Raw genomic sequence first — 138597 nt, forward strand, 5'->3', positions numbered from 1 at the left:
TGGAGATTATTCTTATGCATTATATAGATACCACCTTTTTAGTTTAAAGTGTATTAGGCTAGAGAGAAGTGACTGAAACTGTAGAGCTGTGTTCCAGTAGCCATGTTTCTTGAAGATGATTGTATAATGGGTAGAAGGAAAAAAGAAAAAGCTCTGTATGAGCTATAAATTCCACCTGTTATTACCTCTTCCAGAGTTGGCACCAAAAAAAGAGGCAAACCAAAGAGAATTAGAGTGCTACTTTGAATTAGGTTTTCATTTGTGCAATTACTTATATGCTCTTAAAATTTAAATCAGTCCTAAAAATAAGAGCCTTGTGTAATAAGACTAGCTGTTCTGTAGCCAGGCAGCATTCCCGGTGTCTCTTCCGCACCTTCCTTGCTTCCGGACACTCCGTCCGTCCATCTTAGGTAGTGTCTTCGGGTGTCTCCCACCACCTCCCACCCTCATCCCACTATCACCCATCTCCTCAGGAGGGAAAGCCTTGGGGCAGGGTCTACACTTAGAAGGCTGAAGGCCAGAAAACAGGGCAGAGAGACAGGACAGTGACCTCAGCCACCTCCTAAGGGCTGCAGAGGGAGCCAGCAGGGGTGAGCGGCCCCCTGGAGGGCCAGCAGTGAGGTATGAGCCCCAGGTTACAGGAAAGAAAGGGTTCAGCCACCCCTTGACCTGGGCCTCACAACTCCAGGCCCCATGTGCCCCTGCCCAGGTGTCAGGGGCTGATGCTGTCAACAGGTCACCAAGAAGATAACAGCTGGAGAGCTGGGGGGAAATGCTCAATATAACCCTTTAGCTAGAAAATGCTTATAAGAGTCTTTTGTAGCTGGAAAATGTTTGCTAAAAGCACCTCACTCAAGCAGCTCTGGTTCACCGTCAGCCTAAAAGCCCTTGCCAGCATACCTTGCTGTGACCTAATCTCAAACATTTACTGTGTTTAGTTACATTAACGAGATTTTCCCAGCGTCGCGGCAGAGGTGAGACTGCAGTCTGAAGCAGGATGGGACAAAGCCATAAAACACCATATGGACTAAGCTTTCAGCACCTTCCCTTTTAAACACAAGATCAGCAAAAAAGATAAAATCCGCCAACCAAACAAGAAGAAGCCCATTACTCAGTTTTAATGAACCCTGGGACTTCATTTATTGTCTTTCTTCTGGCCCTTGCCATTCTCTTGTCTGTTTGGGTCATAAAATCCCAAATCGCCTTTCTCACTTCGAACTGGTCTTGGAAAGATTTTTCCTCCAGTTCCTTGACGTCGCGTCTTCATTAGTAAGCTCACCTCACCAAAGCAGAGACCTGTTTCTGAGACGCGGGATCAGGCGGGCCTGAACAGAAGACAGCTTCTTCCGACGGTGCAGAGACTGGAGCTGCAGGCAGAGGACGCCACGACAGACCCTCCCGGCCTGCTGGCTCCTCGAGGGGCGCTCCCTCCGCCGTGCGGCCCCCAGTCCCGAGGCCCTTCACCCTCCGTGACCCTCCCTGGGCCTCTCTGCAGCCTGGGGAGGGGCGAGGGCTCGGGCACAGGAGGCCCGGGTGGCTTAGATGCAGCCCTTGCTGGGAGGTGGGCCGCCGGGGTCGGGCGCAGAGAGCCCACCCGGCCTCCTCGCAACGCCCGGGTGTCCCCAGGGTACCTCTGCCTTCCCGCGGAGAGGCTGAGCCCCAAAGGCCAGCTCCGCCGCGAGACCCAAGCCCACGCAGGGGCACTCTGTCCAAATCCCGGGTGCTGGAGGCGTCGCTCCCCCTTCTCCGGGGTCGAGGGCAAGCGCCCAGGCCGGAGCACACAGCACGGACACCCGGTTCTCCCCGGAGCCACCTCGCCGCCTGGCCGGGAAATTACCGGGAAACGTCTCAACACCGAGCTGACCTGGCCCACGCCACACCAACGAAGCCAGGGGTCTCCAGACGTGGGACTAGGCGTCAGGAGCTGGCACCCCACGGGGGGTTCCAGCACGAAAGCCACGGCTCTTAGGGCTTAGCGTTCGACCCCGAGGGCTGCGTGGCGGGCCCACTCGAGGACCGGGAAAGAGGTGGACTCCCTAGTCCCTCCCCACGATGGGGGAAACCCTCCTCTCCACGGCGCAAGCCGCGGCTCTCTAGCGCCCGTGCGCATTCTCTCTGATTCCTTCCGGCCCTGACCGGAAGTTCCGCCCTCTGGCCCGGAAATCCGGGGGCGTGGCTACAGAGAGTTGTGGAGCGATGGCGGAGGCCGAGACCTGGCCCGAGGTGGAGTTGGCGGAACGCGAGAAGCGGCGGGAGCTGCTGCTGACCGGGCCCAAGCTGGATGAGCGGGTGCGGGCGGCGGGCGGGAGGCTGCCGCCGCGGCTCTTCACCCTTCCGCTCCTGCACTGCCTGGAAGTGAGCGGCTGCGGGAGTCTCCGCGAGCCGGGGCCGGGCCTGGCGCAGGGCCTCCCTCAGCTACACAGCCTGGTGCTCCAGCGCAACGCGCTGGGGCCCAGCCTCAGCCCCGAGCTCGGGCCACTGCCCGCCCTGCGAGTGCTCGACCTGTCAGGCAACGCGCTGGAGGAGCTGCCTCCGGGCCGGGGCCTGGGCCCCGCGGAGCCGCCGGGCCTCCCCCAGCTGCAGAGTCTCAACCTCAGCGGCAACCGGCTGCGCGAGCTGCCCGCTGACCTGGCGTGCTGTGCCCCGCGTCTGCAGACGCTCAACCTCACAGGAAATTGCCTGTACTCCTTCCCCGCTGCGCTTTTCCGCCCCGGGGCGCTGCCCCTCCTCAGCGAACTGGCGGCTGCTGACAACCGCCTCCGAGAGCTCAGCCCCGACATCGTCCACCTGGCCTCGCTCAAGGTCAGTGGGTGCGTCGCGGGCGGGGGCAGCATGGGGGACTTGGAGTAGCCACGGAGAGGGAACTCCCCAAGGTGCTGAGTCCTCCGGCGACGTCCCACGGGGTATTGGGTCTGGCAGAAAGAGCCAGCGGAAGCGTCGTCACCTCCGGAATCTGAGTGTATCCCCTTCACCCCCCAAAGCCCAGGCACACACATACACGCACAAACACCAACATACTCAGGTAGTTCTCTGAACTCCCACATCTCCCATAGTCACAACTGAATTTCAATGCTTGACCCGCTCTTTTGCAATCATTACCATATTTGACTTCTCTCGGGTCAGAAGCAGGTCAAGTGTAGGGACCCTAATTTTTATATGCAGATTTTTGTGAACTTACTGAATCAGCTGCATGTATACAGAATTCCCATAATGCTGCATGATGTGGTTTCACATACACTATTTCTCTTAACCCCAAACAACCTTCTTCTAAGATAGGAGTTGTTATTCCTCTTTTACAGAAAGTAGAAAAGGTTGCTCAAAGGAAACAGCAAATCATTTGTGTTTTCCTCTGAACCATGTTGCCTAGGGAGTGGCTTCCCCTGGCCTCAGTGTAATGCTTGGCCGGGTTTTAATTTGTTGAGTAATGGAAGGGAGGATTGCAGCACTAGGACGTAAATCCAATCTGAAGTCTCCAATCCCTTGTTCTTTCCTCTATATCTTTCCTTATTGTTTCATCCTCTGTAAGATGGTCCTGTACTTTTTCTGTTTTTCATCTTTGAATTTATGCGGACTTTTCCTAACAATGAAATTATATGCAGTTTAACAACTAATCTGTGTAATAGGAATTACTCAAGAAACGGCAACAAAGAGATATGCATCTACATAAAGATGTGTGTGTATATCCCATATATGTATTGGTTATGTAATTAAGAGATGAGTGACTGGGGCCTGGTGACATATCTGCGGCAGAAGCTGTGGGTCACCTTGGGTGTCCCTGGGCTGTGGGCTTCCCTTTAAAGCAAAAACATGACATGTGATGCATGGTACCCTGCTTTCCCACCTGATGGCTTTCTTGGTTTTCCAGGAGGTTGGTGTGCCAGATATGTAGCCTACTATACAGCTTTATGTCATGTAGCTGCACAATCACTTGCATTTCTCTTCATTCTGCTGAGAAATCTACACATAGTCTTATTGGGCTTCCCTTGCGTGTGATGGATTGCTTTTCTCTTGCTGCAGACTCTCTCTTTCTCTTTGACCTCTGACATTCTGATTAGTAAGTGTCTTGGAGTACCTCTATTTGGCTATATTCTCTTTGGGGTACACTGCACTTCTTGGATTTGAAGTCTTTCATAAGAGATGGGAAATTTTCAGTGATAATTTCCTCCGTTAGTTTTCCTCCTCCTTTTCCCTTCTCTTCTTCTGGGACACCCACAACGTGTATATTTGTGCACTTCATATTGTCCTTCAGTTCCCTGAGTCCCTGCTCATATTTCTCCATTCTTTTCCCTATAGTTTCTTTTTCTTGTCAGAGTTCAGATGTTCCGTCCTCCAGTTCACTAATCCTGTCTTCTGCCTCTCAAAATCTAACATTGTAGGTTTCCATTGTTTTTTCATCTCTTCTCCTGTGCCTTTCATTCCCATAAGTTCTGTGATTTGTTTTTTCAGACTTTCGATTTCTTCTTTTTGTTCATTTATTGCCTTCTTTATATCCTTCCTCAATTCACTGATTTGGTTTTTGATGAGGTTTTCCATGTCTGTTAGTATATTCTAAGTTAATTGTTTCAACTCCTGTATCTCATTTGAATTGTTGGTTTGTTCCTTTGACTGGGCCATATTTTCAGATTTCCTAGTGTGATTTGTTATTTTTTGCTGGCGTCTAGACATTTAATTACCTTAATTAGTTTATTCTGGAGATTGCTTTCACTTCTCTTACCTAGGGTTTTCTTGCTGGATGAATTTGTTGTCTATCTGTTCTTTGACATTCAATTCAGCTTTACCTGGACCTCTAGCTTAGGTTTTGTTTAACAGAGGAGAATTTTTCAGTTCTTGTTTTCTTGTTTCTTGCCCTGCCTGTATTGTGCCTTTTTCCCCCCTTAGGAGGGTCTACTTAGGTATTATAGACCCCAGCCAGATTTTCCCAGATGGAACTGGCCTCCTGTCAGAAGTCACCTGCGTCGGTTTTCCTGAGGGTGAGACCCAGCAGGTTGAAAGACTTTCCTGTGAAATCTTTGGACTCTGCTTTTCTTATCCTGCCCTGTGTGTGGCTCTTGTCTGCCTGCAGGTCCCACCAGCGTAAGATGATGTGGTACCTTTAACTTTGGCAGACTCTCCCTGCTGGAGGCGTGGTGGAGACAGAGGAGAGGTTGTAGGCTGGCTTTAATGGCTTCAAATTACCAAGCCCTGGGGTCTGAATTCCTTGAGGGAGGGATTCCACCTGGGTGGGGCTTCACTCCTCCCCTGGGGAAGGCACAGGCTCCAGACAAGCCCTCAGATGGGTTTGTTTCTGCCTATGCCTGGGGCAGTTGCAGCCTGAGGAGCCCTGCCGCTGTATCCAAGGGCTGTCGAGCCTTTGTAGAAACACAGCCACAAAACCTCTGTTGTTTTTTTTTTCTATCAGCCCTGCCCCCTTGGTGCCAGGGCAAAAATCAGCAACCTCCACTTTGACCAGGTTCAGCGGAGCTGGGGGCCTATTTTTAGTAGTCAGAATTTGTGAATTAACTCCACAATTGGCGTTTGGTTGGGCTCAGCCCCTGCTGCTGGTAAAGTCCCTTTCCTTTCCCCTCTGGGAAGCAGCCTGTCAGGGAGGGGTACCAGCCACCGCGGCTTGGGGAACTCACGGTTCTTGGGGGACTTGCAGCCGCTCCAGCTGGTCCAGACTGGGGTACACTGTGTCGGGTCACTGACGTGGCCCCAGGAGCTGTTCTGTACTGTTCCTGGTTATTTAGTAGCTGCTCTGGAGGATAAACTAAATCCCACACCTCGCTAAGCCACCTTCTTGGCAGCAGGCCATGTTCTCTTTCCCCTCTCTTCATTCATAGATGTCTTACCGGTATTCGGATTTTATACTTTTAAAATACCCTGTACTGTTCTCTGTGGTGCCTCCCAACAGTGTAGTAGTCTTACGTCCAGAACTTCTTCGAGTCTAGGAGCATCTCATTCTCCAGACCCTTAGGGAGACAGCAGATCCACTTCCTCCTGCTCCGTCTGCTCATCACTTGTAGGCCCCAGAGCTCTTTCCTCTGAAGAGATCTGTTTCCTGGAGAGATCCTACAAGGCCTTTGGAGAACAGTGCTGGACTTGGATGTCCTTTGGGGGCATTTTCTTAAATCATGAGGAATGTCTATGAGAACCACGAGCAGTGGCATGATGTTAGGTAGGCTGAAGTTTGAGTTACCAGTGCATTCTTTCGTATCCTTCCTGTTGTGGGAAGACAGCTGGTGTAGAAAATAAGAAAACCAGCTCAGAAACAAAGCATGGGTTCAGCCCAGCTGCTAACTGCCTCTGTGCTGTTGGCTCTTTAGGCCTGTGTCTGTGAGGCCGAGCACGCAGGAAGAGGGAGAGCCACAGTGGCCGTGATTTGGGTTACGGCTTCATCAGCACTCCAGAATCTAGTAGCTTCAAACAATAGTTGTTTTATTTGCTAACGATTTTCCATTCTGGTCTGGTTCAACTGGACTGTTCTGCTCTTGCATTGCTCCCTCACGTGGCTTCATTCACCTGCCTGTCGGCACAATCTGGGCTCAACTGGGACCCCTGGGCCTCTCCCTCTCCTTGTAGCTACAGGACCTCAACTCCAGTTGACCTCTCCAGCAGGATAGTCTGTCTCCTTAAGTGGCAGCTCAGAGCTCCTGAAAGCTGGGCCCTGGAACGAGTACCACATTCTACTGGCTAAATAAATAACTCAGTAAAGCCCGTCCAGATTCACAAGGAGGGATGGCCCAGGTGTGCGTTGGCAGGTAGGGTTCTTGAGCAGCCTCTGCTGTTTTGATACCTCTCTTGAAGGCATGGCCTGTACATGAAGGCTCCTGGTGCCAGCACGTGCCCTCCCTTCCCTGGGGGGTACCGCCGGGGCTGTGCTCCAGACCTCCTGCCGTGAAATCCATGGCCCTCCCCTTTTCAGCCCCTTGGTACAAGGCGTGAAGCGCTGGCTGCACCCACTGCTGTCATTAACTTCTTGCTCACTGCCCACTGGCAAGCCAGTCCACACTGACCTGCCTCCAACCCACTCATCCTGGCTCCCTCCTGGCTGGGGGAGAGACAAGAACCTGGGGTCGGGGGTGCTTTTTCCCAAGTATGTGTGTCCTTTCCTGGGGTTCTGTTACCATCAGGCTGGGTGAAGCCAGGATGTGGTGGCACCCTTACATCTCTTCCTGCATTTTCTGGGTCCACCTGGGACTGATGTAGAGGTGGACTGGACAGCATATCAGTTGACTCAGAGACCACCCCATTTGGGATTTGTCCTATTTCCCCCCAAGAATCATGGGCTGTTGTGTTGTCCATCGAGACTCATGGTGTCCCATGGTGACTTTTGGGTGTCAGCACAGCCTGACAGTATAAGAGTCCTCCAGCACGAGCAGTGCCACCCTCCCGGAGCAGGGCTCCCAGGGAAATTAAACTCTGAATGTGAAACTCTTGTCCCATGACAAGGGAAATTGAAGTAAACAAAAATATCCCCAGTTTCCATGTTTTATTCAGTTGCTGCCAGAGGTCATGGGGTCACTTGTGCATGGGTTGAGTCGAGTTTCCTTCAGCAGCAGGCACCTCGGTGTCTTTCCCTAGAACCAAGAAAGAGCTTTGAGCCCCCCAGGTGGATTTCTTCTCAGGTTTCACAAGCACAGCCTCAGGCGTCCCTCCCCAGGGGCATGGCCTTGCCAAGCGATGCTCAGGAGCAGCCCAGTTACAGCCCTATGGTCAGTGTAGACCTTGGCAGAGTGCTGGGTAACCGGCAGAAAGAGAGTAGAGGGCAGAGGCCAGAGTGCAGGGTGACAGCTTCCGGCAACAGCAGCTTACCCAGCCAGTTGTCCAGAGGCTCCCCGTGGCGGGGCAGGGGGCGGGCTCCTGCCCTTTGGGGGCCGGAGCATGTGAGGCACATGCAGCTTCTCCTGCCAGCCCAGGGGCGCAGCACTCTGGTGGCCCTGAGACAACACGTGCACCACAGTCCCTCCCCGCCACTGTTCTTGCCCTATGGGTGAAGCCCATTCCTTCGGGCGCACGCAGTCTTGGTGTAGGGCCAACTTGTTGTGTCACTGGAGCCCTCCACACTCCTAACAAGGACTCCCCGCTACCTCTGGGGCCTGCGTCCCCCATCTGCCACTCTCGTCCCACTCGTGTTTACACGGGGCCCCCCTGCACCACCGGAGCTGCTGTGGTGGCTCATTACTCTGAAATGCCCTTTATCCTGCAACCGTGGCCACTCAGAGAAGACACCCCTCCACCAATCCACTCACACATTTGTCTTTTGTGGAGAATCTCACTGGGTTGCTGGCCTGAAGCTCCTCTCCGGCCCAGAGATGCCCAGTGCCCCTTCTCCCACCCGTACTCCCACGGGATCCTTCCCAAACCCTTGCTGTCTCCCCCACGCCTGCTGCGTCCATGCCTGAGGAACGTGCTTTTCTGCAGAAATGGTCCACCCTGCTGTGTCTTCACAAACGGTGAGATCACCCCTCGTGGAGTTCTTGAGCTTTTTGACCCATACCCCTTTAGGCAGAGAAGACTCCGAAGCTGTGCTGGGTGCAATCACCCCAAAACCACAGGGCTTTGGAAACCAGCTTTTGTTGCTCACCACTGCCAGGGTGGGGGTGGGGGTGGGGGGGCTGACCGTACTGTTCTGGTTGGGGGCAGACCCCCTCCTGCACGTGGGCCGCAGTGGGGGGGTGCTCGGCTGCAGTGGGGGTCACCTAGACTGCAAGTGATTAACAGGTTACAGCAGCCCAGATGCCGGGGTAGGGGAGGAGACCCCAGCCCTGAGGGGAGCTGCTGCTCCAGTTAGGGGGAGGGACTGGCTGCTGGGGCCTTTGGTACCCCCACCCTGTCCATTCCTGCTTTGTGAGTAGAGAAGGCTGGGGTGCCACAAAATAGTAACCGAGATGCTACACTGTATCGGCCACAGCCCCGTCCCACCAGGTGGTGCTGAAAGCAGAGGGCTCAGCATCTGGTGGCTTGCGGCCACTGAGGCCCACCCTGCTGCCTGACTTGCTTCGGGCCCCTGGAAAGTCCTGGCACTCTGCCGCCAGCATTGTATTTTCAGGCTGTCCCATCCACTTTTGGAAACCCTGGCATGTTTCTGAGCTTGGCCCTCTGCCTCCTCTCCTGGAGGGGTCACAGTGTCCTTTCCTCCTGTATTGACCCTTTCTCGACTCCAGTTTTGGAGCCCATTTAGAGAGCTGTCCAGGAACACTCTGCCATCCTCCGAACTGGGCCACCCTCTTCCTCGCACAGGCTTTCTCTCGGCCTCTGGTCAGACCCGGCTGCCTAACCAGAGGCCGCCAGACCTCGTCCTTTGTAACTTCCTTCCCCACTTGGGCTTGAGGAATTCTGTTCAAGTCACCCTAACCCAACCAACCAAAGCAGACGCGCAGTCTTCTGAGCCTCAGGAGCCCTGGTCCTTTCTCTGCATCGCTACATCCTCCATCCCCTCGTGGCTCTGCCTTCAATCTGGCTCTGATTGGGTGCATTTTCAGCCAGGGGCGATTGGGTGCATTTTCTGGCCAGGCAGACCAAGCGTGAGAAGCCCACCTGGGGTGTGCAGTGGCCGCAGCAGCCATGGGATACTGGTCCTGTCGTGTCGTCATCCTCAACTGGATGGGTCCAGTCACCCAGGGGCAGAGCCCTCGCCCTGGTGCTCTGGGGGCTGCCCTCTCCCAGGCTCCAGGGGCTGGTGGTGCAGAGGAGGGCTGGGCTCAGCATCCCCGCCAGTCCTGGAGGGACATGAAAGGGAAGCCCTCTGCTCTTTCGTGCCTAGCACTGCCCAGACCAAGGCCAATGCCTCTGATGGTCCTGGGGGCCTGGATGCCATTAGGGAAGGGGACAAGGGAGCCGCAGCCCCTCCAGGAGGGAAAGGCCTGTGTCCTCTTTACACGGCAGCCACCGAGGGGCAGGCAGGAGGTGCTGACCTCAGTATCCTGAGGTGGACTTTGTCCTTCCACCATCCACAGGGAAGGGCCTGGGCCCACACCTCCCCAACTCCAAGGACAGCATCCTGTGACTAGGTGAGGGGCTGTCTGGAGGTTTGCTTCATTTTAGCCATTGCGGCAGCACAGTTGGTGACGTCCAGTCAGGACCAGTGAGGGCTTTTCCTCAGAGCTATCGTCTACCAGGCTTGGGCGTGTGGGTCCAAGGGTGTCCTGAGCCTCTTGAGACACTGACAGCAGTGACCTCGGACCCTCTTCCTGGGTCCCAGTCCAGGGCTGGGAACCATCACCGTTTATAAAGTCAGCTTGCCGTTTTTCTTCACGTGGGAAATAGGAGATCACCATGCGTTTTATTGCTGGTGACTCTGTTTCAGCATGAAGAAGAGTATGTTATTGCTGTGTTCTCTTTTGGCTTACTTTATTTAAAGAAAATACATAGATATATATATAAGGGTAAGAGATTTGGATTAGAAAGATTGCACACAGATGATCAGTAATTGCTGACCCCGCGCCTTGGGGAAGCTCCTTGGACAGACGATGTCACTGCTGGTGAAGAGGAGGTGAAAGGAGGGGGGTGGAGAGCCCGACGCACTCACACCGTGATAAGGCCACAGGAAAATAAGGTCTTCCACGCTGCAGCTCTCACCGGGCAGTGTGCAGTCTTACACCAACCCTTGAAGTCGGGGATCTGATGTGTCCTCGTTCTGTCTCCCCAGACATTGGACCTGTCCAACAACCAGCTCACTGCCATCCCAGCTGAGCTCGCCGACTGCCCGAAGCTCAAGGAGGTGAACTTCAGAGGGAATCAGCTGAAGGACAAGCGCCTGGAGAAGATGGTCCACGGCTGCCAGACGAAGTCCATCCTGGAGTATCTGCGCGTCGGGGGCCGGGGCTGCAGCAAAGGCAGAGGCAAGGCTACGGGCTCGGAGAAGGAGGAGGGCCGGAGGAAGGACAGGGAGCAGAAGCAGAAAGAAGGCAGCGAGGAGGGAACGGAAGAGACGGAGGCCGCCTGCCGGCTGCTCCTCAGGGTCCTGCAGGCCTCTGAGAGCCCCGCGCCCGTGACAGTCAGCGTGAGCCCCGAAGTCAAGGACGTGCGACCGTACATCGTGGGGGCCGTCGTGAGGGGCATGGACCTGCAGGCCGGAAACGCACTCAGGCGTTTCCTCAGCTCACAGGTTGTCCTGCAGGGCATGCCGCAGCCACAGGCCTGCAGCCAGGGTGGGGGGCGGTGTGGGGGACACGTGGCCTGTTCGGACGTGTCCTCAGGGAGCGCCAGGGCTCTCCTCGCCAAGGATCTCGGGCAGGCTGCTCAGGCATGCCTCAGTTTACCCACCTCTTGAGGTGGATGGGACAAGACCTGGCTGGGGGCTTGTGGAGCTGGGTGTCAAGGACTCCCTGGGGTGGTAGATGCAGAGCTGTGGAACGGGCTGGGCGGCCATGTGCTCCAGGGGTGCTCCTGTCACCAGGCCCCACCCCACAGGGGAGCTGCAGGGGCTGTGAGCGCCTCCAAGGCCACAGCAGCCCCTTGGGCAGGCCCTGCAGGAGAAGCCCCCCCTTTTGTCCTCCACGTGTGCCTTTACAGTGTGTCTGCTCCTGAAGGCAGGCTTACGGACTTTGAAACTCAGTGTGCCTGGAGTTTTCTGATACTGGGAGATTATCTGACTTCTGCAATAAACTGCACGTTCCATTTTATACAGGATAATATTAAAGCTGTCAGCCCTCCGGCCAGCAAGTTCTGACACGTACTGTTGAGGTCCCAGGTTTTGGCTCGACTGACTTCCCATTGCTGGTTTTCTGTGAAGTCTATCCGCGTTTTTGTTTTAAATAAGTCGTCTTTGCACATGGGAAAGCTCCAAGGGAGGCGTTTCATGGCGGCATAGCTTTGAGACGGTTTTGTCTTGTCTTAAGAGCCCTTTCTCCTTTGGTTCTAAGTTGGGTTCTTAGAACCTAAAGATCAGTGTTTTGGAAGGAGAACATGCTGGGATTATTTTCCTTTTAAGTCAGACTTTTATTCATTCGGTCACAAATTTTACTTCAAGATTGGTTCTTTTAAATCTCAAACATTGTGTTCTAGAATTAGCAAAGGAAGGAATTCTGCTGTGAGCAGATGAGATAGCTCTCCTGGCCATGGTCCCACAGTGACTGTTGGGTCAGGAGGCAGAGCAGATTGCCAAAGGAGCAGGGCCATGTGTGAGGTGAGTGGGGGCCAGACGGAGGGCCCCCGCCCGTGCAGGCTGGTGGGTGACCACTCCAGCCCTCGGCCAGCTTCTGGGCTAACGGGAGCCTCTACTCGGTCTTGTGTTGCAGACCCAGCTCCACGAGGACATGTGTGAGAGGAGGACCGCGGCAACAATCGCGACCCACGACCTCAGCGCCGTGAAGGGGCCCCTGCTGTACGAGGCCCGGCACCCCCGGGCCCTTAAGGTGCTGCCCGCCCCTGAGCGGGGGCTCGAGGTCTCCCTTGCTTGGCCCCTCACAGAGATGGGCCTTGCTAGAGATGTCTCCAGATGGCGTTTGAGTCCACAGCATTTTGAAGTATTCCCAGAAAGCACATAAAATACATAAACAGGGCCTGTTTACAGTTGCTTTTGAACTATTTGAGTATTCTTCAAACAAGGGAGTGCTTTGAAACTGGTTTCCTTCTCTTGCTCACTGGCATTTAACCACAAATTTTGGTTGCTTTCCCAACTGCATACTCTCACTTGGGGTTTATTGTGGGGTACACTGCCACTTCAGGCCTGCTCATGCACGGGGTCCCTGGTGAGGAGGTGTCCCAGTACCCGCCAGGCGGCCGTGAGCTGTTCCCCTGGCTGCCTCACCTCTGCTGGTTTTCTCAAGAGCTATAGGCACTCAGTTGTATGTTTGCCAAGTTTAAGGCTCAGCTCAGTTGCTAAACTGTTGAGTTTTGGGGCATTTGTATCTCCAAAAGTGACCACTAGAAGGTGCATTTTTACACCAGGTGCGTGGGGTCCACTTGGTCCCCACGCAGGAGAGTCATCTGCACCTGAGTGCCTCTTGCTGTCCTCGAGATTGATGAAGGCAAGAGTCAAGGGGGTCGCTGGTGTTGGAACCCAGCCTCGACAGGATGAGTGGGCTCTGTGATTGCAGCATGCCTTCCTTGAAGCCAATGCGGAGCTTTTCTGCCCTAGCAGATCATCCCCTTGGGGCGGAGAGAGGCCAGGGCCAAGGACCTGGTGCGGCAGCTGCAGCTGGAGGCCAAGGAGCAAAGGAAGCAGAAGAAGAGACAGAACATCTCGGGCCTGCACAGGTCAGCCTGTGCCCTGTCACCCATGGGGGTCTGGAATGCAGGAGGCCAGGAGTGCAGAGGGCCTGGGGTTCAGGGGTTCGGAGTAGGGGCCACGCTGGCCCTGAGGACCTGACAGCCGTGCTGTAGGAGCAGGAGCAGGAAGCATGTGGGCCAGCAGAGAGGCCGTGCCAGCTTCAGTTTAATTCTGCAACTTGGTAAACGTTTAAAGTTCCCCAAAGTTGGTAACTTCCTATAAGGAAGAACAGCAGCCTAAGCTTCATTCCCTGTCTTGTGAACCGCCTCATCTAGATGGTGCCCTGGGCTCAAAGGCAGGGAACGCGGAGCTTCCTCAGAGAAGCCCAGCAGTGTTGGGAGTGCTGGTTTCATCCTTCTCCCAGGAGAGGGGACACTCAGGGAAGTGTACCGCCAGCACCCGGAGCCGGAAGCAAGTGCCGCCCACTGGCCTCGGCCACGGAGCCTGGCCACAGCATGGCCTCCCGGCCATTTACCAAAATGCAGGGCTGCTGCCTGCTTCCCAGGCTGCGTGTTGGTGGATAGGCTCCACGTAAAGGTCCTCAGACTGGCTTTAATTAAACCAGAGTGTTCATGACACAGCAGAGCATTCCGTTCCCTGAAGCTTCTTAGATGTTTCCCCTTGAGCTTCCTTCCTTTGTCCAAAGCGCTTCTTCACGTGTCCTTTAACCCTTGGTGTTCACTGGGGATGCTGTTCTCTCCACGCAGATACCTTCACTTACTGGATGGGAAGGAAAACTACCCATGTCTGGTGGACGCCGAGGGGGATGTCATCTCCTTCCCGCCCATCACCAACAGTGAGAAGACCAAGGTGCGGGCGGCGGTCGGCGCTGTCCACCAGGCCATGGCCCCGTAGAGCCCGCACAAGGCCTGGCGCCACGTGTGCTTGGTTTTGCACCGACAGTTGGCACATGCACAGGTTCCGGTCCATCCTCAGGGCAGCACAGCCTTGGGCCGCATAAACAGTTTCGTAGGTTCCTCTTCTGATGAGCTGCTGTTGGTGCTGTCCACTTTCAGTAACTTGTGTCTTCTCCCTACCTCATTTTTTTAAGATTAAGAAAACGACTTCGGATTTGTTTTTGGAGGTGACGAGTGACGCCAGTCTGCAGATCTGTAAAGACGTCATGGACGCGCTCATTCTGGTGAGTTAGCCCCCTGCCCGCCCCCGCCCTTAGATGCCCATTTCTGAGCCAGGATGGTGGGTTCTGTGTCTGTCTCCTGCCGGTCTTCACCCAGCTGCCCCCTGCCTCCCGCCTTGGGTCGCCTGGATTCTCCAGGTTAAAAGGATATTTTCTTTTGCAGAGAATGGCAGAAATCAACAAGTATGCTTTAGAAAATAAAGAGGGAGAGCCCGTCTCAGATTCCAGAGCCGACGCGGTCGCTGGGCAGCCTCCAGGCCCCGAGGCTGGTCAGAGCGCCAGGGAGGGCGGGTGCGCTGCGCTGGTGGTGGAGCAGGTCCGGGTCGTGGACCTGGCCGGGGGCCTGAAGGTGCTGTACCCGTCCAGGATGGACCTCAAGGGCGCTGCCGCCCACGTGACCGTGCTCCGCTGACAGCCAGGCCGCAGCACCTGGTGCCAGCAGGCTACCAGGCAGACTTGGACTGTTGCTTTTGCCTACTTAACAGAAGTTTTTATGTGGTGATGCTAAATTATGCATTACTCAATATTTTTTTAAGATACGTGTACTTTGTTCAGTTTTTTTCAGACAATGCTGTTGTAATTAATGCTGTGTGTCGTGTGCCTGAATGGATTTTCTTGTCTTTACAACACCAAACTAATTTTACTAATGTTTTTCGTGAAAGTATTTGAGTATCAGAATTAACTGTTCAAAGCAGTCTGCAGTCATTTAGACACAGGGCAAATAACTCTTACTTAAGGGGAAAAAGATGGCCCTCATTAGTTCAAATGTTCACTTCCAAATTGGGAAGCTTAATCACATGTATTTTATTGAACTGCACAATTATTTTTCTATGATAAAACATCTGGTTAAATCTTTCTGGGCCAGTAAGGCAGCTGAGGAATGTTGAATTACATTGTTTTCCCAACTTGCAGTAAATCATAATCTTTTTACCAAATCATGCTCAAGAAATATGTGACCCTCAAATTGGCCAAATCGTTTTCTGAGTACTGCTGTCCGCGTGCTCTCGAAGGGGGGCCGGGCGCCTCTCTGAGTCAGTGCCCCGGCTCTCCTGTGCAACACCGCAGAATGGGCTGCCTCAAGTAAATTATTTGTAACTGCTCACATTCGCCAGCTGGAATTGACTACCGAAAGCAGAGATTTTGAAGATGAATGTCACTCGGTATTTGAGCCGGGGGAGTGGTGCCCAGCTTCCTGTTCTAGGTATTTCAGTTCTGTCATGGGCCATAGGATGTCTGTCTGCTTGTGCATTGTGGCCAGGCAGGAGCCAGTATGCTTTTGGGTCCTGGGAGGTGGTGGTTACAGGCCACCCCCAATGGCTCGTCAGCTTTTCTTAGTGCTACCGCTTGCTTTCGGTCTGCGGTCTTTGACCTCAGAGATACTCTGTACTCTACAGAAGTGGCAGGCCATCGTTGGGGAGTGTAAGAGCTCCAGACCACATGGGCAGGCCGAGGTCCTGGGCAGGGAGAGGTTAGCGAAGCCAAATGGTTTCTCAGCATTCTGCTCCCTGCTTTGTGAGGCACAACCTGGCTGCCTCAGTGGGGGTCCCGGCCAGATGATGGGGCTGGGGACAGAGGCTTCCCACGGGGCACAGTGAAGCTCACGCTTGTCCTGGTTGCTTGGCTGACCAGTCAGGTGGCAGTTTTCCCTTTGAAGCCTACCTGTCTGCAAAAGTGGGGCACTTTGGCCTGCTGTCACCATTCTCTCAGAACCCTGCAGTGGCCAGAGGCCACTTCCCTGGGCTGCCTATGAGGGGCAGGTTTCCTTTGCACAGCAGCTGTCCAGCACAGGCAGGGTGGGGTGGGGTGGGGCCACCTGCCCGTTTGGCTCCCTGGGACAGAGGGCCCCTTGGCCATGTGTCACTGACCTGCACTCTGCTCTCAGTGGTGAAGACTGGGACTGCCTCTTTTCTGAAGAGCCACCAGCTCTCACCACCTCCCTTCCAATACAGCTTGATCCAGCATAAGATTTGAGGGTGTTTTCAACTAAAAGCGAAAACCATCTCTGACACTGGAGGTTTGCCAATCCAATCGTGAAAGGCCTCTAATAAAAATCATTTCATGGAAGCCACTTCAGCTCCTTGCACAGCACCTCCTTTCCTGCTGCTGTCTCCAGGGGTCGGTGCCAGGAGGGACATGCAAACCCAGTCTTGTCCATCACTAACTTAAACATGGGCTACTGAGGACCGATGCCCCTGCCTTCCCAGCCTGATTCCTGCCAGTGAGGCCGTTACTGTGGACTCCCTGGGTCCTGAAAACTAGCAATGGCTACACCTCCCAGTGGAGACCCGCCTGACCAGGGCTTGTGCTGCCCTGGCTGCATGCTTTACACTTAGGCCCTGCAGCCAGCAGGTCCTTTTTTCCTGAGTCTTCTATGTCCAAGACACCTTGCAGTCTCCCCCAGAAGGCTGGTGTGCATCTGGGCAGCCCTGTCCAGCTCCACTTGAGCCCCCAGGCTTTGCGGACCTGGCCCAGACCTTGGGAGCAAAGTGGTGCTACTCTCCAACAGCCTCTGTCCAGCTCCCCACCTGTGATGGGGCTGGAAGGTACAGCTGGGCTGGGGCCCCAGTCTTGGGTCATAAGTGGAGCGATGTAATGGGGGGTAGGGGAGAAGCAGAGGCCAAGACTTCCAGGGCAGGGGTGGGCAGTGCCCCAGAGACCAGGAGCCTTCCCTGCCTGCTTGGAGGCCCATGTGGTCACTGCATTGGGAGATGGTGAGGTATGCTTGGCAGCCCAGGTGAGCCTGGGAATGCAGGGGCTGTGGCTTTCTGGTGTCCAAACGCTGCCCTCAGGCCTGAGTGAGTGTCACTTCCCTAAGAGGACATTTCTGATAAGGGCCTGCAGAAGGTGAGGGTGGGTGGCCCAAAGGGCATCTGCTGGGGACAGGTGGACAGGGAGGCTGTGGGTGGGGACAGGTAGATGTCATGCAGGGGGCTGTGGGGTCCTGCAGCAGCGGGGATGGCTCCAAAGCAGGGCTGAGGCCGTCTGTGGTCAAGCAGGGGCAAATGCGGCCACGTCCAGATCCCCAGAAGCCCAGCAAGGAGGGGCACCTGCCATGGCATGGAGGCTGGCCTCACCACCGCCCAGGTGGCCTCCAGGGGCCCCATGTCTGTTCAGCCTTGGGGAACAGTAGGAAAAGGCCAATTACCCACATCTCATTCAACAGAGGTTTAATGACCACCGTCAACATGCCAGGCTGTGTCCCCTTCAGGGAGTGGCTAGGGAAGCCGGGCCCTCCTGGGGTTACAATGGGCAATGCCAGCCCCGGGTAGATGGGACCCAGCTCCAGGCCTCCTACTGGGCTCACCCTGACCCTGAGGTGGGCAGCCCAGGATCTACCGGACTACGTTTGCTGCAGAGAGGGCCCTGGGGGGTGGGTCCAGGGCAGGGCCAGGTCCCTGTCCCAGCTCTGTGCGGGGACATGGTGCCCAGGGCCGGTGTCAGTCCCTGGGGAGGGGCAGCAGAGGAGACACAGCTCTTCTCAGAACCATCACCCCACACTGGGAGCCAGAGAGGGTGGGAACCTGCCTAGAGCCATACAGCACAGGCACAGGCCTGGGGAGGGGAGCAGAGGGAAGGCCTTCTCCCAAGAAGGGGCGGGCTCCGGCCGTCTGCAGAAGGCTGCCAGGGTCCTGGGACAGCTGTCCCCACCCCTGCCTGCCTCACCAGAGGGTGGGGCTGGGCCTGGCTAGGGGGACAGACAACAGCTCTGTGTGACTGAGGGCTTGGGTATCCTGTGCTCCTACCTACAGGGGCCTGGCCTTCTGGCCATGTGTGCACCTGGGGACAGCAGTCAGTGCTGCGTGGTCGTGTCTGTCTCAGGACTGCGGTGCCCATATGCATCCCTCTGGGGGCCTCTGCCTCGGTGGGTCTGTGTCCTGTTTGCCAGGGTGCCCTCGGGGAAGGGGGCTGTTATCTGTGCACACCGTGACTGTGTGTGCAGACGTGGCCCCTGGGGACTGCGTGCTGGGGGGTCTGTGTGGGTAGGGCGCTATGCATCCAGGGTCCATGGATGTGGAGCATCTCCCAGGCATGTCCAGGCGTGGGTGCCAGGAACGTTATTTGCACTTGTGCACGTAGTAGCCGGTGAGGTAGCCCAGGACGAAGACGGCCCAGAAGAGGGCCACGCCGCCCACCAGCTTCACCACGAGGCCCGGCCGGCCCGTGCACAGCCACCGCGCAGCCCTAGGAGGAGGCCTGTGAGCACAGGCCGGGGAGCCGAGGCAGGGGCGAGGCCAGGGGCAGAGGGGAGGCCGGGAGGGGAGGCTGGGCTGACTCGGGGGGGGGGGGGGGAGCGGGCCCCAGGGCAGGTGGGCCAGAGGGCGGCAGCCAGTCAGGAGGGGTGAGGAGTCGACCCACACTGCCTGCCCCCCGGAAGGTGCAGCCCAGCACAGAGGGCAGAGGGCCGTGCCCCACTGTGCCTGGAGGCCAGGCCGGGGCAGAGGGGCCTGAGCCCAATGAGGTGGCAATCAGGGTGAGTCCCCACTGCCAGGGCCCAGTAAGGGCTGCCCCAGGGCCTCACCTCTGGCAGCCTGAGGCCTCCCCTGGGCTGGACGCGGCCGCCATGCTGACTTCGTCCTGGTCACCGCCATCCCACCGGCTGTACTGGACCCCACTCTCTGGTTGCTGCATGCTGCAGGGCGACAGGGAGGGGCAGGTGACAGGTGAGGACGTTGCAGGCAGTGAGACCGAGGCAGGGTGGCCTTGTGGGCTCTGCTTCTAGATGGAAAGCAGGGCCATGGTGGCTGCCCCTCACAGCGCAGCCACTGGCCATGGGAGGAGCCAGGGCCTGGACGCACAAGGGCTCCCTTTAAGGTTAGGCTCTTCCAGGGGCAGGCAGGGGCCCCAACTAGCTGACTCCTTCACCCACGTGACCCCACCTGACCCATTTTGTGGGTGACCAGCATGCACAGCAGCTGAGTCACTGGTCCAGGGTCAGAGGCAAAGCTGAATTCCAAGTATGGGGTGGGGGCCGGGGGGGAGGGGGCTGGAAGGCAGCCAAGATCTGGCCTCAGGGACGGAAAGGCTGCAAGTCCACCCAGGCCCTTATCGGGGCAGCGGGAGTCACCCTCAGAGGACAGCCAGGGGCCCTGAGCTGGGACCCCTGATAAGCACCATGTCCTCCCTGTTCCTGCCAGATAAGGCCTATGCCCATCCCTGGGGGCCAGGAGAGGCAGGGCAGTGGCTGGGGCAGCCAACAGGGCCCTGCAAGGCCCTGGGCAGCGGCAGCAGCTGTGTGCCCAGCAAGTGGCCTCATGGCCCCTTCCCTACCTGCCTTTCAGAGGGGCTGGGGCTCAGGGCAGCCACACAGAGATGGGTGGGTGGATGCTTGGAGTGGAGGTGACCCAGCCTTGAGAGTCTGGTGACCCAGCTCTGCAATCCCAACCCTCAGCACAGAGCCTGGCACCCCTAAGCCCTCAGGCAGGAAGCGGGGTAGGGACTGGGCCTGGAATGGGGTATAACAGCTGGGCACGGATTCTCACTGTGACCTCCCAACTGCTCTACCTGACCCACCTTTCCAAAGGGGGACAGAGGCACCAGAGGTGGAGTAGGTGGCCCAAGGCTGGGTCTCAGGTCTGGGGCCCCACGTCTTCCCAGGGTCTCCGATTCAGGCCGGCAGGCGGCCCTCGCACTCTTAGGGTTGAGCCAGGCGGCGGCTCTCCTCCCGATCCTGCACTCCTGGACACAGAGGTGGAGGCACCGGAGGATGCAGAAGCCAACCAAGATGCTCGGGCAACCAGGCCATGCTGAGCCCCCTGTCCCACCCCCCTTCCCTGGGCGGTGGGGAGGAAGGGAGGGAGCCTGTCTCAACAGCTGCAAGCTCCTTGTGGCTAGCAAGCACCACCAAGCGCCGCTGTGGTTCAGGTAGGTGGAGCTACTGCTCAGGCCCAGGGGGAGGCTGAGTGCCTGGTGAAGGGGGCCTGCTCCCCAGGGGCGTGGCCAGGTCTGCAAGCTGCCCCTCCAGTGCCATCCCCCCCTTTCTGTGGGCAGAAACTGGCAGTGCTGTGCCTGCCCCAGGTGACTGCCATGACCTGGTGAATATGCTCCTACTGCCCTGGCCTCTGCTCTGTCACCAGAAGTAAGCAGAGTCTGCTGGGACAGAGCTGCGGATGCGATGATGGGGAAGGCATTTACTCTCATGAAAGAAACAGCAGCCACCTCCACTTTGTCCTGCCTTGTACGTGGATTTGATGGCTGGAGCTGCAGCAGCCAGCTTGCAACCTGGATGTCTGTGCAGTACTAGGGCCCAGTGGACGTGGTGGTGAGAGGAGCATCAACCCCCCTTTGGAGCCCTCTGTGTTCGAGCCCGGGGTAGGAGGGCTCCTGTTACAGCTGAACTCACTCCTGACCAATGCAGACTAAGCGGCTCGTAAGTCACCTGGGTGGGCAAAGCCACTGGCAGCGGGTGAGGCGGTGCTTGGTGCTGGGCTCTGGAGGTTTGGTCCACTCGCTCTCGAGACACATCTGTCCAACACCCAGGAGGCAGCCACCCAGGGTAGCAGAAGCAGCCCGGAGCTGGGCAGCCTGGAGGATCCGTCCAGCTGGGTGGTGGAGACAGGGACACCCCCTCCCCGCCCTGGGAGCCTGCAGTGGGGGAGCGGTGAGAAGGACTCCCTCCAGACGCAGAGTCCTTTCCCCCCATTAGACCCCTTCCCCCCAAGCATCTCCGAGGACCCCCCAACTTACAGAGCCCAGCGCTGGGGTGAGGGCAGAAGCCTCTGGAGCCCAGAAGGTGGTCAGAGCCTGCTCAGTGGACCTCGGCTGCTCCAGGTCACCGATTCCTCGAGGGTTAGAGAGCCGGCGGGGGACAAGAAGAGCGGCCCGGGGACCGGCCCGAGGCGGCTACCGGGCAGCGAGGCCGGACCCAGCGTCTGGAGGCGCCTCCGCGGGTTCGCTCCCGGCGGTTCGACTCTGCAGGGCGGAGGCCGAGAGCAGAGCCGCCTCTGCCCGCGAACTAGCAGACCCGCACGTCTCACCTGACGCCCCTCGGCTCCTGGCACCGCCCAGCGCGGGAAGGGCGGGGCCTCGGCGGCGGGCGGGGCGGGGCTTTGGCGGCGGCGGGGCGAAGCGGAACTGCGGTTGGTCGGCCGCCGGGCTCGTTGGGCGGGGGCGGGGCCTGCGAGGAGGCGGCGCCTCGGGCCCCGGGTCGCGGCGGGTGAGAGGCGGAACCGCCCGACCCTCCCCCGCCCGGAGCCCGTGCTCGAGAGCGGTCTTTGCCCTGCGCAGCCCCCGGCCGTCCGCGTTGAGGGATGCGAAGAGGCTGCGCGTGTGGACGCGACCGTCCGCTCGGTGCAAAGCAGCCTGGGTGAGTCCGATTCTGAGCGGCCCCGCGGGGGGCTTGGCCCAGCTTGGTGCAGCCCTGGAGGCTGCGTCGGCTGGGGGTCTCGGCGGGCACCTGCGGGGCCTGCCCGGTGGTCACACTGGCGAGCAGCTGCTGGAGCTGGCGGAGCGCGCGGCGGGATGGACGCCTAGCTCGCGGCGCGTTGAAGGGCGCGTGCCTCCCCCGCCCCGTGCCAGGCCGACCCGGGAACCCCAGGCGCAGCGTGGGGGCATCCCTCTGGATGCATGCCAACAGGTACCCCACTCCCACCCCATCCTCTTTCCAGAGGATCCCACCGCCAGCCACGCCCCGAGGTCACAGGCACCCCGCTGCAGGCTGCAGTGGGCGCAGGCCAGGAGGGCGGGGCTGTGGACCCTGAGCGGAGTCTGGTGGGTGGGCGCCCAGTGTCAGGCCTCTGCCACCCCAGGAGGGCGCCCTACGCAGTGTGGGGTGCGGGTGCAGGGTGCTGAGCCCGGCGAGTGGGTTCTGGAGTAGCCAGAGGAGGGTGCAGCCTCCAGGTCCCCGAGGCGAGGAGGAGGTGGGGGGCATGGCCACAGGGTTTAATGCTGGGCCAGGGCTGGGAGCGGGGACTGGAGCCGGGCCTGGGGCGGCTTCCGCAGCGGGTCTGGCTGCTGCTGCCGGCTGCCCACGTCCTGGGCCCTGGGGGCGGGGCTGGCCCTACTTGGTGACCGACCTCTTGGTTTTGTTGGGCGATAAGGAGACCTCGGCTTGGTGCAGGGGGGGCACCTTCACGCCCTTCTGCTTCAGCTGGTTGTAGTACTCGGTCCTCTCGGCGATGACCCTCTAGGAGAGGACGCAGCCCCCTGAGCTGGCCGGCCAGGCCCCAGGCGCCCACGGCGACACCATCCGTTCCTCTGCCCGGGAGCCACACGTGCAGGTCCCCAGTTCCAGCCCCTCTCCATGTCCTGCAGTTGCGGTTTCTACAGGTCACTGCCGCCCAGATCGCTGACCCCGGCCCTGACTTCCAGCCGCCAGGGTGGAGCTGCAGGGCCCGGGGGTGGGGGTGGCAGGAGCTCCTGAGCCCGAAATGTCGCGCCCACCCTCTCCCCGCCCTCGCGTCGGGGTCACTGCTGTTTCATGGCAGAGAGGCAAAGACGTGTCCCTTGGTTACTGAGTGTCGGACAATACCAACCTCCCTCAGCTCCTGCCTCCCCAAACCTCGCCCCTAGGTCCCCCTGCTGGGGGTCCCCCTCTCCTCTGAGCAGCACCATTGGCCTTCTCAGGGAGGGCACCCCGAAGTCCAGGGAAACATGGGTGCTGGAAGGTCATGTCACATGCTAGGGTCAAAGGGCAGCGCCGCGGGGGGCGGCTAGGAGCAGCAGCAGAGCACACTGCAGGCGGCACTGGCAGCACTTGTCACCACAGAGGCCGCCAAGGGGCCCTCCTGGCCCAGGGCCTCCCTGCACAGGTGACAATACCAGGGCGAGAAGAGGGTCCCCAAGAATCCGAGCCAGACCTCTCCCCTGGGCTCCCTGCTGCAAGTCGGGGGTGCCGGCCTGCAGACGCGACCCCGGGGCAGGGAGGTCGGCAGGGGGCGGCGGGGCTGGCAGCACCTGCAGACAGTCCAGAATGTCGTTGTCCGAGATCTCTGTGCTCACGGACTTGGCCACTGCGGTGCTGAAGGTGGCCTGGATGATCTTGTTTCTCAGCCTCTCCAGCTGTGGGCACAGGGGAGCGGCCGCTGGCCCTGCTGCCTGGAAGGGCACCCGCCGGCCTGCTCCAGCCGCACCACTGCGCCCCAGACCTTTTGGGGGCCTGAAGGGTAGCTAGCACCCTCACTTTTCATAGCCTAGAAACTGGAAACAGGGTCAGACTTCTTCCTGAGAGCTGGAAGGCGCCGGGCCAAACCAGCCGTGGAGGGCCCCACGCCTGAGGCCCTGCTTTCTAGGGGCAGAATCGTGCCCCCCTCCCCCCACCCCCGACACTAAAGCTGTGTTCAGGCCCAGCCCCCCACCCCGGCTTGTGGACTGGACTCCATTTGTAATGGGACCTCTGAAGCTGGGGGGTTTAGTCAAAGTGTGGACTTATTTGTGAGCAGGTCTCCGAAGATCCTATTTAGGCAAGACCTTTAATTCCAAGAGTGGGGGTCTCAGAATAAAGGAAATTCTGAGACAGGCAGTCAGTAGAAACCAGAAATGGGTAGAAGTCAGAAAAGCCAGGACCGGGGGTTCGTGGGATGGAGAGGGCACGGCTTTGCCAACAGCTGGGTTTGGGATTTCCAACCTTCAGGACCCTGAGACACAGGCTATTTGTTACGTGGCCCTGGCACACGGAGACAATCCTACACCAGCTCTTTTTCTTTTTTAATTGCAAAAGTAAAACCTGGGAGACTTCCGGAGAAGATGGCGGCTTAGTAAGACACGCGGATCTTAGTTTCTTCTCCAGGACAGCTACTAGGGGAGTAGAAACGATACAGAACAGCGCCCAAAGCCACAACAGAGATAAAAAAGACAGCGTACCCCATCCTGGAACAGCTGGCTGGCTGAGAGAAGCCGCTTGGGTGAGATCGCCGAGGCGCGCGGGTGGCGCTCCCTTCCCCCTTCCCGGGCCGGAGTAACTCCCTTCCCCCTTCCCGGGCCGGCTGGGAGAATTGGAGAGGCGGTCCCCTGAAACCGCGGCGGCTGGTGGCCACACCACGCGCGGCCCCCTGGACCAACTGAGAGAATTGGATCGGAAATCCCCAGGCCGCGGAGAACGGTGACGGGCGGGGGAGGCCCCTTCCAAACCCGTGACTCCCCGGGAACGTGCACTCTCCCGGGCGGGCCGCTGCCGCTGTCGCCCTCCCGCCACGCTTGTCGCCCGGGCCGACTAGGAAATTCGGACGGGCGCTTTCCCGGGCTGCGGCGGCCAGCAACCCTCCCTGCGTTCGGTCCCCGGGCCGGCTAGAACTCTTCCAAGCTGCTTCGGCTAGCGAACATCCTGGACAGCGAGAGTTTTCCAAAGTTAAAGGTCCCACAGCACCTTTTACTGGTGGGACCCACAGACAAACATGTGCCACGAGCGCCACCTACTGGGCAGGATAAGAAAAACAGAACCCAGAGATTTCAGAGAAACATCTTCCAAACTTTTGGATCCAATACCCAGGGAAATCTGACTAAATGCCCAGACGCCAGCAGAAGATAACGGATCACGCTCAAATAATTGAAAATATGGCCGAGTCAAAGGAACAAACCAATAGTTCAAATGAGATACAGGAGCTGAGACAACTAATGCTGAATATACGAACAGAAATGGAAAACCTCTTAAAAACGAAATCGATAAATTGAGGGAGGACATGAAGAAGACATGGGCTGAACATAAAGAAGAAATAGAAAAACTGAAAAAACAAATCACAGAACTTATGGAAGTGAAGGACAAAGTAGAAAAGATAGAAAAAACAATGGATACCTACAATGATAGATTCAAAGAGACAGAAGATAGAATTAGTGATTTGGAGGATGGAACATCTGAATTCCAAAAAGAAACAGAAACTATCTGGAAAAGAATGGAAAAATTTGAACAGGGTATCAGGGAACTCAAGGACAATATGAACCGCACAAATATACGTGTTGTGGGTGTCCCAGAAGGAGAAGAGAAGGGAAAAGGAGGAGAAAAACTAATGGAAGAAATTTTCACTGAAAATTTCCCAACTCTTATGAAAGACCTAAAATTACAGATCCAAGAAGTGCAGCGCACCCCAAAGAGATTAGACCCAAATAGGCGTTCTCCAAGACACTTACTAGTTAGAATGTCAGAGGTCAAAGAGAAAGAGAGGATCTTGAAAGCAGCAAGAGAAAAACAATCCATCACATACAAGGGAAACCCAATAAGACTATGTGTAGATTTCTCAGCAGAAACCATGGAGGCTAGAAGACAGTGGGATGATATATTTAAATTACTAAAAGAGAAAAACTGCCAACCAAGACTCCTATATCCAGCAAAATTGTCCTTCAAAAATGAGGGAGAAATTAAAACATTCTCAGACAAAAAGTCACTGAGAGAATTTGTGACCAAGAGACCAGCTCTGCAAGAAATACTAAAGGGAGCACTAGAGTCAGAACCGAAAAGACAGAAGAGAGACGTATGGAGAAGAGTGTAGAAAGAAGGAAAGTCAGATATGATATATATAATACAAAAGGCAAAATGGTAGAGGAAAATATTATCCAAACAATAATAACACTAAATGTTAATGGACTGAATTCCCCAATCAAAAGGCATAGAATGGCAGAATGGATTAAAAAACAGGATCCTTCTATATGCTGTCTACAGGAAACACATCTTAGACCCAAAGATAAACATAGGTTGAAAGTGAAAGGTTGGGAAAAGATATTTCATGCAAATAACAACCAGAAAATAGCAGGAGTGGCTATACTAATATCCAACAAGTTAGACTTCAAATGTAAAACAGTTAAAAGAGACAAAGAAGGACACTATATACTAATAAAAGGAACAATTAAACAAGAAGACATAACAATCATAAATATTTACGCACCGAACCAGAATGCCCCAAAATACGTGAGGAATACACTGCAAACACTGAAAAAGGAAATAGACACAAATACAATAATAGTTGGAGACTTCAATTCCCCACTCTCATCAATGGACAGAACATCTAGACAGAGGATCAATAAAGAAATAGAGAATCTGAATATTACTATAAATGAGCTAGACTTAACAGACATTTATAGGACATTACATCCCACAACAGCAGGATACACCTTTTTCTCAAGTGCTCATGGATCATTCTCAAAGATAGACCATATGCTGGGTCACAAAGCAAGTCTTAACAAATTTAAAAAGATTGAAATCATACACAACACTTTCTCGGATCATAAAGGAATGAAGTTGGAAATCAATAATAGGCGGAATGCCAGAAAATTCACAAATACGTGGAGGCTCAACAACACACTCTTAAACAACAAGTGGGTCAAAGAAGAAATTGCAAGAGAAATTAGTAAATGCCTCAAGGCAAATGAAAATGAAAACACAACATATCAAAACTTATGGGATGCAGCAAAGGCAGTGCTAAGAGGGAAATTTATTGCCCTAAATGCCTATATCAGAAAAGAAGAAAAGGCAAAAATGCAGGAATTAACTGTTCACTTGGAAGAACTGGAGAAAGAACAGCAAACTAATCCCAAAGCAAGCAAAAGGAAAGAAATAACAAAGATCAGAGCAGAAATAAATGAAATTGAAAACATGAAAACAATAGAGAAAATCAATAAGACCAGAAGTTGGTTCTATGAGAAAATCAATAAGATTGATGGGCCCTTATCAAGATTTACAAAAAGAAGAAGAGAGAGGATGCAAATAAATAAGATCAGAAATGGAAGAGGAGACATAACTACTGACCTCACAGAAATAAAGGAGGTAATAACAGGATACTATGAACAACTTTACGCTAATAAATACAACAATTCAGATGAAATGGACGGGTTCCTGGAAAGACATGAACAACCAACTTTGACTCAAGAAGACATAGATGACCTCAACAAACCAATCACAAGTAAAGAAATTGAATTAGTCATTCAAAAGCTTCCTAAAAAGAAAAGTCCAGGACCAGACAGCTTCACATGTGAATTCTATCAAACATTCCAGAAAGAATTAGTACCAACTCTCCTCAAACTCTTCAAAAAAATCGAAGCGGAGGGAAAACTACCTAATTCATTCTATGAAGCCAACATCACCCTCATACCAAAACCAGGCAAAGATATTACAAAAAAAGAAAACTACAGACCAATCTCTCCAATGAATATAGATGCAAAAATCCTCAATAAAATTCTAGCAAATCGTATCCAACAACACATTAAAAGAATTATACATCATGACCAAGTAGGATTCATCCCAGGTATGCAAGGATGGTTCAACATAAGAAAATCAATTAATGTAATACACCATATCAACAAATTAAAGCAGAAAAATCACATGATCATCTCAATTGATGCAGAGAAGGCATTTGACAAGATTCAACATCCTTTCCTGTTGAAAACACTTCAAAAGATAGGAATACAAGGGAACTTCCTTAAAATGATAGAGGGAATATATGAAAAACCCACAGCTAATATCATCCTCAATGGGGGAAAATTGAAAACTTTCCCCCTAAGATCAGGAACAAGACAAGGATGTCCACTATCACCACTATTATTCAACATTGTGTTGGAGGTTCTAGCCAGAGCAATTAGACAAGAAAAAGAAATACAAGGCATCAGAATTGGAAAGGAAGAAGTAAAACTATCACTGTTTGCAGACGATATGATACTATATGTCGAAAACCCGGAAAAATCCACAACGAAACTAAGAGCTAATAAATGAGTACAGCAAAGTAGCAGGTTACAAGATCAACATTCAAAAATCTGTAGCATTTCTATACACTAGTAATGAACAAGCTGAGGGGGAAATCAAGAAACGAATCCCATGTACAATTGCAACTAAAAGAATAAAATACCTAGGAATAAATTTAACTAAAGAGACAAAAAACCTATATAAAGAAAACTACAAAAAACTGCTAAAAGAAATCACAGAAGACCTAAATAGATGGAAGGGCATACCGTGTTCATGGATTGGAAGACTAAATATAGTTAAGATGTCAATCCTACCTAAATTGATTTACAGATTCAATGCAATACCAATCAAAATCCCAACAACTTATTTTTCAGAAATAGAAAAACCAATAAGCAAATTTATCTGGAAGGGCAGGGTGCCCCAAATTGCTAAAAACATCTTGAGGAAAAAAAATGAAGCTGGAGGTCTCGCACTGCCCGACTTTAAGGAATATTATGAAGCCACAGTGGTCAAAACAGCATGGTATTGGCATAAAGATAGATATATCGACCAATGGAATCGAATAGAGTGCTCAGATATAGACCCTCTCATCTATGGACATTTGATCTTTGATAAGGCAGTCAAGCCAACTCACCTGGGACAGAACAGTCTCTTCAATAAATGGTGCCTAGAGAACTGGATATCCATATGCAAAAGAATGAAAGAAGACCCATCTCTCACACCCTATACAAAAGTTAACTCAAAATGGATCAAAGATCTAAACATTAGGTCTAAGACCATAAAACAGTTAGAGGAAAATGTTGGGAGATATCTTATGGATCTTACAACTGGAGGAGGTTTTATGGACCTTAAACCTAAAGCAAGAACACTGAAGAAGGAAATAAATAAATGGGAGCTCCTCAAAATTAAACACTTTTGTGCATCAAAGAACTTCATCAAGAAAGTAGAAAGACAGCCTACACAATGGGAGACAATATTTGGAAATGATATATCAGATAAAGGTCTAGTATCCAGAATTTATAAAGAGATTGTTCATCTCAACAACAAAAAGACAGCCAACCCAATTACAAAATGGGAAAAAGACTTGAACAGACACCTCTCAGAAGAGGAAATACGGATGGCCAAAAGGCACATGAAGAGATGCTCAATGTCCCTGGCCATTAGAGAAATGCAAATCAAAACCACAATGAGATATCATCTCACACCTACCAGAATGGCCATTATCAACAAAACAGAAAATGACAAGTGCTGGAGAGGATGCGGAGAAAGAGGCACACTTATCCACTGTTGGTGGGAATGTCAAAGGGTGCAACCACTGTGGAAGGCAGTTTGGCGGTTCCTCAAAAAGCTGAATATAGAATTGCCATACGACCCAGCAATACCATTGCTGGGAATCTACTCAAAGGACTTAAGGGCAAAGACACAAACGGACATTTGCACACCAATGTTTATAGCAGCGTTATTTACAATTGCAAAGAGATGGAAACAGCCAAAATCTCCATCAACAGAAGAGTGGCTAAACAAACTGTGGTATATACATATGATGGAATATTATGCAGCTTTAAGACAGGATAAACTTATGAAGCATGTAATAATATGGATGGACCTAGAGAACATTATGCTGAGTGAGTCTAGCCAAAAACTAAAGGACAAATACTGTATGGTCCCACTGATGTGAACAGACATTCGAGAATAAATTTGGAATATGTCATTGGTAACAGAGTCCAGCAGGAGGTAGAAACAGGGTAAGATAATGGGCAATTGGAGTTGAAGGGATGCAGACTGTGCAACAGGACTAGATACAAAAACTCAAAAATGGACAGCACAATAATACCTAATTGTAAAGTAATCTTGTTAAAACACTGAATGAAGCTGCATCTGAGCTATTGGTTTTTGTTTTGTTTTGTTTTGTTTTGACTTTACTATTATTACTTTTATTTTTGTCGCTATATTAACATTCTATATCTTTTTCGGTTATGTTGCTAGTTCTTCTAAACCGATGCAAATGTACTAAGAATTGATGATCATGCATCTATGTGATGATGTTAAGAATTACTGATTGCACATGTAGAATGGTATGATTTCTAAATGTTGGGTTAATTTCTTTTTTTCTGTTAATTAAAAAAAAAAAAAGAGAGAGAAGGGGTAATTGGAGCTGAAGGGATACAGACTGTACAACGGGACTGGATATAAAAACTCAGAAATGGACAGCACAATACTACCCAATTGTAATGCAATTATGTTAAAACACTGAATGAAGCTGCATGTGAGGTATAGGGTTTTTTTTTTCTTTCTATTAATGTTTTAATTCTTATTCTGTTGTCTTTTTATTTCTTTTTCTAAATCGATGCAAATGTACTAAGAAATGATGAATATGCAACTATGTGATGTTATTAAGAATTACTGATTGTACGTGTAGAATGGAATGATTTCTAATTGTTTTGTTAATTCTTTTTTTAATTAATAAAACTAGTTGGATCAATTCCTGGACCATGCACACCCCCCCCCAAAAAAAAAAACTAGTTAAGAGGATTAAACAATAACCAAAGAAAAAAAAAAAAAAAAAGTAAAACCTGCACGTGGTTAAATAAACAGACAGAAAACAAAGCCCAGCACCAGCTCCTCGGGACCCCACTTCTCCAAGGGCTGCAGCCCAGCGTTCCAGGGGGTCCTCGGGGGTAGCTAGCAGGGCTCCCTGCCGGCTCTGTCCCCTGCCCTCAGCATTTAATAACCTCCGGGGCAAGTCCTCCTCGCCTCGGGTAAGCAGGACCTTCCTTTTGTCAGTGGCTCAGGCTCACTGTGGTGTGGTAAGGGCACCCTGAGCCAGGCCCTCTAGCCTTTTGCCCCCATGAACATCTGCTCCATGTATACAGCCCCTTCCTGCCTCCCATAACCTCAGAGTCAGCTCCTCCAGTCTGTACCCCGGAAACTCTCAGAACAGAGACCCCTGGCTCCCAAACAGCAACAAGCACCAGTTTTTCAACCTTCCACATCCAGAAGCCCAAATGACATGGAAATTGCCCAGGAGCCAGGCCAATGAGCCTTGACATTTTCCTAAAAGAGTTGCAAGCATGTCCCTTTCACCTCTCAGGCAGGGGTTAAGTGGCAGCAGGAACACAGCGAGCCCCTGGACCTCAAGTGGGAGGGGGATTCCTTTCCTTCATTCCATTATGTGTGGAACACCCACTCTGTGCCAGGTACCATGCAAGGGCTGGAACTACAAAAGGAACAAGAACAACAGTCTCTGTGCTGGAGGTGCCTTCTGCTGGGTCAAGGCGGCAGCCACCTGGGAGGGAGGGCCAGCCACACTCCCCTGCCTAGGCCTGTCTCAGCCTCATTCATGGCACTGTTTCCTGCTGACCTCAAACTGAACCTCAGAAGCTTTCTTAACACAGCATCCCAGGCAATACCAAATCAATGTGGCCCAGCATAAGAAATGAAAGCTGCAAGTTCTGGGATCTCAGGGGGTCACTCATCCCCTGCTGCCTCAGTGTCCCTATCTGTAAAGCAAGGATAAGGAGAGCACCTGCTTGCTCGCTTTACTGAAGGCGTTAAATGGGCATAATATCAGTGACGCACCTGGAACTGTGCCTGGCAGAGTGTAAGTGCTCTAAGGCTATAAATAGGTCAGTGTCATTGGGGTCCTATCCTGCCCACCTCTGTGTCCTCCCTCTCCCAGCCATCGCCCGAATCCTTTCACCCCTTCTCAGCCCTTCCTGAGTCCCACTTGCCCCATAGATGGGGCAGCCTCTGCCCACAAGGTTCTCTCCTGCACCACCACGGCTCCTTCACGCCCTCCCTCCCTCTCCCTCCTCTGCCAGTGCTGTGCCAGGTGCTGGCATACAAAGGGGGAAAAGGCAGAGCCCCTCCCCCTCGGCGTGCCCAGTTCACCCCCATCGGTGATCGGCAAGGCCCCCAAAGCTCTGCGCCACCAACTGCTGGTGAGACCTTCGGAGGCAGGAGCTGAGCCTACCCTGCACTGGGCGCTCTCGAGAGCCACGCGGGCCTGCTGCTCGGCCTGCTGCATCACCTCGTTGGCGCTCCGCAGCTCCTCCTGCGCGTGCTGCTGCCTCTGCAGCTGGCTCCGGGCCACGTCCACCTGCGCCTGAAGCTGGCCCACCTTGCTGTCGTATTCCAGAATGAGCTGGTCCCGCTCCCTCAGCTCGCTCTCCAAGTCCAGTACTCGCTGGGGGCGGGGCCGGGGGGACAGAGAAGTAGGTCCTTCTGGCCCAAACGCACCGCACGAGTTTCCCACCCACAGAGGCAGCTGGCTACCATCAGCATGACTGAGGCAAACCCTGCCCCTGGGATTCCAGGGGAAGGCTCCATGTGGCTTTGGGGTCCTGAGCTCTGCTGCCTAAGATAAGTGGGCGCTGGCTCAGCCGTGAAGGGACTTCCTGGACTGTCTTGCCCATGGCAGTCCCAGGACTTGGAGGGAGGACAGGGCAGGCCGACAGGCCCAGGCAGTCACCTGTCGGAGCAGGAGATTGTCCTTCTCGATGAGCCCCATCATTCCTGCGTGCTTCTTATCCTCTCGGAGGTTGGAGAACTGGGTGGCAGGCAGAGGGAGAGGCTCAGCGACCCCCCAGGGCAAGGCGAGCAATGGAGCACACGCATCTCACTTCCCCCTCCCTGAAGCCCCCCGAGATGGAAGCAGTGGGATTTCTGTTGAGGATGGTGCGGTGGTTTGGAGCTCTGTGCCCCGGGTAAACATGGCCTTAAAGTTAGCCCATTCCTGAGGGCGTGATCCATTGTGAGTGGGACCTTTGGGTGCGGCAACTTCAGCTAAGGTGCGGCCCGCCCCATTCAGGAGGGTCCTCATCCCATACCGAGGACCCCGGGACCAGGGACCCCAGCAGCCGGCCCCGGAAGGCCTGCGTCAGGAAGAAAGCATCACCCTGATGACACCGTGACTCGGACATTCTTTGGCCCTCAAAACTGTGAACTAGTAAATTCACATTGTTGAAACCTACCTATTGCTTGAGCAACCCAGGGAACGAGAAAAGGTGGGGAGAAGAGGAGGGAAAAGAGAACTAAAAAATGTTCTAGACGCTGGAGAACAGATCCAAGAACGCTAAACCCTAAGCTGGACTTAAAGCCAGCCCACACTTGGGGTCCAGGAAAAGCCTCAGAAAGGGGCGGAGCCTGCTGCTTCTGCAGATGCAGACTGCCACGAGGGGTGGGTGGTCTGCGGTTTGAGAGGTGCCGGGAGCCCCAGCCTCGCCCCCACTCCAGATGCCGGGCACCTGCACCCCCACCCCCGCCCCGCAGAGGCCTGGAGGCTGGACGCGGGCAGAGGCTCCTCTGTGGTCCGGGCGATGCCAGGCTCAGCGGAGACTGAGACACTGGACCCCAGGCTGGGCCCGAGTGTGAGGACCCAACTTTCCTCCCCCACCTAGCCCCCAGGACGCCAGCAACTGGGCCTTTTCCTTCCCAGCAAGAAACCCTCTGGTTTCCAGATTTCAGTAGCCTTCCAAGCTGAGAGGCAAGCCCCTGAGGTATCACCAACAGGGTCCCCCAATGAAATGCCCAAGTGTGCCCCGCCGCCACAAAGCACCAGGTGGTCACACGCCCCCACCCCCACGCGTGCTCAGAGCTCCCAGCGGCTCTGATGTGGAGCAAAGTTCTGGCGTGAATGGTAGAGACACAAGACCACCTTAGAAAGAGAGCGCATAGGAAACAGACACGGGCCAAGAAGTTAGAAAACAGCGTCTACAATTACACTGTCATCGACGTAAGAGAGAACCGGGAAACAAAAGTGGGGTACGCTTCAGACACAAAGAGACATTCAGAGAACAAAAGAGACTCCTTGGAAATGTGACATGTTATGACAAAATTAAAACTCAACAGGAGGGCTGTTGACAAAGTTAAGGAAATCTAGAAAGCAGGGCCAAGAGACAAGACGAATAAAAATAGGAGAGAATGGGGGAGGGGATAGGAGTATGGAAGGATCAGGGTTTTCTTTTTTCTTTTTATTTCTTTTCTAGAGTATTGAAAATGTTCTAAATTTTATCATGGGGATGCATGCGCAACTATGTGATAGTACTGTGAGCCAGCGATTGTATACTTCAGATGATTTCTGTGGTGTGTAGGTCCCAATAAAACTGCATTACGCAATTTTTTAAATAATTAAAAAGTAGGATGGAATAGATAGGGAGTCAAAAAGAGGACCAGAGCAGGAGTTCCAATGGCAAAGCACCAGTGTGTCAGAAGGAGATTTCAGAGAAAAGAAAGAGAAGGAAATGCAAAACCTTACAACTCAAGAGAACTGGAAGCACAGGGCATGGATTCTAGGTTAAAAGGGCGGCCAAGTGCCCGACCCAATGGATGAAAATAGACCTTCGATATGGTTCAGAACCCCTGAAACAAAGACAGGATCTTACAACGTTCCAGAGAGAAACGAACCACCCCCAAGCCAGATGCGACGCAGCAGCGAGCGTCAAGATGGATGTGGGACTCCCACCAGCAACCCTGGAAGCTAGAAGACAACGTGACAGTGCCTTTGCACCTGTGAGGAAACTGTCGTCCAGACTGGAATTCTATTTCCAGGCCAGTTTTATGAATGTGGAGAATAAGGGCATTTGCGGACATATGGGGACCCCCAAAATTTACTCCAGTCATCCTTTTCCAGAAAACCACTGAAGGATGTGCTCCACAGAAGCTAAGGGTGTAACTCAAGAAAGAGCAAGGTGGCGGCAGCAGTTTTAAAATTCTGTTTTATCACTCTTAGAACTTTTGTTTCAGTTATGAGTCTGTGCTGGCAACCACTGTCCAAATAATGTAAATTATGACAGAATAGTATTGGGAGCAGGGTGGATGGAAAGAAGTGTCCCTGTGGCAGGGGGATGGGGCGAGCAGGAGAGAAAAGAGAGAAATGCCAGATAATGTGAACCTGAGAAAACTCGAGAAGCGTGCTATTAGCAATATGGAGAAATTCCAGTAGAATCCGCTAAAAGAGTTATCAGTGGCAGCCTTGGGGACAGGGAAAATCAATCAGACTCCCATTCTCAGGACCAGGGACTTGACTCTACGAGCCAGGTGCATGAAGGACTCTGATCGTGATAAGAACTAAGAAAGTCTAAGACAACAGCAAAAGCCCAAAGAGGAGTCAGCTCAGTGGGGCGGCAACCCCTGTAAGCACAGCCCTCGCCCCTGGGACGCAGGGGTCGGGAGATGCTTGGGAAATGGCCAGAAGCCAAGTGGTCCAGAAGCATCCCTGGCTTCCCGCGGACCTGGTGTCCGCACCAGCTCTGCCACCTGGGAGCTGGGGGCTCCTGGCCAGGGACTTCAGCTCCACAGGCTCGGAGGGTGTCGGCAGGACAGGGCGGGCGCTGCCTCCCCAGGGCCCCCCGTGGGGGTCTGTGAGGTGGGGTGCGCCGGTGGGAGCCGACAGTGTCTCCCGGGACACCCCACCTTGTCGGTCATGGCCTGCAGCTGCCGCTTCCGTTCCTGCAGCTCCCTCTGCAGCGTCTCGTTTCCCGTGCTCAGCTTTCTCATCTGAGCCTCCTGGAAATCCACTTGTCTTTTTAAGGACGCGATTGTCCCTGATGGAGCAGAGGGCCAGGTGGGGATGGCAGCGGGGTGGAGGAGCGCAAGAGGAGGGAACGACCGAGGAGGGAGGGGCAGGCGTCACCGGGCGGCTCGGGGGGGGGGGGGGTGACAGCACGCCGCCCCGTGCCCGCTCCCCTGGGGGCCGCACTGGCCGCACCTGGGTGCCGTCGTCCCACCCACCTGTGGCCATGGAGTAGCCGCTCCTGGTAGCTTCCAGCTGGCCCTGGAGCTCCTGGATCACCTGCTCGCACTCCTCCAGCCTGGCCATCAGCTCGTCCTCGAAGGCCTGGTCGATGGAGCTCCGCCTTCTCCAGGCCTCCTCTTCCTCCAGCAGTTCCCGCTCCCCCTCCTCCTCCTCCTTCCCCTCCTCCTCTTCCTCCTCCTCCTCCTCCTCCTCCTCGCCTCCCTCTTCCTCCTCGGACACGTCCTCCTGCAGGGCCCCCTTCTCGCCGGGCCCCTGGCCCCTCTCCGCCTCCTCTCCCTCCAGGCTGCCTCCTGCCCGGGCCCAGCCCTTCGTGCGCATGGCCAGCTCCTCGTGCATCTGGGGGGGGAGGGGAGGGGGGCCAGGGCTGTGGCATCCCCCACCCAGGGGAGGGGGCTTCAGCAGGGGGGCACTTGGGGGAGCTCCGGGGGGAGCACCAGGGCAGACCCACGCCAGACGCCAGGGCTCGCCCTCCCTCCAGGAGAGGCCCCCAAGGCTCTGCACTGCCCAGTCTGGCCCTCCGCCTCACCTGGGGAGGGGCAGCACCCCCACCTCACCATCAAGGACCCCAAGGCCAGTTCCAGGGAGCCGCCCCCTGTCCCCGCGTCGGCTGAGGCTGGGCAGAGAGGAGGCTGGCTGGCTCCCGGGCCGTGGAGGCCCCCGCACACCTGCTTCCAGGGCAGCAGTTCCTGCTCGGCACCCGGCTGCGGCCGAGCCTCAGGGAGCCGCTCCTGTGAGCATCCCGGGGAACCCTGCAGCACTCCAAGCTGCTCCCTCAGCTCCTGTGGGTGACGCACTGTCAGCCAGTCCCCGAGCAGGGGAAGTCTGCCGCCCACCAGCCCAGGGGACGGGAGGCAGGTAGGGGCCTGTGGGCAGCAACGAGGCCTGGGCACAGTGTCCAACACCGCCACCCTGCGTGCCACTGCCTGGGCCCCCTCGCTCCCCTAGAACGGCCTGGGAGGGCCCTGCACTCCCCTGCCTCGTCCGGCTCTCTGCCTGACCTGGGGAGGAGTAGCACCCCCCACCTCAGCGTCAAGGACCCCGAGATCAGTTCAGGCAAGTCCAAGCCTGCAGCGCTAACCAGGACAGCCACCCAGGACCCAGGACGGCCAGGCCAGGACTGCAGAGCCCCCTACAGCGTGGCCGTCTGCCTCCTGCGGCTCAGAGCAGGTGAGCTTAGAGGTGGGCTCAGGGGCTCATTTTGCCGTAAGGAAAGTGAGGCGAGAAGGGAACCCGGCTCGCTCCAGGGAGAAAGCAAGTTGGCGCAGAGGCAGGACCAAGCCTGCCACTGCCAGCGCCCCTGTCTGCACCCTGCGTCCACCTCCATGGAGGCCCAGCCCTGGCGAGCCCCAGAGAACTCTCCTGAGGGCTTGCAGTCTGTGGCAGCCGAGCCTCCAGCTGCCGCTCACCCTCTTGCTGGGGGGGACGGCCGATCCTCTACCCTTGGTTCTGGGGAGGCATCTCAGCTGCTTCTGCAGGGCTTCCCTCTCCTCCTGGAGTGCCGAGATTGCCTCGTCCTTCCTCCGACTCTGCGCCTCCAGCTCCAACAGGCGCTGCACTTCCTTCCCCAGCATGAGCAGGCGGTTGTCCTGGCAGAAAGAGGCGACCCCACGGCCACATGGCCCCGCCTCCCTCCCGTGCCACACTGCCCACCCTCAGGTACTGGCTTCAGGCCCAAGAAGAGCAGAGCCACCATCCCAGGACCCCAGACACGTGCCCCTGGCCCTTTCCTGCAGCCACGCCCCGTGGCTCCAACCATCCTTGGTGGAGGGGACGTGAGAGCAGCCCTCCTTCCCAGGCCTGGTCCTTGTTGGTCTCCTCTACTGTGACTGAAGGATGTCTGTCTGTCTTCCATGTGCCTGCCCTTAACAGCAATACTCTCCGAGGGTCGCAACCTGGGTGTTTGTCAGAGAGCCCGGCCCCCTCTCCCTTCACCCCGGTTCTCAAAAGCTCAATTCCTTCAATGCTTCCAAAATGTAAGCAAGATGAAGATGTTTTGGGATAAACAGGAGCTGACAGAGTGTCACCAGCAGACCTGGACTTCAGTACTGAAGGGAATTCTTCAGCCAGGAGGAAAATGATCCCAGGCAGAATTCTGGAAGGACAGATGTGCCGGTTTGAAAGCGTGATGTACCCTAGAAAAGCCGTGTTTTCATCCTGATGCATTTGTGGAGGCTGCTGTTTCTTTTAATCCTATTCAGCACTGCAGTTTGGAACCTGATTAGATTATCGCCCGGGAAATATGACACTCCCAATAGTGGGTATTAAACTTCAATTAGAGGGAGATGTGACTTCACCCATTCCACGTGGATATTGATCCGTTTACTGGAGTCCTTTAAAAGAGGAAACATTTTGGAAAAAGTTTCAGAGCCACGAGAGCCCATGCAGCCAGAGACCTTTGGAGATGAAGAAGGAATATGCCCCTGGGGGAGCTGCATGAAACGAGAAACCTGGAGGGAAAGCTAACAGAAGTTGCCATGTTCTCCATGTGCTTTTCCAGTTGAGAGAGAAACCCTGAACTTCGTCGGCCTTCTTGAACCAAGGTATCTTTCCCTGGATGCCTTAGATTGGACATTTCTATAGCCTTGCTTTAATTTGGACATTTTCACAACTTTAGAACTGCAAACTTGCAACTTAATAAATTCCCCCTTTTTTTTTTTTTTTTTTTTTTTTTTTTTTTTTTTAAAGGAAAGACAGAGAGAAGGAAGGAAGGATAGAAGGAAGGAAAGGAGGAAGAAAGGGAAACATCTTTTAAACATTTTTCTTGTTTTATTGTATTTTGTTTCTCCGTTTTTGTTACATGGGCTTGGGCCGGGAATCGAACCGAGGTCCTCCGGCATAGCAGGCAAGCACTTTGCCCGCTGAGCCACCGCGGCCCGCCCAAATTCCCCCTTTTTAAAAGCCATTCTGTTTCTGGTATATTGCATTCCAGCAGCTAGTAAAGTAGAACAACAGATAACCAGAAATTCTCCCGAATGTTTGGAAATTAAGCAGTATGCTTCTACATAACCCACGGGTCAAAGAAGAAATCACAGAATAAGTTAGAAAATGTTTTGAACTGAATGAGAATGAACATTTGGACAATTCAAAACCTGTGGGAGGCAGCTAAAGCTGTGAGTAAAGGCACATTTATATTAGCCTTAAGATGCAAATATTAGGGGATAAAGTTGAAAATCAGTTATCTAAGTATTCATCTCAAGAATTCAGACAAAGAACTTCAAATTAAACCTCAAAGAAAGTAAAAGGAGAAAAAGAATAAATCTGTGTGCTATAATTAATGGCATAGGGGAGGGGAAAGGGGAAGGAGGATAGGGAAGGAAGGGGGAATAAGGCAAATGTGGCATCATTGTGACATTTGGGGGATCTGATTGGAGGGTTTGTGGAATTATTTGCACTAGTTTACATCTGAAATTGTTGAGATAAAGTTAAAGGAAAATATAACGTTGTGGCTGATTACATTTAATCCCCTGGCCACCATGACTTTAGAGATGAGCATGCCAGAGTTGCCTGGTGATCACTGAAATAAAGAAGCTTGTTTCTCACTGGGGCTGCCGGGTTTGCATGACACAAGCTTGCTACTGCTGCTGGTTCTCTTGTTACCAAATGAGAGGAGCGTATCTATGACAGAAGCTAGCCAACTCAGGGGAAAGCAGAAATGAGAGAGAGAACCCTGACGATGCTGTTTGAGCTCCTGGAGGCAGCCACTCCTGCAGCCCTTCCCCTGGACAGTTCACGCCCATGAGGTGGTGAATCCCCCACCTGCCATTTGGATTAATACGGCAATGAACCTCCTTTTACACATATACGTATGGGCTCATCTCATTGTATCCTCAGGCTATTTCCCAAAGTGGAGTTGCCTGGTCAAATGTATAGATGTTTTCAAAAGATTGAAATCTGTTATAAAGTATGGAATAAATTAAGGAATAAAAATAAAGTGATGGTTCAGAGACCCCGTTGTCAGCGTCTCAGAAGCCCCCACTGTTCTCCCAACCCAACCACATCCACCTTTGTGCCCCCCAACCAGCTATGCAAACTCTTGTATTACTTGTTTCTATAATTTTCACCAAGGTTCACCAGCTTTAAAAAAAAAAAAGAATTAATATCAAAGATATAGACTAAAAAAAACAAGCAAAAAAAACCCCTGATACTATGAAAAGAATATTAAAATTGATAGACCTAATTTAAAAAGGGGGATGTTAAGGACACCAGAGTTACCCGAAGTAACATTGCTAGATGACCCACGTGTGAATGAATGAGTGGATCCCAACTCAGTATTTCCTTGGAGGGGGAGGGGGCAAAACTTGGCAGGAAACAAAAAAGAAGGAAGGTCCAGGTGACTGATGGTCAGAACGAAAAACAGGCTGTCCCTGCAGAGTGCAAAGCTTTCAGGAGGTGAGGAAGAGAATATTATGCACAGGGTTAGGCTAATACGTTGGAAAGTTCATATGAAATGGACAAATTCCTAGAAAACCACAGCTCACCAAAGCCGAAACCAGAAGAAAAAGGAACGTCTGAGCATCATTCTAGGGAATTGGATTTGTAAGGAGGGAAAAAACCTCCCCTCTAAGGTCAAACTTCTAGGCCAAGACGGCTTCTGCGGTGACATCTCCAGACCTTTACTGCGAAAATAACACCCATCTTCTGAAGATTGGCAGAGAATAGAAAAAGAGGAAATACTGCCTTCTCAATTTTCTAGATGAGGCCAGAATAACTTTGGCATCACAACCGGACAAAGAAGTTACAGCTCAGGTAAATTACAGGTCAATCTTTCTCATAACGTTGATGGAAACAGTAATAATAATGTCAGGACAGATCTGCTTGTGCATGAAGGTTTGCACATAAGGCTGATGTTTTTTCCTCCAAAGTGGAGCTGTGCAAAGTTCCCGGGCGGCGCTGGTGACTCGCACGCCACTCAAGCTGCCTGAGCCTGGACAAGCAGCCAGAACACTGACAAATTGTCCGATTCGGGAACAGAGGGTCTGGAGCTGCCTCGGCCCCACCTGGGGGCCCGCCAGACCGAGCTGACTGAGCACCGGAAGCAGAGGCTTCCGGGGGCTCAGTGTCTCAGGGAGCCCGCGGGGCGGGGGCAGCGTGCCCGGCTGTGTGCCACCTCTGTGCCCGCCGCGCCACCCACCCCGCCGGTACCTTCTCGTGGATGACCGCCATGTACCAGGGCTCCTGCTTTCTCCGTGCGCCCTGGGCCGCAACGGGGCTGCTGGCCGCCGGGCTCGCCGGCTCCGACGTGCTGCGCTTCCGTAAGTTGCTGAACTCGCAGGCGCTTTTGCTCATGGGGAGGAGGCGCCCTGCCAAGAGAGGGGGACAGAGCCGGGTCCCCAGCAAGTTGGAGCCCTCGTGACCCCACTAGCCCTTTTGGGGCTTCCGCAGAGACCCCCCTGCCCTGCAGAGCTCCTGCACAATTCGAGTATCTCATCATGATCGGGATAAAGTTCATCTGTGCACGAGACGCAGGGGCCGGGATTCGTGCCTCGCTGTGCACGGCGAGCAACCGAGCGAACGCCTCGAAGACCTTTCCAATGCTGTGCACGGGGGCAGTCAGAGGAGGGGGCCCCAGACACCTGCCCTTCTCCTTGGGCCGTGGCTTCCCCACACCGGGGTTTGGTCATTACAGATCATCTCCTACTTGGCTGTAGGTTTTGACACTTTAAGGCACAGAAGGCTGCATCTCGGTGGGAATTTCATCTTTGTCTTTAGAAAGTCTTGACCCACTTAGCTCAAGGAGGGCGCGCCACGTGGGCCCTGGGTAAGGGATGGAGAGTCAGGTGGGGACGGACAGGTAGGGGACGAATGGGGAGGGGGGAGGGGAGGTGGGCAGGTGGGAAATAGACAGGTGGAGGACAGATGAGAGGGGGCAGATGGATGGCAGTTGGGGGACGGGTAGATGGGGAGTGGGCGAGTAAGGGACAGTCATGTGGTAGATGGACATGTGGGGGGTGAGATCTGACTACACCTTCACCAAACACAAAGCCCCACGCCCCAGGGAACTCGGTGAGTCCTGGGAAGGAAGTTCCACTGGGCATGATCAGGTACCTCTGAGGAGGGCAGGCTCTCGTGCCCAGGGCCCAGGGTGCAGGTAGTGGGCCCATGGGCTGGACTGAGACCCCACCACACACTCACTCTGGGCTGGACAGGCCCCAGCTCACCGTTCACACTGGTGTCCGAGCCTGGCATGCAGGAGAGGGGGGTCTCCACCATCTTCCAGGTCTCTGCACTCATGCCCACGTCCCTGGAGAGAGCTGCAGCCATGGCCATCCCTGTGCAATGGCAGGTATGCCAACCAGTGACCACTAAAGGTCCCTGCCAAGGGCTGAGGAGCAGCGATGCCTGTCTTTAAACCTCCCATAGGGTTGGAGAAGACCCTTCCTAGTGGATGCATGGGATTAGAAACACTGAATCAGAGCCAAAGGGCTCCATCCCACACCCTCTTCTTTTTTTTTTAATTGATAAAACTTAACATACAAATATCTGAACATTCCATACATTGTGTGTAATCAATGGCTCACAATAGCATCACATAGCTGTGTGTTCATCGCCATGATCATTTTTTTAAATATTTGCATCACTCCAGAAAAATAAGAAAAAAACTCATACATACCATACTCCTTATGCCTCCCTTTCATTGATCACTAATATTTCAATCTACTCAATTTATTTTAATTTGTCCCCCTATTACTTATTTATTTTTTTGCATGGACAGACACTGGGAATTGAACCCAGGTCTCTGGCACGGCAGGTGAGAACTCTGCCTGCTGAGCCACATGGCCTGCCCTACTTATTTATTTTTAATCCATATTTTTTACTCATCTGTTTATACTGTATATAAAAGGAGTATCAGACTCAAGGTTTTCACAATCACATAGTCACACTGCAAAAGCTATAACATTTTACAATCATCTCCAAGAACCATGGCTACTGGAATACAGCTCTACAGTTTCAGACACTTCCCTCCAGCCTCTCTAATATACCTTAAACTAAAAAGGGGATGTCTATATAATGCGTAAGAATAATCTCCAGGATAATCTCTCAACTCTGTTTGGAATCTCTCAGCCACTGACACTTTATTTCGTCTCATTTCTCTCTTCCCTCTTTTTGGTCAAAAAGTTTTTCTCAGTCCCTTGATGCTGAGTCCCAGCTCATTCCAGGATTTCAGTCTCACGTTGCCAGGGAGGTTTACACCCCTGGGACTCACGTCCCACGTGGAGAGGGGGAATGTAGTGAGTTAGCTTTCCGTGTGGGTAGAGAGAGAGGCCACATCTGAGCAACAAAAGAGCTTCCCTGGAGGTGAGTCTTCGGCCTAATTTTAAGTAGGCTTAGCCTATCTTTTGTGGGGATAAGCCTAATATGGACAAACCCCAAGATTGAGGGCTCAGCCTATTGCTTTGGTTGTCCCCACTGCTTGCAAGAATATCAGGGATTGTCCAAATGGGGAAGTTGAATTTTCCCCCTTTCTCGCCATTCCCCCGGGGGACGTTGCAAATACTTCTTTATTCACTGTTCACGTCACTCTGGCATTTATTGGGGCATCACACTGGGCAAACCTATAAAATTTCATACCCTATTCAAAATTCCATGTACATATCTACTACCCACTTCTGGCTGTTTCCACCTGAATGAGACCCTGGAGGAGTTTACTCTTTGCCCTGGAAAAGAAGACCTCACACTCCCTTCTGCAACATCAGCTTCTCTGAAAGTTTCAGTCATCCTTCTCCTCTAGACGAGATCCACCTAGAGGGCAGTCTGTTTCTTCATCACCCAACTGGCTGGCTGAGGTCCATGCCCCGTCTAGTTGCATCACGCACACTAAGCCGCCGTCTCACAGGCCCTAAAGTTATCATGTGTGGGGAGAAGGGCAAGCCCAGGCATGAGCCAAGGTGCCAGGGATGAATCCAGGGCTCTGAAAAACCCACCCTGGGGTGGCCTCTGATTCCTTAGCATCCTTCTTGGATCCTCCTGTCCACATCAGTACAATGAGGGGTACACAAGTTGGTTGCTAAGTCTCCTGATAGATGTAATTACCTATGAGCTATCTTTGGCTCATCCTTACTTTCAGGAAACTTTATCTTTACTGAAGTTTGTAGAACCTCTAACCACCTTCCTTCCCCCCTTGCCAATCTTACTGATTTTTCAATGAGTAGGAAAATAAAGCAGTATGATTGGGGGACAAAGTATAATGTGGAGAAGGAACATGGGGATGATGACGATGGTGATGGTGATGAGAATGATGATGATGGTGGTGGTGATGCTGGTGATGGTGATGATGGTGATGATGGTGGCGGTGATGGTGGTGATGGTGATGGTGATGATGGTGATGATGGTGATGGTGGTGATAGTGGTGATGATGACGGTGGTGATGGTGATGATGATGATGACAGTGGTGATGGTGATGATAGTGGCAGTGATGATGGTGGTGGTAGTGATGGTGGTGATGGTGATGATGATGGTGGCGGTGATGGTGGTGATGGTGATGATGATGATGGTGGTGGTGATGCTGGTGATGGTAATGATGGTGGTGATGGTGATGATGGTGGTAGTGATGCTGGTGATCTTGTGATGAAGGAGATGATGGTGATGGTGGTGACAGTGGGGGTGGTGATTATGGTGATGGGTGGTTGTGATGGTGGTAGTGATGGTGGTGATGATGATGATGGGTGGTTGTGATGGTGGTGGTGATGGTGGTGATGATGATGATGGTGGTGACGGTGATGATGGTGGTGATGATGGTGATGATGGTGGCGGTGATGGTAGTGATGGTGATGGTGATGATGGTGATGGTGGTGATAGTGGTGATGATGACGGTGGTGATGGTGATGATGATGACAGTGGTGATGGTGATGATAGTGGCAGTGATGATGATGGTGGTGGTAGTGATGGTGGTGATGGTGATGATGATGGTGATGATGATGGTGGTGATGGTGGTGATAGTGGTGATGATGACAGTGGTGATGGTGGTGATAGTGGTGATGATGACGGTGGTGATGGTGATGATGATGATGACAGTGGTGATGGTGATGATAGTGGCAGTGATGATGGTGGTGGTAGTGATGGTGGTGATGGTGATGATGATGGTGGCGGTGATGGTGGTGATGGTGATGGTGATGATGATGGTGGTGATGATGATGGTGGTGATGGTGATGATGATGGTGGTGATGATGATGATGGTGGTGATGATGGTGATGATGGTGGTGGTGATGGTGGTGATGGTGATGGTGATGATGGTGATGATGGTGGCGGTGATGGTGGTGATGGTGATGATGGTGATGATGGTGGCGGTGATGGTGGTGATGGTGATGGTGATGATGGTGATGGTGGTGATAGTGGTGATGATGACGGTGGTGATGGTGATGATGATGACAGTGGTGATGGTGATGATAGTGGCAGTGATGATGATGGTGGTGGTAGTGATGGTGGTGATGGTGATGATGATGGTGATGATGATGGTGGCGGTGATAGTGGTGATGGTGATGATGATGGTGAGATAGTGGTAATGATGATGACGGTGGTGATGGTGATGATGGCGGCAGTGATGATGATGGTGGTGGTGATGATGGTGGTGAGATAGTGGTAATGATGATGACGGTGATGATGGTGATGATGGCGGCAGTGATGATGATGGTGGTGGTGATGATGGTGGTGAGATAGTGGTAATGATGATGACGGTGATGATGGTGATGATGGCGGCAGTGATGATGATGGTGGTGGTGATGATGGTGGTGAGATAGTGGTAATGATGATGACGGTGATGATGGTGATGATGGCGGCAGTGATGATGATGGTGGTGGTGATGATGGTGGTGAGATAGTGGTAATGATGATGACGGTGATGATGGTGATGATGGCGGCAGTGATGATGATGGTGGTGGTGATGGTGGTGGTGGTAGTGATGGTGGTGATGGTGATGATGATGGTGAGATAGTGGTAATGATGATGACGGTGATGATGGTGATGATGGCGGCAGTGATGATGATGGTGGTGGTGATGATGGTGGTGGCAGTGATGATGATCATGACAATAATAACAACAAGGAGAAGGCAGTCTTCCTCCATCCCTAGTTCCCACCCCTGCACACCCTTGGCCTCAGTTGCTTCTTCTGGCTCTGACGTCTTGTACACAGAGTGACTCTCCAGGAGAAGCTGTGGCTGCTGCATGTTCCTGGCTCTGGCCACATGCCAGGGGTCCCAGTGGCAGGGAGGTTGCCTGAGCCTGGCAATCAAAGCAACTTCTCTGGTGACTCTTACCGTGGTGGGACATGGACGTGGCCTTGGTGCTGAACTGCGGGCAGCCAGGACGCATGAGAAAGGCCCTTCGCAGTTCCTCTACTTGGGACACAAAGCCACTGCCCCCGGGGCTGGGGGCCTCCTCAGCTTCACTCTGGCAGGGTGGGAAAAGGCAGATAGCTTCTGAGACACACAGCTGGAAAAGCCCTCACGCACCTGGACATTTAAAGGCTCGGCATGACTTCTGACTGCAGGCTGCACTCCCGCCCCGCAAGCTAGAGATGTGTCATCCAGAAAGTGCCTGAGGGGTCTGGGGGTGGCTGTCCTGGGCTCTCAGCACAGGAGCAGGGGACGCCCCTGACCTTTCCAACTGGGCTTTCTCTCCTTTTCAAGACCCCCACCTAGAAAGTCTCAGGGCAAAACAGGACATCTTGAATCCCCAGCCTAGGAAGGAGCCCCTCACTGTGGAAACGAGGCCGGGGTCTGCAAGTGGGAAAGTCGACCCAAAGCAGCTGATTCTCCAGCAGAGCCCGGAGGCCGTGGGAATCAGGCACAGGGGCCCTTCTGGGGGCAGGGCTGGTGGGGTGGGTCGGGAAACGGCAGCTGCCTGGGGACCCGCAGGCAGGCCCTGCTCTAATTCACACTGCTCAGAGCTTTGAACTGCCTCTGGAGCCCATTGCTAAAATTCAGTGGGCGCCGGATTATTGGGGCAGGCTGGTGGTGCCCGAGGGCGCTGGGCCGGGCTCAGTGGCCCCTCCTTGGGACCCCTACCCTGTGCCTGTAGTAGCGGCGGATGGCCTGCGCCGCCTTGCTGAGGGTGCGCTGACCGGGGCGCAGTTTCCACTCGGGGGCCCGGGCGTCCCAGCCGGCCCTGGTCCGGAGAATGGCTAGGCCCTTGGCTATGGAGCCAGGCACCACATCGCACTCCTTGGGCCCCTCGGCTTCCTCTCTGGGGGGCAGAAGGTCCAGGCTGCCCATTTGGACGGAGCCCCTGGGCCTGGCACAGCAGCAGCTTCCAGAGCTCGCCCGGCCCAGCCCTGTGGGATCTTGGGAGCACAGTGTGGTATCACAGTTGTCTCCATAGAAACCGGGCATGTCATACACCTCAATTTTCTGCAATTAGGAAGAGGAGCTGGGAAGGGGACCCAGAAGCTGCTCCCATCAAATCTTAGCTCATTGCAAGTCTCAGAGAAGTGGCGGGAGACATGACAGTCCAGCACCCTTTCTTCTTTTTCCATCGTCAGTATTTCCTTGTTTGAAATCTGATACTGGGGCATGACTTTGTTATGAAAATTTAATTATCCTTGGTTAAATTCGATCATTTCGAGGCATTTCTTAACACGTGAAAAGGTAATGATTTCTTAAAAATGGACTTGGGGTGGAGGCCTCTTCCAGAGAAAAGCTTTAGTGTTATCTTCAAAACTTCAGTGTCCTCCTGAGTCATTATATTGGTAATTCTGTTGGTTTCCAGTGTCTTGGAGCAGCTAGAAGAAAAACTGAAACATCATCGATCTGTAACCCATACAAACTTTAAAATCTGTTCTGTAACTACTTGTTAAAATGTGCTTGGAAATTTATTGCTCTTTTGGAACAGCTTCTTTATGTCCACAGAACGTTTCCCAGATGCAAGTTTGACCTTGAAAGGGGCCAGACACAGAGGCCACGTGGTGTCCGATCCCGCGGCCGTGAATCCCCCGATGGGCAAATCCGCAGGGCGGGGAGTGGACGCGTGCTGCCAGGGCTGCGGAGGAGGGGGTCGGAGCGTCTGTGTTTGCAGGGTCTGATGGAACAAAGCCTCGGGGGTGCAGGTGGGGGTGGGGGTGGGGCTGTAGGAATCAATTTTCCAACAGTTTTGGAGGCCGGGCATCCAACATCAGGGTGCAGCCGGATCCCCCCTTCTCTGATGGCGGCGGCGTTCTGGGGGAGCGTCTGTCCTGGGCCTCCGTCACAGGCCGTCCGTCTCCTCTGTCTCCCTCTGTGTCCAAAATTCTTGTGCTGAAAAGGCTCCGGCCACACTGGACTCAGGTCTTCCCTGGTTCATTTGGCCTCAGCTTAACTGGGATCCTCAAAGATCCTGTGTACAGATGGATTCACATCCGCGGGGCCAGGGGATGGGGTTGAACAGGGCTTTGGGGAACATACAGGAGGGAGTGACTTTTATGAGTAGGGGGTTTCCTTTGGGGTGTGAAAATGTTCTGGAGCTAGAAAGAGGTGATAGGGGCCTGACCTGGTGAATGTAATAACACCACCGAGTTGTACACTTGAAAGTGCTTAAAATAGTAAATGCCATGTTATGTATTTATTACCATAATAAAAATTTAAAAAGAAATGACAGAAGGTTCCATGCTGGTGTGAAACTCTTCTGTAGCCCAGAAAAGACCATGCTGTTTTAATCCAATCCTGTGGGTGCTGACCTGCTGTGGTGGGGCCTTTCGATTAGGTTGTTTCCACGTAGCTGTGACCCAGCCATTCAAGGGGGGTCTTAACTCTCTTGCTGGAGTCATCTCCATTTTGGTATTAAGCTCATCTAGTGGTTCTTTTAAATTTCAAATATTGCATTACTCAGTTCTAAACTTTCCATTGGGCCATTTTTAAATATTTTCTATTTATCAGCTGCAATGTCCTGTCTTTTCCTTTATTGAGAGAGTATGCTTCCTTACCTAACCAAGCATCGTTGTCTGATAATTCCAGTATCGGGGTCATCTTGGGTTTGGCCTCTGGATTGTCCTTTCCCTTCTACAGCTGTGGCTACTTTAAGAGAAAACTAGCAAAAATGGGGAACTCGCCCCTTGCCAGTGACCCACTTCAAGTTTTAGTCCTTTCCAAAATTGTCCTGTTTTTATTCACTCTTGAGTGCTCTCGCGTAGTTTTCTGTTTTGTTTTTGCATTCTGTCCTGAATTTATCGTAGTTTTCTGTGGGAGGTGTGTCTTTTAGGGGCTCATCCCTCCACTCTAGAGTAGAACCCCTTAACTCCATTCGGGAGCTCGCTCCAGGGCTGGCTCGGAGGCACGTTTCAGGCGAACCCACTGAAGACTGGGCAGTGGCTCTGGGCAGCAGGAGGGGCTAATTGCACCCCCCTCGCCTAGGTACCTCCCCGGGGGCCAGCACAGGCCTCCAGAGGGAGGAACCCCGGAGCGTGGGAAAAGTCCTCGGAGTTGGGGAGCTTTGAGAGGAGCAAAACCAGCCCTGCCACCTGGAGAAACTCTGGCTGCGAGAGCAGTCAGTGCTATTTGAACCAATCAAAATAAGTAAGAATAGAAAGCACAACCCAAAATGGTGACAGAGACTCGGGTTTGAAGGAAAGATTTTTTGTTGTTCATTCATTCAAGACTTATGGCCTAGGTAATGGGGACCGGGCAAGCACTGTGCTAAACCCTAAATAAGACCCAAGCTCTCACTCCTCATCTTTCTGAGGTCACAGTGCTGGAAGGAGTTGGAGAGAAATGGCTGATGGGAGCACAGTTTGGTAAGAAGTAATGGGACTTCATCTGAATGCTTCTTTTCTGGATCCTGAAGGAGCGCTGCCCAAGAAAATGAGCTGCATCAAAGCACCTTTTTCTTTTCCACTCTTTTTTCTCTTTGGACTGGATAAGGGATAAGTGACATTTATGACCACTTCCGAATGGAGACAGAATTTTAGTGTAATGTCTGAAGAATAGAGCATCTTGCCTTCATAGATGTGGAGATATCAAATCACTTATAATCTATTTCTTTTTCTTGGGGAGAAAATCTAAGGGAAATTTTTTTTTTTTTTGGAAAGCTAAAGGATGCTTTGCTATGCAACCCTGAGATATCAAAATGTATGGGGGTGGGCGGGCCGCGGTGGCTCAGCGGGCAAAGTGCTTGCCTGCTATGCCGGAGGACCTCGGTTCGATTCCCGGCCCCAGCCCATGTAACAAAAACGGAGAAACAGAATACAATAAAACAAGAAAATGTTTAAAAATGTTTCCCTTTCTTCCTTCCTTCCTTCCTTCTATCCTTCCTTCCTTCTCTCTGTCTTTCCTTTAAAAAAAAAAAAAAAAAAAAAAATGTATGGGGAGTGTGCTGGTATGAAATGATACAGGTTCCCTAGAAAAACCATGTTTTAATCCTAATCCCATTATGTAAAGGCAGCCGTTTCTTCTAATCCGTATTCAGTATTGTATATTTGAAACTGTAATCAGATCATCTCCCTGGAGATCTGATTTAATCAAGAGTGGTTGTTAAGATGGATTAGGTGGAGGTGTGTCTCCGCCCATTTGGGTGGGTCTTGATTAGTTTACTGGAATCCTATAGAAGAGGAAACATTTTGAAGAAAGAGAGATTCAAAGAAAGCAGAGCAGAACGACATAGCCACAAGAAGCTGAGTCCACTAGCCAGCGACCTTTGGAGATGAAGAAGGAAAATGTCTCCCGGGGAGCTTCATGAAACAGGAAGCCAGGAGAAGAAGCTAGGAGATGACGCCGTGTTTGCCATGTGCCCTTCCAGATGAGAGAGGAACCCTGAACTTCATTGGCCTTCTTGAACTAAGGTATCTCTCCCTGGATGCCTTTGATAGGACATTTTTATAGATTTGTTTTAATTGGGATGTTTTCTGGACTTAGAACTGTAAACTAGCAACCTATTAAATTCTCCTTTTAAAAAGCCATTGTGTTCCTGGTATATTGCATTCCGGCAGCTAGCAAACTAGAACAGACAGCCATGGAGGCCCATGTGCAGACTTATAGGCAGATGTTTGTCAGGCTTAAACGGTGCAGTGACAGAGAGCCGGGGCTCCCTCCATCATCGTAACCATTAGCAAACACATCAAGGAACCCTAGTACTTCCGTTTACTGTAAGGCCATTTGGAATGGCCTTGTAAATGTGTCTGATTCCCTAGATAAGAATCCCTGATGCTGCCCTGGTATCCCAGGTCTGTGGTAACAAACTACCTCCCAGTTTAAGCCTCCAAACTGGGAGGCTGAAAACCAGAGACATTCACTGACTCACAATTCCAGAGGCCGGAGATCCATGTCAGGGGGTAAGAGGGCCAGGCCCCCTCTGAACCTGTCCAGGAGAAACTTCCTTGACGCTTCGTTGCTTTTGGCATTTGCCGGCTGTCCTTGGAGCACCTTGGTTTGCAGCTGCTGCACTGAGCCTCTGCCTCTGTCATCAGAGGCTCTCCTGTCCATCTGTCTGTCTCCTCTCTCTTAGAAGGACAAAAGCTATATAGGATTAGAGGATCTCCCACTCAGTATGGCCTCATTGTTCCAAACTCTATCTGCCAAAACGCTGTTTCCAAATAAGGTCACATCCTGAGGCTGCAGGGGTTAGGACTTCACCATACCTTTTTGAAGAACGTGATTCGACCCATGACATGTGGCTGTTGGTGACTCAAGAAGGCTTCTGTTATTAAAGCTGCTATGAAGAAACCTTGTCGTTCTTTCATAAGTGGGATTCCTCAGGTAATTTTTAATCATGCTTTACTTTATTTACTTATTTATTTCTCAGCATTGCCCTGTGAGGTGGGTTCTATCATCACCCTACTTTAGAGATGAAGATGCTGAAGTAGAGAAAAGTTTTGTAACTTGCCAAGATAACAGAGCTAGTAGGTTTTAGAGCTGGGATTCAGTCCAGTGTCCATGTTTTCGCTGTCCCTGTCCCTTTGCCTTTTATGGGCTTGGCTGGCTTGCAGAAAGTGTGTCCAATAGTTATGAGTGTGATGCTCCATGCTTTACTACAATGGTGCCCAGTGCGGCATGGCATGGAGGTTGGAATGCAGCACTGGGGCCAGGCTGCTGGAGTTCAGTCCCAGCTTCAACATACTAGCAGCTGAGGCAAGTTACTCTACCTGACTGTGGTTTTGCTCATCTCAGAAACGGAGATAAAATTAGCACCTACCTCTTAAGGTCATTTGTGAGGATTTAATGAGGAACTTTAGGTGGAGAGCTTAGAATAGTACCTGGCATAGAGGTGGTCAGTGAAGATGGGCCATTGGCACCTATCTTCATCATCACCATCACCACCATCCTCATTACCACCACCATCATCATCATCATCATTAGCGTTGCCATAGACATCATCATCATCATCATCATCATCACAACCATCATCATTGTTGGTATCATCACCACCGTCATTATTGCCACCATCTTCATCTTAGTTTCAACAGAAGCATACTGTGCTATAATTCTGGAGACCGAAGTCCAGAACCAGGGATCTTCTTCTCGTGTCTGTTCCTGCCTCTCTCCCGGCCTCTGGCCGAGGCTTCCTGAGAGCCTGGCATTTACTGCCTCCATTGCAGGTGACACTTTCCGCTCATCCATCTGTCCGTTTCCTAGTCACCTCTCCTTATAAGGACACCTGTCCTTTTGGAGTGAGGGCCTAGAACACTCCAGCATAATCTCATCTTCACGTGTCTTATTCCATCTGTAATGACCCTACTTTCAAAAAAGTTCACATTCTGAAGCTCCAGGGAACAAGACTTCAACACGTCTTTCAGGGAGACACGAATCAATCCACAGAAATCATGGTATCTTCATCATCATCATCTTTTTGTCCATCCTAGAGGACTTGTAGCGCCTGGTGATAAAGAACGTGAGCTCAGGGATGAATGAGGAAGACTAATCAAGTTGGGGGGAGTCCGGGCAGCCTTGGTAAGAGGGACCCGGCAGGGGCAGATGTGGAGGGTCAGCAACTTCAGCCTGCAGGACCAGATGGGGCCCACACAACCTCTGCCCGGCCAGGATACAAGATGACCAGTAAAGAACCTGTTTCCAAAAAAGGTTCATCTGAGGGAAACAAACTTCAAAACGTGAGATGAGTCCATTCTATGAGGGAAAGAGCACGAAGTAATTGGGAAAGCTTTGGAGGGCGGGTACACAGATCTTCACTCTAACGATGTGACTGGCTTAGAGGAATTCGAAGAAAAGTTAAAGCAACCTCAACAAGAGTCTGCAGGCAGGGAAAACATCCTTGTAATGAGACCAGCAACCAGGGAGCAGGAGATGTGAGAGCTCACTGCTCAACCCAGTCCCAGCGGGAATGACAATGGAAGACCCAGAGACCAACTTGTTTTTCCTAAAAATGAAAGGGGGTCTGGAACAGGCTAAAGTCAAATGGGAACAGGCCCCAAATGAAATGAGAGCCTGGAAGACCATGCCTAAGAGTAACAAATCTTACCCCCCAGTCAAGACCACCCTGGCAGTCTCACTATGAGAAAGCTGTGAGGATAGCCAAGTGCTCATTTCCACATCAAGACTCAAACTTTTCGAGCCAAAAGAGCAAAGAGCCACATTTTTATACGGTCTGGCTTGTCATGGATTAGGTAAAACTTAATATATGAACCTTGTGTTTCAGCTTTTCTGTCTTCTCCTCCCCCTTACTTTAGAGTCCTGATGGCACCGGACTATTTCTAAGAAGTGATCACCTTCAGAAGTTCACCTTCTGAAACATGCAGACACTTGAGAATGTTTCTGTTTGAAGCAATAGAAGGAGAAACAGAACTCTTAAGTCAGTGGCACACTGTTTCTTCAGATGCGCTGGAGGGATGAAAGCCTAGAAGTTTTAAATCATGAATTGAACACGTAAATTTTAGCAAAATGGAAAAATGGACCTTGCATTGCCCCACCCTTGAGTAGAGCTACCTGGAGATATGTGTATCCAATAAGTCCTGTGGACTTCACTCTTGTCTGAACTTCTGGGTCAAAACTTAAATCAGGTGAATTTTGCCTTTAGAGAGTTTATTTCCTAAGAACCAACATTTCCAAAAAATTTATTTATTAATTAAAAAAATTTAACAAGCCAAATAAAACATTAACATATATAATCAGTAATTCACAATATCATCACTTAGTTGCATATTCATCACTTCTTAGAACATTTGCATCAATTCAGAAAAAGAAATAAAAAGACAATAGAAAAAGAAATAAAATGAAAACAGAAAAGAAAAAAAAGATTACACCTATCATACCCATTACCCCTCGCTTTCATTGATCACCAGCATTTCAAACTAAATTTATTTTAGCATTTGTTCCCCCTATTATTTATTTCCATTCCATATGTTGTACTCGTTTGTTGATGAGGTAGATAAAAGGAGCATCAGACACAGGTTTTCACAATCACACAGTCACATTGTGATAGCTATATCATTATTAAATCATCCTCAAGAAACAGAGCTACTGGAACACGGCTCTACATTTTCAGGCAGTTCCCTCCAGCCTCTGCATTACATCTTGAATAACAAGGTGATATCTACTTAATGCATAAGAATAACCTCTAGGATAACCTCTCGACTCTTTTTGGAATCTCTCAGCCATTGACACTTAGTCTCATTTCACTCTTCCCCCTTTTGTGTTGCTTCCTGTTGAAACAGAGCTCGAAGGATATTAAGGAATGATGAGAAAGAAAGAAAGGAAGAAAAGAAAGACAGACACAGATGGGTTCAGGGGGTCTGAAGCTTAATTTTACATCAGACATCAGACAACTTTATTCTTAACCAGATCCTGGTTATATACCACAGGATGACAATAGGCATGCATGCATTTCCTGAGGGAACAAATTTCTTATCTTTCAGTGTTCTTCCTTCATACTTAACATAACCATTTGGGGTAAATATTCTCTTCCTCCCAGACTGCTCTACATAACAATCTCCACAGTTTACTGCCTCCATCCTGAGACCAGCTGCTCCCAACAAAACCTGCAGGTCTTGTTTTAACCCTTGGCTCCTACACTTTTGGTTGAGAAGGTTTTCTCAATCCCTTGATGCTGAGTCTCAGCTCATTCTAGGGTTTTTCTCAATCCCTTGATGCTGAGTCTCAGCTCATTCTAGGATGTCTGTCCCACGTTGCCAGGAAGGTCCACACCCCTGGAAGCCATGTCCCACGTAGACAGGGGGAGGGTGGTGAGATTGCTTGTTGTGTTGGCTGGAGAGAGAGGCCACATCTGAGCAACAAAAGAGGCTCTCTTGGGGGTGACTCTTTGGCCTAAATTTTAAGTAGACTTGACCTATCCTTTGTGGAGTTAAGTTTCATATGAACAAACCCCAAGACTGGGGGCTCAGCCTATAGCTTTGGTTGTCCACACTGCTTGTGAGAATATCAAGAATTCAACTTGGGGAAGGTAAATTTCTCCCTGTTCTCACCATTCCCCGAGGGGGCTTTGCAAATACTTTTCCACTCACTGATCGAGTCACTCTGGGATCCATCAGGGCATCACTCTGGACAAACCAACAAAATCTCATGTCCTCCCTAAGGTTCCATGTACTTATGTTGTTCAACCAGCTATCTACATAAGTTATATGAGGAGATGCACTTGTCAAAATATAAATTTTGTAACAAATAAACATTTTTTGCTTTAGTCTCACACATAAGGTGACATTTTAAGATATTAATTACCATCTATTTTCATCATCCTGCAATAATGACATTCCTTTGTTCTTCCTCATGCAAAAACATTTTTAAAATTTGTACATTTAGTCACTATTATTATACACTCTAGGCTTTCCTAGATTATACCATCTCAATCTTTAACATCTATCTTTCTTTCTGATTTCATTTATGTCCCCAGCTCTCCTCCCTCTATCATTCTCACATGCAGCTTCATTCAGTGTTTTAACATAATTATATTACAGTTAGGTAGTGTTGTGCTGTCCATTTCTGAGTTTTTGTATTCAGTCCTGTTGCACAATCTGTATCCCTTCAGCTCCAGTTACCCAATATCTTACCCTATTTCTATCTCCTGATAGTCTCTGTTACCAATGAAATATTCCAAGTTTATTCACTTATGTCAAGTTCATATCAGTGAGACCATACAGTATTTATCCTTTTGTTTTAGGTTAGTCTCAGCATAATGTTCTCTAGGTCCATCCATGTCGTTACATACTTCATAATTTTATTCTGTCTTAAAGCTGCATAATATTCCATCATATGTATATACCAGAGTTTGTTTAGCCACTCATCTGTTGATGGACATTTCGGCTGTTTCCAACTCTTTGCAATTGTAAATAATGCTGCTATAAACATTGGTGTGCAAATGTCCATTTGTGTCTTTGCCCTTATGTCCTTTGAGTAGATACCTAGCAATGGTATTGCTGGGTCATATGGCAATTCTATATTCAGCTTTTTGAGGAACCGCCAAACTGCCTTCCACAGTGGTTGCACCATTTGACATTCCCACCAACAGTGAGTAAGTGTGCTTCTTTCTCCATATCCTCTCCAGCACTTGTCATTTTCTGTTTTGTTGATATCTCATTGTGGTTTTGATTTGCATTTCTCTAATGGCCAGGGACATGGAGCATCTCTTCATGTGCCTTTTGGCCATTTGTATTTCCTCTTCTGAGAAGTGTCTGTTCAAGTCTTTTTCCCATTTTGTAATTGGATTGGCTGTCTTTTTGTTGTTGAGTTGAACAATCTTTTTATAAATTCTGGATACTAGACCTTTATCTGATATGTCATTTCCAAATATTGTCTCCCATTGTGTAGGCTGTCTTTTTACTTTCTTGATGAAGTTCTTTGATGCGCAAAAGTGTTTAGTTTTGAGAAGTTCCCATTTATTTATTTATTTCTTCAGTGCTCTTACTTTGGGTGTAAGGTCTATAAAACCACCTCCAGTTATAAGATTTATAAGATATGTCCCTACATTTTCCTCTAACTGTTTTATGGTCTTAGACCTGATGTTTAAATCTTTGATTCATTTTGAGTTAACTTTTGTATAGGGTGTGAGATATGGGTCCTCTTTCATTCTTTTGCATATGGATATCCAGTTCTCTAGGCACCATTTATTGATGAGACTGTTCTGTCCCAGGTGAGTTGGCTTGACTGCCTTATCAAAGATCAAATGTCCATAGATGAGAGGGTCTATATCTGAACACTCTATCAATTCCATTGGTCAATATATCTATCTTTATGCCAGTACCATGCTGTTTTGGCCACTGTGGCTTCATAATATACCTTAAAGTCAGGCAGCGCGAGACCTCCAGCTTCGTTTTTTTTCCTCAAGATACTTTTAGCAATTCGGGGCACTCTGCCCTTCCAGATAAATTTGCTTATTGGTTTTTCTATTTCTGAAAAGTAAGTTGTTGGGATTTTGACTGGTATTGCATTGAATCTGTAAATCAATTTAGGTAGAATTGACATCTTAACTATATTTAGTCTTCCAGTCCATGAACACGGTATGCCCTTTCATCTATTTAGGTCTTCTGTGATTTCTTTTAACAATTTCTTGTAGCTTTCTTTGTGTAGGTCTTTTGTCTCTTTAGTTAAATTTATTCCTAAATATTTTATTCTTTTAGTTGCAATTGGAATTGGAATTGTAAATGTTGATCTTGTAACCTGCCACTTTGCTGTACTCATTTATTAGCTCTAGTAGTTTTGTTGTGGATTTTTCCGGGATTTCGATGTATATTATCATATCGTCTGCAAACAGTGATAGTTTTACTTCTTCCTTTCCAATTTTGATGCCTTGTATTTCTTTTTCTTGTCTAATTGCTCTCGCTAGAACTTCCAACACAATGTTGAATAATAGTGGTGATAATGGACATCCTTGTCTTGTTCCTGATCTTAGGGGGAAAGTTTTCAGTTTTTCCCCATTGAGGATGATATTAGCTGTGGGTTTTTCATATATTCCCTTTATCATTTTAAGGAAGTTCCCTTGTATTCCTATCCTTTGAAGTGTTTTCAACAGGAAAGGATGTTGAATTTTGTCAAATGCCTTTTCTGCATCAATCAAGATGATCATGTGATTTTTCTGCTTTGATTTGTTGGTATGATGTATTACATTAATTGATTTTCTTATGTTGAACCATCCTTGCATACCTGGGATGAATCCTACTTGGTCATGATGTATAATTCTTTTAATGTGTTGCTGGATTTGATTTGCTAGAATTTTGTTGAGAATTTTTGCATCTATATTCATTGGAGAGATTGGTCTGTAGTTTTCTTTTTTTGTAATATCTTTGCCTGGTTTTGGTATGAGGGTGATGTTGACTTCATAGAATGAATTAGGTAGCTTTCCCTCCTCTTCAATTTTTTTGAAGTGTTTGAGCAAGGATTGATACTAATTCTTTCTGGAATGTTTGGTAGAATTCACATGTGAAGTCGTCTGGTCTTGGACTTTTCTTTTTGGGGAGCTTTTTAATGACTGATTTGATTTCTTTAATTGTGATTGCTTTGTTGAGGTCGTCTATTTCTTCTCAAGTCAAAGTTGGTTGTTCATGCCTTTCTAGGAAGTTGTCCATTTCATCTACATTGTTGTATTTATTAGCATAAAATTGTTCATAGTATCCTGTTATTACCTCCTTTATTTCTGTGGGGTCAGTGGTTATGCCTCCTCTTCCATTTCTGATCTTATTCATTTGCATCCTCACTCTTTTTCTTTTTGTCAATCTTGCTAAGGGCCCATCAATCTTACTGATTTTCTCATAGAGCCAGCTCCTGGTTTTATTGATTTTCTTGTTTTCATGTTCTCAATTTCATTTATTTCTGCTCTAATCTTTGTTATTTCTTTTCTTTTGCTTGCTTTCAAGTTAGTTTGCTGTTCTTCTCCAGTTCTTCCAAGTGGACAGTTAATTCCTGAATTTTTGCCCTTTCTTCTTTTTTGATATAGGCATTTAGGGCAATAAATTTCCCTCTTAGCACACCTTTGCTGTGTCCCATAAGTTTTGATATGTTGTGTTTTCATTTTCATTTGCCTTGAGATACTTACTGATTTCTCTTGCAATTTCTTCCTTGACCCACTGGTTGTTTAAGAGTGTGTTGTTGAGCCTCCACATGTTTGTGAATTTTCTGGTGCTCTGCCTATTATTGATTTCCAACTTTATTCCTTTATGATCTGAGAAAATGTTTTGTATGATTTCAATCTTTTTAAATTTATTGAGACTTGCTTTGTGACCCAGTATATGGTCTATCTTTGAGAATGATCCATGAGCACTTGAGAAAAAGGTGTATCCTGCTGTTGTGGGGTGTAATGTCCTATAAATGTCTGTTAAGTCTAGCTCATTTATTGTAATCAAGTTCTCTATTTATTTATTGATCCTCTGTCTAGATGTTCTGTCCATTGATGAGAGTGGGGAATTGAAATCTCCAACTACTATGGTAGATGTGTCTATTTCTCTTTTCAGTGTTTGCAGTTTGCCTCATGTATTTTGGAGCATTTTGGTTTGGTGCATAAATATTTGTGATTGTTATGTCTTCATGCTGAATTGTTGCTTTTATTAGTACATAATATCCTTCTTTGTCTCTTTTAACTGTTTTACATTTGAAGTCTAATTTTTTGGATATTAGTATTGCTACTCCTGCTCTTTTCTGGTTGTTATTTGCATGAAATATCTTTTCCCAACCTTTCACTTTCAACCTATGTTTATTTTGGGTCTAAGATGTGTTTCCTATAAACAGCATATAGAAGGATCCTGGTTTTTTAATCCATTCTACCAGTCTATGTCTTTTGATTGGGGAGTTCAATCCATTAACATTTAGTGTTATTACTCTATGGATAGTACTTTCTTCTACCATTTTGCCTTTTGGATTTTATATGTCATATCTAATTTTCCTTCTTTCTACACTCTTCTCCACACCTCTTTCTTTTGTGTTTTCATATCTGTCTCTAATGCTCCCTTTAGTAGTTCTTGCAGAGCTGGTCTCTTGGTCACAAATTCTCTCAGTGATTTTTTGTCTGAGAATGTTTTAATTTCTCCCTCATTTTTGAAGGACAGTTTTGCTGGGTATAGAATTCTTGGTTGGCAGTTTTTCTCTTTTAGTAATTTAAATAAATCATCCCACTGTCTTCTCCCCTCCATGGTTTCTGTTGAGAAATCTACACATAGTCTTATTGGATTTCCCTTGTATGTGATGGATTGCTTTTCTCTTGCTGCTTTCAAGATTCTCTCTTTCTCTTTGACCTCTGACATTCTGATTAGTAAATGTCTTGGAGTATGTCTATTTGGATCTATTCTCTTTGGGGTGTGCTGCACTTCTTGGATCTGTAATTTTAGGTCTTTCGTAAGAGTTGGGAAATTTTCGGTGATAATTTCCTCCATTAGTTTTTCTCCTCCTTTTCCCTTCTCTGTTCCTTCTGGGACACCCACAACACGTATATTTGTGCGCTTCATATTATCATTCAATTTCCTGAGTCTCTGTTCATATTTTTCCATTTTTTTCCCTATAGTTTCTGTTTCTTGTCGGATTTCAGATGTTCTGTCCTCCAGTTCAGAAATCCTATGTTCTGTCTCTCGAAATCTACCATTGTAGGTTTCCATTGTTTTTTTCATCTCTTCTACTGTGCCTTTCATTCCCATAAGTTTTGTGGTTTGTTTTTTCAGAATTTCCATTTCTTCTTTTTGTTTGTTCCTTGCCTTCTTCATAACCTCCCTCAATTCATTGATTTGGTTTTTGATGAGGTTTTCCATGTCTCGTATATTCTGAATTAATTGTTTCAGCTCTTGTATCTCTTTTGAACTGCTGGTTTGTTCCTTTGACTGGGCCATATCTTCAGTTTTCCTGGTGTGATTTGTTATTTTTTGCTGGCATCTAGATATTTATTTACCTTAATTAGTTTATTCTGGAAATTGCTTTCACTTCTCTTACCTAGGGTTTTCTTGCTGGATGAATTTATTGTCTATCTGTTCTTTGAAATTCCTAAGAACCAACTTTTAATTATTATGAGAGAATCAAATAATAGGTGTCAGTACCCATAGTTCATACATTTAACCATTTGATTTAGGGGCCTATATTACTTTATTGTGTCTTACACTGATGTGGTTTAACCAATGGTTTGTTCTTTGAATGGTTATTAAGACTGTAGACAATTGTGCTGGTTTGAAATGATGTATGTACCCTAGAAAAGCTATGTTTCAATCCTAATCCCATTTTGTAAAGAATTTCTTCTATTCCCATTTTGTAAAGACAGCTGTTTCTTCTAATCCCTATTCAGTATGGTATGTTTGAAACTGTAATCAGATCATCTCCCTGGAGCTGTGATTTTCATCAAGAGTGGTTGTTAAGATCGATTAGGTGGAGGTGTGTCTCCACCCATTTGGGTGGGTCTTGATTAGTTACTGGAATCCTATAGAAGAGGAAACGTTTTGAAGAAAGAGAGATTCAAAGAAAGCAGAGCAGAATGACATAGCCACAAGAAGCTGAGTCCACCAGCCAGCGACCTTTGGAGATGAAGAAGGAAAATGCCTCCCAGGGAGCTTCATGAAACAGGAAGCCAGGGGAAGAAGCTAGCAGATGATGCCGTGTTCACCATGTGCCTTTCCAGATGAGAGAGAAACCCTGAACTTCATTGGCCTTCTTGAACCAAGGTGTCTTTCCCTGGATGCCTTAGATTGGACATTTCTATAGACTTGCTTTAATTGGGACATTTTCTTGGTCTTAGAACTGTAAACTAACAACTTATTAAATTCCCCTTTTTAAAAGCCAGTGTGTTCCTGGTATATTGCATCCCAGCAGCTAGCAAACTAGAACAATAATCTTGTTGAAAATTGTATAGATATGAAGATGCAGTATCACACTGAAGGCTTTAACTGCCTGAAGCCTTATAAACATTCATTTCATAACTAGATTATTTAAGAGTGTTGGCTGCGATGGAACTCACTGTTACTTTTTCAGTAGAAACAAGAGATACCTGTTGAAAGTGAGCTGTGATTGAACGTGTTCCTCCATTGCATTTGGGCCTTTTGAATGGCACTCCTGATATTTAACGTATGTTGAAATAATTGTCTTTAAGAATCTAAAAATAAAATCATGCTGATATATGTCCTGGTAGTAATTCATACGACTTTCATCAGTGTTCTTTGTTAGTACTTTGGATCCCAAGGAGGCCATGAAGCAAATCAGTTCTCCCCTGGCTGCTCTTTGCATCTTCGGCACCATTTGGTTTTTGGCTTGTTTCTACTTATTGAACATCTGCCAGGAGTTGGCACCTTCCTAGTCCCAAGGCTTGGTGGCACGAGCCGTGTAGTCTGGGCCACGTCCTGATGGCCACCACCTCCATGTCAGTGGCTGGACACAACCGACGATTTTGGTTTTGTTTTGGTTTTACTGTGATAGTATTGATAACGTAAGACGTCCCCTTTTAACCATGTTCAGGTGTACAGTTCAGTGGCATTAATTGCATCCACAATGTTGTGCCATCATCACCACCACTCGAGGCCAAAACTTTTCCATCGGAACAAACAGAAACTTTGTTCCCATTAAGCAGTAATTCTCGGTGCCAGCTTGAAACTGTTGTATACCCCAGAAAAGCCATGTTTTTTAGTCCTCATTCCATATTGCTGTGTGGGATCTTTTTGATTGTTGCCATGGAGATGTGTCTCCACCCATTCAAGGTGGGGTGGCTTCCTGGAGCCCTTTAAGAGGGAACCATTCTGGAAAAAGCTTTAGAGCCAAGAAAGCCCACACAGCCAGAGACCTCTGGAGATGCAGAAGGAAGACGCCCCTGGGGAATCCTTGTGAAATGAGAAGTTGAGAGAGAAGGGTAGCAGATGTCACCATATGCCTTCCCAGCTGAACAGAGGTGTTCCAGATGGCATCAACCTTTCTTGAGTGAAGGTAACCTCTTATTGGTGCCTTAATTTGGACATTTCCAAGGCCTTAGAACTGTAAACTTGCAACTTGATAAATTCCCTTTTTAAAAGCTGCTCCATTTCTGGTACATCGCATTCCGCCAGCTTTAGAAAGGCAAAGTATCCCCTGCTCCACTTCCCCTCTCCTGCCTCCTGGTAACGTCTAATCTTCCTGCCTCTGTGAATTTGATGATTCTGGATATTTCATGTAAGTGAAATACAGCATTTGTTCTTTTGTGCCTGGCATCTTTCACTCAGCATAATATTGTCAAGGTTTACCCATGTCACAGCAATTTCAGAACATCGTTCTTATTATTTTTTTAAATCTTTATTGTGGTAACAAATACGCAACATGACACATTTCCTGTTTTAACCACTTTCAAGTATACAATTTGGCAGGCTGCATTCCTTTTCATGGCTGAATACTATTCCACGGGGCGGATGGGCCGTTTCGTTTATCCATTCATCTGTTGAGGGACACTTGGCGGCTTCAATCTCGGAATTGTGGGTAACGCCGCCATGCAGATTGGTGGACAAGTGTCTGCTCGAGCCCCTGCTTCCAATCTTTAGGACCTAGTAATGGGATTGCGGGGTCATATGGTAATTACTGCTTGAGGAACCCACCAGCGTTTTCTTGCTCATGCCGCATGTCCAGTTTAGGGGCTCACAGGGGCCCGTCCACCAGGGGCCTTGGTGGGGGCTCTGTCGACATGCCTGTGATCACGGAGTCAGGGAAAAGGAGCTCTGGTGGTGTGTGTGTGTGTGTGTGTGTGTGTGTGTGTGTGTGTGCGCATGTGTGTGTGTGTGTGCATGCACGTGTGTGAGCATGTGTATGTGCTCTTCCGTGAGAGATGCCTGGCCCAGGAGGACGCCCTGCCCATTAGGAGGGAAAAGCAGGTGGGTGCTTCTACACTCTCCCGTGCAGGCGAGTTGCCTGGGGTGCTTGTTAAAATGCCCTTCGCAGGGCACTCAGGTGGGATGGAAGGGAAGCCTTGGGACATTCAGAGCCCAAGACTCCTGTGACGCCGGGGGCTCAGGTTCTCAGAGGACATGCCTATCTCTTGCCTCCGGGGAGCGCTGCAAGGCCTCTCCTTCCCGGCACCCAGGCCTCTCCCTGGAGGGGCAGCGAGGGCTGCCCACCCGCAGCCGGGCCCCCTCTTCCCAGCCTGAAGGACTGCCTCTCCTCTGAGCTGCCCTGCGGTGGCCCCGCATGTCCGTCGTCCACTTCAGTGGCCCAGGTTTTAAGTCACTTTATCCTAGAGGATGGATGACCTTGAAGAGTGGAGGCAGTTTCCCATAATACAGTAATACACAACTTCATTTTTACGGATTTAAAGCAAAAATGCAACAATAAAATACGCAAAAGCAGTGACATGCTCCACAGACTGCATTTCTCCGGCCCCACGTGAGCCTCAGAAAGTTTACTTTCGTTCTTCTCCTGCTTGACAAATCCCCGCCAGCCCCCAGCAGGCTCAGCCCACCCACTGCGTGCCGAGGGGCCAACGGTCTCCAGTGCAGCCCCCCACCCCGGTCTGGACATGCGGGGCCACTGGCCTTGGGCCCCCAGGAGGCTGTCTGGCCCTCCGAAGAGAGGACGTCCTCTCAGTCCCCCCAGGAGGGCCCATACGCTGTGAAGTCTCAACAGGTGGCTCCACCTTGCAAGCTGGCCCCACGGCCTCAGCCCCGCGGGAACGTCGACTGCCCTTCTGGGAGAACTGCCCAGCTCCCAGGATCCCCCAAGCACACAGGGTGCGCCCTTTCCCTCGCCCAGCACCTCACTATGACCCCTCCCCAGCCCGAGTGGACACCGGGCTGTCCACCCTCCTACATCCTGCCCCCTGCGGGTGGAGAGCAGCGCCTCTGCCCCCGGGCTGGTGGGAGCAGCCCTCAGGGGTCTCCTGGGGGGAGTGCGGCACCTCCGATTTCCTCTGGGGGCCTTGGTGACCCCCACAATGGGCTGCAAAAAGACTTTGCATGACTGCGCAGCTGAGGTCACACAGACCTGGTGATAAAACGGCATCTGATTGCACCCAGTGAGTCAGGGACACTTCTGGGTCTCTTGTCCTGCAGAGTATGTGATGGGTGCCAGGCTGATTTAGCATGCTCTGCTTGTGGCTTATTAACTTGGGATTAAGTTCTGTGAAGTCCTTGGACTCATGAACCATGTCTCTACTCGCTGTTTGTTACATTGCAGCTGGACATCTGAACGCTCCCTTATCTTGTGCCAGAGACATGCCAAAGGGAGGAGTCCACTGCTGCATGATGTTTTGTCTTGCAACATCGATTAAAATTGAATTGTCTCCTCTTGTCCACGGTGGGCCTCCCCGCACCGTGCAGCTGTCCATCCGTCCTTCCTCAGCCTCCGTCTGTCCTCTCAGGCGACCCCGGCATCTCCAGCTCCAGCCCGGTGCCCTCCGCCTGCTCCGGCCACACATCTCTTGTCCCCGCCTTTTCCAGCACCACTGGCTCCTCACCCCATGACATGCTGGTCTGAGACGACCAGGCACCATCCGCCTCGCTGGCCCCTGTCCGCGCTTCCTGCTCTGTGCATGGGAAGGCCGCCCGAGCACTGACAAGGGGCCTCCATTTGTGGGGACTGGAGGTAGCCCGACGTGGCTAAATGATCGCAGAGCTGGGACGTCTGGCTGCCTTGGCCTGGCCGTCTTTGGGGTAGCCTATGGCAGCATGGCGCTGTTTCAGAGCTCGAGGGAAGAGGGCAGCAGTTGCCTCCTTACGTCACGGGAGGTCAACTCCCTGACGTGGAGCCCTCAAGGCTGATGGCCCACACTGGGTGGTCAGAGAACGGGTGAAGGCGGGGTCCGCCACGACCAGCAGTACTGGTCGTCCACTCAGCCCCATGGCCCCCTACAGATGCTCATTCAATACCTGCCCAGGGCTGGCACCATTCTGGGGGCTTGGGGGCACGGCTCTGACCCAGCCACGACCCCTCCTTGTACTGCTGAATGTGATGGACAGACAGACAATCCGCAAACCAGTAGATCCCGAAATAGCATCACGAGCAACAAGAGCCATGGAGAGATGCAAAGCAGGGTGGGGACTGGGAGGGCGGCAGGGGTTGCTGGCGGTGGGAAGAGCCTCTGAGGAGGGGCGCGTGAGCAGAGCTAGTGAGCTGGCCATGCAGATAACTGGGCTCTGCCGTCAGAGGTGCTTGGTGTGTCCAGGGCATGGTGACCTGACCGCGCGACCAGGAGTGTAGTGACCTGGGCCGAGCTGTAGACAGTGAGGTCAGAGCAGGGCTGGGGTCGTTGGAAGGGCCCCTGGCTGGGCTCAAGCATAAGCGTGACCAGTCTGCCTTGAGTTCTGGAAGCGTTACTCTGGCAGAACCTGTCACTGTGGTGGGGAGATCAGGCCAAGGGGAGCCATGGAGGGAAGCAGGGAGAGCAGCGAGGAGGCCTCGGGAGAAGTTTGCAAGAAAGGACAGGCAATGGGTGGGTGTGTCGGTGTTGGAGATGGCGTAGCTGCCTGGATTTGGGGCATTCTGGGATGTAGAGCCTTTGAGACCTGAGTCGGAGGCACGCATCTTTCCTTAGCTGCTACATCCCACTCCAGGTTGGGTAGCAGCATTTTCAGAGGCTGATGTAACCCTGGAGGCCGGGTGCTGCCCTTGCAGCCTACACTTCCATTTGCCATGATCGTCGCAGGGGACCACCTTGCGGGTGAAGCTGTTGTGTAGGAACAGCCAGGCACGTCCAGATTTTGCAGTCACGGAGCTGCCCAGTGCAGCCAGAGGAGCAGGCCTGGCTGGCTTTGGGGCTGCCCGGTTTGGCTATAGCGTTTCATGCTCCCACCCAGCCCTGACTTTCTCTTCCCCAAATTTTCAATTACTCTTAATGTGTTGAGAAAAAAGTTGCATCTCAACTTTTCATTCACGCACACACAGTGTCCTGACAACAGGCGACCACCTGGGCTCCAGGGAGTATTCAAGTCCTGTCATCACGTACGTATATTCATGAAAGTTTGAAAGATGTATGTTTTTTTGAGAACTGGCAAAATGTAGTTTTCAATTATATAGAGATAATCTTCCTTTTGCCTCCGCTCATGCACATGTTTTCATACTTTCTGTTGAACGTTTTGGCACTTTTTATTGAAGTGGCATGCACAGAATCTAGTATAACACACCCACAGAGAAGTGCGTGAGTGCAGAGGGTTTTGCAATCTGAGCAAGTCTGTGCAGCAGGCAAGTCCCCAGATCATTATTTGCCACCCTGAAGCCCCTTGGACTCCCTCCAGCCCACCCGCCCCACCTGAGCACAATGACCACGGGCTGAGGAACAAGTTCTGGTGCTCGTAGACTCTCAGTGGTCCTTGATTCCCGGGATCTGTAATACTCTCTACTTTCCACCGGGTCTGAGTGTCTCTTGTCTCCTCAAAGTTCCTAAGCAAAAGTTATGTCAGAAACCAGTCATGCTCGTGGCAGTGCTTTTGCAGCAGTCTTGTCAAGTCCCCTTTTCCCTCTTTCAGTTATTTTCACATGTCTGAGATGCTGTGAGGGTGGCAATTAGCGGGATGGGGTCTGGCACTTTCTAGCCTTAATTGAAGCCCCCTCCTGACATTTCGTTTAATTCCCACAGCATCTCTGGAGTGATTGTCTGTCCCATACCAGTGGCAGCTTCTGACACTGTAGTTGAGGGTCCCTGGGCAGGTGAGGGTCAGGGGCCGGCTCTGTCCAGCGTGCTCATGTGTGGTCGGGTGGTTTCCAGAGAGGCAGCCTCAGGTTCGGTTCACCCACAGTTCTAGTTTGCTGCTGCTGGAATGCAACATACCAGAAACAGAATGGCTTTTAAAAAGGGGAATTTAATGAGTTGCTAGTTTACAGTTCTAAGGCCGAGAAAATGTCCCAGTTAAAACAAGTCTATAGAAACATCCAATCTAAGGCTTTCAGGGAAAGATACCTTGGTTCAAGAAGGCCAGTAAAGGGCAGGCCACGGTGGCTCAGGAGGTAAGAGTGCATGCCTGCCATGCCTGAGGACCCAGGTTCGATTCCCGGTCCCTGCCCATGTGAAAAAAAAAAAAAAAGAAGAAGGCCAGTAAAGTTCAGGGTTTCTCTCTCAAGTGAGAAGGCACATGGCAAACACAGTTAAGGTTTCTCTCTCTCTGGAACGGCACATGGTGAACACAGCATCATCTGCTAGCTTCCTTTCCTGGTTTCCAGTTTCATGAAGCTCCCTGGGAGGCATTTTCCTTTTTCATCTCCAAAGGTCACTCGCTGGTGGACTCTGCTTTGTGGTGCTGCAGCATTCTCTGCTCCCTCCAAATCTCTTATTCTCCAAAATATTTCCTCTTTTGTAGGGCTTCAGTAAACTAATCAAGACCCACCCAAATGGGTGGAGACACATTTCCCCCAATCCAGCGTAACAACCACTCTTGATTGGGTTACATCTCCAGGGAGATGATCTAATTACATACAGTATTGATTAGGGGTTATTCTGCCTTTACGAAATGGGATTTTGATTAAAACACAGGTTTTCAAGGGTACACACATCCTTTCAAACCAGCACACCTGGATTGGTGGATCTTCCATTACTGGAAAATCTGAAAGGTCCCCATATCTGGATGAGCCTTTCCCAGAGTGTTTTCTTTAAGACGCAAGTGCTTTGGAGTGTCAACTGCTATGGTGGGAGGTGGAGGCCACAGTTCAGAGCATGTGGGAGAACCAAGAAAATTCAGTGAACATGAGGATCACCACATGGCCTCTCCAACTTTAGGATGTTGGCGCATATTTAGATCCTTTGCCTTGCTTTATAAATTTTAAAATCAGCTTGTCCATTTCTACCACGGAAATCCTGTTAGGGTTTTGATCGGAATGGCGCTGAATCACTAGGTCCATTTGGGGAGAGCTGACACTGTTGAACGCTCCTGTCCCTGCACACGGCACATCTCTCCATTGGTTTACGTCTCCGACTTCATCATCAGGGTCTCTAGTTTTCGGTGTACAGATCTTGTATGTGTTTTGGTAATTTTTGGTGCCATTTTAAATGGTACTTTATTTTATATTTCCCGCCTGTGCTGGTTTCAATTTGTAAACCCCAGAACCGCCATAATCCTCATTGCTGGGTGGAAGTTTTTTGATTACCCCTGGAGGTATGACCCATCCAGCGGTGGTGGTAACTTTTGATTAGATAGTTTCCATGGAGCTGCATCTCCACCTGTTCATGGTGGGGTTGCTTATTGGAGTCCTTTGAGAGAGGCCAACTGGAAAGAGCCACAGAGCCTGCACAGCCAGAGACATTTGGAGTTGAAGAAGGAAAGCACCCCCGGAGTAGCTTCATGAAACAAGAAGCCAGGAGAGAAAGCTAGCAGATACTGCCATGTTCGCCGTGTGCTTGTCCAGTTGAGAGAGAAACTCTGAACTTCATCAGCCTTCTTGAACCAAGCTATCTTTCCCTGGATGCTTTAGGTTGGACCTTTCTTTAACCTTTCTTTCATTGGGACATTTTCACAGCCTTAGAACTATGGGCTTGCAACTAAATAAATTCCCCCTTTTAAAAGCCATTCTGTTTCTGATAGATTGCATTCTGGCAGCTAGCAAACTAGAACAGCACCATTCATTGCCAGTATATGGAAGTACAGTGGATGTTTGTTTTCTGACCTTGTATTCTGCAACCTGGCTTAACTCACGTGTTGGTTCTGGTCGCGGTGTTGCAGTCTTGGGTTTTCCATGCTGGCAGCCCTGTCGTCTGTGAGCGCAGATTTTGCGCTCGCCTCGTGCACTGTGGGACCCTTAGCTGACGCGCAGTGGGAGCGTGAGGCGGGCGTGATGCTCGCAGCCGTGGGATGTGGTGGCCTGGCCTCCAGTGCTGAGCACAAGGCCATCTGCGGCTCTCCTGGGCCGGCAGGTTGCTTCTTCTTCCTACGTCGCTCAGAGTTTTGGTCATGAATGGAGGTTGAAGCCTGCCACATCCATTTTCTGCACCTCTTGGGGTGTTTGTGTCGCTTGTACCGGGACATACCCCCTGATCACCATGCGTTGTCCCGTTCGTGAGTCAGTAGACTCAATCTGCAGGAAGATTGCGAGGTGGCCAGTCCCTACAGCTGGGGGTGGGAAACCGGCGTCTCCAGGTGGACCCGGGATTACCACCGGCAGGAGCGGCAGGGGGGGCTCGCTTCTCATGCCTCATGTCTGTCTGCGTGTGGTCGGTTTTGTGGTTTTGTATTTAACTTATAAATTAGTTTTGATTTAATAGAAGCATAAGAGGAATTAACACCCGGTTTTACATTTGTACGTAGTTGACTAACATTATGATCAAATTAATGTAAGTCAAAATAGGGGGGCTGAGAATTTTTTTTTTCTTTTAAAGTCGTCTATTCTTCAAGTTTGAAAAATGGTGGTAGAAGTCCCATCTGCCTTTGTGAGCTTTGAGATGGACATGTCTTTCCCTGGCCCCCATGGGGAGGGCTTGAGCTGGCCCTGCAGTGGACTAGTGCTGCCCCATAAAGCCTTTGCCCGACTCCTTTTGTCATTAGGAATGAAGCTGTGGGAGCCAGTGACAGGGGAGGGCTGTCCACAGGCTTGGGAGGGCAGCGTTGTGACCCTCTGTCTGTGACGGTCTCGCCTCTGTGCTGTGATCCACACCCCTTGCTGTGACACTGCGACCTTCTGATCTTTTTCTGCTGACTTTCAGGGAAGGGGGTGCTCTCTGTGAGAGACCCCCCCATTCTGAACAGGCAGACGGCCGAGTCTTGCTTCAATGGAGCCGATGGATGTGGAATGCCACAAGTCTGTGGATTTTACTAGTGAGTGCAGGTCTCCTGGGGATTCTTTTCAAGTTTTATTAGACAAGAGTGTGAAAAATACTCCAGGTACCTTTTTAAAGCTGGTCTGACCATCTCTGATTGTGGTTCTTATTTTTGTTTAAGGATAAGCCCCAGGAACAGGGAGGTGTGAAGTGGGAAGAGTGCAGATTCCACGCAAGCCCACGTGCTCTGTGACACTGTGCGCTTTGGTCCCTGATGGTGAAGTGGCACAAGGCTGCAGCACGTCGATTCTTACCGGTGTGCTGGTTTGGAGTTGCTCTGTCCCCCAGAAAAGCCTTGCTTTCTTTCTTAATCCAGTCTTGTGGGGGCAGACCTATTGTTTAGGGTGGAAATTTTGATTCGATTGTTTCCATGGAGACGCAACACACCCGGTTGTGGGTGTGGCCTTTTATTAGAGATGTGAGTCCAGCTGTTCAGGGCGGGTCCTGATGCGTTTACTGAGTCCTTTAAAAGGGGAAACATTCCGGAGAAACTACCAGTGCAGATGCAGACAGAGACGTTTGGAAATGCAGAGGACCCAGGAGATGCCGGGGGCCAAGACGGCCGGCAGAGGCTGGACAGGGGTCGGTGTCTCCGGCCATTGGAGAGGCAGAGAGGAAATGTCCCCCAGGAAGCTGGCTGAAACCAGAAGCAAAGGACCAGCAGATACGAGCCCCGTGCCTCCCCAGATCAGCTTTTCTTGAGACAAGGTATCTTTTTCTGGATACCTTAGTTTGGACATTTTTATGGCCTTAGAGTTGTAAACTTGTAACTTAATAAATTCCCTTTTTAAAAGCTGTTTCAATTCTGGTATTGCATTCTGGCAGCATTACAAACCCAAACACCAGCTATCGGACAGAGTTCATGGAGCCATCAATTGCTGTGCACGGATTGGACATTTGGCTGCTGGCAAATAAAGTAGAAAGAGCTTTGCCTCGGGCAGTTTACAGTTTAGAGAGAAACAGACTATGAAAAATGAATAGGCAAGTATTTGATTACAAAAATTGCAAATTGTTTGGAGTGGTAAGACAACAAACATGGGTAGAATTGAGCTTGAGGTAAAGCACTCCGTGTGGTGCCTAAGGAAGCAGCCTCACGTCTGAGGGCACGAGGCTGGACAAGGGTCTAGAGGGACGAGGCTCAGAAGGAATGCGCTGGCGTCGGGTTCGGCATCAGGGTCTCAGCTGGCCAAGCTGGCGCTTGGTTCTGGGCATGGGCTCCTGGACAGCATAACCTCCCTTTTTTACGCCCTGTCTTCTTTTCGAGGTGCTTTGGTCCAGCTTTGTGATCGCTGCATCCTGGGGAGGAGCCACCGGACTGCCACTGAGAGCCATCTCTACCCAGCAGGGTCTCTCGGCTTCCTGAAGGACTCAGGTGGACCTTGCTCATTCGATGGTGTGGGTGCCCTGGGCAGCCCGAGGACGCTGCAGCGGCTCCCACGCAGCGCTGACCTCCCACCAGATGGCCGAGCTCATCCTCTCCCTGTGTCAGGTGAGATTTCCTGTGAGGCCACCGTGGGTGCTGCCAGCAGCTGTGGCAGAGTGGGTTCCGGAGAGGCATGCCGTCTCCTCGGGGAGGAGGGTCGGTGCTCTCTCTAAAGTCTGTCCCACTGCCCAGCAGCCTGTTTGAAGCATAGCTCAGCCTGCTAGCCCTGCTCAGCCCTTTCCCCCGCCGCCTGATTTAGAGAGAAACAGACCTGGGAAGGACATAACACAGCGAGCTATGAATGGTCATACCCAAGGCCAGTGACGTCACTGAGTACCTCGGAGGCTGCCCGGAGGGCTTAGTGAACCAGGAGACTCGTTACCTGGGTGGGGCTCTGTCGCCTGCCATGTGAGGAGGACACAGCCCCGTCCGGGAGACAGGTCCGGTTGGGGAGCTGCCCACGGTAGGCGATGAGTTGTGTGTGCCTGGTGAAGGGGAGAGGGGACTGACCACTCTCCAGGCTCCGGCTGGGCTGGGCAGGAAAGGCTGACCCGCGGGGAGGGTATCCATTGTTGGACCACGAGCTCCTCCCCCACCGCGGCCTGGGACAGCAGCCACCTACTGTTTCAGGACTGCAGTGCGGCCAGGCCTGGCCGGGCGCCCCGTCCCTCCGCAGCTGCCACTCAGGGGACGGTGTCCAGCTAGCAGGGGTCCCAGGGCCTGGTTTTCAGCTTGGTTGATTCCGTGGTTACCGCCCAGGACCCAGGGATGCTGTGTTGTCGCCTGACATGCAACCCTCCCGGAGCCGGCCCGCCTCGCCTGCCCCGGCCCACCCGTTGTCCTTGCTCCTGCCACTCTGTCCCCCACCATCCCTCCAGGACGCGACACCCCCGCCTCGGGGCCTTGGCAGTGCTGTGCCCTTTGCTTGATGCCTTTGGGTTCTGCTCGGAAATGTGCTTCCAGCGGCTCCTCCCCTGGGCCCGACACCCCGTCCCCTCGGCTCTCACTCTCGTCCCGTGTCACCAGCGTGTCCTTGTCCACTGCCCCCTCGCAGGTGGCTGGCGGCTCTGGCTTCGAGTCAGGCCTGGGTGCTGCCCGAGGTGCCGCCCTCCTGGGGGGCGCCTGGCCTGTCACCTGTGGCAGCAGCACCACTGGGCGTTGTCCTTCGGAGCCCGGGTGGGGGGTGAGGCCTTCGCCCCGGTGTCCAGGGCTCCTGATGGCGCGGGAGACACGGGCAGTCAGGGGCTGGGGCTGGGGGTGCAAGCACAAAACCCCAGCCCAGACGAGAAGAGGGAGGGGCCGCTCCTGGAGGGGGGCGCCCTGTCTGGGCTGGGGGCTTCCCCTCCCCCTGTCCGCACATTTAAATCTTCCTGCCTGGAAGGACAGTTAGCACCCCAGGTCACCTGAGCCCTCTGGATCTTTAGAAAAGGAGGTTTAAATTTATGTTGGAAAGCACTTAAGTAAACCAGGTAGCGAGAAGAGTCTATCTGCTTTTCTCCTTTTTATTTTCCCCAAAGAAGATGGCCCAGTGCTGAGCCTGGGGGTTTTCAGACCGCACCCTGCCCCCCCCCCCCCGCAGCAGCAGGAGAGAGGTCAGCATAGGACAGGCCCCCCACCTCCGGCACCCCCTGTCCTCTGCCTGTAGGCCCTGGGCTTCACCTTCGGCTGCTTCAGGAGGGAATAGAAGGTCACTTCTCCAGTGAACTGAGCATTTCTCCTTAAAGCCGCTTGTCCCAGAGCTGTTTATTCCCAGGGGCGTTGCAAGGCCTGAGTGTCCCAGTGCCCCGGCCGCTTCAGCTCCCCTCGGGTCTGCAAACTCGCCTCTCACGTCAGCCCTTAGGTGAGTTTTAACTCCCTTCGGAGCCCACGTTTAGGAGGCGATGTCGTCTTCACGGTCTTCACGCTCCTCGGTGCCCCGCGTCAGGTGGTGGCGGCCTCGGGGACGGTCCGCTCCTCGGTCCGGGGCCGGGCTTGGCTCTTAGGCAGCCCGACGTGTGGCCGCAGCTCAAGAAACACTTTCTGATCGACTCATTCGCCAGCCACAGTTCCTCGTCCTCCCATTTTGCGCTGGATTGTGCGCCACGGTTTCATGAGCGTTTACAGGCTTTTCTCCGGTCTCAGTTTACGGTTTGTCTAAGCTGACGGATGCCGCAGCTGAAGCTTCTCCCTGCCTAGACGTGGCCTCCCCGAGGGACCAGATGCCGTGCGGTCGGCCTGAAGTTCCCCAGCGAGGTGGCTGTCAGCCTGGGGGGTCCGCCCCACTGCGCAGAGAGCTGTGAGCAGAGGCTGGCGGGAGACCCCAGCCCCCACCCCCCCTCCCCTGCCCGCCCTTATCAGTGTGGGGAAAACATTGCTGAACTCCCCGGGGTTAGGGAGCAGTTCCTCCCCCACTGGCCACTCTGTCTGCAGTAGGAGCTTTTCAAGAACTGTCCTGCACACCGCAGGCCCTGGCAAATAGTAGCTCTCCTCTCTTAAAAATAATCCTAAACTTTTCTGGCAAGAGCCACGTTTTCCGTGTTTTGATGGTTACAATTTGTTCTCTGGTCTGAAAGCTTTAAGCTGTTTTCCTGGAGGTGATTTTCCTCTACATTTATTGTTTATTGTTTTTTGTTATACTGCAGCTCTCGGGCCGTTGCGTGTGAAGCCTGTACTTGTCGCCTTGTGCCCTGTTGGAGGACTGAAACAGACCTACGGGTCGTGTCCTCCCACTGCCCCGTGCCAAGAAATGATCTCTGATGGCAGCTGTCACCACTTTCATTAAGATGGACTACTTACCCGTTTCTGATCATTTGCACTTTTAATTCTTGATTTAAAACTACGGTCCCCAGGTCCATGGTTTCAGGAGCCCCTGCGCTCACAGACTCAGCTGAGCCCTTCCGGGGAGTTCCCACGGGCTCTTCAGATGCGTTCTCAGGACGCTCGGCAGCTAGTGAGAGTCTCTGCAGTTCTGTGAGGCAAGAACTTCAGACACGCTGACTTCAGCGAACACCTCCAGTTCCCTTTCAGTGTGTGCTCAGGGCCGCGGGCGAGCTGCGGGCGAGCCGAAGGCTGCGTCCAGAGACCCCCAGGGTCGCAGGCACGTCCAGGCGGGGTGGGGAGATGGTGGAGTCGCCTGTGCACGGGGAAGGAACCTCCTGTTGTCACCAGGGACCAGGTCCTCTGGGCCGCCAGGTGGGCACCAAGGAGCAGCGCGAGCGGAGCAGGTCGGTCACAGACCGGCAGGGAGCGGTGGTCCCGGAGTCTGTGATCAGGATGGACAGACGCGCTGTGAGCTGCCCTGTGGCCGGCTTAGACACACAGCCTCACCCTGTCCTTCCTACAGCACGGCAGGGAGACCAGGACCTTCGGGTGGCACTGTCTTCACGGGAAAGGAAGGACTGTAGGCACTTAAAGGGGTACCAGGACTCAGGAGGGTGTTGTGAAGACCCCAGGAGGCGAGGTTGGGGTGGGGCTGGCTTTTGTGCTTTGCTGAGTGGGGGGGGGGGGGGGGCACGGCCCGGGAAAGGTCTTCCGAGTTCTGCTGGCCGGGCCCCTCGGGGAGGCTGCGGGTCAGGCATGCCGTGGTGTGAGTGGCCGGGAAGCTGCTGTGATGTCTGCAAGCCCATTCCTAAGAAATAGGGTGAAATGGCCAATATGTGGTAAAAAAAAAAAAAAAAAGAAAGAAACACTTTGTTACTCTTGCCTGAATGTAGACTTTATCTTTTGATGCCGGTGGAGGGAAAACTGGCATGCTTTCCCCCTGAGTTGGGGGCAGCGAGAGCAGGGCTTGCCTTTTGTTTTTCACAGGAAAGTAGCAGGGGTAACTTGGGAATGTTCTGGAAAGATAGTGCCTTGCAAAGTGACAGATCGGCATTGAATCACGTATCTTTTCAAACTTGTGTATTAAATCTATTGGAGATGTTTTTATATATTTGAAAGTAGCTGCCTGTATTTCTGCTTTTTCCAAAAAAGTAAGTTTTTTTAACAAAGCTATTAAAAGGCACCCTTGTGTTGAGAGCACCGGTGTTACTGCATTTAGTCCTCAGGGACTTTGTAAGGCCCCTGCTCCTCACTGCAGCAGCGTCCTTCACAATGGGACCCACCTCAAGCAGCGAGGCCGTGGGCGGGAATGGGCACCTCACCCTTCCACGCCAACCCCGGGAGGGCGACGGCGCTGGGGAGAGGCAGGGGGCTCGCCACAGGACCACTCAGAAGGACGCAGCAGGACCGTGCCCGTGGCCTGGGGCCTTCCCTGCGCCCCTTGGTGGCTGGGCGTCACACCTTCACCCTGGCGGCCCCTACCCTGTTGGCGGCCAGGCAGTGCATGTCAGCCCTGGCAGCACCCCCCCCCCCAGCCCTGACATGCATCAGCCCTAGAAGCCCCCCAGCCCTGGCATGCATCAGCCCTGGCAGCACCCCCAGCCCTGGCATGCATCAGCCCTAGAAGCTCCCCCAACCCTGACAGGCATCAGCCCTAAAAGCCCCCCAGCCCTGGCATGCATCAGCCCTGGCAGCACCCCCCCAGCCCTGGCATGCATCAGCCCTAGAAGCTCCCCCAGCCCTGGCATGCAGCAGCCCTAGAAACTCCCCCAGCCCTGGCATGCAGCAGCCCTAGAAGCTCCCCCAGCCCTGGCATGCATCAGCCCTAGAAACTCCCCCAGCCCTGGCATGCAGCAGCCCTAGAAGCCCCCCAACCCTGGCATGTATCAGCCCTAGAAGCTCCCCCAGGCCTGGCATGCAGCAGCCCTAGAAGCCCCCCAGCCCTGCCATGCGTCAGCCCTGGCACCCCCCACCCTTGGTGAGCACCAGGCCTGAGCAGAATCTCACACGTGTCTGCAGCACCACCTTTCACCTCAGTCCTTTTCGTTTGGTTAGTTTTGCTCCAGCCCAGTTTCTGAAGGGACTCAGGCCTCGAGGCCGACCAGACTTCCCCAGCCTTGTTTTGGCCGTGATGGGTTTACGGTCCTTACTCACAGTCTGAAAATCCAGACATCGTGGAAGTGAAAGGGGTTTTGAAGCCCCTTTGACAGCAGGGCCTGACTCCTACCGACCTGAGGCTCTGTCGTCTTTTATTTTCTCAAGTTTGCGGAGACGTGAGAGCGCTTGGTTCCAGAGCTGGGAGGTGTTTGCACAGCCACGCACACCTGCGGGAGCTTTCTGAGGCCCGTGGCGCCCTGGGCCCTGCGGTGTGGACAGGGGCTAGTGGGCCTGCACGGTGGACGCTCAGCCGGCGAGGCCGGGACTTGGGGTTAGGGTGCAGGCAGCTTTGCACGGAGCATGGCGTGTATACCTGGAGGTGGCTCCGCGATCCGGCAGGCGGCGAGCCCAGAGCGGGGTGCAGGGAGAAGAACAGCCCCGGGAAACGCCAACGTGCCCCAGAGGGCAGCCGCGCTGCCTCCTCAGCAAGGAGCCCCCCTTTGTGTGGTTTTTGTGGCACTTGAATCTGAGTACCTGGAGGACGTGCTTTATTCCCTCCAAGCCTGGGGGACAGTGCTCATAAGAGTCAGCTGTTGGAGCAAGTGTTTCACCATGTAACAAAAGCAAAAGCCCTAAGAAAAAGCCAAAAAATACCCCACATTTTCCCACAATTATGCTACCTGGAAGCCCTTAGCGTCCATTGATGCTGCTGAAAGAAGCATTCATGTATCACATGAAAAGGCGCTTGGCGCTTTGTGCCCTTGAACACGGAAGTGACAGCGAAGCAGATGTTGGTGCATCTGAAACCCCGAAGTGTCCTGATTCAAGTCATGGTGGGTGCCAAGTCCCTGCACGCCAGGCCACTGGGCGCCGGGTGCCCGCCGGAGCAGAATGGCCCTTTCCCAGCAGGCTGGGCCTGGTGACCGTCCGGGCGCAGCCGAGGCCCGTTGGGAAATGGCGTGTGGGAGCTGGGGACGCGGGAGCCGGGGACACGGGAGCCGGGGACGTGGGAGCCGGGGACGTGGGAGCTGGGGACGTGGGAGCCGGGCACGCGGGAGCCGGGGACGTGGGAGCCGGGCACGCGGGAGCCGGAGACGTGGGAGCCGGGGACGCGGGAGCCGGAGACGTGGGAGCCGGGGACGCGGGAGCTGGGGACGCGGGAGCTGGGGACGCGGGAGCCGGGGACGTGGGAGCCGGGGACGTGGGAGCTGGGGACGTGGGAGCTGAGGACGTGGGAGCTGAGGACGCTGTCCCCTCTGGCCGAAGCGTCACAGGCCTGGGTGGAGCTGGGAGCAGGCCAGGTTCCTGTCGCCATCTCCTCGTCCCTCCCCCGGCCGACCCAGCAGGCATCCTAAAGCCCCACGACGGGGCCTGAGGTGCGAGGCGTGCTCGCGTTCCCTTGACCATGTTTGGAAGGACGAGGCTCTGGCCTCTGGACCGCTGCTTCTTCCCGTGTCCTCGGGTGGACGCCGCTGTCCCCTGCCCCCCCAGCAGGGTGCGCGCAGGCCGAAGCCCAGGCCAGCTCATCAGTGCACACGGGGCTGGGCCTCCCAGGACGGGGCCAGACCTTCTCTGGACGTCCTTGCTCAGGTGTCTGGCCAGGACCACCCTCAGGCGCCTCTCCCTCTCTGGGTCAGTGGTGCTGCCGTTCTGGGAGCACGGGCCCTTGGGAGAGGCCCCACCAGCCGCTGGAGCCACTGAGGAAGAAAGTGTGTCTGGGGACACAGGCGGGAGACCTTGGCAACAGACACACCTCAGCCTGGCTTCGTGGAACCCAGGAGCCTGTGGGGGGGCTTCATGGAACCCGGGGGCTTGTGTGGGGGGTTTTGTTAGCCGCAGGAGCCCACGGGTGGGCTTCGTGGGAACCCATGGGTGGGCTCTGCGTGGCAGAGGAGGCAGCCCCCTAGGGCTTCTGTGCGTGGCTGTACAGCAGGCGCCCCAATCCCATCCAGCCCTGCCACTGCTGGTGTGATGCCCCGGAGGCGGTGCAGTCTCTCTGAACCTCAGTCTCCTCATCTACGAAGCAGCAAGAACAATGGTGCCCACCGCCCAGGCCCTTGTGAGTGTGCAGTGGGTGAGTGTGAGTGTGCAGTGGGAGACACGCGGCAGCTGAGCCTGACCCGGGTGAGCCCCAGGGTCACGTGGCCGCCCGTGACTGAAGATCTCTGCGTCTGGGAGCGCAGATTCCCCCGGGGACCTGCGGCCCCCTGGAAGCTGAGTCCTCTGGGCCTATGAAAGTGTATCCCACGGGTGGATCCCCTGTCAGACCAGCCAGAGGTGGTCCCCCTGCCAAAGACACCCCCAGCCATCGCCAGGGGGAGTGTACAGGGGAGGCTCAGGAAGACACAGGTGTCCTGTCTGTATAGGTGGCTGCTTTGAATGGGCAGAGGGCGATTTCTTCACTTGTGACCTTCTGGGAGGAAACGGCCTGGTCTTGAGCCTGACCTGGGACAGGGGTTAGGGGAGGGGGCCAGGGACTCTGTCACTCCTTGGGACAGGTGGCTGAGCACCTGTGGGCTCTGTCTTGCCATTTGTTTTAATAAAATTATTGCACACACACCCCCAGTCCCGATGTTAGCTTCCTGAAGACCCCGGCAGCTAACCGATGGCTGTAGCAGCTCGCTAGCACCTCACTGTGTCACGCAGGACGGAGCCTGACTTCTGAATCAATTTTGCTTTGTAGCCAAATACAATATCCCTGAGAGAGCCCTTCTCAGCTCCCGAGAGAAAGGCTGCCAGCAGCCGGGGTTATTTCTCTGTCCCTGGAGGTGCGGGGCTGCTGGGAGAAGGTGCCACCCACTGCCCTCCCCCAGGGAAGAGCCTCAACTCCAACCAAACGCAGTCCTTCCTTCCATCACCTTCTCTCTGCTCCCTCCCCACCCAGCCAGCGGGGAGCAAGGGACCCCAGCCTCCCCTGGTTGACAGATATGTGGGAGCCACCAGAATGAGCTCTACGAGAAGGTCAAGGATGAAAGGTTTAAAAAGAAAAGCAAGCTGAAGCACTGTATAGAAAAGAGCTCCATTTTATCAAACAGGACGGTTCCCAGGCATGGAAGGGATGCACTGTGGGCCTGGGTGCCGAGGGGCTTCCCGTGGGGGTTGCCAGCCCAGAGCCCCCAGAGCCCAGCTGTCCTCATGGCCCAGCAGGGCGTCCGCAGTGGCTTCTCCCTCTTCTCCCAGTGAAACGTGCATGTCCACTCAGCAGGAAGTGTCCGTGGGCAGTGGAGGGGGCCTGGGGCTGGCGGTGGCTGAGCCGGGGCGGCCGCGCTCCTCAGGTCCAGCAGAGGGAGGGTTGGCTCCAGCCTGGGGCTGGCGGTGGCTGAGACGGACTCAGGCGGTGACCTGCCCGTGCAGGCTTGGCCTGTCCACACCGCGCCGGGCGCGTGCAGCCGTGTCCACACCCGCTGCCTTCGGGGCTGCCCACAGGCTCGCCAGCTCCTCTGACCCGGTGCGGGGAGCCCCTTTGGGCAGTCCATCGGCAAGGTAGGCCCTTTTGACCCCAGGACATCCCCCGGGAGATGGCCGCGTCCCTGAAGGTGCTGGTGTGTGCGGCGGGGCAAGACCCTTTGCCCGGGGGCTCCTGCCCTGGACCCGGCCTGGAGGTCCTGCCTCCCCAGCGGGCCTGGGTCCCCAGGGGAGACCCTCAGTTGACCTCGCCCTCCGCCAGCTCCTCTTTGATGGGTGCCCGGCGGGACTTGCAGTCCGGGAGGTCAAAGCCGAAGTCGGCCCAGTCGTCGGGCGGGGGCTGGCCAGTGGCAGCACGGTTGGGGAAGGTGATGGTGTGGCGCACGCGGAAGTGCACGGCCTCCATGACACGCTGCCGCTGCAGCTCGCCAGAGCTGCCGATGGAGATGGTGGCCGCGTTGCTGCTGGAGCGGACCAGCTGCTGCGCCCCACAGTCGCCGCCCTGCCTGAGGTCCTGCAGGCCCCTCCAGATGGCCGAGCGGTACTGATCCGGGATCTTCAGGGCACCCAGGTCCTGCGAGGGCGAGGGCCACCCTGTCAGGGGCCGGTGGGCCGGACGCAGGGCTGGGCACCTGCCCGGCTCCTTCCAGAGACCCGGGGACGTCAGCCCCAAGGGCCGGCCCTGCTCAGGCACAGCCAGCTGGGAGCCCAGCACCGGCCGAGGCCCCGCAGCGGGAGGGTGTGGGGACCCGACTCGAGGGCAGCAGGACACAGAGCCTCTGGAAGGGCCTAGGAGGAGGCCGCGCCCCTGACCCGCCCTGTCTGAGGTGGTTTTTCCACCCCATGTTGCCGGGGCGCCGGCCAGGGAGGGCAGGATTGCTGTGAAGTGCCGCAGGGTCCGCGGGATGGCCCGGGGTGTTGGGATGGCCCGGGGTGTTGGGATGGCCCGAGGTGTTGGGGTGGGAGCCGGGGCTCCATGGCCAGGCCCCAGAGGCCAGGCCATGCTGTGGGGCAGCCATGGACCCCACTCTTCATGGCCCATCCCGCAGACGTGCCGAGTCCACGCACCCCACGGGGCGTGTCGCCCCCGGGGGGCTGTGGGGGCGTGCGGACAGAGGTCACCCACCCAGTGAGCAGCCCTCCTAGGGTAGAGGCAGACCAAGACCCTGGGCCCAGCTCCTGCAAAAACTTCAGTGGCCGTGGCCCTGGACTGGGTGGGGCTGGGAGGGGGACTGCCATGGCCCCCCAGGACCTGATCCGGAACCCACAGGCCTCTGGGCTGACGCTGACCTCTGGGGGTACACACGGCCTGCCCTTCTGTGGCTGGTGGAGGGTGACGGCCCAAGGCAAATCCAGCCACAGGCAGGTCACGGCCACACCCCCACCCTGGGGGCCAACAGGCCAGGGGTCCCACTCAGCCCCAGGCACGCCTGGCCTGTTTGATCCGGTCACGGTGGCTGTCGTCTTCCAGCTCTCACCCTGAGTCCAGCCACTTCCAGTGGCCTTAAGTGGAGGACAAGGTCCCTGGCTTTTGGCCCAGCCACTTGCCTTCTCTGAGCCTCAGTTTACCCCCCGTGTCAAATGGTTCTGAGGAAGAGCCCTGGGGCTCTTACGTTCTACGGCTCTTTGTGCCACAAAGCAGCCAGCCCCGTAAAGTCACAGGCAGCCTGGGTGCTGGGGGCTCATTCCCGGGCCCACCTCCCGGGGGTTCAAAGGTGCCCCCCACCCCTGCCCACGCTGCTGGTCAGCAGAACCTGCCTAAAACTGGTGGGAATTGGGGGTCGACTTCAGAACCGAAGTCTGCCGGAGGACAGAGTCAGAATGCCTGTGGGAGAGCTTCTAGGCCCCCAGCGTTCACCTGGGGAGAACAGGAGCGCCGGGCTTGGCCGGAAGGAAGAGGGAGCTCCCCGCACAGGCTCCAGGCACTGCCTTGGCCGGTCGGGGCTCGGGACCCGCCTGCCCGGGGAGGGCACTAACCTCTATCGTCAGGTTCTGCAGGTGGTAGATGTTCTGGAGCCCTTGCGAGGTGAAATACTCGATGCAGTTGGGACACCCCAGTCCTGTTAAAAAACTGCAGAGAGGACCTGGCAAATAAAGCTGTCTCTGCTTCCTGGGGCCTGCGCTGCCAAGGGGTCCTGACGGAGCTGTGGCTCCCTCGGGGACCACGCCCTGCTGGCCATGTCTTCCTCCTTCCTGAGGGGCCCTTTTCCCCCAAAGCATCTGCCGACAAGCCCCATCACAGCCGGCCTGCCCCCGAGCAGCCGAGTGCCTCCGTGCAGGAGGGTGGGCCCAGTGGATGGATGGCGGGCGGGAGCCAGGTGACCAGGAGCCCCAAACCTACCAAGTTTAGCGGACAGGGAGGGACACGTGCAGCCCACGTACCTGACGAGGCTGGGGTCGGCGTAGTAGGGGGGTGGTGGGGTGCAGTGGGACCCAGAGACCAGGGGTTGGGCACCCTGGGCGCCGTTCATCTCGCTGTTGGCTGGCAGCGGGTGGCCGTGGCTGTTGAGCATGCTGGGGCCTGGCCGGAGGGCAGGTGGACATGAACGCGACCCTGGTGCCTGATGCAGGCTCCGCCCCCCACCCGCATGCCCCAGGAGCCCCGGGCAGCCACTGGGACTGTGACTGAAGTCTGGGCTGCCCAGCGCTGGATCCCCCTCAACTCGCGGGGGAAGGAGGGCAGTTGTGCCCGGGGAAGTTCCTGGCGACAGTGCCTGTGGCCTGAGCGCCCCCACGGTGACCTCTGCGGCAGGGCACTGACTTCCAGTAATTCCGGGGCCTCAGGTTGCACTGAGGGAAAGGCTGCTTGGGGCACTCAGGGCGGGAGCCTTGTCGGGGACCCACCGCCACGCGCCAGAGGCTTTGCACCCCTTATTTCACCTTCACAACGAAGGGGGTTGGAACTTGGGTCACTATTTGGCTGTTGGGGAAACTGAGGCTCTATGAGGATAAGACATGACCCCAAGGTGCCTGGGCTGTTGGGTGGGGTGTCAGGGCGAGATGTATGGCTTCCTGAACACGCTCCCTGTCCCTCCTCCTCCCGCAGGGCCACGCGACCCCTGCAGCTGGAGGACGACCAGGCCCGGCCTCCGTCAGGGACTCACCCACGGGCCCCAGGCTGGGCCCGGCTGCTGGGCCATGCGGGGGTGGCTGCCCCACCAGCTGGTTGACTGAGGGCAGCTTGTTGGCACCACCGTGGACCTTGCTCATGGGCGAGAGGACGGGACCATAGGACGGGGGCTGCAGCTGGCTCCTGCCGGGGGGCGTCCACTCGCGTTGGGAAAGGGCCGACGCAGCCTCTCCTCCCTTCCCTCCCCACCGCTGTCCCCTGTCAGGCCCCATGTGGACTGAGGTCCTGACCCACGTCAGCCAGCCCCTTTGCCCTCCCCACCCACCCTCCCTGCCCAGGCATGGCTGGACCCTCCCCTCTGCTCTCAGCAGGCACCCCGAGGTGGGGCAGGGGGTGCCCGGTGCCACTGAAAGGGCCCTGGGCTTTGGGTCAGTGGTCGGTGTTGCTCCGTCCACTCAGCAGACACTCGGGGCCCCTCGGGGTGCCAGCCCAGAGGCAAGCGAGAACAAGGTTCTTAGGAGGCCGCATGCCAGGAGGGCTTCCTGGAGGGGGCGCCATGCAGAAACCCCTGAGCTCCCCAGCCCTCGTGGACCTGCCAGGCTCCTGAGACTTTCTGGGCGCTCTCAGCATTTTCCCCACCGGCCCTGAACCTGCTACCCCTTGGCTTCGGCGGCGTGGGGCTGGGGGTGCTGGCGTGGGGGTCCCAGCCACGGGGGCTGCACTCACGGCCGCGGCAGGAGCTGCTGTTGCTGCTGCCGGTAGGAGTCGACCAGCTGCTGCGGCACCAGCTCCATCAGCTCCAGGCCTTCCTTGATCTTCATGAGCACCTCGAAGTTCTCCCGGCCCCGCACCTGTGCCAACATGCCGGCTTCGCCCAGGGCCGTGCCCAAGACCCGCAGCGGGAGCCTCAGGCAGACCTGGGCCTGCAGCCCTTGGGGATCCCCGCACCCTGCACCCCATGAGCAAGTCTGAACAGAGACCGCATCCCGGGGCGTGTACCCCTGCCCCTGAGCCCTTGCTCCTGGACACCCCTCCCTGGCACAGAGCACAGTTGGGAGGGAGTCGCTCTATAAACTCAGGGGTCTCTTTCTTGAAGAACTCAGGACCCTGGATGCACCCATAGCCGTAGATGGACCTGTGGAAGCCCACGGGGGCCACAGCAGGAGACTTAGTACTTGGCGTCTGGCCTAAACCTCTCTGCAGTCGGGGCCACCCGCTGCTTTGCCGTTGGCTCCTCGGCCTCGGGACCTTGCACCCCTCACCCCTGAGCGTGGGCTCTTCCGGCTCCGGATGAGCCGACCCTTCCTTCTCCCTGCAGGGCTTGGGTCCCTGCTCTCGGCCAAGGGTCCCCTGCACCGCCAGTGCCTCCCCCACTCACGGGCATGTAGTACATGTCCTCGTCCCCAGGCCGCCGCCTCTTCACGTTGGAGCCCAGCGCGGGGATGGCCGGGGGGCTTTGCTTGAAGGCTGGGGGAGGGGCAGGGCGCTGGTGAGCGGCCGGGTGGGAGGCGCGGGGCACGCGTAAACAGAGGGGGCCAAGTCCGTGCGCTGGGCAGGCCGGGCCGAGGCAGCACCTGCTCAGCGGGCGTGGGGACAGGCCAGACCACCCTCTGAGCGCGTGGTGGGGCTGCCAGCCTCGGAGCTGCCCATGTCCGGCCGTGTCTCAGGCCCCCGGAGCCTGTCTTATGGAATGGAATAATCAGGTCCGGGGCTCCCACCCGCGGCCCACCGCGCCCCGGCTCACCGCGCTTGCTGGCCGCCCCGCTCTTGGCGGCGCTGTCACTCAGGGCCTGCTGCTCACGGAAGTGGTCCTCGTCGGCCTTGCGGTCGCGGCCAGGGCAGGCGCAGATGCGGCCCTCGAAGGACCGGCGCCCCAGCACCTGCCCGCTGGGGGTGGGCATGGCCTGAGCCGTGAGCTTCCACCCCACCCCGGCCCCCATGGCAGGTCCTACAGGGCAGGCTGCACGGGCGAGGGGTCATGGGCTGCTCCCGGGGAGGGCCAGCGGGGCCCTCGGGCCAGAGGAGCTGCAGCTTTGAGATGCCCGTGGGGAGCTCCAGGCCCCCGCCTCCCTCCCCAGGCCCAACTCCTGCCCAAGCAGCCCCGCAGGCTGGGGGAGGCCCCTCCCAGCAGCGTGGTCGGCTGATGATCCCAGCCGCGTGGTGCTGACCGGGCCTGTTCCCCCTCGCCTGCCCCATCCCCACACCGAGCCCCCCCGCCCCTGACTCACTCTCGGGTCTCCAGGGTGATGATGAGGAGGATGGGCCGCCTGTTCATGCCCCCCACGCAGCTGCTGTTGCACATGAAGTTATACAGGATGGTGGTGAATTCAGTCCCCACCTGCACATGGGGAGGTGGAGAGACTGTGGTGTCAGCACACAGGCCCCAACCCATAGGAGCGGTGCTGCCCTGGCCCCCACATTTGCTCCTCGTTTGGTGGAAGGAATGGGGAAAGGGTGGGGCTGAGGCTGCCTGCCATCCAGCCATCCAGCTACTCACCCATCCATTTGCCCATCCACCCCCCCACCCATCCAGCTACCCATCCATCCATCCATCCATCCATCCATCCATTCATTCATCCACCCCCCCACCCAACCATCCAGCTACTTTTCCATCCATCCATCCATCCATCCATCCATCCATCCATCCATCTACCCATCCATCCATCCATCCATCCATCCACCCATCCATTCATCTACCCATCCATCCATCCATCCATCCATCCATCCATCCATTCATCCACCCCCCCCACCCAACCATCCAGCTACTTTTCCATCCATCCATCCACCCATCCATCCATCCATCCATCCATCCATCCATCCATCCATCCATCCACCCATCTACCCATCCATCCATCCATCCATCCATCCATCTACCCATCCATCCATCCATCCACCCCCTACCCAACCATTCAGCTACCCATCCATCCATCCATTTATCCATCCATCTGTACACCCAACCAACCACTTAGCTACCCATCCATCTACCCATTCATCCATCCATCCATCTATCCATCCATCTACCCATCCATCCATCCATCCATCCATTCATCCACCCCCCCACCCAACCATCCAGCTACCTATCCATCCATCCATCCATCCATCCATCCATCCATCTACCCATTCATCCATCCATCCATCCATCCATCCATCCATCCATCCATCCACCCATCTACCCATCCATCCATCCACCCATCCATCCATCCATCTACCCATTCATCCATCCATCCATCCATCCATCCACCCATCTACCCATCCATCCATCCATCCATCCATCTACCCATCCATCCATCCATCCATCCACCCATCCATCCATCCATCCATCCATCCACCCACCCATCCACCCATCCACCCATCCATCCATCCATCTACCCATTCATCCATCCATCCATCCATCCATCCACCCACCCATCCACCCATCCATCCATCCATCTATCCATCCATTCATCCACCCCCACCCAACCATCCAGCTACCCATCCATCCATCCATCCATCCATCCATCCATCCATCCATCCATCATCCACCCACCCACAAATCCATCCACCCGTGTATCCATCCATCTGTCCATCCATCTATTCAATCCCCCAGCACACACTCCCATTTCCAGGAGGAAGTGAGGCTGAGAGATGGTGAGGGATGTAGCCGAGACATGAACTAAGGACTCTTGACTGAGCTCACCCTGCCACCAGGGTCCAGAAATGACAGCCAGACTTGGTTGGGAAAATCTTGGTTTTTTGGGAAAATGCTGCATGTGGCAGCCACTAGGGGGCAAGAGACCCCTGCCTTCCAAGGCAGGTGAGGCAGGTGAGGCAGGTGAGGGAGAAGCCGTGGGGAGGGAGGGACGCAGGTGGTGCTCACCACTCCTGGGATCTGGTGCTATTGAAAGGGCTGCTTGAGGACCTCTGGGAGGGGAACCAGGAGGCCCAGGTACAGGGAAGGTGGGGGCTGGCCGTCACTCTTCCTCCCTGGGAAGCTGGCATGCCTGTCCCATCCCTCTTTCAAACCTTCTCTCTATCCCCAGCCCTTCACCTACCTGGGCCCCTACTCCCAACCCCCTCAGGTCAGAGAACCGTGGCTGTCTCCTCCTCCCTGGCTCCTCCCACTTGTCTGGCCAACTCCAGGCCACCTCCCTGGGGTCCCCCAGGAAGACTCCCCATCCCTCTAGCATGAGCCCACAGCCTCTCTCCACGTGTGGGTGCTGGTCTGGAGGCTCAGAACGTCCCCACTCCTCCTTGCTTCCCGGGAGCCCACAAGGGCAGGGGAGGGGAGGCTCATGCACCAGCTGAAGGCTTGGAGGTGGCAGCCTCCACACAGAGAGGGGACCTGGATGTTCCGAGAGGCCCCTGACGCTGAGGGCAGCACAGGAAAGCGGTGGCGCCAATGACAGGTGCTGCAGGGGCGAGCGCCAGGTGGCCAAGGGGCAGGAAGGGACTGTGTCCAGGGCGTGGGGCTGAGCAGGGACCCTGGAGGGACGGAGACGGCCAACTTGGAGCCAGGGCAATGCCGGCTCTGCCCTGGACATCTGCGCGCTGCCTGGGGGTCCCACCTGGGGGGGTTCGTAGGGCACCATGACGCTCTGCCTGCCGGTGACGGGGTCGTCCACGTACTGGGCCAGGTTGTTGCCCTCCACGCGGATGAGGTGGCTGGCGGGGGCTGACTGTCCTGTGGAGAGTGCGCCACGTCTGAGAGGGGTCGGGGCCGCCCAGCAGCCGCTGAGCCCTGCTGCAAACACCCCCGCCGCCGCTGGCCAGAGCTGCTCACCTTCGTTGAAGTCCCTGCCGAGCTCGTGGTTGGGGCAGCGCTTGACGACCTCGGTCACGTGCTCCGCCTTCTTGTAGACAGGCATGGCCCGGACGGCGGTGCCCGGGGGCGGGGGGGCGGCCACCTTGACCTGGATGGGGCACGTCTTGGCGATCTGGCAGTAGAGCTTCTTCAGCAGCGGGGAGTACTGCAGGGGGGGGGCAGGGTAGCGGGGGTCCAGCTCTGCAGCCTGGCCCAGTGTCCCCCGCCCAGGAACACCCCTCCCGAAGCCCCCTGCCTCCCACATGGTGCTGGCTTTTAGTGTGTGGCTGGGAGGCCCCCTTCAAGAAGCATCCACTGAGACGATGACCCCTGAGCCTCTCCTGCCCGCCGAATCCCTCCAGATTCCACCCCTTCTGAGCAACCACGGCACATCTCCACGGCCTCTTCTGGGCACCAGCTGCCAGTTCAGGCCCAGTGATAGCAGGGCTCCAAGTGCCCGCTGCAGCCAGGCCGGATGTTTTATAACCGCACGTCACCCATTGGAGAGGAAGTGCCATTGGCCCCATTTTATGGATGAGGAGAGTGAAGGCCAGAAAAATAGGAGGTGCTAGATAGTGGGGGCCTGGGGTGGGGTGCTGGGATAGGATGCTGGGAGGGGGCTGGTCTGTGGTTCTGGGAGCCAAGTGCTGAGTGCTAGATGGGTCTGGATGCTGGGTGCTAGGTGATGGGAGGGGGCTGGTTTGTGGTTCTGGGAGCCAAGTGCTGAGTGCTAGTTGGGCCTGGGTGCTGGGTGCTGGAAGGGGTCTGCTGTTGGTTCTGGGAACCAAGTGCTGAGTGCTAGATGGGTCTGGGTGCTGGGTGCTGGGTGCTAGGTGATGGGAGGGGGCTGGTTTGTGGTTCTGGGAGGCAAGTGCTGAGTTCTAGATGGGTCTGGGTGCTGGGTGCTGGGAGGGGTCTGCTGTTGGTTCTGGGAACCAAGTGCTGAGTGCTAGATGGGTCTGGGTGCTAGGTGCTGGGTGCTAGGTGATGGGAGGCGGCTGGTTTGTGGTTCTGGGAGCCAAGTGCTGAGTGCTAGATGGCTTCTGGGAGTCAGGTCCATCTGAGTCAAGGCCGGGCTTTCCCCACCCCCAGGGCCGTGGGGTGAAGGGCTGCGAGCAGCATTGGGTCTCAGTTTTAGAGAGTCCAGGGACAGCTTTCCTGGCATTTGCTCCGTGGAAACGTGTATGGCTGGGTGAGTTCCCCCAGGCACTGAGCTTTGTTCGCCAGCCCCCTGGAACAGTGTGAGGCCTCAAGGGAAGGGCAACTCTCCGAGGTGGCACTGGCACACCTGCCCCTGTGGCCCTGCTCAGAGGACTCCCCTTGCTGACCAGAGCCAGAGCCGCAGCCTGAGCCTCTGGCCCGTGGGCTTCCTGGAGGCACCTGGGGGCTGGGTCCGGGCCACCGTGGGGAGTCCTGACCATGCAGCCCCCGACCCCCCACCCAGGCCTGCCCTCAGACTCCCAGCAGACACCTCTGGGCAGCCAGTAGGGACCTGCAGAGCTGGGATCAGCAGGGTTTGAGGACCAAGGCTGGTTCCCACGCATTCCGAGAGGGACCCCAACAAGACCCCCACAGGGTGTCCCCTCATTTCCAAACTGACCGACCCCCAGTGACTGGGTGAGGACTCATCTGGGGCTCCTCACCTCCTTCTCCCAGGGACAGTGGGGAAGGGTCCCCACGCTGGTGAGGGGGTGGCCCGTGTTCCCCCCGAGATATACCCTCCACGGCAGAGGGGAGACTGAGGCTGGAGACGGAGGGCTGCCTGCTGCAGAGGCTGGGAAGGAGGTCTGGGCCACCGCCTACAGCCTTCCCTTGGCAAGATGGGGGGCCCTGCCTCCTCTCCACCCGCCGATGAAGGACCCCCCCGCCACAGTGCTGTGCTGGCGGCTCCCCACCCCTGGGCCTGGCAGGGGCCACGTGTGTCCTAGGCAGGTCCAAGCTTACGGCAGGTAGGTGAGAAGGGGGCCCAGGAGGGAGCAGCAGGGGACTGGGGCCAGCCCTGGGCAATGTAAAGGGCCACTCCTTGCCTGGGACCTGGGCGGGGTTGGCGGGAGCTGGAGGGTCTGTGCCACTCCCCTCCAGTGGCGACCTCAAGTCCCCTGGCCCGAACCCCGCCCCCAGCCAAAGGCCCCTGAGCCCAGGGCAGCCTCACCCCAGGCCTATGCTCCCCACCTCAGGCCAGTGCCATGGTGGGAGTGTGTCCTGCTTGAAGGATGCAGGAAAGAGCATGCAGCTGGGTGGGGCTGTGGGGCTGGATGGAGGGGCAGCCCCCACCCAGCCTCCTAGCTGTGCACACCAGGGCCCTGCGGTGGGTCAGTCCTGCTGCCTGGAGGGGAGGGAAGGTTGAGGAGGACTCCGCTGCTGTGCTCCCCACCCCCACGGAGAACCTGGGAGACTTGGCTGGGGAAGGGGCTCCTTGCCCCTCCTCTGAGTGGACCGTGCCTGGACCTTGTTTGGTTTCCTGGACTGGAGACCCTGCCCCCAGGCGGCACGTAGGAGGAAGCTACCAGGTGGGCTCGGCAGTGCCAGCCCCCACCCTGGGCCAGCACCTGAGCAGGAGAGAGGGACACAGGCCAGGCAGATGGAGAAGGTGACCAGGCTTCCCTGAGGCTCCGGGGCAGGTGGATGGGGAGCATTTATGGAGTGCTTCCTGTGTGCAGGGCACATGCTACCCAGGAATTCAACCTGCAGCCAATGGAGGTGTGCAGCCGGCACACAGTAAATGCACATTGACTCTCTACTCCCTATGGCCTGTCCAGGGCAGCAGCCACCCAGCCCAGAGCAAACACTAGGTACCAACTTGGTGCACAGGCTTCATAGCACCCACAGGTGAGGTCTAAGGACAGGTCCCTGACTCTAGGCAGGTAACCCCACCCAAGGGGCAATCCAGGGGGCAGCAAGGAGACGCAGAGAGCTCAGGCAGAGAGTGGTACTAGGGCCTCGGCACCACTCGGGACAGAAGGCCAAGCAAGGACCCGTAGCCATCGGTCATTTATTGGGCACCTGCTGTTTGCAGGCCCTGGACTAGGCTCACCTAGGTTGTGCTCCACCAGGCACAGGATGGCCACTGCCACTGGGCACCCACCAAGGGCTACAGAGCCCCTTGGGCACCCACCGAGGCCAAGGAGCCACCAGGCACCCACTGAAAGCGGGAAGCCCAGTGCCTGGAAGCCCCTGGCATGTGCTGGCTGGACGCAGCGACACGTGACTATTCTCGTGGTCTCGTTGTCATTGCTGGGTGAGTTGGTAACGGGTCCCTGTGAGCCAGTGCAACTGTCTAAAGGAGGCGGGATGGGCCCCTGGGTGCCGCAGACCCTCTCGGGGTTCCCTACCCCAGGTCCTTCCATCCACTGCTCTAGTGTCCCCCCAACCCCGGCAAGCCACGGGCTTCCTCTAGGTCAGTGGAGGCCAGAGCCAGGAGTGACGGGGCCTGTGCTGCCTTCCTGACGTCCACCAGGGAGGCAGAGGGGAGGGCCCTGCGCCCAACTGCCTTGTTCCTGCTCCGATGGAGTGGAGTTCCCCGCCCTGCTGGCCCCCTCGGCGCCCGAGAACCTCGTGTCTACTGCGGAGCTGCTCCTGCCCACCTCCTCCTCCTCTGCACCCATTGCACAGATGGGCAGACCGACCACATGCCCTGACTCCCTGCAACACAGCGCCCGCACCCTCCTCCCGCCAGGGCCCACCAGGGTCCAGTGGAGTGGCGTTCCAGGGCCGGGTGCAGCATGCAAACACAGACCTTGTGGCCCCGGATGGGCGGGGGAGAACCCCACGGATCCACGAACAAGTAGTGGAGCGCCCCGCTCGGCAGCGTCCTGGGTAGGGGTGGGGGGACGCGCCCTCAGCACCTCCCGCCCAGGAAGAGCCCCCCCCACAACCTGGCACGGTCCTGCAGCAGCCGGGGGAGCTGTCCCTGGTGCTGGTGGGCGGGGCGGGCTGGTGGGCGGGCTCGTGGCCCCTGAGCAGGGCAGGAGGGCCTCCCCGAGGGCCTGGGGCGCCCCCTCCCCTGGCACCACTGCAGGCCACGCGGGCACGGCCTGGGCAGCTGGGCCTTCTCCCCACAGGGTGTCCCGGCCCAGTGCTGCCGGACTTGGCAGCCATGCGGCCTGCAGGGCACAGCAGCCCCCACCCCAGCCAGGGCTCGACTCATCTGTGGCCCAAGTGGGGCAGCCGGGTTGACCTGGGAGCATGGGGCAGTGATGCTGGCGGCTGCTGGGCTGCGGGGTTGGGGACAGCTTGGGAGGCCCCGGCCCGGCTGGTCAAATGGGGGAGGACTATCCAAGGGGCTCTTCCCAGGAAGCTGACCTCAGCCCACAGGGGCCTGAACCCCCCACCCCAGCACTGCCCTCTGCCCTCAGAGCTTCTGGACCCCGGGCCCCCTGGCCTCTGGGTTTGGCTAAGACCAGGGGTGGGAGGCCCCCAGGTCCACTGTCCCTTCTACAGAAAAGGTCCTGTGGAGACGCTTCCCCTCTCCCTCCCGTCCTCCCTCCTGTTCCCTCCTTCCCTAGAACCGCTAGATGGATGTGTTTCAACAGATTCCGAGCTGATAAAATCTTATTTATCTTCGGCTGTTGACACGAGCCGTCTGGACTTGTCTGCTCCAGGAAGTGTGTATTTCTCCTACCGACAGGAAATGATTTGCCCGAACGGCGCTGGGTGCCCATCCCTCCCCATCCCCCACCGGGCTCCCCGGGACCCCTCCCCCACCCCACCCCCCCCAGGCCGAGGGGCCCGGCCGGGAGGGTGGGCGGGGGCTGGTAATTTCCTCGCGCGCGCGGCAGCTGGGTGCTCTGGCAGGCAGGCCTGGGCTGGAGGATAGTGGGGAGGTGATAATAACTTGTCTGTCATTTTCCCGGGACGTGTCGCATCTTGCAAACCGCAAATACCGTTAACCAGCTTAGGTGAATCTGTTACGACAGATTCTGGAAGACGTGGCCTGCAGTGGGGACTTTTAGTTTTTAAATGATTTTTCTCATAGCCTGTTTTTAGCCATCTTCTGCATGTGAGTGTGTTTAAAGGTGCGGTTCTCTCCTGCCTCGGGCTGCAGACCGCTTCGAGGACTCCCCACCCCACCCGAGACCACAAACCCCGGCACGGAAGGCAGGGGTTCACAGCCTGGGCCCCTGAAGGGCACACAGGGGGCCCAGGATGAGGCCCTGTTTCCAACGCCCTTTGAGCTCCTCCCTCTCTCCCCCGAGGTGAGGAGGGGACTGCCCCATGGGCCAGCCACAGGACGCGGTTCCAGCCCACACTGGGGTCCCTTTCCCGCCACACACGCCTGTGACTTGTCCAGCACAGCTGTGGGGCACAGGGTGGACTCCAACTGATGCCTGGGGAGCCTGGTCCCCACTCCAGGGGAGCCATCAGCTGTGGGGCAGTGGGGAGCTGAGGGTGAGGGGCACCTCTTCCAGAGCAGCCTGGCGTCCGGCTGGAGCTCACACGGACAAAAGGCAGGAGGGGCCAGGAGCTCCACCCTCAGTGTCCACCTCTCCAGCAGGGCCAGCCACAAACTTGGTCGCGGCCTCTGCCGGCTGGGGGCGGCAGCCCAGAACGAGCTACCCTGGGCTGGCCTCTCCCCAGGCTTCATGGAGTGAGGCTCGGGATGGGACCCAGAGGGCAGCCCATGGGCACCAGGCCACGGGAAGCCGCCGGACACAGGGGACTGGCCGCCAGCCTGGCCCGGCTCACTGCAGAGAGGTGGCCCCGGGCCCCTGTCCCCAGCCTGATTCATGGCTGCCACCAGAAGCCAGTGTCAACGGCGACCTGCTGAGCCAGCCTGGCCTTGTCGCCAGCTGGGGCAGGTCCTTGGGGTACAAAGCTGGCCGGGTGTGGGCAGGGCTCAGGGAGGTCGGCTCCGTCCTCTAGCAGCTGCTGGGAAGGACGTCAGGGGTCAGGGGTGTGGCAGGAGGGGAGGCCGGGCCCCTGGCCTTGCTCAGGTGGTTCTGCTGGGCTACCTCTACCTGTGTCCTGTACCCCAGACCAGCAGGTAAATTCAGGGCCACACCTGATGGCACGCTGTAGGAAGAGACCCACGAGCTCCGTCCCTTCTCGCCAAATAAGCTGTGTTCCAGGCCAGAAGGGGAGGAGTGTCCATGGCTCTACATGGCAGGAGTACTGGCCAGCCAGGGACACGCTGGTGGTGGTCAGCTGTCAGCTTTTCAGGAAATAGTTGGCAGGAATCTACATTTTCAAAGAACTCTGGAAATAGTAAAATGCCTGGGGCTAGGGAGGTTTGATGTCTAAATACTGATCCAGCCCTTGGGGAGTGCCGGCCGGCCCCACAGCCCTGGCCTGACCTTCCCAGCACTGCTGGAGGGGGCTGTACAGCCCCATCTTCCCTGTGCCCCGACACAGGAGGACCACACAACCCGGATCTGAGTCTCAGGGAACCTCAAAGAAGCCTCAAGCGTTGTTCACTTTTTAAAAGGGAACTTTCTGCCCTAAAATGAGCCACACTCCCCTCCCCGCCCAGCCTCTGTGGCCCCATCCTAAACCCCGTGCTTGGAAACCCAGCCTCGACCTGCGCCCTGCCCTCCGCTTGCGCTGCCCACTGTGAAACGGGGACAGCCTTCCGGCTCTGACACCCTGGAATTCTCTGCCCCGCTGCCCTTCCTGAGACCCCTGGGACAAACGAATGAATGCCTGGACGTGCTGAAGAGGCTTCTCCACCCACAGGCAGGAGTCTGGGCAGCAGATCCCGAGTGGGTGTCCCATGACTAAAGGGCCAGTGGAGTTCTGGGGCTGGGACTCTGGGGTCACTGGGGGACCCATCAGCCTCGAGCTGGTGTCTACGTTTGGGGTGCTGTTCACTGGGAATGAGACCCTGGACATGACCGCAGGGTCGTCCACACTACAGCCATGAAGGGTCAGCTGCCAGGCTCGCTGCCAGGCCCTGCCGCCCACCAGCGGTGACCCTGAGCAGGTGGAGCCTGCCTCTCGGAGTCCCGGTTCCCTCCATGACATGGGAGACTGCACCTACTCTGTCCTGGGGGGCCCTGGGCTCCGCAGTCTTGGCTGTCTGTATCCTAAGACGGGCAAACCGGTCCTAGGAAATAGACACTTCTTTTCGGAATATAAATAGGGCCATGTCCCTCCCCAGCCCCCAGCCCACAGGGTGGAATCCTGCCTCCCAGGGGATTCTCTCTCATGTCCCCTGAAAGGCACTGATGGCAGAGGGCGGGGGTCCCAGGGTCATCTCCCTCAGGGCCACCCCCAGGCCGGAGAGAATCCATCCCGCTACTGGCGCGCGGGCCCATCAGTGCCCACACCGGAGCCATGGCCCAGGGACTCAGGCCAGGGCCCCCACAGTGCCCCCAAGGTCAGTCCACGGCCCCAGGCCAAGCCCTCCCCTGGGCCTCTCATGGAGGCTGCTCGGGAGGATGCTGAGTGACAGGTGACCGGCTGGGGGGCCCTGGGCCCTGGGCCCCACCTGGGCCAGCCCGCAGGAAGCCCCATCCCCTCCCCGGACCTCCTGGACCACGGAGCTCGCACAATCCCAGTAATTGCTGCAATTTCTCCTTAAGTGTTCTTGTTTCCCCTTAATAATCCATGTTTTATCTTCACAATAAACAGCGTCAGAACTCTTCCCTCAACTTTAAATGCGTATAATTGCTTTTGGTGCCAGCAAAAGGTATTAATTCCACTTATGCATTCCATAAACTTTCAGGATAACGCAATTGATACCACAATCGTGTTGGGACAGCTCCACTATTATTCTCGTGCTTGCAAACCTCTGAGGGGCTGGAAAGTTCTCTCTGGAGTCCATTGGCATCGACTCAGCCTTGTTCTCCCCAAGAACCCCTCCTGGAGACTTTATGTGTCCCTGTGCTCCAACACACCCCGTGCAGGCTGTTCTCTCCCAGGGACACACACACACGTGCGCACCCATTCAGCACAGTTGGAGGTCATCAGGGGGCTGCGTGCAGGCTGCCTGCCTGTCTGTGGGGTCCCCGGGTGTCAGCCGTGCCATCTGCACCAACCTACTCCCTTGTCCCCAGCTACCTTGGTGGGCAGCTGGAGTGTCACTCAGCCTGCTCCAAGGTACCTGCAGATGCCAGCCTGGGCCATGGCTTCCAGCCAACTAAAGCCTCTCGCCTGACCTCAGAGCCACTTCCCCAGACCTTTAGAAAGCCAAGGCATCCCCCATTCCCAGGAGAGGCCACCCTGGGGCAGGGAGGGGCTGAGCTCCTCTGTGGCCAAGGCAGGGGAGCCGTTGGCTGGACCCTTGCCAGGACCCATGCCCACATAAGTTGGGGACCCCTGCTGGGCTCACCCACAGGCCCTGGGGCCTACCTCATCCTTGACCCAGCTCTGTCTGTCCATCCACTGGGCATCAGGGGCCCCATGGGCATCATGCCCTCACTTACAGCTCTGAGCTTTCACGTGGTCTGTCTCCCCCAAGTCCCCAGTGCCCTGAAATGGGGCCAGCCTTGGCCAGCACAACTGATGTCACTGCTGGGCCCATCTCCAGGCTCCAGGTTCGGGCTAGGAAGCAGGGGAGTCGTCAGCTCATCCATCGCTCTACAGGCGAGGCAGGGGCACCGGCCCAGCCCCAGGAGGATTCAGGACGCAGACCCCAGTGGGCAGCTTGGAGCCAGCCCATCCTGCTCTGCAGCATCTGCACCTGCCAACCCCCAGCTCCTCCAGCCCTGGGCGCTTGGTCAGTCTCTCGGCTGAGCAAAAGTCCCTCTTCTGGCTACTGTCACCCATGTGCCAGCTCCTCCTTGACCTTCTGTAGGAGGATCTGTCGGAACCCTGGGCAGCGACTAGGGGGGCCTGTATGTGCACAGTGTGTGTGCATAGTGTGTGTGTGTGTGCACATGTGCATGCAGGTGTGTGGACACGTGTGCACATGTGTGCATACATATGCACCTGCATCTGTCAGTGTGCATGTGTGTGTAGGCATTTTGCATGTGTGCACCTGTGCATTTCTGTGTATGTGCATGCATGTGTGCACATGTGTGTGGGCATGTGCACACATCTGTGTGAAGGTATGCATGTGTGTGTTTGTGTGCAGGCATGTGGGTTTGTGTGTGTATGTGTGTGCGCACATGTGCGTGCATGTGTGTGCAGGTACGCATGCATACATGCATCTGTGCATGCTTGTGCATGCAGGTGTGTACATGTGTGCCTGTGTATGCACGTGCCTGCACACCTCTGTGTGTGTGGGTGTGTGGGCACATGTTTGTGTGTATGCATGGACACAGCTCATGCCCATGAGCTGGACCCGGGGTCCCAAGGAGCACAGGCGTGAGCTCCCAGGTCCGAGGGAAGCTGGTTGGGGCAGACGGACCACTGAGGTGGGGGAGGCCGCAGGGAGCTGAGCCAGGCAGAGGCCAACGACCCCATTAACAGCTGCAACACGCGGGGGTCAGTGAGGGGTTTTTCTTGAAAGGAAGCCTACCAAAAGCAGCAGTCAATTTGGAAGTGTGCTTGAGAAAAATGTGAATTATCCATCAGTTACCAGCCGGCTGGCGTGGCGGGGGCCGAGGGCAGCGAGTCCAGGCAGCGCCGCGCAGTCAGACCCGCGAGAGCTGCGGGCCGCGGGCAGCCCCTCCTGCCCCACGAGGGAGCTGGGCCAGGAAAGGAGCTTGGCGGGGGTCCGCTCCCAGACAGCCAAGGTGCCAAAAATCTCATTATCAATGTTTGTCCCACCTCTACCCCCTGCTTGGCTAAAGGCGGGGAGGGGGCGGGGGGGTACAGGCTCAGGCAACCATGCCTCCTCCCCGCTTGGCCCCGCAGGCGCACGGGTACAGGTAGGGAGGTGGCATCTGATGCTTGGGCATCGGGTGTGGGGCTGAGCCAGAGCTGCTAGGCGCAGATGAACCTTCCCTGAACTGCGTGGTTGGTGGGCAGGCTCAGCCCTGGGCAACCACCCCACGGCCACCGGGGGCCAGGGTACCCGTGGCCAGCCCCCAGGGCCCTCCACCCTGCTGCCCCCACCCCTGGACAGAGAGGTGGCAGAGGTGAGCAGCCAGCATGGGGTAGGGGCGGCAGCCCCAACCCTCCCCAAGAAGTAGCTAGGACCACCACTGCAGAGCCCCCCAGACACTGCAGAGACCTCAGCAACCCAGGGCCCCTGGGGAGGAGGGGTCTCAGAAGCCCACCAACTCCAATTGGGTCAGGTCTCCAGACACCATCAGGCAGCTCAGGGCCCAAGGGCAGATGCCATATCAGGGCAGGGGACCCCCACCTTGGAGGGGACACCTCAGGGACAAGACGGAAAATGGAAGGGAGAAGTCGTGTCCACCCTCAGGATGACCTGCACCCTTGGGGCTTCCCGGCTGAGTCTGACCCCTGCCAGGACAGTGGCTGTGAGATACCCTGGGGCCAGGTTCCCCCCGCACCCCCAGTAATAATCATAAAGGCGCCGAGGAGACAGCGTCTGGCTCTGAGCCTTGCACATTTGCAAACAATTTACAAGTCAGGATCACGAGGCCCAGTGGTATGGGGTCGAGCATGGACTTTTCCTGGTGCCCTCTGCCCACTGCATGCCACTCCTGTTGCCCCACTGCCCTGGAGCCCGGGCTCAGCCTGAACCCCTCAAGTGCCACCTAAGCCAGAAATGGGGGTGGGGATGGGGGCCACAGACCCGTGTACCTGACGCTCTACACCCGTGTACCACCCCCAGCCTCCAGTCCCCACCCCCCTGACTGGAGCGGGGGACAAGGGCAGCTCCAGCCAGCTGGGGCTGGGGACCAAGGGACTGGTTCTCAAGCGACAGAGACACAGGGGTCACCTGCCCAGTGTGCACCCCCTGCGCCTGCCTCCATCTGTTGCCACAGACTCACTGTCCCAGGTCCCATTTTGAGGGATGCTGGGGGTGGGGTTTGAGCTCTTAGCTGGACGGGGAAGTCCTGCCGAGATGGGGAGCCTCGTGGGGGCTGCACCACAGCCTGGTGGGCTGGACCTGCAGGCGTCAGGGAAGGAGGCCCAGGGGTCCATGGGGCCACCTGTCCTGCCAGCTTCCCTGCAAGCCCTACCCTCGAGGGCAGGTGTCTGGGTGTGCCTGCAGCCCCCACCCCATCCGGCGGGACTGGAAGCCCCTTCCTCTCCCGGCAGCAGGTGGGGAAGCAGCTACCTGCACTCCCCCCGCCCCGCCCTCGCCTGGGAGATGGGAATTAGGATGGACTCCTGTGGGTTAAACTCTGCTTTAAAGTGCTAACGCATACTTCAGGCGCTCAGCCGCGCGGGACCTGTGCACGTGGATGTCACAGTGACGCCGGGCTCCACTGCAGCCCTGGAGCCAGTGTCCCCTGCACAAAGCAGAGCCCCCCACCCAGACAGTGCACAGGGGGATGTGGGGAGTGGGCTCGCAGAGGGGCAGCTCCCCTCTTCCTCGGCCCGGAGACCCCTCTGGCGAAGCTGCGTCCACCCTTGCTCCGAGCAGCGTGCGGGAGGCTGGCCAGCTCCAGCCCCGCATCCCTCCAGGGCTGGACACGCTCCGGGCGCCCGGCCCCCCTCCCTGGCCTTGGGCCTGGCGCCCCGGCTCCTCCCAGCCACACCCACGCTCCGTCCGGGTGGTGGGCGCCACTCACCGTCCAGGTGGCGGACTTGGCCGTGCTCGACTGCTGGAAGGTGACCTCGAAGTGGTGGGGGCCGGGGTAGTCGGTGTTGGATGGGATGACGGGTGCCGGCGACATGGTGTCGAAGGTGGAGCTGGGCTGGGCGTACGGCGAGTGGGTGGGCACGCTGGCGCCGTGCTCCGGGGTGTAGGGGCTGGCCGAGGCCGCGCTGCCGCTCATTTGCTCCATGGTGCTGCTGAGCAGATTGAACTGGGGCTGGCACGGGGCGTGGAGGAGGGACGGGAGGAGGGACGGGGAGAGACACACAGTCAGGCTGGAGAGCGGGCCGGCGGCCGTCCCGTCCGGGAGGTGTCCTGTTACAGGAGCCTTAAAGGGCCAGTCGTCCCAGGGAGCGCCTCGGGGGGGCTCCCCACCCCCACCCCCACCCGGCAGGCCACTACTTGTGCCGGAGAAGCTGACATAGTCACCTTGCCTCCCTCCCCGTCAGCCCCCCAGGTGCCGGGGCTCCCGGAGATCCACCGCGCCGCTGCCGGGGTGGAAGTGCGGCTTTGCACCCAGGGAGGGGGGTTTCAGGTGGGGGCAAGACCCCCAGCCCCGGGCCTCCCCTGTGGGCTCCCCCTGCCTGGACCTCCTCGCTGTCCACGCCCCGTTACTGCCCACGGGTCCCCAGGAGCTGGGGTCCTGGGGGTCGGGCAGGGACCCCCGGGGGCCTGCATGTCAGGGGCTGATCTGATCTTCCTGCCAGTGCCCAGATGCCGAAGAGTGACTTCCGAGGGGCTCCTGTACTTGCGGTGGGCCAGCCTGCCTGGTTCAGGGTCTGCAGGAGCCCCTAGGCAGGGACCCCACAGCCCTGTTCCCCATTGGCAATGGCCTCCCTCCTTTGACCCCTCCAGACCCTCCCCAGGGCCACCCACGGAGCAACTGCTCCGAAGGCGCAGCCACGCTGTGTGGGGACGTCCTCTGGACCATCCCCTGTGGGACCCTGGGGTCGGGGTCCTGGGGCCCCAGGGTGGGCCAGCGCCCCCACGACCCTAATAGGCTTAGTCTAGGGAAAGGGTCCCAGCTGGGGCCTAGAACCCCCTGGGGATCCCACCTGGGGGGTCGGCCAGGAGGACCTTTCTTCCAGTTCTGGAGGCTTCAAGGGGGAGACAGCTTTCGTGGGGTTTGAGGGTGAAAAAAAACAGCAGTTTTCAGACATTGTCTCTGATTGCAAACACTAAAGTGGCTCCTGCTCTGTGCCAGGGACTGCCAGGTTGAACGTGGGCAGGCTCATCCAATCCTCCCCACAGCCCTGGGGAGGGTGCCCCATGACCCCCTTCGGACAGATGGGGGAAACCGAGGCACATCCCAGGTGAGCAGCTGGCTCAGGAGCCCAGGTGGTCTGGCTCCCCCTGCACCCACCCCTCCCGGCAGACGACATAGTCCAGCTGTGAGGGGCGCAATGAGCCCAAGGACCCCAGGGCTGGAGGTGGGGGGGACACCCAGCAAGGCAGGCAGAGCCCCTGCGCCCTACACCCCCTCCGCAGACAGCCCACAGAACCCTGCCCGCACCCCAGCCCACGTCCTCCAAACTGAGAAGCCAAGAAAGCACACTCCTGCCTCTCCCGGCCATGCCCCAGGGGCCTCCAGGGGGCCGGGTTGGATGGTGGGGCCAGGCCAGCCCCTTCTCTGCATCTCGGTCAAATGAGGGGCTGGCCTGAAGAACCTAAGTCCCTTCCAGCTCGGCCAGTCTGTGCACAGCCAGTGACCCGTCGCTTTGGCCTGTGACTAGAGCCCACAGAGGCCCAGGCCCTCTGGCCCCTGGAGGTCCAGCCGTCCAGGACCACGGTCAGTGCGCATCCAAAGGGAAAAGCGTCAGCAAGAGAGTGGAGAAGGAAAGGCCTCTCTTGAAGGTGGCTGCACATGAAGGAACCGAGTGCAGGAGGGGGCCGAGGGAGCCAGGGAAGCAGGGGTGGCCTCTGCATGCCCAGGAGGCTGGGCAGGCCACTCTCTGTAGGTACTCCAGCTCCCGGGGGCGGCCACCTGAGGCGAGGCTCACAGGACCCCAAAAACCCAGCCCTGGTCAAGCTGCTGTCAGGTGGACCTGAGCCAGTTGGCAATAATTTCCATGCCTCCGTCTCTTCCGGTAGCTTCTCTGTGTGGACTTTCCAGCCACAGCCTGCCATAAACCGAGGGACCCAGCCACCCCTGGGCCCGGGAGCCTCTTCCCGCAGACCCTGTCCACCTCCCCGGCCCCACAAAGGCCCCTTCCCCTTATCCTCCCACCCCCCGCCCCCGGTCTACTCACGACCCACACAGCCCTCCTAACTAGCTGAGGACGTACCCCTCTCCCCCCAAATAAATTAGCGAGCACCTAGAGGCTACCTGTGTGCACGAGTCTGAACGAAAGCTGCCTGTCTGCACATGTCGAAGTCGCCCACATGTGCCCCAGACGAGTTACCTGTGAGGCAGATCACTGAGCCCCCCGCCCCCCCCCCCTTAGCTCGCACAATTGCTCTAACGATCTAACACTCTCCTGGCTCTGGGCTGCAGAAGGGGCAGCCACATGCCTGCGTGGGGTCTGCAGGGGCCTTCATCCATTGGCCAGGACTCTCAGACCTCTGCACCCCGGAGGGCAGGGCGCAGCCCCGAGAGGCCTTGGAGCTGGCCTGGTGGCCCTGACTGGCTCCTCGGGTAGAAGCTTCTTGCTCACCTGGGTTGGGGTTCACCAGCACCTCTTATGCGGTGCTGACGAGGACTAAAGAGGGTAACACAGCAAGTACCCCAGCCCCAGTCAACCAGAGTCCTTTCTCAGCCTCCAAGTTCTCCAACCTCCTCCTCTGACCCCACCCCTGTCCGGGCCCTTCCCTGTGCCTGGAGGGCTTCACCGGGCCTCCTCGGGTCTCAGCCCGAATGTCACCACAGCAGAGGGCGGCCAGGGACACCCTGGCTGGAGCCACACCCCTGCCCCAACCCCAGCCCGGTTCTAGTGTCTCAAGTTTGTTTCCTCGGGTTTTTCTGTTTCTCTGCACTAGGCGGTGAGCCCTGCAAGGACAGGCACCGAGCTATGGGTCACTGACACATCCCACATGTGGACCTGGCTGCTCAGCCACCGCTGGCCACAGGCCCTCCTGAGCTCTCAAAGGGGCCGGTTGAAATCTCAATGTGCAGTGAGTGTGAGACGCACCCTAGACTCTGTGGACTAAGTATGAAAGAAGAATGTGAATATCTCACTAATAGTTTTCATAATAATGACATTGAAATGATCATAGTTGGGGATAAACAAAATAAAATATTAAATGAATTTCTTTTAAGCTTTTTTAATGTGACTATAGGAAAATGTCATGCGGCTCTTTAAGACCTTTAACTTAATGTCATGCAGGAAAATTATACATGCGGCTCTTTCTATCCCACCTGCTGATTCTGGACTAGACCTTAACTGATGTCTGCTGGCCAAGGAGGGAGTTGCAGCTATTATTATCGTTAACACCTGAGCTGGGGGCAACACATGCTGCCCATTACAGTGCACTCACTCAAGAGGTTTGCTGAATGAATGAACTGGATGGAAGGATGATGGGTGATGGATGGAGAGACGATGGATGGATGGTCAGATGGGTAGATGTGTGGATGGTGAAGGGTGGAGGGATGGGTGATGGATAGAAATATGGGTGGATGGAAGGAAAGGTAGATGGATATTGGGAAGATGATGATGGATGGATGGATGATGAAGGGTAGATGGACGGATGATTGATGATTGAAGGATGATGGATGGATGGATGATGAAGGGTAGATGGATAGATGATTGATGATTGAAGGATGATGGATGGATGGATGAAGGGTAGATGGATGAAGAGTGGACAGATGAAGAGTGGAGGGATTGGTGATGGATAGAAATATGGGTGGATGGATGGATGGAAGGAGACGTAGATGGATAATGGAAAGATGATGGATAGATGGATGGATGGACGGATGATGAAGGGTGGATGGATGAAGGGTAGATGGATGGATGATTGATGATTGAAGGATGATGGATGGATGGATGAAGGGTAGATGGATGGATGATTGATGATTGAAGAATGATGGATGGATGAAGGGTAGATGAATGAATAGTGGATGGATGAAGGGTAGATGGATGGATGATTGATGATTGAAGGAGACGATGGATGGATGATGAAGAGGATGTAATGGGAAAACAAGGTTGGATGCTCTGGGAATGAGGGCTGGACATGATCCCCACGAAGCTGAGAACCTGTCTCTGTCATAACCAAGGACCAGATGCACCAGACAAGTGGGTCCTAGGGAGGTCAAGACCCCGTAGAGTCTTGAAGTTCTCATCTCATTTTCTGATGCCCCTGGCCTTTTCTGCTCTGTGGCCAGTTAGGGTCCTGGGCTGGGCCCCCTCCTAGCTTCCAACACGCACCCTGAGCAAACCCAGCCCCAGGAGGCCGGTGCAGCAAGCCCTGTCCAGCCATTTGGCCCTTCGATCCATCCCTCAGAAGCCCGGCCAGCAGGGAGACAGCCCATGCCGCTCTCGTTTAGAAGCACCAGGATGCAGACCCATGACACTGTTTTTCATATTTTAACTTGTCCACATTCTTTAATGACCTGAGGCGAGTGCCAAGGAATTAGTCACTGAACCCAAAGCAGAAGGGCAGATAGGATCTCTGCACCAAGCAGCAACAAAGCCAGAGGGAACCCGGGCGGCTTCTCGCAGGCTGCCCCGTGCGCGGGAGTTTTAATGAGCTGGAAAGAGACGTCTGCTTTGCACCCAGCAAACTCGAAACCCATGGCCCCTTTGGCCTCATCCACTTGTGGGCGAAGAGGGGCAAGCAGACCCTAGGAGGGGCTGCCCCGAGGGAGTTTCGGGGCTCCATATCCCCTGCCCCAGCCTACCAGGAAGGTCGAGGTCAATGACATTGGGTGGCCATGCCTCGTGGGACCCCCAGCCTGGCGTCCAGGAGCGGCGGCTTGAGCTGGACGGGCCTGTCCTCGTGCAGGTGTTCGCATCCTGCTGGCCCGCTTTCCCTGGGACGCTCCTCACCCACCTCCATCTCAGATACGGAGGTCATCATGCGCCCAGGAGCATGGGCAGGTACTTTCCCCCACATTTGCTTCTGCTGCTGCAGCAGCTCTGAGTGCAACCGGGGACCCACTGATTAGAAAGCGGGGGCACCTCCAGCGGCGCAGCTTCCCGCTCAGCCACCCCAGCAGGCCCTCAAACACCGTTTCCCCTCCGGGTTAGGGGGCTCTTCTCCCTGAGCCAACGTTGCTGTCCACTGGCCCCAGTCCCTGTTTGGGGAGTTTCACTGGGGCCTGAGCTCCCTCAGGCCAAGCTGCCATGGCCAGGGAGAGGCCTGGGTTCATGCAGAGGCCAGCCTGGCAGTGGCGGCCCAAAATAGGCCACATGGAAGCACTGAGGGTCTGCCAGAACCTGAGAGCTCCTGAGAACCAGGGCGAGAGCCCCTTGGCAGCAGGGAGGACCTGGGGGAAAAGAGGGCTTTTTGGTTTGTTTTGCTTTCATTAAGAACTCCAAGATAGTGGGCTAATTGGGACACGCCTGGCCCAGGGCGCCCGCGTGTGTCTACATGTGCGTGCAGGGCGCCAGGGCCCCACCCAAGGAAGGCTGCGGGTGGGCGGGGCCGGGCAGCCAGCGGGGGGCTACCTCCAGGGCCAATGCCTCGTGGGTGTGTGGAGGGGGGCAGAAGCTCAGGGAGGCAGCCAGGGCTGGGGGAGCGCGTGTCCCTCCTGGGACATGGGGTCCTACGAGAGGGGACCAAAGAGAGACGGACGACCCTCAGAGCCCCCACCCCCACTTCTCCTGGACGGGGCAGCCCCAAGGAGCGGCCCCCCGTGCCCCCACATCCGCATCTCTGTGCTCTGCCAATACGAATCCCCAGTGGGGTCAGGCCTGCTCCAGGGCCGCACGTCTGGGGAAGGACCTGCAGGGGGACGCCTGGAAGCAGGAAGGGCAGGTCAAGCCTGGCCTCTGAGGTCTGGCCCCTGAGGTGGGATCCCAGGTGGCCTGGTCTGCCTGGGGTGCCTCCACCTATGACCTGCTCGGCTCCAGGTGAGGGCAGCCTAAAGCTGGTGTCCTTCAGACTCCGGGGCCGTGGAGAGCGCCAGCAGTGGTTAAGGCTGGGGGCGGCCACTCAGAAGGGGACACGGCAGCACCCCAGGGCCAGTTCCTGGTGGGAGGAGGTGGAGGAGAGGGCGACAAGGCCCAAGAAACCCCTTGGGCCAGTCAGAGCCGCCCCGGCCATGGGAACGTGCTGGAGCCCAGCAAGCAGCCCAGTGTGAGAGGGAAGTGGACCCTAGAGGGCTGGGGCGGGAGGTCCGAGTAAGGGTCCTGCCTCTAAGATGCAGTCACAGAGAGGCCCTCAGAAGACGACTGGGCAACCCCGAGCCCCTGCCCGGCGCTCGGCCCCAGGGTCCTGGGCAGGCCTCCAGCTGGGCACAGCCAGGTGTGGACACAGAGCTCAGGCGTGACCAGCCCAGGGACAGGCAGGCAGCCCAGGGACAGGGGCCCCTCCTGCACCCGCCGGGCCACAGCCAGGCCGGAGTGGATGCTCTCGGGTGTCTAGGCGAGCCCACCCTCCCTCAGCCCCTCCAGGAGGGACTGCAGGGGAGTCGCCGACCATACCAATGCCAGCCACAGGTGCCACGCGCTGGCATGTCCCAGAGGCCCGACCGGAGCTGTGCAGGTGGCGTGGGGACGCCTTACCCACACCAGGACGCTGAGCCCCAGAGGGCCCCAGAGACACCCCAGGTCTCCCAGCCGACAAGTTGCCAAGCAAGGGCCAGACTCAGCTATTCTGACTCTAGCCTTGCCCTTGGCCCTGAGAAAGGAGAAAGGGGCAGGGGGGGAGGGCATGCGGCAGTCACCAGCTGGGACCGTCCACACACGGGCTGCAGGACCCACGCCGGTACAGGGCAGTGGGCTTTGGCCTCAGCCTGCGGTCACCCCATCACCCCATCACCCTGTCATCCCACACCCTGTCATTCTGTCACCCCATCACCCTGCACCCCATCACCCCGTCACCCCATCACCCCGTCACCCCACCACCCCGTCACCCCATTACCCTGCACCCCATCACCCCATCACCCCACCATCCCATCACCCCATCACCCTGTCACCCCATTCTCCTCTCACCCCATCACCCTGTCACCCCATCACCCCACCACCCCGTCACCCCATCACCCCATCACCCTGTCATCCCACACCCCATCACCCCACACCCTGTCATTCTGTCACCCCATCACCCTGCACCCCATCACCCCGTCACCCCATCACCCCGTCACCCCACCACCCCGTCACCCCATTACCCTGCACCCCATCACCCCATCACCCCACCATCCCATCACCCCATCACCCTGTCACCCCATTCTCCTCTCACCCCATCACCCCGTCATTCTGTCACCTCATCACCCCGCACCCCATAACCCCATCACCCCACCACCCCATCACCCCATCACCCTGTCACCCCATTCTCCTCTCACCCCATCACCCCGTCACCCCATCACCCCATCACCCCACCACCCCGTCACCCCATCACCCTGTCATCCCACACCCCATCACCCCACACCCTGTCATTCTGTCACCCCATCACCCTGCACCCCATCACCCCGTCACCCCACCACCCCGTCACCCCACCACCCCGTCACCCCATTACCCTGCACCCCATCACCCCGTCACCCCACCACCCCGTCACCCCGCCACCCCATCACCCTGTCACCCCATTCTCCTCTCACCCCATCACCCCGTCATTCTGTCACCTCATCACCCCGCACCCCATCACCCCGTCACCCCACCACCCCGTCACCCCATCACCCTGCCACCCTATCACCCTGTCACCCCATTCTCCTCTCACCCCATCACCCCGCCACCCCATCACCCTTTCACCCCATTCTCCTATCACCCTAGCACCCCGTCACCCCATCACCTGTCACCTTATCACCCTGTCACCCCATCACCCTGTCACCTGTCACCCCGTCACCCAGTTACCCTGTCACCCCACAACCCCACCACCCCATCACTTCATCACCCCATCATTCCACCACCTTGTCACTCCATCACCCTGTCACCCTGTCACTCCATCACCCCACAGGCTGCCCAGGGCTCGGGCAAGGGTGAGGACACTGCAGCAAGGGCCAAAGGGGCTGTCCCGGGTGGTGTGGGTACCTGCTCTGTCCCACCCACCCCGGCTACACCCACCACCTCCCCAGTTCGGGGTCCCGGATGGGAACTGGGTGTTTAGCATCCCACACTGGGCCTCGGGTCGCACACCCGATCCCCTGCCTTGTCCCCGGAGCATCGTCCCCATGCCCATGGCTGGCCATGCAAGGCGGAGCCCCATCCTGCAGGTACGTGTCCCGGCTCCCCACCAGGCCATGGCATCCCTTCCAGGAGGGCAGCCGAGGGACCCGCCTGTCCTGAGGGTGGAGGGAAGGTGGGGACAGCCTGGCTCGACCCCACCCTGCAGCCCCCGCCCCACTGGCTGACCCCCCAGCACATCCCAGGTGTCCTTGGTCAGTCAAGGCGGGCAGCGGTGGCTGGGATGCAGGTCCGCCAAAGGGAGACAGGAGGTGGTGGTCTGGGGCTACCCATCTGGGACAGGGGGCTCTCCTGGCACCCACTGTCCCGTGTGGCACCCTCAGAGCCAGGCCCTTCTGCACGGCCAAGTTCTAGTGGGCACCGCCTCCCAGACCCGTCCTGAGGGGGGAGAGGGGCAGGGGCTGGCCCCAGGTCCCGTCCTGCTTTCCAATGTGCAGAGGGGCCATGCCAGCCAGCGCGCCTGCTGGGGTGCTCGGGGGGGCTGAAGAGGGCCTGGAAAGGGGTCACTCCTGGCTTTCCATCTGGAGGAGGGACCTCATCCAGGGACTGCCCGGAGCCCTGCCCCCAGGAGCGAAGCTGGCTCGGCGCCCCCTGCTTGTCCTCACAGACCCTCCAGGTGGGCAGTCCCACCCCACAGGTGAGGAAACGGGAGCAGAGAGGAGATGCGGACGCAGGGCAGCCCCCTTCCCGCGCTCAGAACAGGTGTCAGGCCCGGGGGGGTCGGGTGGCCCAGCTGCTCTTCCAGTGGCCGCGGCATCAGCCCCTCAGGTCGGGGACTGAGCCCTGTGTCCCCCACACCTGGCATGCAGGAGCTTTTGGTTGTCACACAGTCTGCACACGCCCTCCACGGCCACTCTGTGGGGTCAGGGGCAGGTCCGGCCCAGGAGCCCTTGAAGAACTCCCCAAGGAAACACCCACAATTGCACTGGCCATTGTCCCTGTCACCAGAGCCCCAGGCCAGGCAGCATCTGGGGCTATGCCACTGCTGGCGGACACTGTGGGGGGGCCCCCGCTCGCGCCCCTGCCCCCACCGCTCCCTGGGACCACCACCTCCAGCAACCAGCAAGCGGCTTGGGGACTGGGCACAGCTGCCGGCCTGCCCTGGCCCTCCACACCGAGCGCGCTCTTGTCAGAGGCTGGGTTTTGCACATGCAGAATTTGCAAATCATCTCAAATGATTTTGGAAACAGATGGAAATGAATTGCTTTTAAACTCTGGGTCGGGGTTCCCTCGTCCTCCGCCCCCTCACTTCCCAGCATCCAGGACCCCCTGCACGGACGCTGGGACCCTGCGACAGGCCGACAAAAGCAACAGATGGGTACACAGCAATGCTGTCGTGTGGCAAAGCGGATCCTGTGGTGCCACCCGCGTGCTGTCCGAAACGAAACTTCCTCCCAGTGAAAAAAGCAGGGAAACTGCCAGCAGAGCACCTCTGTCATGGCTCAGAGCCCTGGTGTCGGCTTCGACCCATCCCAGGAGGGGAGCGGCGTGGAGAGAGGAGCCTCCGGCCTCATCCCTGCACCAGGGGCAGCCGGGAAACACTGGGCACACACCAACTCGGGCAGCGCCCCTCTGTCCCCGGCTCGCAGGACACCGAGACCCCGAGATGCAAAAGATGGGATTCGGGCCCCTCTAGCTTGGTGAGCGCAGCCGCAAAGGGCTGTCTCCCTGCCGCTTCGCACCCTCCTCTCAGGAGGAATCCTAGAATCCCAGCTGCCGAGGGAGGAGACACGCAGCCCGAGGGCCAGGAGAGGGAAACCGCCCCACGGGCACCGGCTCTGCCTGCGAGCCTCTGAGCCCTGAGGCCGGAGCTCTCTTCTCAGCAATGCCCGATGCACCCCACGCTGGCTGCATCCGGCCCTCAGAACTTACTCGTGGATGCGCCTCCAGCCGCTGTGTGCGTGGGCACGCGTCCCTGAGGGCGCTCATGCGCCGGGTGGAAATGGCTGTGAGCTGAAATCAGCTTCCATCCTGCAGTCCTTTTCAGAGCCTTGAGGAAAGCTGGGCATGAGGTGGGTCCCCAAAGAGGAGAGGGGTACAGCGTGCTCCCCACGCCCACTGACTGCGAGCCCCTTCCTGGGCCGCTCCTGGAGCTGCGCCATGCTCACAACCACCTCCGGGCAGGCGGGGGACGGGGCGGCACAGACGGGTTCCAGCCTGGCCCGCGGCACGGCTGGTCCTGCCTCAGGGAATGGGGGCCCTGCTGGTGCCGGGGTGTCCACCCCTGGCCGCAAGAAAGCCTGGGTCTGTGTCCCACAGACTCAGAGCATCCAAGACCGCCAAGTGCCCTGAAGGGACACGGCCACCGTGGGGCAAGCACGCTCCTGAGGCCTTCGGGGAAAACGAAGAAGTCCGAACGCTGCTCTGCAAATCCCCCGTGACGCGTGTGCCAGGGCCCCAAGTCGGAGACTCACGTTGCCCCCTCCCCAGGCCTCCCTTCCTCTCCCTCCTCCCCTTCATCCATCTTCTGACCCCCCTTCCCCTTTCCATCCTTGCTGAGCCGGCACCCTGCTCGCAGCACGCCGTGTGGGTGGGGGAGCTGCCCCCCACCTGGGGCCTCCACACGCCTCCAGGACACCCATCTCCTGGCGCATTCCCCGTCCCCTGACCTGCAGACCCAGGCCCGGCTCACGCGGAGGCCAGCTGCCTGCCCCTCCCCTCCTCACTCCCCGTGACACATGGTGCCTGAGCCCTGTGCAGGGTCTGCCCTCCCCGCCCCTCGGCTGGCCCCTCCCGGCCAGGGCGCTGGGAGATGAGGCCAAAGCACAGAGCCGTCCTCTCGCCAGCTGCAGCGGCCATCCTGAAGTGATGGAGACCGTGGGCCGCCTCCATCCAGGCCCAGGAGGTCGAGCTCAGCTCTCCCCGCCTGGCTGCCGTTCCCTTCCCTGGGGATTTCAAGCTTAACAGCGTCTCCCCGACAGAAGCAGGGTGTGGGTCGGGATGGGACCCTCGGTGGAAGAGCACCCACCCTGCTGGGCTCTCTGCCTGGATGCCCCACCCCCAGACGATCCCTGGGCTCTCTCCCCTCCCCCGCCACAAGCCCCCAGCGCCCCCGCCCTGCTCCGCTTTTCCTCCCTGTTAGGGGCCGGGGTCTGCATAGTGATCTTGGTTTTTCCTAGTTTTTTACATCTCCCGCCCTAGACTCGGGGTCTGAAAGGCAGGCAGGCATGCGTCTGTGCCCCCCACCCTGTGGGGCATGGAGCCAGCACCCAGCAACAATTCATAGGATGCAGGCGTGATGAGGACCTGGGTCCGAGCTCAGGGTGGGGGCTGCCTGGAGCATCCTGAGGGGGCCCCTGGCCTCTGGCTCTCCACTCTGGGCAGGGCACCTGGGGCTCGCTCAGCTGCATCCTCAGCCTCTTGGGGAGAGCGCGTCAGAGTCCTCGTGCCCCCCGCAAAGGCTAAGGCCAGACATGAAAAATAAAAATGCTTCATGCTCCCTCATCTCTCCAAGGCATGTCTGAACTTGGGGTTCCAACCTCACCCCAGGTGAGTGACTGACATGCTGTCTGGCTTAGGTTTGGAGATAACCCATCCCACTCAGAGTGAGACCTCCGTCCCGCTGGTATTTCCCACAGTATCTCCCAGAGTCTGTGATTAAACGGATGGAAACGCTAACAAGATTCAACTTGTGCTTGGGGAAAAGGCTCCCTCTCCTCCTGCAAATATGCACACAACACCCTCTCCTTTCACCCCAGGCTGAGTCAAGGCCTTGCCCAATCTCACCGGGGCCGAGTGGAACTTTCCACACCTCACGCCGGGAAAACATGCCCGAGAAGCCCCCTCGGCCGCCAAGACATGTGTCTGCAGGGCCTCTTGGCCCGGGGCAGCCAGCTTCTCTGGTGGCAGACAGCTCGCTGCTGAGGACTGGAGCAGGCAGGGGCGGGCACGTGGGCACACAGCCTGTATCCAAGAGCATCCACACAGAGTCCCGGGGGCTCCCCGTCAAGCCCATGGAGAGGCGGACAGCTCTGGACATGCAGATTTCATTTAGCTACCTGAAGAACAACGCTAGGAGCTTGAAACAAAACCGGGGAACCCTGGGGCTGGTGGTGGGGAGAAAGCATGGCTCCTGGGGCTCGGGAGTGATGGTCCTCCTTCTGTGAGCACCACCAGCTGTCCAACCTTACAGCTCACACGCACTCACGTACACTCTCCATTCACCAGCCACCCATTCATCTACCCATCCGTCACTATCTATTCATCCACTAATCCATTCATCCATCCACTCACCTATCACTCATCTACACGTCCATCTACCCATCTGTCCATCCACTATCCATCTATTCATCCATTCATTCATCTCTCATCCATCTGTCCATCCATCCATCTATCCACTACCCACCCGTCCACCAATCCGTTAATCCATCTATTCACCATCTGTCTATCCATCCATCCACCCGTCCATTAATCTGTCAACCATCCCCATCCACCTACCCACCCACCCATCCATTCACCCACCCACTATTCCATCCCTTAGTCCATTCACTATCCACATTCATTCACCCATAATCTATTTATCATCTATCTATCCACTAATCCATCCATCCATCATCCATCTGTCCATCCGTCTGTCGATCCACCAAGCATTTGTTTACCCATCTATTCATCTCTACATCCATCCACATCCATCAGTCTGTCAACCACTCATCAATCCATCCACACATCCATCCACCCACACATTCATCTACCATTCACCCAACCATCCATCTAACATGTGTCCATCATCCATCCATCCATCCACACATCCACCCACCATCTATCCAATCATTACTCCATCCATCCATCTGTCCATCCACCCATTCATTCATCTGTGCATCCATACAGCCACCATCTATCCAGTAATCCATTCATCCATCCACATCTATCAGTCTGTCCATCACCCATCCATCCATTACCATCATTCATGTGTCCTTCATTCAACCCATCCATCTACTAATCATCCATCTATCCACCTATCCATTCACCATCCATTTGTTCACTTGTCATCCATCTACATGTCCATCCATGATCCATCCAGTCATTCACCCATCATCCACCATCCATCCATCCACCCACTCATCCATTCACCCACCCATCCATCCATCCTTCCATTCACTAATCCGTTCATCCATCTGTCCATCCAGCTACCCATCTGTCCAACATCTATCTATCCAGTCATCCATCTATCTATCTGTCCATCTACCACCCATCTAACTGTCCATCCATCTATCTGTCCATGTCTGTCCATTGATTTGTCCATTGTGCAGATGCTAACCAAGACCCCTTGCATCAGACACTGCACTGGGTGCTGAGTTCTCTGAGGGGACCAGTCAGTAGGGTCACTGCCTTCTGGAATGCACAGTCATTGGGAAGGCAGAGGATAAGAACACAAAAGAGAATCTGTCCTCAAACAAGTGCAATGAAGGCCACAAAGAGGTGACATGGGGATTCACGGGTGTGGTCCTTTTCATAACCCTCTGTGAGGAGGTGACAGTTGAGCCAAGACCCCAAGATCAATGAAAAGGCTGCTCATGACACAGTAGGGGAGAGCCATCCAGACAGAAGGAATAGTGAGGGCAACAGCCCAGGGAGTTAGAGAAACAACTCTGAGTTTATTCAACAAATCCTTCAGCCATTGACTGGCTCACCCCCTCCTGGGTTTGGCAGGTTCTGGAGTCAGACAGGCAATGCCAGCTCCTCAGGACCTGGACCAGCTTCCTCCAACATGCATTTCGCGAGCTCTGGTGAGCGGCACCTTTCAGGACAGGGAGACAACAGCAAGTTGCAGAACCCAGGCCCCGCCCTGGGGATCCCAGATTTGAGCATGAGGGCACCACAGTAGGGTTGAAGTGAGGCTGAAGGGGAAAGTGTGGGGCGAGGGGCTGGGAAGTGGGGCGCTGTCTAGACAAGCAGGGTCCAGTAAGGGATCGAGTCCTGCAGGAATTGAGTGGCCCAGCCAGGCAGGTGCTGGGCGGGTTTGGGGTGTGGTTGCAGGTGAGGGACCAGCAGTGCAAGGAGGACTAGGGGCAGAGCTGGGAATTGGGGGCTGGCGCCCGAATTGGGGGCAGTTGGAGAGATGGCAGGAGACACAATCTGAGCGAGCAACCCCCTCCAGCCTTGACTCCGAGTGGGCAGGAAACTAATAGGCAAGGGAGGTTTTGAGCAGAAGGGACAGAGGTACCTGTGGTGAAGGGACACTCTGGCTTCTGAGCTGGGGACAGGTGGCAGCAGCCAAGGCAGGGCTGAGACGAGGGCAAGAGGTGCGGGTACGACGTGTTGGGACTCTGGGGGTGTTGGGGGTCCTGCTGGCAGCGCTCCTAATAAATAGGATTCAGGGTGTTGCAGGAAAGAGGTGTCCAGGACAGCTCTGGGGTTCAGAACCAAGCAAACAGAAGGCTGGTTTTCCACCAGCTGAGATGACTCATCACCCCTGGGAAGGCCCGTGTGGGGCTGATCGGTTTACAATCCTGGTGGGCACGCAGATGCGGAGGCCCAGGAGGTGGCTGCAGTCCAGGGTTGGAGAAGTTGGGGGGAAGCCCAAGGAACTAGGGTGGGCGTGCCCGGCACGATGAGCCCTGGGGGAGTGGGGGTGACAGGGGGTCTCCTTCTCCCCAAACACCCCCCTCGCATCTGCCGTGCTGAGCAGCTGCTCAGTTCCGCAGAGCCTGATGCTGAGAAGGCAGCAGAGAGGCACGAGGCTGCCGGTCCCCACCGCGTCCTGCTCCCCTTGGCCTGCTCTGGCCGGGTTCTGTCCTGTCCCTATGGCCCTCACTGCCACCCCCTCGCATCCCGCCCTTGGACAGTGTCCTCCAGGCGGCTGCCCCTCCCCCATCTCCCACTCCCGGCCTCTGGGGCTCCAGCTCAGCCTCCTTTTCCTGCTCTGCCAGCCTCGAGGGTGGGGTCTCGGGGCTCAGCTCCCCGTCAGGCTGATCTTCTCACCCCCCAGTGCCCATCCAGCCCTGCCCATCGCCCCCTGCTCCTGCCCACTGGGGCCTGCCCTGAGCTTTCATGCGGCTTCCCCCCCAGCACCACCTGCTCTCCTGGCCTGAGCCCCTGCAGGCTTTCTTCCTTCCCAAAAAGGCAGAACCCCCATCTGAGATGCTCATGACGGACCCGGACCCGGGAGGTTTCCCTCCAGCTCTGCCCTTCCCGGAACCTGACGGTCACCTTCAGATCTGCTACCTGGCCCAGCCTCTTCCCTGCCTCCACCGCGACGGCTCCAGACCTGCTCCCACCACCTGACCCGGCCCCTCCCTTGGCTCTCAGCCCCCCTGCTGCCCCAGACGGAGTCACCGCACCCTGTGGCCGGCAGGAGCTTTCTGGGGTGCAGGCTTTGTCCCCTCTCTGGAACCCCTCTGCGGCATCCTGCTGACACAGGACCAACCTCACACCAGGAAGGTCCCGGGAGGGCCCACACAAGCAGGGTGCCCTCCCCCAACGCCCCCGCCCTCCTGGAACCCCCCACCCTGCTCTCTGTAACACTCCCTCCTCCAACCCCCACCCCCACTGTCTGTAACACCCGCCTCCCCCTGTGCCTCGAATGCGCCACCTCGGCCTCCACCAGGGCTGCACAATTGGTTCCAGCCCCCAGCACACCCTCTGAGTACATCCGAGGGAAACAGGTGCTGGAGCGAGAAGCCAAGCAGGGGTGACAAGGGGCCTGGAAATGGGCAACAGCTGAGCGTACCGCCACCCCAGGAGGGGGGACATCCAAGGCCAGAGACTGGGGGTGCCCAGGGGAAGCTGGGGTAGTGTGGGACATCGGAAGGCACTACAGCCACAGAGAGAGGAGGGTGGACTGTCCAAGCTTCTCCTGCCCCCTCCTGTCTTCCCACCAGGCAGACCCGCTGGAAGCCAATGACTCGGAACTCAGGCCGGAGCTGGCAGGGCCACACCCCAAATGCCGAAAAAGAAAGAGAGGGGAGGGCTGAGGGCCAGCTGCCAATGACCAGACCTGCCCTTACCGGGGCTGTGCCCCTCCCGAATGCTCTGCCCCCCTCCCCCCTCCCACGCCTCCTGCCGTTTGGTCTCGGGTGGGAATTCAACCCTCTAAAGCCGCACGTCACGCTACCCCATTCCTCTGTCATCTCAGATGACCCTGCTCATTGCGTTTGTTCAATTACTGTCATTCACCCTCTGCCTGGACCCAGTGCTCCTGGCTTGGGAGTTGGGGGTCACTGACCCCTGGTACCCCTGAGGCCCAGTAGTCACACTCAGGCCTGTCCTGCTACAGCACTCCCCAGCACGGGATGTGTCCCCCCTTTCCCCTCCCGTCCAGCCCATCAGCAAACCCTGTCAGCTCTGACTTCACCCCGTATCCAGAGGACACTTCTCTCACCCCTGCCCCCACTGGCCTGGCTGTCCTGGGCACCTGCATCACCCTCCCCAGTCATCCTGAGCCCCCTGGGCACCTGCATCCCCCCTGGGCCGTCCCGAGCATCCCGTGCCTCACCCCTTGTGCCACAGCCAGAGGCCCAGCTGGAGGCCACGTCAGGTCACGCCGGCACTCCCTGTACCCAAACTCAGCAGGTGCCCAGCGAATGTTTCCCGCGTTGCCACCCGGGCCTTCCCTCCGGGTAAGCTTTAGGAGGAAGGAGGCTCTGCCCAGCCCCGGCGCGTTCTCACAGTCTTCCCGGAGGTGCCCTCCCACCCTGCGCCTCGGCTCAGAGAGAATACCCTGCGGATAACGGGCCTTTACGGATGCCCGCCTTGGCCAGGCCCTGTTCCCAGGTGAGTGCCCATACTGGACGGACCTTGGGGGATGAGACAGGACAGGCCCCCCGGACCCAGTACAAGAGATCAACGCTGTAGCTGGGACAGAGCTGAGACCCCCCCCCACCCCTGGAGAAAGATGCAGAAAGAGGTGGTGGGCTCAGCAGCCTTGCGTTCAGAAGCTATGAAAGCAGGGACCTGGGGGAGGCTGGCCAGGGTCCCTGGGCACCCAGCTGAAAGGTGAACCCCGAGTCTGGGAGGCAGTGAGGTTTCCGGCCCAGAAAAGCCAGAGAATCTGGGTATCAGGGGCCACGTCCAGCTCTGTGTGGGGTCAGGGGGGTTGTGCTGCCTCCAGGGCTCCCTCAGTTGCACAGTGGGCAGGGGCCACCCCTGCTGGGACAGGTCCCCCTCGGTCCGGCACTGATGGACCCTGGAGGAGGGGGCTGCAGGCCCATGCATGTGCTGACCTGGCCAAAGCCCCTGCAAGGCTGCCCATCCCACACTGGAAGGGGAGGACGAGGCATAGAAGGGCACACCTGAGATCGCAGGTGGGAGGGAAACATCTCACCCCTGGGGCAGCCATGCCCACCTCAGCCTGAGACTCGCCCGGCAGCTCTAAGGAGGGCTCCTGGTGTGCGGCGTTAGGGTCAGCCTAAACTGTGGTCCGGGTAAGGAAACCGAGGCTCGGGAAGGCAAGTCCCTCCCGAAGACACAGCAGAGGCTAACCCAGCACCCGGGAGCACGGCTGCCCGCACCCCACCTCCCACCTGCCTTGGCCAATGCACAGGGGGCTCAATTGCCGCCGGGGGGGGCGCCGACGAAGGAACGACTGATAGCAAATGAACCAGGTAACCTCGGCTCACGCGGAGAGCTGAGCCACGCAGGCTTGGCGTCACGGCCCCTGGCCCCTGTCCTCGCTGGAAGGGGCTCCTGCCTGGGGAAGCCTCACCCGGCCCTCCGCCAGCCGAGCCCACCCCGGGTGCCTGACACCTGCCGAGCTGGTGCAATGGGAAGCACCGTCCCAGGTCCCGCCGCCCCGCAGCTTCTCCGCTGCCGGGCAGGGATGCCAGTCCAGGGCCGGGGGGCTTCCGGCTCTGGACCCAGCCCAGGAGGCAGCCTCTGCCCACGGCACGCACGCTGTTGCGCCGCAGTCTGGGGTGGGGTGCAGGTCACAGGGTGCTGGATAGCAGGGTCGGGGGGTGGAAGAGCGAATGAGAGGGCGACAGGAGGGAGGGATGGGAGCCAGGAGGCCCCTTCTCTCTAAGATGGCAGTTCCCCCTGCGGGCCATACCCTTTCCCAGGGCAGGTCGCCGAGGGGGGCAGAGACCACAGCACTCCACAACTGAGGGTCCGGGTGCAGAGCCAGGGCCCAGGAAGGCCATGCAGACGGTCCCCTGGGCAGGCAGTGTAGACGGGTCACCCACTCCCCTTCACAGCCTCAGGCCACACACACACACACACACACACTGCTGCTGCTCTTGCCTGGGGAAAACACCCACACATACGAACACATGCACACCTGCCAATGCACATGCACACCCCCATACCCCACAATACAGACACACCCACTCACATGCATCCACAGCACATGCACATCTGCACACATGCACCCACATACCCACAATACACACGTGCACACCCACACACACCCACACACACATGCACACCCATATGTACCCATCATACAGATGCACAACCCACAACACACATGCACACCCACAATACAGTCACACCCACACCCACAATACATGCACACCTACACATGTGCACACATACCCACACTCCCACAATACACACATGCACACCCACACACATCCACAACACGCACATGCACACCCACACGTATCCATACACATGCACACCCACACATACCCACAATACAGACACACACACCCACAACACACACACACATGAACACAAAACACACAAACCTACACATGTGCACACACCCACATACACCCACAATATACACGTGCACACCCACACAAATCCACAACACACATCCACACACCTACACACACCCACAATACACATGCAGTCACCTAAAATACACACGTACACGTCTGTCCCAACACACATACATATCCACAGACCCACACACATCCACAACACATACCCACACCCATAACACAAACACATGCACTCATACACACAACACAAATGCACATCCTCACAAACCCACAATCACCTACACATACATGCAACCACACACCCATATCACAATCACTCAAACACACTTACGCACACACACCCATACCAACCGAACCCCACACACGTGCACACTCATCCACACTCATATAAACACACCGCACACACAAACACACACATCTCTCCTGCATACACACACACCCTAACCAAACGACCAAGAGTCTCCCGGTCCCCCAGATTTTTGCAGGTCCTGCTGGCAGCTCCTTTCCTTGGGCAATAGGGCTTGGGGACAGCCTGGACTCGACCCCACCATCCAGCCTGCCCCTCTGCCCACTTGCCGGGCCTCCAGCATGACCCCGGCACCAGCTGTGTGGCTTCTCCATGAAGTGACAGCAAGGGGCAGCAACCCAAGCCCACAACATGCTGGGTTAGCAGCTACCTCCCCAGATCCCGGGGACCCAGCATGCTGGGAAATGAGCTCAGGTCTCGGGGGTCAGGTCACAGCGTGACGCCCATGCTGCAGTCTCCTCTCTGTCCCTCCGCCAGCCCCTTGTCTCCCCCTCAAGGTCCGGCTCGCTGCACAGCCTTCGCCTGGGCTCAGACACCCCCGCCCCGAGCTTGAGCCCGCGGGCAGATAAGCACCTCCTGCCTGCTGTCAAATGAGCAATCCCAGGGAGAAGGGCAGCGACAGCGCCACAGCTGCGCCCTGGGAGCGGCGTCGGCCTCCAGGGTGCCCCAGGCTCCCGGCAGCAGGGCAGGGAGGGCAGCTAGAGGATGCCGAGGTAGCGACACAGCCACCAGCTGGAAGCCTGAAGACCCCAAGCCACCCCTCATCAGACACCCCCACCCAGCTTTCTTGGGGAGGTGGTCCTCACCCAGCCAGTGAGCACTGGTCTTCAGAGCTTCCTGCCCCAGGCCACTCAACTGGTCACCCTGGAGGGGACATCCCCGCAAGGCCCCCCGCCGAGACCACTGGGAAGATCAGAGGGAGGCGGGGTCCCCGAAACCACCTACCGGGGTGAAGTGCTGCATGGGGTCGCTGACGTACAGCATGTTAGGCGCGCGGGGGTCCGGGCACGCTGGGGGGCTGGCGCGCCGCGGGCAGAGGCATGGGGCTGGGTGGCCACGGAGGGAGGGGGCCCTGGCGCAGTGGTCCCAGCGGGAGCGGCTCAGTGCCTAGGGAGGCAGGGGCCAGGGAGGCTCTGGGACACGCCGGGCGTCTGCGGGCATTTTTGCTTCTCCCACCTCCCCGAGTTCTGTCAACTCGCTGCATCTAACAACAAAACCCACGGCCCACCCCTTCACTCCTCATGACTATTCGTCAAAGCCCAGGGCAGGCCTCGGCTTGCCCAATGAGATGGGGACAGCACCAAGGAGCCGGCGGGGGAGGGGCGGGGCGCCGCTGCGTCCTTCACCCCCACCCCAGCTCCCTCTTGGGAAGCCACCAGGTAAAGCTTTGGGGGCTCTGGGGCCTCATCTCCGCTTGCAGCCTCCACCCCCTGCACACGAGGGGTCCCCTGTGGCCCTTGGGACCCGGGGAGGCAAGGCTGGGCCACCCCAAAGGGCAGGGCACCTGCCGCCGGCTTCAGTAACCCCTGGCAACCCAGGTGCACGGGGCATCCCTGATATGCAGGAAAATTGGGGGACCCCCAGTGCCCAGGGCGACCACCCCAAAGGGCCCACGGCAGTCTGCGGGGGGCCTGGGGACAGGAACGAGCCGTGGGGCGTGGTCCATCCCCCATCAGCTCCAGGCAGTTGGTGGAATCTGCAGACCCAGAGTCTACCCGCTGCCCCTGCCGAACCACTGGAAGCCTAGAGGGCCGAGGACCCTGACATGCGTCCTGGGCCCCCTGAGGACCCTGACACGCGTCCTGGGCCCCCCTGCTGTGGCTGTGAACGGTCAGGAGCACCCTTCTCTGGGGCCCCTCACTCCCAGCTCCCTGTTAACCATCCCTGCAGTGGGACCCCCTTGGCATAAGGGGCCTAAGCCCCCTGGACCCCGGGAGCAGGCAGGGCCTGGCAACAGCAAATATGGCGCATGGAGCAGGCTGGGGTTCTCAGAGCACAGCCCTCCGCCCCCAAAAGCAGCATCAACAACTGAGGGGTGCTGAAAGATCATGCAGAGACCCCGCTTCTTGCCGAATCCCCCAAACCCCCCTCCATCTCCCCGAGCGCAGGGGCAGCCGGGGAGCCCTCAGAGGTCTTGCCCACCCCTCGGCTCTTGGGGTCAAGGAGGAAGGAACAGGCCCAGGCAGGGACGTGGCCCCAGGGCTGCTCCCCAAAGGGCTGGAGCTGAAGACCCCGCACGGGGCCCACAGGGCGCAGGGACACAGGTCCTCTAAGCTTGGCCCCTCCATCCTAGAACCTCATGATCCCACGTGGCTGACAGCGCTCAGCATGAAAATGGAGAAAAGCGGAGGCAACTTTTCAAGGACTGGTCAGAAAGGGGGCTTCGGGGAAACACCTGGGGGAAGTCTGGGGCGGTGCTGTGGTTGGAGGGCCTGGTGGGTGGCAGCCCAGTCCCCACCCCACCCTGGATGGGGGGAGCTTCTGCTTTCCAAGGGTGGGGACCCCCAGAGGTGGGGAGGAGGGGCTGGGTGGGCATACCTCACCAGGTAGGAGAAGAGAGGGGAGCTCTGGGTTCGAAACCCTACCCCACCCCCAGAGGTGGGTGGTACTGGGCAAACCCCCCGAGCTCCCTGAGAGCAGACCCTCACCCGTCTAAGGCCAGAGAGCCAGAAGCCACTTACGCTCTCAGCATAGGGTCACGCCGGGGAATGGGTTGTTTTCTTAATCATGTCGGGTTTGTAAATAACCAAAAGGTGGGGTGGGGGGAGCTGGGGGGACAAAAGGGATGAAGAATTTGATGTGGTGAGAGACTCCAGGCAAGGGCACGAGGGAAATGCTGAGGATGGAGGGGGCTGGATTCTAGGGTGGCCTGAGACCACCCCCGGGTGCCCTGCAGAGGACCCCCCATGAAATGCAGGTGGGACGGTGAACGTGATGGGTGGGTTTCTAATGGGTGGGCTTCAACACCATCAGGTGGGCCACACCTAATCAGGTGAGCCCTTAAAAGGACGGGGAGAGATTTGACATGGGCGACACACCCCAGCGGGGGCAGGCATTTACGGTGCCGTGGGTGGCCTCTAGGGGCTGAGGACAGTGGCCCAGGCCGCCAGCCAGCAAGAGAGTGGGGCCCAGTCCCACAGCTGCAAGAAATTGACCCTGCAACAGCCAGAGCACAGAGGAGGACCCCAAGCTCAGGTAGGGCAGCCCCACCTGACACCAACTGCAGCCTGCGAGACCCCGCACAGGGGGCCAGGTGAGGACACTCCGGACGCCTGACCACGGAACCTGGGAGGGAATAAATGGGTGTCGTTCTGAGCTGCTAAGTTCCTGGTCATTTGTTATACAGCACGGCTGACTAATACACCAGGGGGGCGAGGCCTCGGTGGCTCTGGAGTCGGGCAAGGACTTCAGGCAGGGGGTGGTCCAGGCTTCACTGTGGCCTCAGGATCTGAGAAGGCTGAGGAGCGGCCTGGCCCCCTCTGTGCTCCTGATCTCAGGCCTGCAGGGCCCAAGGCTGGGCCAAGGGGAGCTGGCCCCACAGTGTGCCTCAGACAGGAGGCTGCCGGGCAGGGGCAGGGGCAGATCGGAAAGGCCCCTCCGTCCCCCTGGCGGAAGGGTGGGAGGCAGAGGAGCCAAGCACCCACCCCACCCCTCTGGGAAGAGTTTGGGCTCCAGACCTGAGAACCAGCAATGCCCACATTGGGGACCTGCAACGACTGCGCCCCACACTTCCAGCTCACAGACACAGGCAGGAGGCCCAGCGTCTGTCCCCAAGCAGCACTGACTTCCTGGCAGTTTGGAGGACAGGGGCAGGGGGCTGGGAGCTTCTGTCCCCCGGACGGCTCTGCTCGGTTCAGCTGCATCCTCGAGGTGGGCGACGTGCCGGCAAGAGCAGGGAGGTACCACTTCCAGGGCAGCTGGGTGCCAGCACAGTGCCATGCTCAGCACATGCCGTCCGACAGCTCCGATGGCCAGTGGCCTTGTCCCACCTCGTGGGGGAGGCCGCAGGGGCCCAGTGCTGGTGGTGGGTGGGCTGTGGGGTGGCGGAGCTGGCCTGCGGTGAGCTGGGCGCCTCCCTCTTCCCGGGCTGGCCCCGCCCCTCCCGGTGCTGAGACCCTCCTGGGAAGGGAGGCGGCTTCCTCCCCTCTCTCCATGCCCCAGCCCTTGTCGGGGCTGGATGAGCTGCCAGGCTGTTCTAGACGATTCCAACTCCCGCAGGTGTGCAGACGCCCTGGCACCCATGCCCTCCCTGCTCCTGGGATTGGGGAGAAACGCCCCCTCCCCAAAGCCGGGAGGCACGCCTGGGTGGCCTCAGGGCTCTCACCTCTCTCCACAGCCCTGTGCCCGCGGGTTCAGCCTCCTGTGGGCACCGGGGAGAGTGGGTGCGCCCCCGGGACGGGATCAGCTGCGCCTCCTGTCCCCATCAGCGGCAGTCCCGCCCTCCCCTCCCCCCACCACGGCCCACCTGCCCGCAGCAGCTGGCGTGGCGCTCCGGCGGGAGCGGAGGCGGGAAGGGCTGGCGGGGCTCTGGACACAGCGTCCCCCGCCCCTTTCTGTGCAGGTCAGAGCCCAAAGGGACACAAGGGGCTCTCGGCAGCAGACACCGAGGAGAGGGAGGGGCAGCAGGAGCGGGCACGCGGCCCCCTGCCCCCAGCCCTGCCCCACAGCCTGTTGGTGCGCCACTGGCGCTTGCTGGGGGCGTGGCTGGTCTTGTAGTGCCCTGCCCCCCCCGAGAGTGGGGTGGGGAGAGGGCCTGGGGAGACCCACCCTGCTGGCCTCTGGAGCCCCCACGAGCTCCCCGTCCTGGTCCCCCGCCCATCGGCCCTGGAGGTCAGGGGTTGGGTCACTCTTGGGCATGGCCTGTGGGTTTTTGGTCTCTGTCGACCAAGCCCCACTTCCGGATCCTGAAGGAGACCAGGTCTCAGCGACCTCTTCCCTGGAGAGAAAGGGTGCTGGGCTTGGGGGAACCCCCAGGGACCTGGACTGCCCCCTCCCCTGCCAATGCAGTGCCGAGGGCGAGGCACTCCCCACGCAGGGCCCCAGGTGGGAGGGGTGACATGGGCCCTGGCACTGGGGCTGGGGCAGGGGGGCTGTCCCGGGATCCTCCTGGCTCCCTGCGGTGGGTGGGTTGGGCACAGCGGTCCCGGACATGGGCCTGCCCTTGCCCTCACATCCAGCACTTGCCCCACATGCCCTTCACCAGGCTATGCCTCTGGGCTCCAGCCCTCATGTGGGGACATTCTTGGGTCTACACTGCACAGACCACTTCCCTGGCCGCTCGCCCAGCCAGCAAGGGCCGAGGGGCATTGGGCCTGTGTCATCTGGCCTCTGAGCCCCCTCGCCCAAGGGGCCTGCCCAGGTGGGCTGCACCCCTGCAGGGCCAGGGTGGCAGGTGGGGGTCCCAGGCCCTCCCCACTGGGCTGGGTGGCGGGCGCCCTGCACCCCGCACGCTGCACTCGGGCCCCACTTGGCCTGGACACCCTAACTTTGCAGTGAGACGCAGGGACGAGGGAACTCAGCCAGGGCGAATGTGAAGGAATCTGCCCACGTTGCCAGTGCCCACCGCAGACGGAGGGTGGGGGGAGACGCAAGCCCCACCTAAGCCCCACTTCCTTCCTGGAGAAATGGGGGCATGCCCCCACCCGGGCTGGGCTGGAGAGGGGGAGGGGCCGGATGACCGTCAGCACGGACAGCAGAGCAGGCTGGGGCTGCTGCCTCAGAGGATGGAGTCTGGGAGGGGGCAGGTGGGTGGGTGTGTCTGGCAAGCCCAGGGGCACAGGTGTCCCTTGTCTGCCTTGATGCAGAGCTGAGGGGTCCCTGAGTACACGACATGGCCAGGCCACCAGCCCGAGGTGGGGCTAGGTCTGGGTCACAACCCCAAGGTGAATACAGTCCCCATTATGTTCAAATGGGCGGAGATTAGCCGATGGGATGGACATTTAGCCGGCAACCCAGGGGCATCCAGCATGCATGGCCAGCTACCCCCACAGCACTGAGCTTCCAGATGCCCCGGGGCCCTGCATGCTCTCTGCCAGCCAGTTCAGTTTAGCCAGTGCTCACTGGATGTGCCCACCATTTATACCCCCAGATTCCTCCAGCCCCTCCAGCAGCACTTTTTCCACCACTACCCTCGCAGCTCCAGTGCCCATCTAGTACCCCCCCAGCTCCCTCTAGTCCCCTCCAGCCCCCAGAGGTTCAGAGACAGACAGGCCTCAGCAGGTATGGAAAAAGCATCAGGCTCTGCAGCAAGAGTACCCCCAGGCCCTCAGACCACTCTGACCTGCTGTGTCTTTGTCACAGGTTGGCAGTGGTCACACCCCACTGCCTGGGCCACTATGAGGAGCCGGGTGGGCTCTGCCCAGCTCTCAGCTCAGTGCCCAGCCTTTGGATGAGCTCGCGGCTCTTACAACAGATCCTGGGCCCAGGATTGGGGCCAGGTCCATAGTGGGTGGCCCTGTTCTCCTCCCCGGGGTCCCTAGGGTGGGGCCCCTGCCAACAGGATGGTCCTCCCTGCAGGTATGGCTCAGACATGCAGGTACCCTGCTGGTAGGGGTGGGTGAGGGGGCACATCCCACCCCCCAGGGAACCTGAACTGCCCTCTCCCTTCCCCAGTCAAGGACACCCCTCCTGACACGGGGTCTGTGTGGCCTCACGGGTGGGGAGACAGCTTCCGGAACTTGGGAGACAGACAGACATCCCACAGATCTGCACTCAGAGGTCAGGGCCCTCCCTGCCCCGGAGCAGCCGCTGGTGGAAGAGGGAGCATCTAGGAAGGGAGTGAATGACTGGCCCCGGCCTGGGACGGGAAAGCTCTGGAAGTACAGGCCCACTCTGGCTGGCCCTCCCCCAGCCTGTGCCTTGGCCCCCTCGCCTGTAAAACGGGGAACAAGTGCTGAGTGCAGAGAGCTATTTCCACTGCCTGCGTCCAGAGCCGTGGAGGAGCCCGTGGGCGCGGGGAGCCCCCGGGCTGGGTCCGAGGAAACACGTCCCCCAGACCCAGCAAAGGGGTCCTGAGACCCAGCAAAGGGGTCCTGAGGCCCATGAGGCCCCTTCTACTCCCACACGGCATAGCGGAAACCCTGCCCCAGCCCACCACCATGCAGAGATAGAGCAGGGGACACAGGGCCCCCCACTTCACCCCCTCCCACCCCACACTATTCCCCAGATGCTCTCCTGAATGCCTTGGATGGGAGTGTGGGGGCGAGTGAGGACCTCCAAGCTCTGAAACGGGGCTTCTCAGGAGGGGTCTCAGGGTGGCAGGCAGGGGCAGGGCCACCGTGCCCTCCTGGGCCTCTGAGGTCCCCACAGTCCCCCTCTTGCCCCAGATGCTCCAGGCACGGTGAGGCCAGCACAGCTGACCGGGGGGTGTGGGTCCCAGCAGAGTTGGGGGTGCTGGGAGGGACTGCAGCCTCCATGGCCAGCCCCTCCTTTCCCGAGATGCCTCTGTTCAGCTTGGGGTTTGTTTTTCCTCCTGCGCATCGCAAAAGCCCCTGGACAAGACTCACCCAGCGGACACTGGGCCCTTGGCAACAAGCCTCGCTGGCAGAATCGGGCAACCCAGAGGTCGGGTGGGGGCTGTGGCAGGGCCCACCAGGGACTGGGCCAAACCAGGGACAGAGGGCCTGCCTGGACCGCCCCAGGCCAGTAGACTGCCATATGCCATCCCACCTCCGGGCACGGCCAGGGCCTGGATGGCCAGAGGGGGGCAGAGCCAGGCCGCCCAAAAAGCCAAGACACTACAGAGCCGGCTCCTTCCAGCAGAGGCAGGGGGGAGCTGCCTGTCCCCTGCCAGTCCCCCTTGCTCTGGAACCAGCTTCTCAAGCTTCCTTCGGGGCCTCTCTCCCTGTGAGAGGAGAGCCAGGTCCACTCCTTTCTACCCTGTCCCTCCTCCAGGGGGTGGGGACCATGTGGTCCTGGCCATGGAGGTACAGAGATGGACACCTGACCACGTGCAGACCAGTGAGCAGCAGGCCTGCTGGACCACGGGCAAGACAGCTCTCTCCTCATGGATGGGGTGGGGGGATGCCGGCGGAGCCTGGTGCCCTCCAAAATGAGGGGAGGGGCTGCTCAGGAAGAAAGCCACCCCAGGAGATAGCAGGGCCAGGACTGGAGAGGCAGCTGTCTGAGCACCTGCATCCAGCCATGCCTGAAGCCCTCGACCCCTAGATCCAGCCATGCCTGGAGCCCCTCATACAGTTGATAGACAGCTGGATCCAGCCATGCCTGAAGCCCTCGACCCCTAGATCCAGCCATGCCTGGAGCCCCTCATACAGTTGATAGACAGCTGGATCCAGCCATGCCTGAAGCCCTTCCTACACCAGGATCCAGCCATGCCTGAAGCACTTCCCACACCAGGATCCAGCCATGCCTGGAGCCCCTCATACAGTTGATAGACAGCTGGATCCAGCCATGCTGAAGCCTATCTTAAACCTGGGTCCAGCCATACCTGAAGCCCCCTACCCTGCATGTACAGTTACATGAGCCAATACATTTCCTACTTTGCAACGTGCAAAGTCCTGACTAACTCACCAGGGCAACTGTACACCAGAGCCCATTTCCCACTCTGCGCGGCTCCCCAGGTCCCGTGCAGGGGCCTGCCCCACTCACCATGACGGGTGTGGCCATGCCCTGCAGGTGGAAGGCATCCATGCTGGCCGCTGCGCTGCCCACCACCTCATTATTCCCCCGGCTTGACTGCGGCAGGTCAAAGTAGGTGCTGTCTGGCTCCCTGGGCCAGGAAGAAGAGGGGAGCCGTCAGCCACAGACTGGGTGTCACCCCAAGACCTCCCAGGCCCTCGGCTCCTTCCAGGGCCCGTGTCTGCCCCCAAGGAGTCCTTTGGTCTTTCGCCCTCTCTGCCTGTCCCTGCCTACTCTTAGCTCCCAGCTCCTGCCCCCTTGCCACCCCCTCCCCTGCCTGCCTCTCCAGGCTGGTACCCCTGGACCTCTTCTGCACACCCTGGGGAGGTGGCCAAAGGGAAGAGCTTGGCTTCTGGATCCCATGTCCCCGGGAGAAGGCAGCAGCCCCACTGCCCACCTCTTACCCAGCATGGTGACGGGGGTCGAGGCTAGCCCAGGGTCCAGCCTGAGTCTGCCCCTCCTGCTCTGGCCTGGTCAGAGGAAGTACTCACAGGGAGCTCCACAGGTGCTCAAACGTGGCTCCGTCATCAGCGGAGGTGGGCTGGGACATCTTCCCCCACGCCACGGCCCCCCAAGGGTGGTCACTCTGCGGGGGAAGAGAGAACACATGCCCAGAGGGCCTGTGAGCGCCTGGATAGGACGGCTCCATCCTCCAATCTCCTCTTCCTCGCCGGGGCGGGGCTGGGGGAGTAGAGGGCAGTCCTGAGTTCAGACCTGCACTGGGCTGCCCCTGGGCAGGGCAGGGCCTCTGGGGGTGCACCTGTGAAATGGGGGGGAGCACAGTCTACAGCTTCACAGTGAATGCCCTGAGGACATGGGCCGGACCTCACAGGAGCTGTGATGTCTCCACATTTGGCCCTGGGGGAACCAAGTCTGGTTTGGGGGACTCCCCGAGTACCAGGGGGCCTGTGCACAGCTCTAACGCTGGGCAACCCCCTTTGGGGAAAGGTAAGTGTAGGGGACGCCCCATGAGCTGGGAGCCAAGCAGTGTGAGGGGTGAGGGGGTGACTTCAGATGCCGTCCCCTGAGCTAGAGGGCTTCCTCTGAGCCATGAAAACGAAAGCTGAGGCCGACCAGGCACAGTTCAGAAACCGTTTGGTAAAGGGAGCACGGGGCGGAACCCCCCTCAAAGGGGAGGTCCCTGGGATGGCAGGGGGCCCCATACCCTGGCACCCTGTCCCCTGGCCTTGCACCCCACCATAGGGTCTGCTGACAGCTCCACCTGGCAGCACGAGGGGGAGGAGGAGGTGGCAGCCAGCTGGGAACCACTGTGGTGCCGTGCCCTGCAGTGTGTCGGGGGTCCCAAGCCCACCTGCCTGACTACCAGCCACACACACACACACACACACACACACACACACACAGAGAGAGACACACACACACAGAGACACACACACACACACACACACAGAGAGACACACACACAGACACACACACAGACACACACACACACACACACAGAGACACACACACACAGACACACACACACAGACACACACATAGACACACACACACACACACAGGTGGCTTCTCCCCTGAGCCGGCCTCCTGGGCCCTTGGTGAGGGGCGTGATATCCACGTGTCCCCTCCTGGCAGTGCCCAAGCGGGCAGGCCTGGACCTGCCCGCAGCCAGCGGGGGTAGAGGGCACAGCAGCACTCTGTGGCCTTTGTCTGTCCCTGGCGAGCGGGCAGGTGCTGCTGGAGGCGCTGCAGCACGCTCCCAGGGCCGCCACGTGCCAGGCCACTGGCCACCCCTGGCAGGCGGTCAGGCCACTGCAGGGCCTCAGGGCTAAGGCATGTCCAGCCAGCGAGAGCAGCGGAGAGCATGCACCACAGCTGATGCCCCTGCAGGCTCCGAGTGGCAGTACCTGTCTTCATTCTAGCTACTTTCCCTGAGGCTGAGGCTCAGAGAGGCTGAGTGACTTGCCTAAGGTCACACAGCAGAGGTGCAGGAAGGATGCAGCAGGTCCTTCTTCCAGTTGGGAAGGAACTTTCCAGTCTCTTAGTCCCTACCTGTTCCCCCTGCTCTTGCTAAACTGTCCACCTGTCCTAACAAGTATGGACCAGCAATGCCTCCCACAGCCCCTAGGTCCAGCAGCCTTCCCTCCTGCCTACAGAGCTGACCCATGCCTCGCAGGGCGGCCCATGTCAGGGTGCGGAGCTCGCTGCCCTGATTTAGAATGGGATGAACCTCCTAGGAGAGAGCCCTGCAAGGGGCCCAGGGCACAGGCCCCCCAAGCTGAGGCTGACAGCTGGGCACCGGGGAGGGTAGAAGCCCACCTCCACCCTTCTCACGGTTCTTTCCTTTTGGGTACATGGCAGTTAGCCAGGGAGGCTTCTTGGTGCAGGCAGGGTGCACGGCCGGGGGCAAGGTCATCCCAGGCAGGGTGTGTGGAGAGACCCTGAAGGGGGCCAGGGGACCAGGGAGGGCCCGTGTACTCAGGTCTGGGAAGACAAGCCCAGGAAGCTTCTGCCACTGAGACCAATGGGTCCCACCCCCTTCATGTTGCCAACAGCCATCCAGAGACCAGAGACGGAAAATGACATGAGAACCTAAAGTCACCCAGCAAATGGGACAGCTCCCATCCTCCCCATGATCTGCGCAGGGTCCCCACCTGGGGGAAATGAGTTAGGGTGGGAAGCCCCCCAGCAGCTAAGGCACCCAAGGGGCTCCTCCCCCGCCTCCCGCAATCCTGTCCCTGAATTCTGGAACAGCCTGAGATGCAACACCCCTGGATGGGGGTGGGGTCTGGCAGCTGACTCTGGGGGAGCCCAACATGCCCCTCACTCTTCCACGCTTCCCAAGTCCAGCTTTACTCCAAGCTCGCTGGACTCTGCACCGACCTAGGCTGCTCCCAGGATAAGGAGGGTGTCCGGCCCTCCAGGAAAGCAAGAGGGGGCAGCAGGGGTGCAGCCCACCCTGTGAACCCTCATAGCCAGGACGGGGTCTCAGAGCATGCAAAACAAGGGGTCAGGGGTCCCTGGGGGCTCAGTGGCGGGGAGGGGGTCACCCAACTCCAAGGGTTACAGCAGGTCGTTGCACTCCACATATCCTGCCGCTTCTGCCCCAAATATACCCCCAACCCAGGCCCCTCCCACTGCCCATCTGAGCTACCTGCACCTCGGCCCTGGGCCAGGCTGTCCCACACCCCTGCCATCCACCCGACGATGGCACCTCCTTGTCGGAGTCCCGTTGCCTGTTGCACGTAGGATGATCTCAAACTCCTCACTGTCTCCTGCAAGGCCTTGGGCCAGGTGCCACCGGCTCCCCCAGCCCCTGTCCTCTGCACTCAGCACCCTCAGCTTGGGACACCGCCCTTTGCCATGTCCCCATGGGCCCGTTCTCAGCGTTTTCGCTGACAACTGAGTTGCTCTAGAAAGAAAATGGCACTTGATGGCGCGGTGAGTGAAGCCTGCACAGCCCGTTCATGGTGGGGTGGGGACCCCAGGCCCAGCGAATCCCAAACCCCTCCCGGGGAGCAGGTCGGGGTCCCTGAGCCCCAGCCCAGCTTTCTCACGCACCCCCAGCACAGAGCTGGTTCTGGGTGCTTCCGTCTTGAGGCGCCGGGTGTACTGCGCGGTGTTGACCACTGGTCCTGAGCCCGCCCGCAGCGCCGCCCCCCGTGCCGGGTGAAGTGTCCCTGACACCCGCGTTTCCTCCACAGGCACGGCACAGCCTCTGCGCTCAGCACCCAACATCCCCGCGGTGCCGCGCGGGGGGCCACCCCAAACCTCGCAGTCACCTGCAAGACACACCAAAGTGCGAGAAGCGCAGCACCTGCTGTGCAGCAGAAAGGAGGGAGGCACAGCGCGGTCTTGCTCAAGCTCAGACGGCAGCACACGCGTCCACGAGTGACCGCGAAAGGCCCACGCAGATTGATTCTGGGTTGCAAATAAATTTCAGCCAACAGGTGAATGGGCACCTATGGGATCCATGAATAAGATCGGCTGAGCAGGGCAGGTTCTGCAGTGGGCACAAGAACTAGGCAGCTGCGTGCCGAGGCTGGACGGGGCGGCCAACTCACAGGCCAACCCTCTGTGGGCCGTCCCCTCAGCAGCACAAGGACCTGTCCTCGCGTGGCTGGGCCAAGTGCTTCAGACCCCCCAACCCTCACCTGCCCCAGCTCTACCTCAGCGTCCTGTGAGAACTCAGATGAGCCCCCTGCCCCCTTGGATGGACAGATGACCAGCGTCGAAGGCCTGGGGCTGCTGAACCGGACAAAGCCAAACCCCTGAAGTACCCCCCAAACCCAGCTCACACCTCAGCCCGCCCAGGCCCCTGACCCCAGAGCTGTGGTGCCCGCCTCACCCCATGGGAATGCCCAGCAAGCATCTGGGACTCGGGACAGTCAGAGGCCTCGTCCCGGGACAGCTCTGGCTGCGAGCTCTCCTCCAAGTCACCGCCTCACTCCGTTCTCCTTGCCTGCACTGCCCCCGCCCCCCCCGTCTCTGTGGCCCGACATCCATGCACCAGGCCCAGCTCCAGCCCCAGAAAATAAACCCAAGCCTTGAAAAAATTATATAGAGAAAGCCCAGGGGCCCTCAGAGCCCAGGAAACCCAGGCCTCTGAAGTTTCCTCTCTAGCTGCTGAAATTTCAACCCCCACTGGGCAGCTACCCAAGCAAGCCCTGGGCTCATTACCTTCGACCCAATAGAAAGTACAGTCCACCTGCTCGCAAGCCGCCCCACAGGACGGGCAAACGTTGGGGCCTTCGGTAGGAGTCGGGCTAACTTCCTTTCTATGTCTAGAAAACTCCTTTGCCGTCCCTAGAACCCCAAAGCGACTTCCATTTTGGCTTCTTCCGCGGCAGCAGATCTTTGGCTATGAACAAGGTGGCCTCCAACGTGTCCTGGCACCGTGGGGGCTGAGAACCGTGCTCCACCGCCTTCTGCCTGGCACTCACTGCTGTCTCTCACGCCCCAGCCCAGGGGTTTCCAGCGGGCGACCCTCTCCCCAGGGGACACTGGCACTTGTGGCTGGGCTGGCACCCCGGGGGGAGGGCGATGGCGCCTCGTTGGCGGAGGCCAGTGGTGCTGCTGAAGGTCCAGCCATGCCAGGGACAGCCCCCCTCGGGGCGCCCCGACCCCACGCCTGCCGCGGTGGACATGTAGGGCACCAGCCCCTGCTCTGTGCACTCATCCTGTCCAGGAGGGGACCCGCCTTCCTGGGGTGGCCGCGCCGAGGCCCAGAGGCTCTGGACTGGCCCAAGGAGCCCAAAGGAGCTGCACCCTGAAGGCCACCAGGTGGGGGCAGTGGGAGGCAGAGCCCGGGGCCTCACCTGTCCAGCCCTGCCCCATGCCCCTCTGGGCTCATTTCCCACAACTTCCCGAGGCCAAGCCATGGCCTCGGCTGGACCTTCCCTGCCCCCACGGTCCCTCACTGCCCCCACCACCCCACCCCATGCGCTTTCACCAGATTCCCTGCCCTGCAATCGCCCCCACCCCCACTGCTGCCCTGTGCCCTTCTCCCCTCCTCCCCCCAGCCTGTCTCCCCTTTCCTCCAGGAAGCTCCTCCCTGACCCCAAATCGCAGGGACACCCAGGTCCTGCCCGGCTCTTGCGTTCAGCCCGAGGGGCTCTGCCCGTGACATGCCGGCGCAGGCCCCTCCCAGGCCGATGGCGGTGCCCCCCATCCTGGCACCCCGACCCCAGGTCCTGACCCCTGCCAGGCCAGCTCTGGGATGAGGAATTCCCTCCCTCCCCCTGCTCCCGTGAGCTGCAGACCCTTCCTTGGGAGACACCCAGCGAGCCCCCCTGCCCCCCAGGCGCCTCTCCCTTCCGCTATGTGCTCGGCTTTTTATTTCCGCCAACGTGGACCTCCAGCTGTGACCAGGCTGCCCTGGGCCCCGTCGGTCACCCCGTGGCCTTTCATCCACGCGTGGGCAGAAAGCCCCCTGAAGCGCCCCTGGCCTGGGAAGAGGGGTCGGGCGGCCCTCAGAGGGGTGAGGCCGGGTGCCAGGCCCACCTTCCACAGGACGCTCCCGACCCCTGGGGGCGCATGCCCTCCTCCCTCCCGCCCAGCCTCCCTGGAAGGGGCCTGCGTCCGCCTAGCAGGGCGGGGCCCACGCCAGGGTCACCCCGGCATCCTCAGAGAGCACAGGGCAGCGCCATCTTTACCCCCCACTCCCGCCTACGCCAGCGCCCAGGGCCACCCCCGGCCCGGCATGCAGAGGGGTGAGGGCGGGGGTCGGTGAGAGGACGGACTCCTGCCCAGGCTGGGGCTGGCCAGAACCGCACCCCTGGCCAGGTCAGGATGGAGCCAAGAGGGCACTGCGCCTCGACTTCCGCTGCTGCCCTGAAATGCCCTCCCTGTCCCCCGCCGTCCCTGGCCATCGGGGAAACCAGGGGTCAGCAACGACAGACAGATTTAGCCTCCCCACCCTCGGGCGGGTGGCTGTGGGAGCTGCAGAAACAGCTGGGGCGCCCGATTCAGCTGCCCTCTCTCCTGCGCCAAGGCCCACCCGTGGGGCGGGGGCGGCAGGCTCCCGGGACAGCCCAGGAAGTCCCCCCAGCCTGCATGGCACTCACCCTGGCCTCCGGCCTGCGCCACGACGAGCGGCTTCCCACAGCCGGGCCGGGTCCCCGCTGAGGCCGCTCGGCAGTTTCTGTTTGAATCAAGGGCCGGCTTAGCACCCACGTGAGGCGGGCGATGGGTGGCAGTCAGTGACCACGTGGCCAGCTTCACTTCCGGAAGGAGAGAGTGACTGACCGCACATCCCCGTGGCGGGTTCCGGGCCCAGGCCGGCCTGTGCCGGAGAGGCCACCCCACCCAGCGCCGGCCGAGCAGGGCCGGGGGGGGCTGCAGAGCTGCCAGGCGCCCACAGCCATGCCACGGGACCCCTCCAGGACGGCCCCGCCAAGGTGTCCTGCCCACACGGTGCCTCCTGCTCGGGGAAGCCCCTGGCCCATACCTCTTTTCCTCCCTTCCTCCCTCCCCCCTTTCCTTTTTTATGGTGACAGATATGCAACAAAACGTTTCCCATTTTAATCACTACAGTTCGGTGGCCTTAATTACGTCCACTGCTGTGCCACCATCACCACATCCATGACCAAAACTTTCCCATCAGCTCAAACAGAAACCCTGTCCCCCTTACACATGAGCTCCCCACCCCCGGTGCCCTGGACCCCGCTTTCCAGCGCTAGGAATTTGATTGTTCTGGTGACTCATAGCAGTGAGCGCACGTCTGTCCTTTTTCTGGCTTGTTCCACCCAACGCAGTGTCCTACTGGTCCCGGGCAGCATGTCCCAGCACTTCCTTCCACAGCCGAACACCACTCCCTTGCTAGGATCCCCGTATCTGTCTTTGCATGGTGGACACAGGGTGGCCCCAGTTTTGGGGACTAAAGCTGCAGTGAAACAGTGAAACATTGTGGGGAAAATATCTACCCGAGTCGCTGCTTTCAGTTCTTTGGAGTGCTCGCCCAGAAGTGGCTGCCCACTCTCCGCCCTTCCCCGGCACATCCCCGCACCCAGGGTTCCTCTGCCTTCTGCGGACCTGCCCATTGCTCCCTATATCTCTGCCCCCACCCCCACTTTCCTGCTTTGCAACTGTGCACTGTCTGGCCAACACCCCCGGCCCCCACTCCGGCTCTATAGCCCACCTGTGCTGCTTTCTGCCTGGGTTTGGGCACGGCGCCCCCCCCCCCCCCAGTCAGCACCTCTGCTCCTTGTTTGTACAGCGGGTCAGGGGAGAGCACTGTGGCCTGAAGTAAGACGCGGTAAAAAGCAAAAGTGCACAGACCAGCCGGAAACGGGCGCCGTCAGCCATAGCGAGCTTAGCAATGGTCACTTAGTATCGGTGCGGCCACTGTGGGGAGGAGAGACCAGATGAACCCCGGGGGGCAGTGGGGTCAGTCATGGACGAAGACAGTGGTGGCCTGCCCCGTGGCGGATTCCACCAGCGACTCATTGCACTCCCACCCCATGTGCTCTTTGGAAAGCGTCTGCAAGTCTCCCTTTTGCAGAGTGATGCCCTCTCAGAGGTGTCTCGGGGAACGCGGCACTTTCAAAATGAGGGGGACCCATCAGAGACCCTCTGCACTGGGGCATCCCTGGGGGACCCCAAGAAGGAAAGATGATTCCTGTCACCTGGGGTTTCGAAGGCTGGACACTAGAAGTGGGGTCTGCTGGAAGAGAAGCCTTGACCCCCATTCACCTGCCATGGGGTGGGTGGCAGAGCCTGGAGACAAAGAGGAGCAGGTGAGTTTGGAGGCCATGGCCGGGAATGGAGGACATGTGTTACCTGAGGACGGAAGCTTCCTCTGAGAAGGGCAGTGGGGCTGGACAGTGGGTCTAGATGAGGCAGCAGAAGGGGCCAGAGCAGGGACGAGTTCAAGGCTGCTGGTGCTGGGAGATATGGCATGACACCATGCCCACTGAAGGGGCTTTCATGGCAGTGTGAGGCTGCCTTTGTCCCAGGTGAACAGGGGGACCCTGGATGGGGTAAGGAAGGTTCAGAGCACATGGACTCTGAGCTCGGGGGTGTGGGGGGAGAGGAAGAGGATCCAGGAGGGCTGAGTGAGGAGAAGAGCAGAGAGGGGGTGGCATGCTACAGGGCAGGCATCTTGTGATGCTGGAGAACAGGCCTATGGGATGAAAAGGAGCTTGTGGTCAAAGTGGCTATTTGAGATTTAGATTTCTGCTTTGCACATTCCAGGGAGGGCTGGGGTGCGGCATGGGACTGTGTGGTGGAGGAGGGAACTGCAGGCCATGGGGCAGAGACAGTCTAGGCCTGGGGAGGCCAGGATGGTTGGAGCCACTGCAGAGATGCAGATGGCAGAGGTGGCAGCAAAGTTCTCTGTGGCATCTCCACTCTCAGGCACCCAGGTCAGAGCCTGGGCGTCACCCCGGATGCCTCTCTTTCTCACTGCCATAACCCACCCTCCGAATGCTGTTGGGGTGTCCTTTAAAGCTGATCAGACTCCAGCTCTCCCACCCTCAGGCCCAGCCTCCCACCCTCTGCTCACCTCCCATTCCCAGAACAGTAAGGGCTGCAGCTGGGGTCAGGCCGCCCCTCCCCTAGGCCCTTCCCCACCTTCAAACTCAGCCAGAACAAAGTCCAAAGGCAACGGCGTCCTCCTGACCCCCGGTGGGGGGGGCTGCCACCCAACCCGCCCCTCTCTGCTGGCTCTCGCGGGGCCTCAGCCTGCACAGGCCTCCCTGCTGAGCGCTCCTCCGGCTGGACCTCAGGGCCTGTGCCCCCTGGATGCTCTTCTACTGGACACAGCCGGAGCTCACGCCCAAGGCGGGGGGGAGGGCTCCCCAAAACTGCCCGATTAAACCTGTACCCTCTTGTTAAGGGCTGAGCTGTGTTCCCCAAAAGGCTGCACTCAAGTCCTAACCCGGGGATCTGTGGATGTGGCCTTATTTGGAACAAGGGTCACTGTAGATGGAATTAATTGAGATGAGGCCACACTGGAGTGGGGGCACCTGGACTCTGCTGGACGGGGGTCCTTAGAGAAGGGGAGGTGACACCCAGACAGGCCACACATGGGAGGAGGCCCTGTGAAGATGGAGGCAGAGACAGAGGAGGCGGCCACCAACCAGTGGCGCCAGGGATAGGGGCACACACCAGGGGGAGCGGCAGGAAACCCCCTCCCCTGCAGGTGTAGTGGGTGCAGCCCTGCCCACACCTGGGTCTCAGACTCCTGGCCTCGGGAACGGAAGACGGTGAGATTCTGTAGTTGGGCCTCCAGCCCCCGGAACTTTGCTTTGGCCACCCCGGGAAGCTGAGCCAGCTCCCCAGCCGTGCGTTTCCTCCAGCCCTTCGCACCCGGGACAGACTTTTCTGCTCACCCGCCTCCTGCCTGTCCCCCCCCCCCCAGTGCCAGCTCCCCGAGGGCGTGGAGCTCGGCTGTCCGGTCCCTGCTGTCCGGTCCCTGCTGTCCGGTCCCTGCTGTGTCTCCGAGGCCTGTGTGACATCCTGCATCCAGGGTTGTGCACTCCCATTCACCCGCCGGCCGTGGGGACGTTTGGGGCCTCCGTTTTCCTGCAAGATGAGGACTGATCTACGGACAAGCATCCGGAACATTCCTGGGCACACCCCTGGGTGCCTCGGGGTGTCTTGGGTGCCGCGACGGCCAGTGCATTGGTGGCTCACGGCTCCCTGCTGGACATTGCACCTGGTTCCAGGTGGGCCGCCTCCAGCCCGCGCTCACCCCAACCCCATCAGGGATGCGCCCATCTGCGACCTCACCCCCACCCCTGAGACCCAAGTCACCTCCAAGCTGCACCCTGGGTGCTGGGGAGCAAGGGGCCCTGCGAGTCCAGCCGGGCCCCGCTCTGACCAGCTGGGCTGGGGTTCCAGGACAGAGACCAGTAGGGCCTAGCGCTCTGCAGGGTGGGCCTCCGGGGATCCCTCCACCCAGCTCTGGCCCCCAGGTGTCTCCTGGTCCACCCAGTTCCTTCCTCCACAACACCCAAGCGAGGCATCGCTGAGCATTCGTTTGTGTGTCCGCGTCTGAAGCCCACCTCTGCTAATGACCGGGCCAGGCCTGCTCAGCTCCCCAGGGGGCCCAGCACCCAGGGGACGCTCAGTACACGCAGGCGCTCAGGGAACACACGGCGACAGAACAAAATGTTTCAGCACTAGCCGGCGGGTCCTATGGGATCCGGGAGGATGGCAGTGACCCCTGGGGACCTCCGGTTTGGGGGAGACTGTGTCTTACATCCATCCCCAGTTCTCAACGGCCGCAGGCATCTCCATGTGGAATTGAGTCATTTGAGCAAGTTCAGTCTGCAGGGTCCTGGGGGATCCGTGAGGGCCCCAAACATTCTGCCACTCTGTGCCTCAGAGCCCGGGAGACTTTGAGACTGAATCTCTCCCTAAGTTACAGTGCAAGCCAGAAAGACCCCACAATCTTGTCCAACAGCCCCAATTACTGTCCGGGAGAAGGGACCAGGTGCCCCAGGCCGCCGAGACTTTTGCATTTTTCTAAAAGAAGCAGAAACAAGACACCAGGGCTGTGGTCCCAGGATTCCCAATGGGTCAGGGAGGAGGTTGTGTTTCTCAGCTTCCCCACCTACTCTCTGGCTACCACTAGTGCACACTCACACCTGCACACACATGCCCACACCCACATATGTGCACACTCACACCTGCACATGTGTCCACACGCAAGTATATGTGTACATACCTGCACACATGCACCTCTATACACAAGCACGTGTGCATACATGTGTGCAGGTGTGCACTCTCACATGCACACACGTACCTTTGTACATGCATATACCCATGAGCATGAACATTCATGCTGTGCACACAGGTATACACACACTTATGGTGCACACTCACGCACATACATTCCTATGCACACATGTGTCACACATGTGCATGACACCCACACAATTTGTACATGCACACACGTACCCGTGCACACACTCACACACACACACGTCCATGCACACATGCTCTGCCCTTGTCAGCTAATGCCCCAAACTGGTCCCTCCCAGT

At 56.7% G+C, this 138597-nt stretch overlaps 5 protein-coding genes and 1 pseudogene across 12 annotated transcripts in view; 3 read left to right on the top strand and 3 right to left on the bottom strand.

Moving 5' to 3' along the window:
* Positions 1 to 2156: 2156 nt before the first annotated feature.
* On the top strand, positions 2157 to 16491 carry LRRC47 (leucine rich repeat containing 47). The gene is made up of 7 exons (XM_077151520.1): positions 2157 to 2802; positions 10628 to 11086; positions 12219 to 12335; positions 13064 to 13179; positions 13900 to 14002; positions 14244 to 14333; positions 14494 to 16491. Exons 1-7 carry the CDS (start codon positions 2197 to 2199, stop codon positions 14740 to 14742), a joined length of 1740 nt encoding a protein of 579 aa, XP_077007635.1. The 5' UTR covers positions 2157 to 2196; the 3' UTR covers positions 14743 to 16491.
* A 1349-nt stretch (positions 16492 to 17840) lies between these two features.
* Positions 17841 to 21375, bottom strand: SMIM1 (small integral membrane protein 1 (Vel blood group)). 4 transcript variants are annotated; one of them, XM_077151522.1, is made up of 5 exons: positions 21015 to 21375; positions 20707 to 20912; positions 19842 to 20006; positions 18850 to 18960; positions 17841 to 18512 (listed from the first exon to the last, which is right to left on the bottom strand). In XM_077151522.1, exons 4-5 carry the CDS (start codon positions 18957 to 18959, stop codon positions 18386 to 18388), a joined length of 237 nt encoding a protein of 78 aa, XP_077007637.1. In that variant the 5' UTR covers position 18960; positions 19842 to 20006; positions 20707 to 20912; positions 21015 to 21375; the 3' UTR covers positions 17841 to 18385. The 4 variants fall into 4 exon arrangements, with proteins under 4 accessions (XP_077007637.1, XP_077007636.1, XP_077007638.1 ...); XM_077151521.1 differs by lacking the exon at positions 20707 to 20912; XM_077151523.1 differs by lacking the exons at positions 20707 to 20912; positions 21015 to 21375 and adding an exon at positions 20487 to 20698.
* A 202-nt stretch (positions 21376 to 21577) lies between these two features.
* On the bottom strand, positions 21578 to 46948 carry CCDC27 (coiled-coil domain containing 27). Of its 3 annotated transcripts, none has more exons than XM_077151526.1 (12): positions 46686 to 46948; positions 45936 to 46068; positions 41845 to 41955; positions 40829 to 40986; positions 37093 to 37272; positions 36352 to 36465; positions 35662 to 36022; positions 35344 to 35474; positions 32402 to 32479; positions 31961 to 32116; positions 23223 to 23327; positions 21579 to 22452 (listed from the first exon to the last, which is right to left on the bottom strand). In XM_077151526.1, the coding sequence occupies exons 1-12, from the start codon at positions 46890 to 46892 to the stop codon at positions 22327 to 22329; spliced, it is 1860 nt and encodes a 619-aa protein (XP_077007641.1). In that variant the 5' UTR covers positions 46893 to 46948; the 3' UTR covers positions 21579 to 22326. The 3 variants fall into 3 exon arrangements, with proteins under 3 accessions (XP_077007642.1, XP_077007641.1, XP_077007640.1); XM_077151525.1 differs by having other exon boundaries at positions 31904 to 32116; XM_077151527.1 differs by lacking the exon at positions 41845 to 41955 and having other exon boundaries at positions 21578 to 22452; positions 31904 to 32116.
* An 85-nt stretch (positions 46949 to 47033) lies between these two features.
* On the top strand, positions 47034 to 75057 carry LOC143664822 (uncharacterized). Of its 3 annotated transcripts, none has more exons than XM_077138215.1 (4): positions 47034 to 47153; positions 71456 to 71680; positions 73790 to 73889; positions 74236 to 75057. In XM_077138215.1, the coding sequence occupies exons 1-4, from the start codon at positions 47120 to 47122 to the stop codon at positions 74348 to 74350; spliced, it is 474 nt and encodes a 157-aa protein (XP_076994330.1). In that variant the 5' UTR covers positions 47034 to 47119; the 3' UTR covers positions 74351 to 75057. The 3 variants fall into 3 exon arrangements, with proteins under 3 accessions (XP_076994330.1, XP_076994320.1, XP_076994339.1); XM_077138205.1 differs by lacking the exon at positions 47034 to 47153 and adding an exon at positions 70084 to 70189; XM_077138224.1 differs by lacking the exons at positions 47034 to 47153; positions 73790 to 73889; positions 74236 to 75057 and adding exons at positions 70084 to 70189; positions 73260 to 73520.
* LOC143664818 (pre-mRNA-splicing regulator WTAP pseudogene) lies at positions 52628 to 53383 on the top strand (annotated as a pseudogene).
* Positions 75058 to 79532: 4475 nt separating the features above from the next.
* TP73 (tumor protein p73) overlaps positions 79533 to 138597 on the bottom strand; it is a 59620-nt gene continuing 555 nt past the window's right edge. Inside the window, exons 2-14 of the mRNA XM_077151528.1 lie at positions 127638 to 127732; positions 127117 to 127237; positions 99300 to 99542; positions 87745 to 87931; positions 87530 to 87645; positions 85214 to 85323; positions 84730 to 84872; positions 84364 to 84452; positions 83712 to 83836; positions 83020 to 83168; positions 82298 to 82436; positions 81893 to 81986; positions 79533 to 80489 (exon numbers count right to left, since the gene is read on the bottom strand). Of these exons, the coding sequence (XP_077007643.1) occupies positions 80154 to 80489; positions 81893 to 81986; positions 82298 to 82436; positions 83020 to 83168; positions 83712 to 83836; positions 84364 to 84452; positions 84730 to 84872; positions 85214 to 85323; positions 87530 to 87645; positions 87745 to 87931; positions 99300 to 99542; positions 127117 to 127237; positions 127638 to 127696 (1911 nt within the window). The 5' untranslated portion in view covers positions 127697 to 127732 and the 3' untranslated portion in view covers positions 79533 to 80153. The remainder of the gene's footprint in view (positions 80490 to 81892; positions 81987 to 82297; positions 82437 to 83019; positions 83169 to 83711; positions 83837 to 84363; positions 84453 to 84729; positions 84873 to 85213; positions 85324 to 87529; positions 87646 to 87744; positions 87932 to 99299; positions 99543 to 127116; positions 127238 to 127637; positions 127733 to 138597) is intronic.

Source organism: Tamandua tetradactyla, chromosome 2, assembly GCF_023851605.1.
Source record: "Tamandua tetradactyla isolate mTamTet1 chromosome 2, mTamTet1.pri, whole genome shotgun sequence".
In the NCBI taxonomy this organism is placed as follows: Eukaryota; Metazoa; Chordata; class Mammalia; order Pilosa; family Myrmecophagidae; genus Tamandua; species Tamandua tetradactyla.

Excerpts from the sequence above, each read along its gene's own strand:
- LRRC47 (XM_077151520.1), top strand. The coding sequence starts at position 2,197 with ATGGCGGAGGCCGAGACCTGGCCCGAGGTGGAGTTGGCGGAACGCGAG. Across the intron at positions 14,003-14,243 it reads CCAACAGTGAGAAGACCAAG|ATTAAGAAAACGACTTCGGA; the intron begins GTGCGGGCGGCG and ends CATTTTTTTAAG. Across the intron at positions 14,334-14,493 it reads TCATGGACGCGCTCATTCTG|AGAATGGCAGAAATCAACAA; the intron begins GTGAGTTAGCCC and ends TTTCTTTTGCAG.
- SMIM1 (XM_077151524.1), bottom strand. The coding sequence starts at position 18,959 with ATGCAGCAACCAGAGAGTGGGGTCCAGTACAGCCGGTGGGATGGCGGT. Across the intron at positions 18,513-18,849 it reads GAGGCCTCAGGCTGCCAGAG|GGCTGCGCGGTGGCTGTGCA; the intron begins GTGAGGCCCTGG and ends GCCTCCTCCTAG.
- CCDC27 (XM_077151525.1), bottom strand. The coding sequence starts at position 46,892 with ATGGGCAGCCTGGACCTTCTGCCCCCCAGAGAGGAAGCCGAGGGGCCC. Across the intron at positions 46,069-46,685 it reads GCCGCTACTACAGGCACAGG|AGTGAAGCTGAGGAGGCCCC; the intron begins GTAGGGGTCCCA and ends CCACCCTGCCAG. Across the intron at positions 41,956-45,935 it reads CACGTCCATGTCCCACCACG|GGATGGCCATGGCTGCAGCT; the intron begins GTAAGAGTCACC and ends GCCATTGCACAG.
- LOC143664822 (XM_077138205.1), top strand. The coding sequence starts at position 70,144 with ATGGAGCCGATGGATGTGGAATGCCACAAGTCTGTGGATTTTACTA. Across the intron at positions 70,190-71,455 it reads CAAGTCTGTGGATTTTACTA|GTGCTTTGGTCCAGCTTTGT; the intron begins GTGAGTGCAGGT and ends CTTCTTTTCGAG. Across the intron at positions 71,681-73,789 it reads TCATCCTCTCCCTGTGTCAG|ACGTGGCCTCCCCGAGGGAC; the intron begins GTGAGATTTCCT and ends CTCCCTGCCTAG.